A 116,340-nucleotide genomic window follows, 5' to 3' on the forward strand; every position below is an offset into this window, starting at 1 on the left:
CGCTTCAAAACTGTAGCCGGCTGTCAGTATAGTGTAGCGGCGCATCGCACAGACCTGTCACTTACCAGTAGGAGGAGCGCCCGGACGGCCACTGACAACGCAGGTAAGTATAAGCTAAGTAACCATGGCAGCCAGGACTGCAGTAGCGTCCTGGCTGCCATGGTAACCGATCGGAGCCCCAGCGATTAAACTGGGACTCCGATCGGAAATGCCGCTCTGCTGCCACCAATGATGGGGGGGGTTGGTTGTTAGCCTGTGGCCACTGCCACCAATGATGGGGGGGGGGTCGTTAGCCTGTGGCCACTGCCACCAATGATGGGGGAGGGGGTTGTTAGCCTGTGGCCACTGCCACCAATGCTTTTAATAGGGGAGGGGGGGGGGGGCCGCACTGGCCACCAATGCTTTTAATACTGGGAAGGGGCCGCACTGGCCACCAATGCTTTTAATACTGGGGGGGGGGCCGCACTGGCCACCAATGCTTTTAATACTGGGGGTCGGGTGCTGCCAGGCAGCAGGGGGCAGTTATGTACACAGTTCTTAGTATATTCTAGCTTGAAGTGTCCCCATCACTATGGGAACGCCTCTGTGTTAGAATATACTGTCGGCTCTGAGTTTTCACGATCTAACTCAAATCCGATGGTATATTCTAACATAGAGGCGTTCCCATGGTGATGAGGACGCTTCAAGTTAAAATATACCATTGGATTGGAGAAAACTCCGATCCAATGGTATAAAAGGGACTCCTGACTTTACATTGAAAGTCAATGAGGGACGGATCCGTTTGCAATTGCACCATATTGTGTCAACGTCAAACGGATCCGTCCCCATTGACTTGCATTGTAAGTCAGGACGGATCCGTTTGGCTCCGCACGGACAGGGGGACACCAAAACGCTGCAAGCTGCATTATTAATCAAAATAGACCGCAATTTTCTCAAAAAAAGTGTATTTTTAACTTTTTCTGGTAAAATTGTTCAAATATAATTACATTTCTATACAAGTTTGTGTCAGAATTTATTGTGCTTACATGTCTTTGATAAAAAAAAAAATCCAATAAGTGAACAGTGAGGATGCCTGGCCCTGTCTATCAGGCCATGTTGGGAATAGCAACTGGGGGGAAAGGAGGTGAAGTGTTGCTACAAGGGGGCTAGGCCAACCCCTTCAGATACAACCGTGCATCAGATTGCAGTAATGGAGGGCTCCTTTAATTCAGCTTAATGAAACCTACCAGGCACTATGCCTGCTGTAAATGGAGTCTGTCAGCAAGATCTTGGAATATACACCTTGGGTCCCCTGGCAGTGTAGCCCTGCCCTTTCTTTTCCCCACGACCCCCTCTCCCTCCCCGGTTCTTGATCACTGTTTTATTTATTTAAAAAATGCAGTCAGATACGCATGTGTTAGGCCTCTTTCAGACTTGCGTTGTCCGGATCCGGAGTGTACTCCATTTGCCGGAATTACACGCCGGATCCGGAAAAACGCAAGTGAACTGAAAGCATTTGAAGACGGATCCATCTTCAAAATGCGTTCAGTGTTACTATGGCAGCCAGATGCTATTAAAGTCCTGGTTTCCATAGTAGTATTGGGGGGAAGCGGGGGAGCAGTATACTTACAGTCCGTGCGGCTTCCCGGGGCGCTCCAGAATGACGTCACGAGGCACCATGCGCATGGGGCGCCCTGACGTCATTCTGGAGCGCCCCCGGAAGCCGCACGGACGTAAGTATACTGCTCCCCGCTCCCCTTTACCATGGCTGCCAGGACTTTAGCGTCCCGGCAGCCATAGTAACCCATTATGAAAAAGCTAAACGTCGGATCCGGTAATGCGCCGAAACGACGTTAGCTCAAGGCCGGATCCGGATTAATGCCTTTCAATAGGCATTAATTCCGGATCCGGCTTGCGGCAAGTCTTCAGGATTATTGGCCGGAGCAAAAAAGCGCAGCATGCTGCGGTATTTTCTCCGGCCAAAAAACGTTCCGTCCTGAACTGAAGACATCCTGATGCATCCTGAACGGATTTCTATCCATTCAGAATGCATTAGGATAAAACTGATCAGGATTCTTCCGGCATAGAGCCCCGACGACGGAACTCTATGCCGGAAGAAAAGAACGCAGGTGTGAAAGAGCCCTAAGGCTCATGATCCTTTAAATGCCGTACCGACTCCTTTGTTCTCGTAGTGGGAACATGGGGAATACATTGTTGTACGATTTGTATGTACATGACCCTTGTTCTTGTCATTTTGCGGATCTGCTTTAAATAAACAGAATAAAAAAATTAAAAAAAGATCTTGGAATATTGGGTGCAGTACTGCAAATGCGCTTCTCCTTCTTCTTTGTGTGGTGCCAAATCAATTAGAAGTATAAGTATGTGTGCCCCATACTGCTTTATAATGAGACCAGACACACTAGGTGGTTTCATGAAAGCATCGTCTCTCTTCCCTGAGCCATGGTAGAAGAGGCGCACTTTATTCACATTACATTGACTTAAATAGCAGACATGACATCACAAAAGGGGTGTTCCTTAACCACTTAAGGACCACAGGTTTATACCCCCCCTAGTGACCAGGCCCTTTTTTTACAAATCGGCACTTCACAACTTTCACCGTTTATTGCTCGGTCATGCAACTTACCACCCAAATGAATTTTATCTCCTTTTCTTCTCACAAATACAGATTTCTTTTGGTGGTATTTGATTGCTGCTGAGATTTTTCGTTTTTCTGATATTAATCAAAATAGACCGCAATTTTCTCAAAAAAAGTGTATTTTTAACTTTTTCTGGTAAAATTGTTCAAATATAATTACATTTCTATACAAGTTTGTGTCAGAATGTATTGTGCTTACATGTCTGATAAAAAAAAAAATCCAATAAGTGTATATTTATTGGTTTGCGCAAAAGTTATAGCATTTACAAACTATGGTACAAAAATGTGAATTTCCGCATTTTGAAGCAGCTCTGACTTTCTGAGCACCTGTCATGTTTCTTGAGGTGCTAGAACGCCAGTATAGTATAAATACCCCCCAAATGACCCCATTTTAGAAAGAAGACACCCCAAAGTATTCGCGGAGGGGCATGGCGAGTTCATGTATGATTAAAAAAAAATTCACAAGTTAGCAGAAAATGACACTTTCTGAGGAAAAAAAATAAATATAAAGTTTCCATTTCTGCTAACTTCTGCCCAAAAAAAATAAAAAATCTCCCACGGACTCACTATGCCCCTCAGTGAATACCTTGGGGTGTCTACTTTCCGAAATGACGTCATTTGTGGGGTGTGTTTACTGTTCTGGTATTTTGGGCGGGGCTAAATTGTGAGCAACCCTATAAAGCCTAAAGTTACTCGTTGGACTTTCGGCCCCTTTGCCCACCTAGGCTGCAAAAAAGTGTCACGTGTGGTATCGCCGTACTCAGAAGAAGTAGGGCAATGTGTTTTGGGGTGTATTTTTACATATACCCATACAGCCCCATTCTGCAGAACATTTCTACCCGCCTACATACAGCTCCATTCTGCAGAACATCTCTACCCGCCTACATACAGCCCCATTCTGCAGATCATCTCTACCTTCCAATGTACTGTCCCATGTAAATAACATTGCACCCCACAAACATACAGTCTCATGTAAATTGCATCATTTCCTTCAGCCCCTCCATTGCTCCCCTCCAACATGCAGTCCCATGTAAATTGTTTCTCCCCTCCTTTCAGCCTCCTCCAACATAGTCCCATGTAAAAAAAATAATCCATTCAGCCCTATGTAAATAATATCACTCCTCTTCCTTTAGCATATCCACCATACAGTCCCATGTAAAATAACCACTCCCTGCAGTCCCATGTAAATACCATAACCTTCCCCCTCCAACATACAGTTCCACTGAAAATGAAAGCCTCATCACTCCCCTCCACACACAGTACTAAGGTTGCACGGTAAAGACTAAACTAACTTGCACTGATATCCCTTGTAATCTGGGAGTCCCCGCCTCTTCCGGTGACATCATACCTATCAGGAGCACCTCCATTCAAGTCACCACCACAAAACCACGTGTTACCAGCTGTCAATGCAGCGGCGCGCCCCGGTGACGTCAGAGGAAAGCGCCAGTGACCACGTGTTGTGCGCGAGCGGCGCTGTTGTTCTACTGCTGAGATGAGCGCGGAGGTTCAGAAGGGGAAGAAGAGAGCGAAGACGCAATATGTGGGCAATGCCAAGCGGCACAAGGGCAGGCAGCTGGAGGTGGGCATGCAGGGCATCCTCATCACCTGCAACATGAACGAGAGGAAGTGCGTGGCGGAAGCCTACAGCCTGCTCAATGAGTACGGAGAGCTGCTGTACGGCGCCGAGAAGGTAGGGGCTGAGATCTGCTGTGACAACCTGTGGAGCTACAACTGTCCTGAGGGCTGCATGCTGGGAGGTGTAGTCCTACAAGAGCTGCAGACACGGTTACAGCTAATGCTCACTCTAGTCTGGGTAATACAGTCACTGGGATCCCAACCGGTCATGAGAACGGGGATCCTGTACCCCATGGAGCCCCCCCTGAAAAGAAAGGCGCGGCCGGTCAGGCGTGTGCACAGCGGCTCCATTCACTTCTATGGGAGTATAGCAGAGCGCTGTACTGAGCTGTCTTTGGAACCCCTATAGAAATGAATGGAGCGGCTGGGAATATGCTCGACTGGCTGTTCCGTTCATTTTGGACGGCTCCACGGGGTACAAGATCCCCGTTCTCGTGATTAGTGGGGGTCCCAGTAGTAGGACCCCACAGATCTAATAATTATCCTGTGGATGGGGGATAACTTCAACCAACCGGAATAGCTCACACTGCAGCGAATCAGAGTCCCATCGTTTCTAATGGGAATCAGCATTGCTGTTCATTGACATCGGTGCATGGGGATCGCAGACACATTCACTTGAATGGGTCTGCGATCCCTCCGTTCCGCAAAAAGATAGAGCATGTTCTATCTTGCGGTGCGGAGGCACGGTACGGAACCCCAGAAAGCACTCTGTAGTATTCCGTTCCGTGCTTCTGCTCCGCATCTCTGGATTTGCGGACCCGCTGAAATTAATGGGTCCGCATCCGTGATGCGGAATGACAACCGAACAGTGCCCATGTATTGCGGATCCGCAATACAGAAATGGGACACCAACGGTTGTGTGAACGAGCCCTAACACAGCTCCCGTCCTGACCTCCCAGCACTGACTGGATCAGATAGCATTATATTGATTGATGCTATGTAACCCTTAGAGATCTTGAATGTAATGTATAACACTGACAGCATTATGTCACTGTTATCCAATACATTCCAGAACTGTAAGGGTTACATAGCATCATATATCAATATAATGCTGTGTGACCCCAGCAGTGCTGGGAGGTCAGGATGGAAGCTGCCACATACTCACGTTCCGAATCCGGAACAACTCACTCGTGTGGAAGCGGCCTTAGTCACAAACTTTGATGCACATTTGCCACAGAATAGGTCATCAGTATCTGATCGGTGGGGGTCTGATAACCTGGTACCCCAACCGATCAGAACCGCTGCAGCCAGTGACTGGTCTCAGCAGTGACATGTCCCTAAGCAGCTTGTGACACAGCAGTGATGTGCTGCCTGGGGACCTATCACTGCTGCAGCCAGTCATTGGCAAACGTCTGTCCAGTAGTTTACAGCCCAAGGACAAGATGACGGCTGAAGGGAGCCAGAAGGGTGCAGCAGGTGAAAGGTACAAAAGTCCAAAAAGCATTTACTGCAAGGATCCCAGTCATTCCTGAAAATAAAAGGGGGCGCTTTTAGGCCTCTTTCACACTGGCGGATCCGCAATACACTGGGGCCGTTTCCGTGGGCATTTCGCATTACTGATGCGGACCTATTCACTTCAATGGGTCCGCAAATCCGGAGATGTGGAACGGAAGCACAGAGCGGAAGCCTACAGAAGCACTACGGAGTACTTCCGCGGGGTTTCATCCCATACTTCCGTTCCGCAAAAAAGATAGCACATGTGCTATCTTTTTGCGGAACGGAAGGATCACGGATCCATTCAAGTGAATGGGTCCGCGATCCGCTGTGGCTTCCCCGCGGACTGTGCTCGTGCATTGCGACTACGGGGCACGCACGCCCGTGTGAAAGAGGCCCTAGGCTGGTTTCACACGGGCGTCGCGGAAAAAGATGCGGGTGCGTTGCGGGAACATGCACGATTTTTCCGCTCAAGTGCAAAATATTGTAATGCGTTTTGCACGTGCGTGAGAAAAATCTGCTTGTTTGGTACCCGAACTTCTTCCCAGAAGTTCGGGTTTGGGATCGGGGTTGTGTAGATTGTATTATTTTCCCTTATAACATGGTTATAAGGGAAAATAATAGCATTCTGAATACAGAATGCAAAGTACAATAGGGCTGGAGGGGTTAAAAAAAAAATTAAATTTTTTTTTTTTTAACTCTCCTCATCCCTTGTCCGCGCAGCCGGCATCTCTTCTGTCGTCTTCTTTGAGGAATAGGACCTTTGACGACGTCACTGCGCTCATCACATGGTCCATCACATGATCTTTTACCATGGTGATGGATCATGTGACGGACCATGTGATGAGTGTAGTGACGTCACCACAGGTCTTTTTCCTGTGCACAGCAAAGATGAAGACAGAAGAGAAGCCGGGCTGCGCGAACAAGTGAATTAAGGTGAGTAAAATTATTTTAAAAAATGTTTTAACCCCTCCAGCGCTATTTGACTATGCATTCTGTATTAAGAATGCTATTATTTTCCCTTATAACCATGTTATAAGGGAAAATAATAATGATCGGGTCCCCATTCTGATCCTTTCCTAGCAACTGTGTGTGAAAATCGCACCGCATCCGCACTTGCTTGCGGATGCTTGCGATTTTCACGCAGCCCAATTCACTTCTATGGGGCCGTCTGCGTTGCATGCTGCGATTTTCACGCAACGCACAAGTGATGCGTGATAATTACCGCTCATGTGCACAGCCCCATAGAAATGAATGGGTCTGGATTCAGTGCGGGTGCAATGCGTTCACCTCACGCATTGCACCCGCGTGGAAATCTCGCCCGTGTGGAAGGGGCCTTATAGTGTTTCCCGATACAGTGGTGACTCCGACCGCAGCTCTGTTCTGCGACATATAGGACATGGTGCAGATTTGAAAAATACACACTCTACCCTAAAATGGGAACAGTTTATTGGGGGGTATGTAAATGGGCTTTGGTAAAAACCCCATTGAGTCTCATTATCCATTCAGTGTGGATTCCTCACCAGATCCACACATCTGAACACGGCCTGAGCCTGCATGTTTGCTGTCCTTGCCTGAATGATAAGGAAATGTGTTCCTCCATCTACAGCTGTGTGGGAAAGAAGATAAACTGTCAGGCAGTGAGGAGGAAGATGATGATGATGATGTTGAAGCCGCTCTAAAGAAAGAAGTTGACCAGATTCGTACATCGACTGAAAAGAATTTGCGCAGATTTCAGTCAGTAGAAAGTGGGGCTAATAATGTTGTTTTCATTAGGACTCTGAATGTAGGTAAGTTGTCATGTTCCTCTTTACATGTAGTTGCTGGAGGGAGGGTTCCAGTAATAGTGCGGGGCAATGTGGGGTTCACGATCTTGGCAGAGATTGGAATAACCGCCATATGCGATAGTCGGAGTTACGGAAACAGCCGAGTGAGCTGCGCTGCACTGCTTCTGTAACTCGCATTCACCTCTATGGGAGCACAGCTGTCTCCAAAACCCCATCCACCACATACATGTGCCGATCTTAGCCAAGAAGGGCCGAGGTGGGAATATCCCCTTCACCTGTTAGGGTCCGACTACACAGCAACACTGGTCATCATCCCATAGAAATGAATGGGATTGCAGCGCGAGTCAGAAACAAAACAGCAGTATTGGATTTTTTTTTTTTTTTTACTTGTGCTGCGACTCCATTTATTTGTATGGGATCACTGCTACTCTGCAATCCTGGCCGCGACCAGTGTCACCACACCCTTAGGGCTCATGCACACAAATGTATTTTCTTTCCGCTTCCGTTCCGTGTTTTTTTTTTTTGGACCGTATGCGGAACCATTCACTTCAATGGGTCCGCAAAAACAACGGAAGGTACTCTGTGTGCAATCCGTTTCCATATTTCTGTATTTCCGTTCCGCCAAAAAGTACTGCATGTCCTATTGTCTGCAAATCACAGTCCGAGGCCCCATTCAAGTCAATGGGTCTGCAGAAAATACGGAACGCAAACTGAACACATCTGTATTTTGCGGATCCATACTGTAGAAATGCTATGCTCAGCCCATATTGCTCATGTGTTTAATAAGTTACTGTTTCCGTTTCCAATCCGCAAAAAACAGATCGCTTACAGAAACCATACGGATATGTTTTGTGGAATAACGGAACGGAAGAGGACTTGAATCAGAGAAAAAAATATTAAATACGGAACAACGGATCCGTGAAAAACGGACCACAAAACAACGGTCGTGTGCATGAGCCCTTAAGGACACAACATTATTTTATTTTTTTTTCTGCTTTTTTTTTGTATTTGTTTTTACTTTTCCCATCAACATAACCATATAAGGACTTGTTTTTTGCAAGATTAATTTAATTTTTTTACTGCACCGTTTTGGGGTGCATCTAATCATTATTTTTTTTTAAAGGGGCAGTGTGGAAAAAAACACCAATTCCTCCTTTTTTTTTTGGTGTTTTAATTTTATGGTGTTCACCATGCAGAATTATTTATAATTATTTTATTTAAAAAAAAATATATTTTATTTTTTATACGTCACCACATTCAAAGACCTATGATTTATTTATTTTCAGGGCAAGTTGTAGTCTTCATTGGTGCCTTTTTGTGCTACATACACTTTTTTTGGTTTTATTTCATTTTTCAGGAACCAGACTTTTTTTTTTTTTAGAGATTTTTTTATTCAGTATAAAAATAGTATATTTTATTGGATGGGTTGTTACAGACACGGCAAAACCAGTCATGTGAAGCTTTATTATGATGTCAATTCCAGTAAAACTGTTAAAAGCCATAGACCCATCAACGCCATAGCAGACCCTTGTCACTTTGTGATAGAATCGCTGGGGGAGGGGGGATGGGTAGAGAGACGAAGCCTCCTTCTTTTTTTCTAACCACTTAGATACCGCAGTCAGAAATTGACCGTGGCAGTTACAGTAGTCTGGGATCAGGGTTATGCCTCTTGCATTAGCACAGGATGGCAGCTGCGTAAGGCTACTTTCACACTAGCGTTTTAACTGGATCCGGCAGGGTTTAGCAAAAACGCTTCCGTTACTGATAATACAACCATCTGCATCCGTTATGAATGGATCCGGTTGTATTATCTTTAACATTGCCAAGACAGATCCGTCATGAACTCCATTGAAAGTCAATGGGGGACGGATCCGTTTTCTATTGTGTCAGAGAAAACGGATCCGTCCCCATTGACTTGCATTGGGGGTCATGCTGGATCAGTCTTGCTCCGCATCCCAGGACGGAAAGCAAAATACAACATGTTGCGGTTTACTCTCCGGTCTGAGAACGGAACTAAACGGAACGGTATACATCTTGGAGCGTTCTGTTTAGTTCAGTTTTGTCCCCATTGAATGACAATACCGGAAAACTTAAACGCTAGTGAAAAAGTACCCTAACACAGCCAACTGCCATGGTAGAGGCACAGATCCCAAGGCCGCACTATTACAGCCCTGGATGTTAACTACCTGTATGCTGCAGAGCGGGAAGGGGTTAATGCCACTTTAGTTTGTTCATGCTTTGCCTACATGTGATTATGTGGGACAATTTCTAACTAATATTGGTGAACGCGTGTCTCATTTCAGAGCCCGAGAAGTTGGTCCACCACATTTTAAACGAGTTACACACTACGAAGAAGAAGAAGACGAGAGTCATCCTTCGTATGTTACCCGTCACGGGTACTTGTAAAGCTTTCCCCGAGGATCTCAGGAAATACGCAGAGACGTTCTTCCAGCGTTGGTTTAAAGCTCCCAACAAAGGAACTTTTCAAATTGTGTATAAGGCGAGAAATAACAATCACATGAACAGGGACGAGGTCATCAAGGACCTGGCAGGTGAGATGTTCCTGCAGTGTGGTGGCACTGGTTCGTAGTGAGGTTACGTTCACATCTCCAGTAATCCGATCCGGCAGAAAACATGCATACAACAGTTTTTCTGGCCGAAACCCATCTTATAGACTCTATGGGGTCCAGCGGTGACCGACAATATCCAGCAGTGCCGGGAACCGGTGAACTGCCAGATCAGGTTTCTGGAGATGTGAACTTGGCCTAACCTGCCATCTTCACGGTATGGTATGCCATGCCATTATGTAATAAAGCTGTTACAATGGCCTCTGGTGTCTGTCACCCTGCTTCAGCCAGAGAGACAAATGGATGCCCCCAAGTGGTTTCTGGGTGACTCTCTTGACAGGGGTGAAATAAAAGGTTGGGTAAAAAAAAAAGTCCAACACAGCCAATCTGGTTTTTTCTTCTCACATTGAAAATGAAGATCTGGTGTAATGGGGCTACTGCTATATACATTAGAACATGAGCAAAAAAATATCTACATTGGGAAGGGACCCAATAAAAAAATTGAGGTGGGAGGGGGGAAATCTTCTGTCATGTCCTGGGAGCCTATGCCTTGTGATGTTTCCATGTGAGAGGAGCCAGCTAGCACTGCAGTGTCCACCGAGGAGAAGGACTGATTTTCCAGATCTAGAGCTATATCTTTTTAAAGGGGTTACTTACCCTCTGGGATTTTTCGGGCAGATCCCCCATGTGGCAGGACCTTCGGAAGTAAGCATATTCACCTACTTCCTGCCGCTGGGTTCCGGCTCTATTGTGTCAACATATCGTTTGACGTGGCTGAAGCAGTGACATGTCCCCCATGTGTCACATGACCCAGTGACGTGACACATTGACCACTTGTCAGCAGGGGCCAGGTGACCCAAGTGGGTACCAGCGTAAGGCGGCGGGGAGCAAAGGAGCTGGAACACAGCGTCGGGGAGACGTTTAGACCAGGCATGCTTAACCGCATGCTCAACCTGCGGCCCTCTAGCTGTTGCAAAACTACAACTCCCAGCATGCCTGAACAGCTTACAGCAGGGCATGGTGGGAGTTGCAGTTTTTCAACAGCTGGAGGGCTGCAGAGGTTGAGCATGCCTGGTTTAGACCATGTTTAGGGGTCTGGCAGAAAGGCACCTCAAAGTTGCAACTCCTTTAAACTGAAGACCAGATCCATCAAAGAAACACTGGTTGCTTGGGGCGCAATGCGTGGCAGCTTGTGGTTGTCATGTGATGTATCCTTGGTAGAATGTCCCCTTCCCTGACGTCAGCATTCAGCAGCCATCATTCCACATCTCGCGTTAGTCTATTGATGAGCTTTGTGGCTGCACAGACTTACACTCTTTTATGTTTCAGGAATAGTTGGGAGCCTGAATCCAGAGAATAAAGTGGACCTGACCAACCCAGAGTACACCATTGTAGTAGAGATCATCAAGAACGTCTGTTGCCTTAGCGTGGTGAAGGACTACACCCTGTTCAGGAAGTATAATCTGCAGGAGGTGGTAAAGAGCGCCCGGGAGGAAAAGCCACAGGAACCAGCGGGGGAGGAGGGAAAGGAAAAGGCACAAGAACAAAGCAAGGATGACCCTGTAGTGGGCTCTGATGCCTAAGAACCATGTACTGGGAAGTCAAAGAACGTCGAAGACCCACAATGTTTTATGGATTTTAAAGGGCACCTGTCAGCAGATTTGTCCTTATGACACTGGCTGACCTGTTACATGTGCGCTTGGCAGCTGAAGGAGTCTGTGTTAGTCCCATGTTCATATTTCCCTGTATTGCTGAGAAAAATGAAGATTTGATATATGCAAATGAGCCTCTAGGAGCAACAGGGGCGTTGCCATTACATCTAGAGGCTCAGCTCTCTCTACAACTGCTACGCCCTCTGCACTTTGATAGGGCCAAGCGTGATGATGTTTTCACTGTCTGGCCCTGTCAAAGTGCAGAGGCTGCAACAGTTGCAGACAGAGCTGAGCCTCTAGGTGTAACGGCAACGCCCCTGTTGCTCCTAGAGGCTCATTTGCATATATTAAAACATAATTTTTCTCAACAGGGAAGCCGGTTTCATAGGTACAAATCTGCTGACAGATGCCATTTAAGGCTATGTTCACATCTGTGGTAAAGGTAATTTGGTAGTCTATTCCAGCAAAGGAACAGACTGCCGCATTTACTGTATCCAGCATAGCCCGCCATTCATGCCGGATAGCCATCAGACAAATACCACTGCATGCAGCAGTATTTGTCTGGTCAGAAAGCCACCAGATCCCATCATAGTCAATGGGGATCCGGTAATGCAGAATGCGGTAAGTCTGGTAGTTTGTTCCTCTTCCAGAACAGACTATCGGGTTATCTTTACTGTAGCTGTGAACCTACCCTTCACTGGTTTACCCCTCTCCACTACTTACGGTTGGCGCACATAGAGCGCCTGGTAGCTGGATGTAATTTTTTTTTTAGCATTATATTGTAAAGTGTGTGTTGGGGGTGATGGACTTTTTTTTTTTTTTAATACAGATGCTTAAACAGTTACAGAAAATCTGATTAGGGCTTATGCACACAAGCAGTGCCTGTTCAGATCCGCAAAACATGGATCCCGGCCATGTGCATTCCACATTTTACAGAATGGGAGTCCGGACCATTATAGAACAATGCTGACAAGAATAAGGCATGTTCTATATTTTTGCGGATGCAATGGAAGGGACATACGGATGCGGACAGTACACGGTGTGGTGTTGACATCTTTTGCGGCCCCGTTGAAGTGAATGGGTCTGCATACACACTACACCCAGAAAAAAATGTTTGTGTGCATGAGTAAGCCCGAACTGTGCAAACGGGTAGGGTGTTTTTTCAGGTCATTGGTAGGGCTTCCAGCTCACAGACTTAACAGTCACTACAGTAGAGTGGCCTGCTGCTCCACGCTCTTCCAACTTAAAACTGAAAGAGAGAAGAAATCGGAACGCTCCAGGTATTCCAGACCATAGATGCATAAGGTCCCGCTATATCATCAGGCAACTATCGGGAATGAACCAGACATTCCCGATAATTACCTGATCATCAGTGGAGAGGAGGGCTGCATTTACTTGTGGCAGTCGCCTCCACTACAGTGATCGCTTATCCACATCAGAACCCATTGGGCAGCCGGTCATTGTTTAGACAGCATGATCTGCTGCTCAGGAACGATGATTTTTGGCACCAGCAGAACGACCGGATCACCCGATGCACGAGAGTTTGCTTGTTCATTGGGTGATTTCAAGCACCTTTTACACAGGCCAATTATCAGGAACGTGCATTTATACAAACGCTCATCCCCGATAATTGGTCTGATTATCGGCCCGTGTGAAAGGAGCAGAGCGCCTAATGTGTACTGTCGCATAGTGGTTTGGGGTCCATTTAGTTCAGCTTTCCAGACAGATCTGTTTCAGTAAATACTTGCGGTGACATAGCAGTGCTTGTGTGTTGAACTGGAAATTTATGGTGGGGCTGGCAAATAAGATTTTGTCATTTCTCTTGTCAGTACAATGAGTCCCTGCACAGTCTGACCTGGGTTGCATCTAGGGTTGTCTCGATACCAACATTTTGATTGGGTTTCGAATTAGATACCATAAAAAAGTATTGTGATACTCCATACCGTGCAAAAAAAACACCATGCATTCTGCATTTTCTGGAACGTCTGGCCCTTAGAACAGTCCTATCCTATTTTTTTTGGGGGGGGGGGGACAAAAAAATGGCGAATTGTGTTTTACGACGTTCATCGCATTGGAGATATTTTATATTTTAATAGTTTGGACTTGTCGGACGTGGCGATATGTAATACGTTTATTTATTGTTTATATATAAAATTGGGAAAGGAGGTGATTTTTACTTTATATTTTGGTGTTTGTTTTTTAAACTTTTTTTTTTTTAGTTACTAACTATTAGCCCTCTTAGTGGCTAGAACCCTTGTCCTATTCACCCGGATAGAGCTCTATTAGGGTGAATAGGACTCCTGGCTGCCATGGTAACAGATTGGAGCCCCGCGATTACACTGCTGGGGCTCCGATCAGAAGCTGCCACCAATGAGGAGGAGGGGACCCTGTGGCCACTGCCACCAATGACTTTAATAATGGAGTTGGGGAAGGCGCACTGCGCCACCAATGAAGATAACCCCTCAGGTAATGGGCGCGTTAACTGCCACGGATCGCAGCTACCTCTGAGGTCGGGTGCCGGCTAAATGATTGTGCAGCCAGCACCCGCCTCCTGTATTTGAAATAATGAGTGTTGTCTTCATTGGTGGCAGCGGCACAGGGAGGGGGACGACTGCTTCCTTCTCCCCTGTGCTGCTGAGGGAACATGGCAGAACAGCGCCCTCCATGTTCTCTGCTCCTCGTATCGGTAAATGGCAAATCCCGGTATCGATTTGGGTATCTATAATTCAATACCTGAGACAACCCTAGTTGCATCAAAAGGGGCATAGATGCCTGTGATGAGAACATAGTCCTGCCACTTTACAAATCACTAGTCAGACCACACCTGGAGTACTGTGGACGGTTCTGGGCTCCTGTGAACAAGACAGACATAGCAGAGAAGGAATAAAGATGGCTGCCAGTCCACAAATTACACATGAAATAAAATAGATATATAGAAGATCCTCTGTCAGAGATCAGCAACCTCACGCTGTTCAGAAACAAACTCCCAGAATGCTTTGTTCACTTCTGTGGGCGTTAGAACAGCCGAGCATGTTTGCATGCTAGGAGTTGTAGTTTCCCAGCAGCTGGAGTGCCGAAGGTTGCTGATCCCTCATGCTTTGATCACGCCCTGCACTATATAGGCAAATAAAAAAAATCTGGAGTTCTTCTTTAAGGGCAACTAATTATCATTTGTGTGGTGGATGTGTGCCTACCAGTACTGTTTTACACGCCACGGTTAAAGGGGTATTCCATCATCACTTGGATATGTCCTCACTTTATCAGTAGCGGTCCGATTTCTAAGCCACTCACTGATTTGAGCATGAAGGGGCTGCAGCTCCCCGCACAGTCAGGTCTCCTGGTGAAGTCAACACCAAGGAGAAGTATAAAGGACAGAGACTACTTCTCTTTTTTGAGTTCACTCCTGCCTTTGGCTTTCCAAACTGCATCAGGAAACCTGAGCGAGCGGCCGTACCCAAAGCTGGCCTAAGAGATGTGCCTTTTATGTATGAGATGGATATACACCTTTTAAGGATATTTTTCTTTAAGGGCTGAAGGAAGCCAACTTGGTAATGTTATACATTTGGGTACAGAAATGAACATGTTTATTATCCTCTCTTTATGAAATACCAGCCCCAAAAGGAACGATTCTCATTTTTGTAAATACATTTTTATTATCTTCTAAAGTTTTGACTTTTTCCATTTTTTAATTCCCACTTTGTGATAATGACATTGCTGTGCAAATGATGGCCTCGAAAAATGTTATTTGCATAAATCTAAAATATCTCAGAAGCAATTTTCTGTAGGATGACTACAGAAAAAAAGAAGGGTGTTATTTTGCTCAGCATGATCAACCCTGCCAAGCAATATGCCTGGTTTAGGCTCTTTTCACACGTCCGCAACGTGTTTTGCAGATCCACAAAACACGGAAAGCAGCAATGTGCGTTCCGCATTTTGTGGACCACACTAATAGAATATGCCTGTTCTTGTCCGCAATTGCGGACAAGAATAGGACATGTTCTATTTTTTTGCGGAGCAGAAGTGCGGATCTGCAATTCAATTTGCTGCCCCATAGGAATGAATGGGTCCACAATTCCGTTCCGCAAAATGCGGAGCGAAATTGCGGACGTGTGAATGGACCATTAACAGGGTTGATCATACTGACATGCTCGACACCTCTGGGGGGTGATTTTAATTTTTTATTGCATTGTACTGAAAAAAATAAAATTTTCAATTGTTCATTAGTAGCAGCCTTAGGATTTTCTGTCAGATCAGGAGCTGATGGACCCCTTATCTCTGACATTATGAACACTCATTATGGCTCGGGTCTTACCTTACTGAGAATGTGGCTTAAATAAGGGTTTATTACCTCTTAGTTAAGAGATCAGGTTTCTTAGGCTACTTTCACACTAGAGTTTTGGCTTTCCGTTTGCGAGATCCGTTCAGGGCTCTCACAAGCGGTCCAAAACGGATACATTTTTCCCTAATGCATTCTGAATGGAAAAGGATCCGCTCAGAATGCATAAGTTTGCCTCTGTTCTGTCTCCATTCCGCTTTGGAGGCGGACACAGCGTTTTGGTGTCAGTCTGACGAAACTGAGCTAAACGGATCCGTTCTGACACACAATGTAAGTCAATGGGGGACGGATGACACAATAGAAAACGGATCCGTCCTCCATTGACTTTCAATGGTATTTAAGACAGATCCGTCTTGGCTATGTTAAAGATAATACAAACTGATCCGTTCTGAACAGATGCAGACGTTTGTATTATCTGAAAGGATCCGTCTGTGCAGATCCATGACAGATCCGCACCAAAAACATGTGTGAAAGTGGCCTTAGATGACTGCCAAAGTGAAAGCAGGATGCACGCAGCGAGAAAAACAGTTGATACTTTGTGACAGAATAGTTCAATATTTTTAATGAAGGCCAATTGAAAATGATTTTTAGCCAAAAGAGTAAAATGCAAAAAAAAAAAAAAAAAAGCCTCCGAAAGGTGTACATAGCCTTTGAGGATGCTTCCACACAGTCTCTTTCCTGGCTTGTAAAAAAATAAAAATAAAAAAAATGACCTTGCATTTTTTTTTCTTACAAGCAGTTTTGGGGTGGTATTTTATTGACACCCTATTCTTTTCTCTATAGGAGGGGGAAAAAAAAAGTCAAATGCCACACTAGGGCAAAAAAAAAAAAAAAAAACACAACACCTGTTTAAAACACACCAAAAAAAAATTCTGACCCATGCAGCAGCCATTTCATATCTCACCCTGCATTATTAGATTTAAGTCTTTAATAAACTCTGAATTTCATATGAGCCACACAGACGTACTGGTACAATAGAGTAATAGATCATTTGTTCATTTTAATGATGACAATCGTTAGAATTATCACAGTGCTGCTTTGTTTTACTATAAAATATATTTTTTTTCTTCCTAAGACATCTTACAGATTGAAGTTTGTCTGACTCTAACATATATACAAATAGGTGAACACAAGTGACGGGGACTTGTCTTCATATGACAGGAGCACAGGGCAGAGCCGGGATCTTGGTAGTCTCTAAAGGCACTGGTATATGGAAGCCTCACACTTCCACGTGTCTCTATGGCACAGAGCTTTCCCCTCCCACCCTATGCAGAACGGATAGACCGTATCGCCACCCACGTATAATGAGGCTATTCAATTAAAGAAAAGGATTGTGCATTGGTAAGGGATTTCGAAGGGGGATGATATAGAAAGTGGTGTCTCTTTTGCTCCTCTTAACCAAATGTGGCTCCGCAGTTGGGACATCTTCGTTGCCTCAAAGCGAGACAGAACAGGATTCCAATCGGGAATAAGAAGATGGCGCAGAAGATCCCCAGGCAGGTGAAGGAATCTTCCAAAACTCCGACCCTGAGGCAATACAAAACATAAAGCACAACGTAAGGTGATAGAAAATGAAGGTTTTATGACTGTCAGGTAGAAGTACATTAAGTGCATGGATCCCATAGAAATGAATAAAGTCGCATGTGTGCTGCAATTGCAAAAAAAAATAAAAAAAAATCCAACTGCTAGATTTTTTGCAATTCAGGGGTTGCAGATGTGACTCGCTGAGACCCTAAGACCATTGTCGCCATAACCTTATACTTACGCCTCATTCACACGTTTGTGTTCGGTCAGTAATTGAGTTGAAACACAGGTGCAGATCTTTCCCTTATGTCTGTAGAGGCTCCAGTCCTGGTTTTGGCTCACAATCAATGATGGAAATCACTGACTGAACACCGACGTGTGACTGAGGCTTTAATGGGGGGGGGGGGGGGGCGGGGGCATGGATCAGGGGTTTGGAAGTAGGCTGGATTTCCATTACATTTACCGTGTACTTCTAGGAGGTAGTCCAGGTCCCTAAAGTCCACACCATAGTATATTATGCATTACTACAGGGCAAATTTTAGGATTGTCTGCCCAATCAGAGACCGCTGGGGACAGTCTCTTGGAGAGAAGACAAGTGGTTTCCAGTGAGCATTATGTGTAGGTTAGAGGCTACCGCCATCCCAGCAAGAACACGTTATCCAGCAACATGTGGACATACACATTCAATAGCCATAGGCAGAATGATTGTTGGGCGACAGCTCTCTCTCCGACTCCCCGATACACATACAGTTCTATGGGGAGAGAAAGCTGCTGTCAGACACTTTAGTGGCAGCTTTTCTCCTGGCCCCAAAAAAATTAATAAAAAAAATATTATAATTTGTCTGGGTCGGGAGCTCCCTGTTCACATTTATCATGCCAGTTTGACGTAAGAAAGTTGCATGGCCCCTTTTTGCTACTTTTTAAATGCCTATACGCCTACGTTTAGGTGCATGCAGCGTTTTTATTCCGCCATTAAACCTGTGGGAGTGGCAGAGCACGAGTTGGGCCATCAGCCACAGCACATTCACCATTATTTACACCAGTTTCCTGAAAGCTGCTCCAGTCAGGGAATAGAGTAAATTTCAATCTAGACGCATGCATCCAATTTATGACGAGGCCTGTGCCTGATGATAAATTAAGAGCAGAGCATTCTCTGGGTGGCGCAGGAGGTATCAAAACACTGGTATTTGATAAATTACCCCCATTAGGTTGTCGTCAAGTTCAGCTGTAGGGGCCTTTAGTAATAACCTAACACTGCTGCGCAATGTTGCTCCAAGTAGAGAGATGGCACAGTGTCAGCTCATCGGAGGCTACTTTCACACTTGCGTTGTTAATTCCGGTTTTGAGACCCGGCAGAGGATCTCAATACCGGATTTAAACGGTTCCGTTTTGATTTTGCACATCAGGATGCATCCGTTCTGTTAGGATGCTGTTGTGTGAAATCAAAACGACGAAAAAATAAAATAAAAAAATAACTAAATACATTGAAAGTCAATGGGTGACAGATCTGTTTTTAGGCTAAAAAAAATAAATAAAAAAATGATCCGTCACTGTAGACTTACATTGTTTTCAATGCCAGATCCGGTCCTATGACCAGACAAAACCGCAGCTTGCAGCAGTTTTGTGACCGGTCACAAAACGGAATGCTGCCGGAACGGAAGACCTCCTGATGCATCCTGAACGGGTCTCTTTCCATTCAGAATGCATGAGGACTAAATGGAAACGTTTTATTTCCGGTATTGAGATCCTGTGCCGGATCTCAATACCCGAAAACAACCATGCAAGTGAAAGAATCCTTATATTAATATAACTGCAATGCACTGGGCAACCACCAGGTGGTGCCATGAGCTGTCTGGGATGGTAGGCTGCATTCAGTACAGTATTCTACATTGTTGCAGATTTTCGCACGGAACCTGCAAAACAATATATACGGTAAATGTCTAGTTATAGATAAAATGAAGTGTATACAGCTTATATATGTAAATATAGTTGATTTTATCCATAATTATACCTTTCCCCCCAGATAGCACACAGAGCAGCTTGTGCATTTCATACACAATTCACATGATTAAAAACAGGAACACACTGACCTCTTCCTCATCAGCTCACAATGCATCATATGACCATAACCTGACCGTATTTATTTTAGCCGGGTGCATGGATGTGACCGCTACATTTATCATAAAAGAATTAAGTAAAATGCTAAACTAGAGGCTACCAGCTAGTCTTGGCAATAAGTGGTATATACAAGTGGATGAGTGTAGCTATAGGAGGAGCGGTCATGCTGTGAATGGGTTAACATGCAGTATATAGGGTCACTCTATGCATATCTGAGTAGACACGGAGGTCGGACCGTACATGCTGGATCCATGGGACACTAGCAAACACGTCTATGATCGGATGTGGGATTATTATAAAATCTCCTCTCAGATGAAACAGAGGACTGGACTTTAAAATGCCTGATTTTACGTCCCCAGAGTGATAAGTGGCTCCAGAAGTATCAGTTAGCCGCTTATCTCTTATTTATGTGCATCTTCGGCCAACCGATGGTTGTTTTCTCCATTGGGGAGACCTCAGGTAGCAGGGCAGTCATGGAAGTATTATGAAAGCGGGGACATGTTTCCTCCCTTCATCCATGGAGATATGAAGCTTTGTGCAGTTCTTTTTTTATTTGGACAGGGAGTACTTTCAGCGAGTACTTTAACTCAAGCACTTAGCGGGCAAGACTTCAGGAACAATTGAGAAACAGCAGATAACTGCAAAGGACGATGGGTGATGCAGTAACTGATGACCACACGGATTGCAAAATCCTCCAACATATGACTGCCGGCCCCTCCATCGACAGGACCAGGTCCCTGCACAGTCATCTTATCGGTCCATGCCAGTCAAGGACAGGGAGGAGCAAGGATGCACTGAATGACTTGGTCCCACCCTCAGTGCACTTAACTGCTCATTTGAATATGGATTCTCCAGAATCAAGCAACAGATCGCCAAGTGAAAGGTAGCATTACATTCAGCTGAGCCAACAAGACATTGTACCTGGTGAATCAGTCACTTCCTGGTGGCACACTCCCGGCACTCAAGCTGTGGTGAAACTACAACTCCCAGCATGCTTCATTCAGGCAAGCAAGTGTGCATCTTGGGAGTTGTAGTTTTACCACAGCTGGAGTGCCAAAGGTTAGCCATCACAGCCCTAGATCATTAAAGGGGGTGTCTGAGTTATGGAAAAAAAAAATATATATATAGTACTGTAAATCTGATGGTCAGCGATACATAACTGAGCTAAGCAAGTTTTAGGCAAAATAAATATCTATTTCCTTATTTCCCTGGTTCTCTTCTGGCCCTTTGTTTACCTGCAATAACAACCTCAGCCCCTCCCCCCTGCACTGCTAAGGGGGTGGATACAAGTACTGCCCTGAGTGACATGTCTGCCTGCTGGGAGACTCTGCAGCATGTTGTATGTATAGAACTACAAGTCCCAGCTGTACAATGACACTGCTGATGCACACAGGATCTTCCCCCTACCTGCAATGCTCTGCAGAACTTCTTTCAGCATCTGTGCCCAGCATTTGTCTCCTTACTGCCTGCAGCTACACAGTAAACACTTCAGCCCTGAGTCTGTGCAGCTGAAGGGGTTAAGAATCCTGGGAGAGAGCAATAAGCAGCAGCCTGCAGTGCAGGGGGGCGTGGCCAGCACAGGGACCTCCTGTACAGATCTCTCAGGCTTGTGCACAAACATTATCAGAGCAGGGAGAGAAGCTGACATCACAGGTCATGTGACCTCAGTGAAATCTGAGAAACCAGCCACTGCAGATAAAGTGAGTTAATTGGAAAGCTGTTACATTTGCCTAGTTAGAAACATAGAAAATACAAAAATAACTCGGACAACCCCTTTAAAGGGTTGTCCCATCTTGGACATTGGGGACATATCGTTAGGATATATCCCCAATGTCTAGGACCCGCACCTAGCCAGCGCTCACCTGTTTTTCGTGCGTCCTACTGCACTTTGCAGGCTCTGGTCTTAGGATAGGTGCCGGTCCCAGAGACATTGAGGGTATATCCTAGTGATATGACCCAAAAGTCCAAGATGGGACAACCCCTTTAATGACCGATCGGGCTAGGGCATCAATTATTGAATACCTTAAAAAGCCCTTCACCGGGAGTGTGCCACCCAGAAGTCACTGTTACACAAGTTACAATGCCTTGTAGGGCTAGCGGAACCTGCAAAGTGCAGGAGGGCGCACCACGCATACGCGTCCACCCTCCATTCATTTCTATGGGACCAACGAAAACAGGTGAGTGCTGGCTCTGCTATTTCCGCAAGCCTAATAGAAGAGAATGGAGCAGTCGCAGCACTTGTGCGGTGCATTTCCCATTCATTTCAATGGGTCTCCCGAAAATAGCCGAGCGGCAGTTGCACAGAAATGAATGGAGGGCGGATGCACATGCGCAGTGCGTCTTCTTGAACTTTGGAGGCTCTGTTTGCATGTCCTAGAGGTGGGACCTAGCACCTATTACACACTGGAGGCACATCCTAGCGATATGACCCCAATGTACAAGATAGGACAACCTCTTTAATATCAGATTGGTGGTGGAGGAATTCACCTCCTAGCACCCTCATCCATTAGCTATATGAAAGGGCCTGTGGTGCTCAGGTGAGCTCTTCCTAGTAGCCTGAGCCCAGCGCTGTACATTGTATAGTGGCTATGCTTGGTACTGGAGCTTACTTCCATACACATAAATGGAAAGGACAAGTGACCTATGGACACAACGCCACAGGAATAGGCCAGAGCACAGACCATGAATAAACGACACAGACAGGGAGATGATCAGCCATGATCGATACCACCAAATAACTGTACTGTTACCTGCACGCTGGGCACCCTCCGACCACTACCACAGAAGTGGTTGCTGCTGGCTGTTGGATAATCGTGTAAGTGCTGGGGTAGGTAGTATGAGGCGGTGCAATATATCCTGAAAATTAACAAAATGAAATATCAATTAATGTCAGATTATCAGATATAATATTACATTATGAGCGGCCGACGGCCAACCTCTCAAAATCTCAGGGAGAACGGATACATATTAGGGAGCATTTCGTCATACAGAGATTGAACATTAAATGCAACTTCCATACATTTAACATGAATGGAGAGCGGCCAGGCACGCACAAATACTTCTCTGCTAGGAATAGGGACATTCTCGGGATCTGTGGGTACTATTTCTCATTGTGGAGACAGCCTGGTACACGTAAGGAGACATAACTTAGGACTGTAGCCGAGCCTGGGCGCTCGCCACAAGAAGAACTAGCATCCCCTGGATCCTGACCTAGGCCTCTCACCCAGTTAAACCAGTTCTCTGTGACGGGAGTCACCTCAAAACAGCTGTTTACAGATGAGGCACGGGCTTGGCTTTAATCCTTAATTATATCTCAAGTGAAAACACTGACTAATAGAATAGCCATCTTCTAACTGGGGGCATTAGAGGAGCGCTTTCTTCTTTTCTGGAAAGCACAAGTTTGCACACCTTTTTATTTTGTTACATTTTTAACATGCATTTTTTTCCTGCCTTTTTCAAGTCCTATATTTAAAGGGGTCGTGCAGTGGTGTAATATTGATGACCTATCTTCAGGATAGGTCATCAGTATCAGATCGGTGGGGGATCCAAATCCGGGTAACCCCGACAATCAGCTGAAGGGGTTGCAGCACTCACTGCTTCCTCTTCATCTCGCTTGTAGAGTCGGTGTAGTGAAAGGGACACTAGTAGTACCGCACACAGCCACCACACAAGGTGGGGTGCTGCGCCTGGCAATGAAGAGGCGGCATTGCCCGCTCAAGCGCTCCAGCCCCTTCACACAACAGATCGGCCCTAAGGACAGGACAACCCCTTTAATCCCCAATTCTCCCACCCCAGATGTATGGGGATCATAGAGATTCATAAGCTTACACCTGTTCTGTAGGTTGCATCCGATCAGTCAAACAGCCATTAGTCATCATTTCCATGTATTTGCCAGTTACAGAAGTTAAATATTAACATTACAAACATGTGTTACAACGCTTTATGACGACTGCGGAGACAACACATCCTGCTACATGGTGGCAATTAGGAATTCTCATACCGATCTGGAAGTCCAGCCACAGACATGCAATGGTGACCCTCGAAGGCCTCTTTCACACGGGCGAGATTTCCGCGCGGGTGCAATGCGTGAGGTGAACGCATTGCACCCGCACTGAATCCGGACCCATTCATTTCTATGGGGCTGTGCACATGAGCGGTGATTTTCACTCATCACTTGTGCGTTGCGTGAAAATCACAGCATGCTCTATATTGTGCGTTTTTCACGCCACGCAGGCTCCATAGAAGTGAATGGGGCTGCGTGAAAATCGCAAGAAAGTGCGGATGCGGTACGATTTTCACACATGGTTGCTAAGGAGACGATCGGGATGGGGTCCCAATCATTATTATTTTCCCTTATAACATGGTTATAAGGGAAAATAGCATTCTTAATACAGAATGCATAGTACAATAGGGCTAGTGGGGTTAAAAAAATTATTTACCTTACCTTAATCCACTTGTTCACTCAGCCCGGCTTCTCTTCAGCATTCATCTGTGAGGAAAAGGACCTGTGGTGACGTCACTGCGCTCATCACATGGTCCGTCACATGACCCATCACCATGGAATAGGCAGTTCTATTGGGGTGCCAGAAAGTTGTATTGCGGATGCGAAAAACTACGGACGCGTGAATGGATCCTAATGTGTTTCCACAAATCCTCACACTGCCCAGGTATACAGATTATGTGTCTGACTTGGGTGAGAGAGACACAGACAGATATCTCTGCTCCCAAACCTTAAAGGAAATAATAGCACATGACCAAATAGGAAATGTAATAGTATCAGCACCCAGGGATATGAAAACTGCCTCATGTCACCCAGAGGTTATCAAACACACGGGTAGCGGTAGATTGGTGACATAAGCATTCTCCACTAGGTCTCGCTGTTAGGTCACTGGATCTTTTACCCATTGGCTTCCTCAAAGACGTGGGTTAAATGCTTACATTTCAATACGCCTGTCGCTCAGACAGCTAAGGCTCTGTTCACACCTACGCTAGTGATTTCCATGGTCCTGCTTCGTCACAGGAACAGAACATAAAATCACCAAATCTGGCAAATCACATCAGACACCAACCACGCTTAAGAGATCTCCCATAGAAGTGAATGGGAGCTATACAAACAATGCAGCACCACATAATTGGCTGAGATGGGTATACCCCTTTAAAGGTTATGGATACCCTTGAAGGCAAGTTTTCTTTTATCATTGCATTCTACTATATTTTTTTTGTTATTTGCAAGTTTTCCCTTTCAAGCTTTCAGTTTCAGTGCATTCGCAGACTACTGCTTCCCTCTTCTCAATGAATCTGTCGGAGCCGCACTGATGGCTTGATCTGTACTTTCCTGACAGCTCATAAACACTCACTATTGCTAAATTCTTCTCAGTCTAATAAGACCTTAAACGAGTGTCTAGGAGCTGTCAGGAGTTGAGAACTAAGGGCTACAGATCGAGCTGTCACAGTGAAGCAGAGAGCCTGCTGGTTTGCAAATACACTGAAAGCTGTAGAAGAAAAAAAAACAAAAACGGATGAACGCTTTTAATAAAGACCAGTTAAAAAAATTATTTTTATAGTCTAAAATAAGTAGAAGGTGATGATATCAGTTGCCCTCAAAAGGTGTCCACAGCCTTTACGTAACCTGCCATATGTGCTGGAGAGGGGTACTGGTTCTGTTGGGTTGATTCTAATAATTCACGTGGGTACGGCGAGCGATCATACCAGGGCATTGACCTCGTCTTACAACTGATGATCTTCAGGACATTTCATCAGTATCTGATCGGTGGGGGTCCAACACCTGGGACCCCCGCCGATCAGCCGTTTAACAAGGCACCACTGCTCCTGTGAGTGATGGGTCCTTCTCAAGCACAGCGCCATACACTGTATAATGGCTGTTCTTGGTATTACGCTCAGATTCTTCTATGGGGCTGAACTGCACTGAGGCCATGTGACCGATGAACGGGTCGTCACTTGGTCTGGAACAAGCTGGTAAACGCTGTGGCACTACTCTGACAGCTGTTTGACGGGGGTCCCGGGTGTCGGACCCCCACCGATCAGATACCGATGACCTATCCAGAAGATAGGTCATCGGTATTAACATCGTGGAAAAGCCCTTTAACTCTAAACATTGAGATATTCTACAATTCGTGTATATTAGCTGGAGATCAGGAGCGATGCATCATCAGCGGCCTGCCTCCCGATAACCACAAGCATGTGACAACCAAAGTTCACATGATGTAACATAATACTGTAAAAGAAAAACCACGAGCAAACGTCAAAGGTTTTAAGGAAGATGACACCTGGTGTTATCTAACATGATGAGGGTAATAGTACAACCAAGGGGGTGCGTTCAGAAACCAAGGCCCCTAAGAAAGTGCCCTGCCCCTTCAGCGGTCTCAAGGCAAGGCTTAGGAGCATAAAAACAAAAATAAGGGGGGGGGGGGGGGGGGGGGTGCTGGGCCCATCCTATGACGGACTACACTGACATATAATAGGTCCACTGTGTTGTCATGTTGGCGAGATTAGTGCCGCGTGATGTGCTATTTTTACTGTCAGATATTATGGAATTTCCCACAGAAATGTGAATCGTCCACTTTGACAGCGCTGTGCTCCATTAGTTTCGGTCAGTTCCGGAAACCACGTGGTCATTTACTATACTAAGCCTGGTGTCAGACGCCCGTGTGCGGACCATGCGACGGCCACTTACTACGGCTCGTCTGATGTAAATCTGCCTCATAGTGATCTAGGACGCTGTGAGCTCCAGCCCGAGCGCAGGTCTACTGTCCCGACGAGCCGCAGTTGGGACATGAAATGCCATCTGGATCCGGCTTAAAGGGGTTGTCTCAGCAGCTCTTCAGCAAGTGGCCTTTAGGGTCCATTCACACGTCTGCAATTCTTTTCTGCATTTTGCGGAACGGAATTGCAGACCCATTCATTTCTATGGGGCCACACGATGTACGGCCCGGATCCGGAAATGCGGACCCGCACTTCCGGGTTCGCATTTCCGTTCCCAAAAATAAATAAATAGAACATGCCCTATTGTCTGCAATTGCGGACAAGAATAGGCATATTCTATTAGTGACGGTGATGTGCGGTCCGCAAAATGCGGAACGCACATTGCCAGTGTCCGTGTTTTGCGGATCCGCAAAACACACATGGATGTGTGAATGGACCCTTATCATGTAGATGAAGTTCATACAAGCCACTTACTAATGTATTGTCCATATTGCCTGCTTCGCTGACTGGATTCATTTTTCCGTCACATTATATACTGCTCGTTTCTATAGTTATGACCACCCTGCAATCCGTCAGTGGTGGTCGTGCTTGCACACTATAGGAAAAAAAAATAAAAAATCACCAGCCTATGCCCACTTCCACAGTCCCGGGCATCAGAGTCACCTGTGACCCCCCTGTCCCGGCAGTAGAGTTATTCTACAATACCACAAAGGTGATACTATTCTACTTTCAAACCAACTGAGAATATCCTCTAAAAACCTCAAAGCCTCCGACGGCTGGATTTTATATTACATTACAATTTAAGGAAGTACAAATTCCTCTTTTTTTATTAGCAAATATTATATCATGTATCACAAACTAAAACACGTCTGTATAGGAGCAACGGTCCACCTCGGTATAACTTCCCTGACACAGACTACTGTATGGTCATGCTCCAGTTAAAGGGGTTGTCCCCATCAGTGGGGAGACCTCTGCGGATCAGAAACTTATCTCGTGTGAATGAATCGACAGTCACGCATGTGCGCTGCCACTCCATTCGGTTCTATGGAGCTGCCGGCAGTCCCATACAATTGGCTGGAGCACGTGCGTCTGCCGATCCATGCAAGCGTGGGGCACCCCCCCCACCCCCCACCCCCATGTACTTGTGATCATTGGGGGCCCCAAGATCAGACTGCTGCCGATCAGATGGTTTTCACCTATCCTGTGGATGGGGATGTTTGCTTTACAAGGGTTGTCCAAGGTCATTTATTTTTATAAATGGGAAGTGGTAAAAAAAACAAAAACAAAAGGAAAAACTGGCTCAATCCCATGTACGTCACAGAGGACTGGAGCAGAGAAGTTCCCCCCCCCCCCCCTTTTTTTTAAGTTACCTTAAAGGCTATGTACACCATCGGAGGCAATTTTTGTTTATGATTGCATTTTACTTATTTTGGGCTAAAAATCATAATTTCAATTGGCCTTTATTTAAAAAATAAAAATAAAAAGGCTAACTGTTTTTCTAGCACTTTCACTTTGTGCCGTCATCCTAATAAACCTTATCTCTAGATTACTGAGAGGTCATAAACACTTATTAAGCTACATTCTTATCAGTAAGTAAAGGACTGAGCTATAATGAGTGTGTATAATGTCAGAGAGCAGAGATAAGGAGCCCGTCAGCTCCCCAACTGACGGAAGAGAGAAAATCAAGAGGCTGCTTCTAGAGCATCTCAGCTCTGTACAGAAAAAATATATATATATTCCATGTTTTTATTAAAGTACCAACTGAAAAAAAGATTTAGCCCAAAATAGGTACAATGCAATAATAATAATAAAAAAAAAAAAAAAAAATTGCACCAAAAGGTCTACATAGCCTTTAAATGGGTTATCCAAGAATTAGGCAGACTCACGGTGGAGATCATACTTACCTAGTGCCTGCCATATATCCTGTAGCTGTCAGTGGTAAAGCAGATCATACAGTGGAGAAACAAAAAGTAGCCGGGGGGGAAATATCAAATAGAGATTCCAAATATTTACAATTGTTAATCCAAGCCAAAGGGGCTACAGAGTAATCCTAGTGTCTTCCTGCGCGCTAGTGTATCACCATTCTGACTGTAAAATGGCGCTCTGCTGTATCTCTGTATGGTCGCATTGCTGAGAAAAATTAGGCTTTGATATATGCTAATGAGCCTTGACTGGGGGACATGTGACTGCTGCAGCCAATCACAGGAAGCAGCGGTGTCCTGCTCCCTTGCCGCACGTGTGCCCCCCCCCCCGCAAATCAGCTGTTTGAAGGGGTTGCGGTGCTGCGTCCTCCGTGTAATTACAGCTTTCGTCTTATTCACTTGAAGCGGTTGAGATTTTTTAAAAATTTCTCAGACTCACACGGCAGAAAATATCCTTACCGGAATCCGCGCATGAAGGTCACCAGTGGTACGGATTTTATTTTATGTGTCAGGTTAAGATGCAGATTTCACACTTTGAGGCAGAGGCAAAAGTCTGCGTCACGTCCACAGGTCACGGCAGATTTTCAGAACCAGCATACGTCCTGGGTGAATAATCCCACAGCGAGTCGACGAGACTGGGTAAAATGTCACCCACTTTGCTGTAATATGCTGCAGACTGATGCCTGCAAACCCAGTCGGAAAATCCACCGTGTGCGATGACGTCGCTACACGGTGCTTGTATATGTAATGCTGACAGGTCCGCTCTATAGAAACCTATGGGGGGGGGGGTGTTTGTCATCTCCCTTGTGCCTGAAAAGTGGCGTTTAAAAGTCAAACGACGTGTCTGCAACTTCTTAAAAGACTGTGGCATCTCCCACTTTTTACGGGGGGGGAAGAGGACGTGGCCACCAGCAGCGACAAAATTATCTTCATTTACGCACAAACCAGGCCAGAAATCTACGGCAGCTCAGAGCCGTCATAGATTCCTGGTAAGGCTACTTTCACACTGGCGTTTTGACTTTCCGTTCCGCTCAGAATGCATCAGTTTGCCTCCGTTCTGTCTCCATTCCGCTCTGGAGGCGGACACCAAAACGAAACTGAGCCAAACGGATCCGTCCCGACACACAATGTAAGTCAATGGGGACGGATCCGTTTTCTATGACACAATAGAAACCGGATCCGTGCTCCATTGACTTTCAATAGTGTTCAAGACGGATCCGTTTTGGCTATGTTACAGATAATACAAACGGATCCGTTCAGAACGGACGCATGCGGTTGTATTATCTGAATGGATCCGTCCGTGACTGATCCGCACAAAACACGAGTGTGAAAGTAGCCTTAGGCGCACGGACTGCAGGAGGATAAGTCTAATCTATGACGAGGCCCGTGCCACATCATAAAGTAGGTACACCCTCTGGCGGCGCAGGGGGTATCAAGACCAGCGCCGAAAGATAAATCACCCCCTATGTGTCTGCATGGTGGGGGTCATTTATATTGTCCGTGAGATATTGTGTCACGAGATCTCTATCCTATCCTTTCTATATACGCCACCTAGTGGTTGAGTACAGTCTCTCAGGGGGTTTGCTAATATATACAGGGATAGACAGATTAGATACACAGGAAGGTTAGATACACAGGCAGGTTAGATACCAGGGTGGCAGCTGCTATGAGAATACCCACCGGTGCCCGTGGGGTAGGGGTAAGGTGGAGGGTGGTAGACGCTCTGGGCTGCGGTCTGTGGCGCTCCCGGGATGGTCCCGTAGTTCTGTGGCGGCTGCCCGTACTCACACCCCCCGGTCACGGCCGGACTGTAGGCGGGTGGTTGGTCCGGCAGGAGCGGCTTGCTATCCATGCTGGTTGCCGGTGACAGGAGGCTTCCTCCCCTCTACAGCAGTACCGGAGGAGAAGACACCGCCGCCTGCTGCCTCTCAATGTGCTCGGTGCTGTACTGTGTGCGGCCAGTCACAAGACTCGGGTCATGTGACCGCTCCTCACTGCCTGCCTCCCCACCCCAGACAGGAAGCGCCTCTTAAAGAGACAGTGACCCGGACTGCGGACGGCTGTGCCTGTTACTCTGCGAAACGGGGAGGCATGAAAGAGTTAATGGTTGTGGGGGGGGGGGCAGTGGATTATGACTTCTTCTATACAGGAGGAGAGGTGGTGTAGTGAGGTAACCTCATCATGGGAACCACCTCCCCCCATAATAGAAAAATCACCTGGAAATTCATGAGTCCTTCAAGTTTTTGATAAAGAAATATAACAACAGTCTTGTCTCATTCAGACCTCCATGGACAGGTCCTGTCAGGGGGATGTGACAGCCCAGAGGTGTCTGTATCAGCAGACCAAATGGTTAAAAAAATGTATTTCAGACAACCGCTTTAAGGAGAAGCTTTTGCATTACGTCCCAAAATCTGTCAATGGTAAAGCAGATCATACGGCGCAGAAATAAAAAGCGCCCGCTCAATTCTTGGTGCGGTTTCCGTGTGGATTCTGTGTCGAAACCACATCCCGGCAGCCGCACGCGTTTTAGTCCCTGATATTGGGGCGAAATCCACATTTGGATCCCAAAGATTTACAACTGCAAATCTGTGGCAGAAGTTCAAGGTGCTACAGAATGATGCGTGGTGTGAACATACCCTGGTGTCTTCCTGCGCGCTAGTGTATCACCATTCTGACTGTAACACGGCGCTCACAGGGGGCTCTGCTGCATCTCTGTATGGATCCGATTTCCTAGGGAGGGATGTACTGGGTCTGGCTCTGTCAGACGCCATATTATGGAGGTATTAGTACTCCCAACATCCATGGTATAACCACAGGATACGCTGTAAATGTCTTCAAGGGCATCTGTCAGCAGTTTTGTACCTCTGAAACTGGCTGTCCTGTTACATGTGCGCTTGGCAACTGAGGGCACCTGTGTTGGTCCCATGTTCATATGTGCCCGCATGGCTGAGAAAAATTTGCCCACTGGCTCCTGGTATTGCCCATACGGCACAGGTAGGTTAGCGTTAGGTCCCAAGCTACTTGAGATACCTTGGCGCGGTGCCCGGGCTCAGCTTTGTCCTTTATATAAGGATATATTGGCTAAATTCTCAATTTTAACACCAGTTTGAGGGTTTAGTCAGACTTGTTTGTTTGCACCTTCCTTATTAATGTTTTTTTTCCATGTTCATATGTGCCAGCATTGCTGAGAAAAATTATGTTTTATTATATGCAAATGAGCCTCTAGGAGCAACGGGGGCGTTGCCATTACACTTAGAGGCTCTGCTCTCTCTGCACTTTGATTGACAGGGCCAGGCATTATGACGTTTACACTGCCTAGTCCTGTCAATCAAAGTGCAGAGAGCACGGAAGCTGCAGAGAGAGCAGAACCTCTTGGTGTAATGGTAACGCCCCTGTTGCTCCTAGAGGTTCATTAGCATATAATAAAACATCATTTTTCTCCACAATGCGGGCACATATGAACATGGGACCAACACAGATGCCTTCAGCTGCCAAGTGACCATGTAACAGGTCAGACAGTGTCATAGGGACAAATCTGCTGACAGATGCTCTTTAAAGGGAATCTGTCACCTCCCGCAAGCATTTGTGCAACTTTCAGCACTCCAGCTGCTGTAAAACTACAACTCCCAGCATGCACACTTGTTCGGCTGTTCTTGTAATTTTCATAGACGTGAAAGGAGGGTTCTGGGAGTTGTAGTTTCAGAACAGATGGAGTGCCCTGATTTAGCACATGCTTTAGTACTGCTGGAATGGACTCCGGAGCTCTCATTAATATACGGTCATCCCTGTTTCTCTGCTAAAATACACTGACGGGGGCTTGCTCTTATAATGGAGAAGACCTTCTGTATGCGAGACATTACGCAGCTCTCTACAAGGGGGTGCAGTGCTCGACTGATGGCTTTATTGATCGCTGTGGATCTCAGCACCTGGACAGCCAGCAAGCAAAACTTGTCATTATGGCATGTCATAAGTTTCCGAAATTATAGGTGCCTATTGAAGTTGTAGGTGGCACCCCTGGGACCCCTAACCCATCCGGTGAGTTGGATGCCAGCCATAACATTCAGGCAGATGGAGAGGTGGCCACGTGTGCGGAGCTCTCTCTACCCACTTCTAGGGGTGTTACGTTAACAGACGGGTCGGGGGGGGGGGGGGGGGTCCCTGCTCTCCACATAGGTGGGTCTACCTCTATCAGACATTTATGGCATATCCTGTAAATGTTCCACGCCTGAGCACAGAATACTCCCCTTAAAGGAGTTGTCCAGAATAAGGAAAACATGGCTGCCTACTTCCAGAAGCAGCGACACACCTGTCTGGTATTGCAGGCTCTGCTCCACTAAAATGTAAGAGGCTGAACTGTAATACCAGATGCAACCTGAGGGCAACTGTGGTGCTGTTTCTGTAAGAAAGCAGCCATGCTGATCTAATCCTTGAAACCTCCCTTTAAAGAGTTAATCCTATCTCATATGGTGACAGCATTGGTGGGATACACTATCGCTTTGTGATGGCATAGCCCACTTTGTGAATGGCGTTGTAGTGTGCATACGGTAACCACCCTTCCATTCACAGTCTATGGACTGCTGAGCAGAGAGTGGAGAGGTGGTAAAGCATGCACAATACCCTGTTATCGGCCATGGTGCCAACAACCAGACCCCCAGGGTGGGTAGGTTATAAATGTTTGCGGCTAACCCCTTAACATGGTTCTCTATAGGAATTTTAGAGGTCACCACATCTTTTTCTAGTCTATAGGATATTGGCAATAGCGACCAATCAGATTCCAGCTCTCATTATTCAATAGCCCTTTGGAAAACGAAAGGAGCCTTCTGATTGGTTGCTATGGGCAACGGCAACACTCTGCACCAGTTTTGTCGCTCCACCTGTGCAGTTTATTCTATTTCCACCATATTTTTTGGGTACTTCCTATAGTATTGTGACAGGAGTAACACTACTGAGAATAGACAGAGAACAGAGCGGACGGCAGAGCCCTGTGCTCCCTCCTGCCCGCCCCTCTGCCCACTGACTGCTGTCATCTCCTCAGACAATAAGCTTGTGCCGCTGTTTTTGTCATCTAATTTGACGTGGACCTCCTTCCAGCCAATCACAGCGCAGTCTGACTGGGAAGCAGCCAATGGCAGAGCGCACAGCTCGGAATTATCCCGCCCCCCTCCCAGTCTGCTCCAGGGAGGGGGGAAACTGCAGAGCAATGGCTGCACTGTGTCAACATCTCCAATGTGTGTGACCAGGGCGCCGCTCCTACGTGTCAGTTCAGCCCGGGACGGCAAGGTAAGCAGCGGTCCACCGGTCACGGTCATCTCCGCCGCCGTACGGCCTTGTTTATTTCTATCTGGTGTTTAAGCCCACCTCCTACTCGGTTAATGGTGGAGTACCTTGGGACGGGAAGGGTTAATGAGGATGCGATCTGTCAGTCCATATGGCCAGTGTTTACGCCTATGTTATAGCGCCCCATCTGGCAGCTCGGGGTAATTACCAACACAACTTTTTGAGGGCTGTGTAGTTAAAAAACATTTTTTTGTGTGTGTCATATGGTTGGGGGGGATGAGAGACCGCCAGGACTGCGCCGCCGTCATGCGCACGCTGTAATACAGCGTATAGCGGACTGATAGAGGCCTGTACTGTAGTCTGCGGGTATGTTCACATGACCGAAATCTGAACTTGTGACCCCTTCAGCGGTGCTAACCTGTGCGTGGACAGCCGCTTTCCTTCTTTTTTTTTTTTTTTTTTTTTTACTTTTTCAACACGTTTTATAAAACCATGCGTGAAGAAAACCGCGTCGTATAAAGTACGGCGCGGATTTCCCAGTCAGAGGCGGGTTCTGATCAGATCTAGTGTGGAGCGACGCATTCCGTCATAATAGAAGTCTCTGCCGGCCACTTCTGTTATGACGGAATGCCTCTTATAGGCTTCCGTGGTGCATGCCGTCATGGTCCGTGGTAGTGGAATCCATAACGGAATTCTTCCTGAACCTGAACCTTGTACGCCTGCATTAACTAATCAGATCTTGTTTGAGGAGTGTATTCACGCAGCGCAAACTTAAAAGGGAACCCGTCATCAACGTTATGCTGACCCCACTGAGGGCAGGATAAATTAGTGACAGAAATGCTGATGTCAGCGATGTGTCAGTCATGAGCTAAAAGTAAGTGGTTGCCGAGAACCAGCATCATAATCACTGCGGCTCAGGCCTTGAAAAGAGTCAAATCTACCTGAGAAGAGTCCTGGTTATTCCTAATCTCCGCACACATCTGCTGATGATTGGCAGTTCTCTCCTAGAGAGAAAACTAGGTAGAAGACGGTCAGTCATCAGCAGGTGGACAGGAGATTAGGAATAACCATGACTCTTCTAAGGGTACTTTCGCACTAGCGTTTTTGTTTTCCGGTGTTGAATTCCGTCACATGAGCTCAATACTGGAAACAAAATGATCAGTTTTATCCTAATGCATTCTGAATGGAGAGCAATCCGTTCAGGATGTCTTCAGTTCAGTCCCTCTTACGTTTTTGGGCCGGAGAATATACCGCAGCATGCTGCAGTTTTCTCTCCGGCCAAAAATCCTGAACACTTGCCAGATCTGGCATTAATTTAAGTGTTCTGGCAAAACGGATCCGGCTTTCCGGTCTGCGCATGCGCAGACCTTTTAAAAATGCAATAAAAATTAATACCGGATCCATTTTTCCGGATGACACCGGAGAGACGGATCCGGTATTTCAATGCATTTGTCAGACGGATCCGCATCCGCCTGACATATGCCATCAGTTTGCGTCCGGATTGCCGGATCTGGCAGGCAGTTCCGGCGACGGAACTGCCTGCCGGAATTCTCTGCTGCAAGTGTGAAAGTACCTTCTACTTCCTCTGTCAGCCCCTTCCACTCTGTGATGGACAGGGCCAGGTTCCTGCATAGACCTCTCCCCGGGCCCTGTCCATCAGTTTCTTATAATACATACAGTGTAGAGGGCACACGAGAAGTGATGTCAGCGCGCTGTCCTCAGCTCTTATGTAAGAGGAGCCGTCCCGCTGCCTCCGGGTAATTCTGCACCAGTACACGTGGGATACTCCTCGGGGTAATGTTGCAGCCACCGTGACCGATGTGCCCACAGTCTTTGTTATGTGGTATGTAAGCTGACAGTCCTGACACTTTAATACATCTCATCATATTACAGCCTGACGTGTGGAATATTAATGAGGTTATCACATGATTTGAGATCATATAGTCCATGACCACCTCTTTCAAACAGAGCCAGAACCAGCCCTGTACCTCACATGGGTCCAGAGATCCCTCCATTCATGGCTGTAATTGCTCTGCTAGAAGTATTTCCGGCTGGCAGGTCAGGGGGCGTCTCAATTCTCAGGCCGTGTCCTTTCTGCTGCACCTTTCTCTCACAGCTCATGGGATGTCCTTTCTTCTGCAGCTCTTTCACGATCACAGCTCGGGGGTGGTGGTGTCCTTTCTACTGCAGCTCTCTTCTTATCACTGGTCAGGGGGTGCGTCCTTTCTGCTGACGCTCTCTCCATGTAACTGTCACAACAGTTGATATGGCTAATGCCAGTTGAAGAATAGAACTGAGCATCTGTGACCACCTCAGCTGGGAGGTCAGAGGAATAAGAAAAAAATCAAACAGCAGGTGGCGCTATACAGACAGATTTTATTGAATAGCTCAGTGGCTATGCCAAATTTTTTATTACATGCAATTACAAAAGTATTCAGATCCAGGCACTGCTGTGAAAAATGTTTAATTAATATATATATATATATATATATATATATATATATATATATTTATATATTATTATTTTTTTTTTTTTTCGTGGGACAACCTCTTTAACCCCTTTAGTTGTTATTTAAAGGGGTGTTCACAATTTGTGCTGTTGTGACATATCACTAGGATAGGGAATAGCTTTATGATCAGTAGGGTCTGACCTCTGAGACCCCTATAGATCTGGAGCATGAAGGGTCTGGAGTCCCTCTGCTTCTCCTCTTGTACAGAGAAGCTCAGGGTCTGCAGGACACTACAACGCCCTTCATGTGAGCGGTCCATGCTGTATGTAGCTCCGTACACAGCGGAGAGGCTGGGAGCACAACTGTGCCGGAGCGGACAGGGAGGGGACTACCCACCAATCAGAGCGAGAGAAGCCACGCTGTGGACCCTGGGCCCGGAGAAAAACCTAGCTCTCTGTAGTGTCCTGATTTCATGGACTCAACCAGAAGAAGGAGGAAGCTCTGAGGGTATTTCCACACCTGCTACATCCATGTTTGCTGCAGCGGTCAGACCTCAGCAGTGCTCCGGACTTATGATCTTTCATCAAATCTTTCGAAATATGACACCGATATAAATTTTTTATTTTTTGTACCAACACGATTTATTGCTGATCGGTGGGGTCCACCATTCTTTAAAATGAAGGGGCTGCGGCGTTTTGGCTTTGCCTAAATGTTTCCTTGCACAGCCCCAGGCCTGGCCAGCAGGTGCTCCATTTACTAGGGGGCTGCAGTGCGCCTGGACTTGGTCACCCCTCTCACCAGTTGGGGTCCCTGCGGTCAGACCTCCCCGATCAGCAAAGGTTGGTATAATTGCACACCTACCTAAAATCTCGCTAGTGTACCAGAAGCCACTTGTTTCATAAGGGGTTGTCTCATTTCATGCAGCAAAAGTTACTACAAGGCACTTACTAATGTATTGTGATTGTCCCTATTGCCTCCTTTGCTGGCTTCATTCATTTTTTCCATCACATTATACACTGCTCGTATCCAGAGGTTACGACCACCCTGCAATCCATCAGTGGTGGTCGTGCTTGTACACTATAGGAAAAAGTGTCGGCCCCTCTGGTGACCGGGACCATAGGAGCGCACATAGGTTGGTGCTTTATTCTATAGTGTGCAAGAACGACGACCACTGATGGATTGCAGGGTGGTCATAACAATGGATACGAGCAGTGTATAATGTGATGGAAAAATGAATCGAACCAAAAAACAAAACAATGTGGATAATCAGAATACATTATGAAGGGCCTTGTATTAACTTTCTCTACATAATAAATGATATTTGCTGAAGTGAGACAACCCCCTTAATGCATTACTCAGACGCATATTCTACCTTCTTTATAATTTATAAGTCTTAGTGGTAAGGCAAAAAGCAATTTCACTGGACAAAAAAGTCAGACTTTGCTTTATTGCATCATGTGGTTTTGTGGTTTTATAGATACCAGCCTATTGTCATATAAGACCTTTTCGAGAGTTATTAGACGGCATCTGTCAGCAGTTTTGTACCTATGAAGCTGGCTGACCTGTTGCCTTCAGCTGCCAAGCGCACATGTATCTGTGTTGTTCCCATGTTCATATGTGCCCGCATTGCTGAGAAACATAATGTTTTATTATATGCAAAGGAGCCTCTAGGAGCAACAGGGGCGTTGCCATTACACCTAGTGGCTCTGCTCTCTCTGCAACTGCCGCGCCCTCTGCACTTTGATTAATAGGACCAGGCAGTGTAAATGTCATCACACCTGGCCCTATCAAAGTGTGACAGTGCGGTAACAGCGATCTGCAGTGGCACGGGCTGCCGGTTGCGATGTAACCTGGCACTTTTATACTTCGGATTACAGATAGGAGCCTACCCCGCAACGTATATAAAGTACGCAAAAAGTTAAAGGCTATGTATACCTTTTGAGGGCATTTTCTTTTATTATTGCATTGTACTCATTTTGAGCTAAAAGTCATTTTTTCAATTGGTCCTTACTAAAAATGTTGAACCCTTTTCTCTGTACAGCTTTGAGTTTATGTAGTAGCAGGATCTGAATTTTTGCTCTTAGCTGATGGCTCCTTATCTCTGATCTTATAAACATTAATTATAGCTCGATTCTTATCTTACTGATAGGAATGTGGCTTAAAGGGGTTATCCAATTTCTCAAACTGCCCCAACCCCCCCCCCCCCCCCTTGTGTGCTGGGCCCCTCACAGTTACATCCGTGTACAGGGAGAAGCAGCAGCGGCGGTGCGGGGACCAGGAGTGGCAAGGGGAGCGGGCTAATAAGGGCTGTTTCACACGAGCGAGTCCATTGCAGGAATCACGCTCCGTGTGCGAGTGTAATCCTCCGCTCTGGACTTGCAGGAGCGCACGGCATTATCATGATTTATAATGCTATGTCTCTCTGCATGGCCTTTTTTTCCCACAGAATCATAGTGACATAAAGCTGTCAGTATGATTCTGTAGAAATAAGGTCAAGCAGAGGCACATAGTATTATAAATCATGATAATGCCGTGCTCTCCTGCAAGTCCAGAGCGGAGGATTACACTCACACACGGAGCGTGATTCCCGCAATGGACTCGCTCGTGTAAACAGCCCTAAGTATATTACCTGTGAGGGGCCCGGCACATGGGGGGGCTGTTTGAGAAATTGGATAACCCCTTTAAGGGCTCGTGCACATTCGTATTTTGCGGAATGGAACAGCTGGCCCTAATAGAACAGTACTATCCTTGTCCGTAATACGGACAATAATAATACATGTTCTGTTTTCTTGCGGAACGGAAATACGGACATACGGAAACTGAATGCACACAGAGTAACTCCCGTTTTTCTTGCGGACCCATTGAAGTGAATGGTTCCTCATACGGAAGCCTGTATTAGACAGGCAGATGATTGCTAACGAGCATTTGTAGTAATGATCGTTAGTGACGATCTGGCAGTGCAATATTGCCGCCAATGAACGAGCAAACGCTCATCTGTGCTAATCTGATCTGCTGCCGGCAAACAATGATTCAGTATAGGGAAGAGCGATGCTATAACTATTGCTCCTCTCCATACTGAGGAGGAGATCGCTGCATATAATAGCAGCGGTCTCCTCTCCTAGTGAGCAGGTGACTGCTGGGTAGGAACACTTCCTTCCCGACAATCGCTGGCAGAATCGTGTTGTCTAATACAGGCTTTAAATAAGTGTTTATGACCTTTTATTAATTTAGAGATAAGGTTTATTGGATGACGGCACAAAGTTAAAGGGACACTGACAGGCCGAATAAGCATAATTATGTATATATGACAGCACAGGTCTTCTATTGTGTAATAAAACATATAATTATAACCCCTGTCCACCTTATGAATACTGTAAAATTATGTTTTATAACCTGTTAGAATTGCTCGTCTTTCTGCCCAAGGGGCGGCGTTTCTGCTTCACTTCTGCCCAGGCAGCCTCCCCTCAACCGCCGTTCTGAAGCGCCGCCCAGCTCATCAATATTCACTTCGCTGGGCGGCTTCTGTTGTTCCCGACATTACAAGATCCGGCGCATGCCCAATACAAATCTATGGCATCGGACTCCATTTCATCTTCTGCGCATGCGCCCGGCACCCTCACTGATTTTGTATTGGGCATGCGCCGGATATCTCAAGCAAACACCTAACACCATTGTTTCTGCTGGCACCTTCCAGTATTACACCCATGGTCTGATGCCATATTTTTTGTCCACTGTGCGGGGACCCATAGAAGATAGTAGTGCGGCTCACACCTCCAGTGCTGAGATTGGTGTAAAAAATTGTGATTTCCAGAATGCAGATACAGACAATGAACAAGCAGGGATGCTGGGAGATTAGAGTTCAGGAGCTTAGAAGAATGTGAGCTTATCTTGTCCGTTCTCATCCACAGCTGCAGAGGGTCTATTTGGAGAATGCCAAGCACCGTACTGTGGGCGTCTGATATTTGGGGCAAGGTTTACACGCTATCCACAGATGGGCAGCAGTGGGAACTGTGTAAGGACGGACAGCTGGAGTTCAAGCGGCTTTCTGCCGTTCAAGCATGCTGCTGGGGAATAGCCTGCAACCATCAGACCTACGTCTACGTACATACCAGCGATTTACCCATCCGATATCAAGAAGAGACATATGAGAATCAGGTACAAAGCTCCACTGCAGAGCACTGCAAGTCCCAGCATGCTCCGCACATAGAGTGATCGACATCAGGAGGATCGGTCAGCTCTCCTGACATGTCTCTTTCAGTAAATACCCATAAAATAAACAATTCTGGAGCAACTCTGTATTATCCCGTTCCTCTGCTACCCCTCTTGGAAATATCTAAATGAACTGACAACTGGATGTTGCCATAATAGGGTCAATAGGATGTGTCCTTATACAGTCTGACATTGCCAGCACTGACTGGGAAAAGTCAGATTGTGCTCGTTCCTGCTCCATTGACAAGGGGAATGTTAAAGGGGCTGTACAGTCTTTACTAAGTGATGACCTATCCTCAGGATCTGACACCCTGACGATCAGCTGTTCGAGTGTAGTTCCGTCAACCTGGTAATGGAGGATGCTCGTAACTACCGCACTGCTCCCATTGAAGTCAATGATAGAAGTACTGTAGTAACAAGCTCCCCCACTACAAAGTTGACGGTGCTTTGTAGTTCCGCCGCCTATATACGCCGATACAGCTAATTGTGAAGGAGGGCAGGGTGTCGGAGGGCATCTGAGTGACCTTTCCTCAGGAGCACTGTGCTCCTGGTGCCCAATAGGCTCTCCTGCACCGAGATCGGGAAAGTCGTTTATTTGCTGTGATAGCCTCGAGCCTTGGGAGGTGTCCGAGGCTATCACAGCTATAGTTCCTATGCAGCGCTGCCTGTGAAGGATATCAATAGGAACACACTGAATCACCCATAGACCTCAATGGTAATTCATTGCAGTCTATGGGAGAAGCAATCAGATGATCACAAGTTCACGTCCTCTAGGGGGACTTTAAAAAAATCTCCCCATATTAAAAATCTAATTAAATAATAAGAAATGTAAAGCTCATTGGTATTGCCATATCCTAAAATGCCCAAACGATTAAAATATAAACGTATTTATCCTGTCCAGCAAGCACCGTAACAGGAAAAAAAAATCAAATTGGCCGATTTTTTTATCGTTACTTCACCTCCCAGAAAAACTGAATAAAAAGTGAACAAAAAATCATACACATTCCAGAATGGTACGTGAACCCTCACTGGGGTCAGACTATAGCGATGCAAAGAAAAATAATCAGTTTTTTCAAAGTTATTTTTTTAGTATTAAAACAAAATAAAAATGATATAAACGTGGTATTGTTGTAATCTTACTGACCAGGAGAATAAAGTTGAAATGTCATTTTTACTGCATAGGGAACTCCATAAAAACGAAACCCATAAAACTGTGGCGGTATTGCGTTTTTTTAATTTTTTTATTCTACCCCATTTGGAGTTTTTTTTTTCCAGTTTCCTGATGTATTGTATTTAATTTGAAATAGTGCTATTAGACAGCGCAATAAACAAGCCTTTGTAAAGCTATGTGAAAGAAAAAATAAAAACATTATGACTCCGGAAAGGCAGGGGGTGAAAAATGAAAACTCAAAAATGGAAAATCATCAGGTCTTATAGGGGTTAATATTTTCTGCTTTTAGGTGGTCATAAGATACTTGGTATACTCCTGGATTTTATCACCCCCTTCTTCTTGATGGACTCATCGAGTTTATTAATAACTGTACAGTATAAGTTCATTTTTGGTCCTTGCGCTACATTTTGTACTAAATACACAGGCGACCCTTTAAACCAATACTTTATATGTGAGTAAATGTCAGCTTTTCTAGGTTATGTCATACGTTGCACAGTAGGGGGCACTGTTTTGTTGCTTTACTGAGGACAGATTGACTAAACCACAGCAAAGAGTACTAGAAATCACACTGCAGAAAAACTGGCCTATGAAACGGTGGTCCTCTACATGATGGGATCACCTCCCTAAAGATGTATGGTATACACCGTATTACTGTCACGTATTGGATTTATTCATTAACTTCAGCTTCTGTCTGTGTTCTCAGCGCTGGAATCCAGTGGACGGGTTTTGTGACAGGCTTCTGCCCAGTGACCGCTGGCAGTGGAGTGACGTCACCGGTCTGAAACACCAACCTCTGGACAGCTTTAATCTACCCTCATCACACTGGGAGTGGGAGTCAGATTGGTATGTGGATGAGAACATAGGAGGAGAACCCACAGAGAAAGGGGTAAGTAACCCATGGACCATTTGCAGACAGCAGTCACATCATAAACACAATAGACTGTACACAATGCAGTTTTCTCTGTTGGTTTGGAAGTAAAAATTATGATATCCCTGTTCTTGTAATGTTATGTAGTGTGGGGAGAACCCCTACTGTTCTATAGAGAACATCTCATAAGGTCTGATAGTCCATCAAGAACCTCTTGTAAGGGCTACTAGTCCATAGAGAACTTCTTGTAAGGTGTGCAAATCCATAGAGGACTTCTTGTAAGTTGTGCAAATCCATAGAGGACTTCTTGTAAGGTGTGCAAATCCATAGAGGACTTCTTGTAAGGTGTGCAAATCCATAGAGGACTTCTTGTAAGGTGTGCAAATCCATAGAGGACTTCTTGTAAGGTGTGCAAATCCATAGAGGACTTCTTGTAAAGTGTGCAAGTCCATAGAGGACTTCTTGTAAGGCCTGTTACTCCACTCCTCTTGCTACAAGTCCATAGATAATTTCTTGTGAGTTTGCTAGTCTATATAGAACCTCTTGTAAAGTCTGCTACTTTTTACAGATAACTATATAGAGATCTATAGAGATCCTCTGGTAAGGTCTTCTAGTCCATAGAAAACCTATTGTGAGGACTGCTAATGTATAAAGAACCTCTTGTAAGATCTGCTAGAGTATAGAGAACCTCTGGTAAGGTCTGCTAGTTCATGGAAAACCTCATGTAAAGTCTGCTAGTCTTTACAGAAAACAGATAATCTATAGAGATCCTTTTGTATGGTCTTCCAGTCCATAGAGAACTTATTGTAAGGGTTGTTACTTCACACAGAACCTTTTGTAAGATTTGCTAGTCTATAGAGAACATCATGTAAGTTCTGCAAGTCCATAGAGAACTTCTGAGGTCTGCTAGTGTATATAGAACCTCTTGTAAGGTTTTCCAGTCTTTACAGATAACTGATAATCTATAGAGATCTTCTGGTATGGGCTTCCAGTCCATAGAGAACCTCTTGTAACATCTGCTCCTGTATAGAGAACCTCTGGTAAGGTCTGCTAGTCTTTACATATAACTGATAATCTATAGCAGTGATGGCTAACCTCCGGCACTCCAGCTGTGGTGAAACTACGACTCCCAGCATGCTCCATTCATTTATATGAAGTTTTGAGAACAGCCAAGCAAGTGTACATCTTGGGAGTTGTAGTTTTACCACGGCTGGAGTGCCGGAGGTTAGCCATCACAGATCTATAGAGATCCTCTGGTAAGGTCTTCTAGCCCATAGATAACCTCTGGTAATATCTGTTAGTCTATATATTCTAAGAAAAAGTCCTTGGCACATCTTTTAATGTCTGTCAGTCTTAAGAGGAACTTACTGAACGTTCTCCAGTTATCAACCACCATTTAAAGGGAACCTGTCACTGATTTCAGTGGTCTGTCACTGCTGTGATAACATTTAGTACTTTTATAGTACTGGTCTGCTGTCAGGTCGGTACCATAAAAGTACTGAATGTCATCACAGCAGTGACAGACCATTGAAATCAATGGTTCCGTCTGTGCTATGCTGCCCTCAGTGACAGCAGCATAGTACAAGTGACAGGTTCCCTTTAAAACCTTCCTCCAGTTGTAAGGTGCTTGTATTATCTTCTAGTCTCCGTACCCATTTCTTCACACATTTCATTGTCGTCCCTTTACTTGAAGGGCTGGACTTACGCTATAGATTTCCCTGCAACATACACAAAGGATAAGAAGTGGAATTCTTGTGTCCGGCGCAGAAGATGGATCCGTTACAGAAGATACAAGTCTAGAAACAGCTGGGCAAAGGTACATTTTCTTCTGCATGAGCGTTTTAAAATGTGAGGAATACTATATATGAAAGCTATAGGTGAAGGATGCAGCGCAGTGGAGTTTGAATGGAGCAGCGGCGGTCCAGCATGCACCCGTTTATTTAGAACCCCTAAGGTGTATTTTCTCTTTTGAATATATCATAGTATTGGATGGTATATGTAACGTTCAGTGACAATATAATTTTTTTCATCATGTCTTAGATTCCCTCGCACATTGATAAAGAACAATTGCCAGATCCTTTCAATGACATATCAGTTGGAGGATGGGACATCATCGATGAACCTGTGGGACGTCTCTCTATTTGGGCAGTCTCTTTGCAGGGGAAGGTATGAGTGTAATGTATACATTCACGTATATTATAGGACAGGACAGCGAGCCAAAATATTTTTGTAATCAATAACAAGGAGACACGATACACCTCAGTACCTCCTTACTGTCCAATATATACGATGCAGCCAAGTCAACAATCATTGGGGGTCATTTATAAACCGATATACACCACTTTTTGGCATATATCTGTCACAGATTGTGGTGCAAAGGTTATTTGCACCGCAATCTGTGACTTTTACCCCTTTTCTGCTGCTCATGCCAGGTCTAAAAAAGATTGCTTGGGCAGGAAAAAGGGCGTGCCGGCCTGACCGTCTCATTTATTATTTTCTACACCTGTTTTAGGCGTATTAACTTATCAAAATCTAGGCCAGCAAGGGAACGGGTGTAGATTTAGACAGGCAGATATTACAAAGTTATGTAGAGGCCAGCTACATAAATTCAGCGCATCCACCGCCAGCTAAAGGAGTATTAAGATCGGTGTCTAAAACACTGGTCTTAATAAATGACCCCCATCATTTTTAATATCCTACAACCATATGATATACAAGGGTTCCTGGAGATCAGTTCAAATTCCCTTGAAGACGGCACAGATTAGAGCATGAAAGGCAGCGGGAGAAATGCAAATGTTTGGTGTGCGTTATATGGCCCTGGTAAGGCTGAGTTTACATCAGCCTTTCCGTTCTCCTGCACCGTTCTAGGAGTAGAAGAACGGAATGGATGGATTGGGCACATAACTGAGCCGAACGGACCTACGGGCCCCATAGACTACAATGGGGTATGTTCGGTTTCCGCGCAGAGAAAGATTTTTGAAGCAGAGACAAAAGTTGTGCGTGCAGGACTTTTGTCTCCACCGCAAAAATCTTCCTCTTAGCAGAAACCTAACGGACCCCATTATAGTCAATGGGCCCATAGGCTTTGCTCAGCTCAGTTATATGTTGAATCCTTCCTTTCCGTTCTCCTACTCCTAGAACGGAGCAGGACAAGGAAAGGCTGAACGCTGATGTGCAGAAGGGGTTATTAGATGAGCAAGCTCTCATCTTGTTACTCCTTCTTTTTCAAAAAAAAAAAAAGCCCCCCTCATTTATAATATTTAGGGAGGATGTATTTTAACCATTAATATAAACTTTTATGCAATTTTTATGAAAAATTACATTTTGACACAAAATTCCACAAAGGTGCCTTTGTAGTTTATAATGCTGGTGGTTAGGGTGATTTTTTTATTTTGTAAGTTAGGTTTTATTTATACATGTTGAAAGTGTAAAACATCCAAAAATCCTTGGCAGCGAAAAAGGTCAAGCGTGTCACAAATTATTTAGTCAGTTGTAATAATCAGAAATAAAAACTTGGGAAGCCCTCTGTAAATGGTCAAAATGAAAAAAAGAAGCAATACTCGCCCCTTTTTGTTCCCTGCTTCTTCCAGCGAAGCGCTCCGGTCCTCCCCGCCGCAGGCGCCGCTGATCTCAGTGTTATTAGATGTGTTATTGGACCATATGAATACGAACACCAGACTTTGATGTTCTTTTGGTAAATATTAAAATGTCCAGTTACTATTATGTATTTTCTCTCAGGTTTGGTACAGAGAGGATGTCTGCCATGCCAATCCTGAAGGATCATCCTGGTCAGAAATAGAAACGCCTAGTGAGGTCATACAGATAAGCTGCGGCCCCGACGACCTCTTATGGGCTGCTTTATGGGAGGGACAGGCCATTGTAAGGAAAGGTATCGGCAGGAATAACCCTAAAGGTAAATCTCACCGTATCATATGCTCTTGTGTATTATTTATTCGTAAGCCCTTGTACAGCAACTGGTCTTAAAGGGCTGTGGCCACATTCTTCTTTACTGAAATATGAAGAACACACGGGTGAAAGAAACCCCATCCACCTAGCATGGTAATAGACAATGAGGCTGGATGAATCAAATCTAGCAGTGCCTCTTAACGAATCCTTCCTTTTCATTCCCATATATTGCCGGAACCCCCACCCATCACAAGAACAGGGTCCCGTGTCACCCGTATGAAGAGAGCAGCAGATGAGGATGCATGCTTCTGTACTCCATCTCCATCAGTACCATGGACTTTGAATAGAGCAGGAGTAGTCATGGCCCATTCAAATGGGAGACACAAAACCCCCATTCTAGTGATTTCTGGGGGTCCCAGTTGTAGGACTAAAGTGATCAGACACTTTTCCGAGTCTGGATAGGTGATGCATGCTGGTCTTTGGACAACCCCTTTAACTTTATTAAGTCTATCACTAATTTGGGCTATCTTCCTGGAGGATACTTTTTTATAACTGACCAGAAAGACGGAAGGCATGCTACTGTGATCCGCTATCTCCATCACTACCATAGACTTAGAGTAGAGTGGCAGTGCTCATGCTCAATCGCTGCTCCATTGAAATGGGGGCTACAAGACCACCTTTTCTAGGAATTATTTGGTCCCAGCAGCAGGACCCAAATGAATAGGCATTTATCACCTACCCTCTGGATATTAAAGGGGTTATCCAAAGTATAAAACATGGCCCTAATGCCTGGGTCTCTCATATAGATTATATTTACCCCGCTCCCTGGCACGCGTGTCGCTCCTGATCCCGCATGTCCGCCGATGCAACTCCCCGACGTGCAAATCAAAACATCCGTCGACAGGGGGAGCTGTCAGTAGCAGGCTGCAACGGGGATGAGTCTCTCTAGCGTCACCCGCAATGCTAGGGAGGTCCATCCCCATTGCGACCTTCTATTGGCTATTTCTCGCCTATATTCATTGGGGGACACAGGAAACGTGGGTATAGCTATGTCCTCTAGGAGGCGTTGACACTAGTAAAAGCTGTTAGCTCCTCCCCTGCAGCTATACCCCCTCCAACCTGGAGAGAGAGCTTCAGTCTTTTCTAGTGTCAATAGAAGGCAAGACCTCCTCTGCAGGGATCTCCTGAAGATTTTTTATTTTAGTTTATTATTTTTTTCTCTTCTTTTAGGTGAGAAACAGTGGTCGCCTTGCCTCCCTGTTCTCCTTGGGGAGCACGCCAGCGTTGGTTCGCCACGCTGCCTCCTTCCCCACAAGAAGACAAGGTGGACCAGGGCAGCCTTGCTCCCCTGCATCCTGCCAGCAGAAGGGTCACTCATCCAAGTCCCTCTTCCAGCTTCCTGCCACTACAGTGCCAGTATCTGAAGGGGTGACCCTGCTGGAGAAGAGGAAGAGTGAAGATGGCGGCTGGACAGATAAGTAGATGCCTGCTCCAGGCCATCGAAAATCTCCCAATCCACCCTATCTATAGTGGGTTGCTTGGTTGAGAATCCGCCGACGGCGCAGGCTGCGCCTCCTTCAGATGCACCCTCCAGAGCTTCTGGCTCGGGCGACAGCTTCTGGGTGCAGGACGATTTCCCCTCTACTGACCAGCAGGGGGTCAAAAACGGGCCTCTAAGGTGTTTCCTCGCCATAATGATTTTTCGGCGGTGGTTTCCCAGGCTTGGGATCACCCAGACAAGCGTTTTTCTGCCCCCAAAAAACTGAACATCCTATATCCTTTTCCAGCGGACTGCGTTTCCACGTGGACATCCCCTCCTAAGGTGGACCCACCTGTAGCACGGCTAGACAAAAATACGGCTATTCCTATAGCTGATGGATCCTTCCTTCAGTCCGCTGAAGATCGTCGGATGGAATCCTTGATGAAGTCCCTCTTTGCAGCCATGGGGTCAGCCCTTAGGCCCGTGTTTGCCTCCGCGTGGGTGGCAAAGGCAATCTCTGAGTGGGGCAGCCAGCTGGACCAGGTCTTAGTATCCGAGGTCCCTGCTCAGGACCTCCGATCCTTGGCACAGCTAATCATTCAGGCAGGGAAGTTCCTCTGCGAGGCGTCCCTGGACGCTGGCGCTCTCATCGTGCACTCTTCGGCACTTGCAGTCACCTTACGCTGCGAGTTTTGGGTGAAGATGTGGGCAGCAGACGCGACTTCCAAGCATTCTTTAGTCGGTCTCCCCTTTGCTGGCACCCGTCTCTTTGGTTCTCGACTGGACGAAATTATTTCTGAGGCCACGGGTGGCAAGAGCACCCATCTCCCACAGCCTAGGGCCAAGCGGGCTTCTCACGTTACGTCAGGTTCCTCACGTGGCAACAGGGTGGGGGGCCGCCTCCTCCTCTTCCAGGACGTCTGGCGGGCCCACGTGTCCGACGCTTGAGCACTCGAGATTGTATCCTCAGGATACCTGATCGAGTTCCTGTCTCTTTCCCCAGAAAGGTTTTTTTCAATCCTGTCTTCCACGGGACCCCGAGCGGGCAGCCGACTTTTCCCAGGCCATTCAGTCCCTCCTAAACCGGGCAGTCATCTCTCCCGTTTCCCTAGCAGAAAGGTTCAAGGGGTTCTTTTTGAACCTTTTTGTGGTCACCAAAAGGGAGGGCTCGGTGCGCCCAATCCTGGACCTTAAACTGCTGAACAAGTTCTCCACCTCCAGCGGTTTCGGATGGAATCCCTTCGTTCCGTAATTGCAGGAATCTGCCGAGATCTTACGGTGGGCGGAGACCCATGTACCGGCAATTTGAGCGATCTACATCCCGGGTGTGGAGAACTGGACTGTGGACTTCCTCAGCAGGACCACTATAGATCTGCGCGAGTATTCGAGGCGATCTGTCTCCGTTGGGGTCGCCCCCCGACGTGGACTTGATGGCCTCAAGGCTCAATCGGAAGCTTCCCACCTTCCTTTCCTGCACAAAGGATCTGGAAGCTTGCGGCGTGGACGCCCTGACCTCCTCTTGGCAGGGGTTCTCCCTCCTTTATGTGTTTCCCCCCTTCCCCCTCCTGCCCAGGGTTCTACGGAAAATCAGGATGGAGGGCATTCTGACGATCCTCATTGCCCCAGAGTGGCCCTGTCGCGCGTGGTACGCCGACCTCGTTCTCCTTCCAGGAGGCGTTCCTTGGTCACTGCCACTCAGAGACGACCTGCTTTCGCAGGGACCGATCTTCCATCAGCATTTAAGGTCTCTTCATTTGATGGCGTGGCCATTGAAACCGCCATTCTAAAGCGAAGAGGTTTTTCGGTGGATGTTATCTGCACTATGATTCAGGCTAGGAAGCCTGCTTCTTCCAGGAACTATTACAGGACCTGGAGGTCCTTCCTGGGTTTCTGTGAACACCGAAACATTCTTTCTCTTCATTTTTCTCTCCCTACGGTCCTGTCCTTTCTTCAATCAGGGTTGGACCTTGGTTTGAGCCTTGGCTCTTTGAAGGGTCAGGTCTCGGCGCTTAAATTTTTTTTCCAGTGCCCTCTGGCTCCCCTCGGGCCTGTAAGGACTTTTCTTCAGGGAGTGGCACATATGGTTCCTCAGTACCGTCCTCCTTGGGATCTGAATTTAGTCCTCTTAGCGCTCCAGGCTTCCCCCTTTGAGCCTCTGCGGGAGATTTCTCTCCGACTCCTGTCCTGGAAGGTGGTTTTCCTTGTGGCTTTCATTTCCATCAGGCGGGTGTCTGAATTGGCGGCCCTTTCTTGTAGAGAACCCTTTCTGGTTCTTCATAAGGATAAAGCGGTTGTCCGGCCTGTTCCTTCCTTTCTTCCGAAGGTGGTCCCCGACTTCCATATCAACAAGAAAATTGTCCTTCCCTCTATATGTCCCTCTCCTTCACACCCTAAGGAAAGGGAATTGCATCACTTGCATGTTGTCAGAGCTCTGAAGATCTATTTAGCTCCCTTCCGCCGTACGGACTCCCTTTTTGTCATTCCGGAGGGTCCTCGCAAGGGATTGGTGACCTCCAAGGTGGCAATTGCACGTTGGATTTGGGCTGCAATTGCGGAGGCTTACCGCGCCCAGGACAAGGTTCCGCCCTTAGGTGCCACGGCTCACTCCAACAGAGCGGTGGGAGCATCTTGGGCTCGGAGGAATCGCGCTTCGGCTGCACAGTTGTGTAAGGCGGCTACCGGTCCTCCTTACTTACATTCACAAAATTTTACCAGGTGCATACTTGCAGGCGGCAGTTTCCTAGATGCCTGCAGGGACGCTTGTTTCCATGAGGCTGTGTTTTTTTCCCTCCCTGTGGACTGCTTTTGGACGTCCCACGGTTCCTATGTCCCCCAATGAATATGAGCGAGAAAAGGAGATTTTTGTATAACTTACCAGTAAAATCTCTTTCTCGCTCTTCATTGCACCCACCCAGTATTGTTGTCCGGCCACAGTTGTGGCTGTTGCTGGTTAGAACCGCGTTGGGTCCTTGGCATGGTTGGTGTTCCATGTTTTTTCTTGGTTGGCTTGCTTCTCCTACTGCGTGTACACAAACTGAAGCTCTCTTTCCAGGCTGGAGGGGGTTTAGCTGCCAGGGAAGGAGCTAACCGCTTTTACTAGTGTCAACGCCTCCTAGAGGACATAGCTATACCCATGGTCTCTGTGTCCCCCAATGAAGAGCGAGAAAGAGATTTTACTGGTAAGTTTTACAAAAATCTCCAAATGTTTTGATTTGGTGACGGGAAGATGCAGCGGTGGCTGTACGGGGATCAGAAGCGATGCGGTTGTCAGGGACCAAGGTAAGTATAACCTATATGAAGGGGCCAGGGCATTAGGGAAGATGTTTTATACTTTGGATAACCCCTTTAAATACTTGTTAGGCTGAGTTAAAGGGTTTTCAAATCAGCACAACTCCTGGATTGGGCATATAGGCATTGTAGAAGTTAATATTAGCCAAACTAATTTACTTAGCCGCTCTGTGTATTATGTGAACAGTCCTTTATTTGTATGGACACCATTTAATACAACTTCACCCCTGCAGCTGACCAGTGGGACAACTTTCATAGGAATTTGTGTGTCACTTTTATCATGTGATTAAGCGTCTCCTATAATGATCCTTGTTTTGCTGCTGTCTGTATTTTTATGCTGATTTTTGCACAGCAGAAATTCTTTATTTTTCAGCGTTAGTCTGACTCGAGCCGTGGAAATGATTTGTTTACTCCGGAGCTGACACATGATTATCTTGTCATTCTTTGTGAAAGTCTTTGATCTAACATATGACGTGTTTCTTATGACAGGTGTTTCCTGGGAGATTGTGGAAGCCCCCATACCCGGAGATAGGATCATGCATGTGTCAGTTGGTGTTCACGTGGTTTGGGCTGTGACTAAGGAACGCAAAGTAAGTCATGCAAGCGTTGTATGTTATCTCAGGTCAGCTCCTTTCACTTACTAATTCTTAAAGGAGCCATTCATTCAGCAAGAAACACTGGAAACATTCACAGATATAATGTATGAGTCATGGAGCGTGTGATGTGCCACACCAAATCCTTATTTACTTACATAATGAATAGGCGCTGGTCAAAATAGCTTGCGCCATAGATTCCCTGACATGTCTCTGGGCTAAAAAAAACAACAACAAAAAGTTGCAGGAGAGCTTATTGGGGTTGTTATAGGTGTCTGTGGGTGTTGTGGAGCTCATCGCCTAGTGCAGATGCTCAACCTGCGGCCCACTAGCTGTTGTAAAACTACAACTCCCACCATGCCCTGCTGATAGCTGTAGGCTCTCTGGACATGCTGGGAGTTGTAGTTTTGCAACAGCTGGAGGGCCGCAGGTTGGACATTCCTGGCCCAGTGCAATTCCTGCCTAATGTAAGAGCAAGCTGCTGAATTATGATCCCAGGCCAAGAAATAATTCAGTTGCTCAAAAATATGACTTATTTTGCTTATTGATATATTTTTGCACCTCTGTTCTCCCAGAGTTTGGACCTACATCTATGACTAACTTTTGATATATCCTGTGGCCTGTACACACAGCATGAACCCTTCATCAGACCACCAAGGATTATTGTATCAACCTCTTCAGTCCCTTAGACCATTAGGATTATTTACATTAAACCATTCACTGCCCCAGGCCACCAGCTATACTGCCGTTAACCCCTTTCACTGTAGTAGACCACCAGGGATTCTTAAATTAACCCCCCTCACTGTCATAGGTCACCAGGGATACTGTAATTAACCTCCTTAGTGCCATAGACCACGAGGCATGCAGACATTAACCTCTTTACTGCACAGGACCACCAAGGATATTGGAATTAACCCCCTAACAGTCCTAGACCACCAGGTATACTAATAATAATTTTTCCCTAAACTTCCAGGGATACATACATTAGCCCATTCACTGTCCTGGTCTACAAGGGGTGTAAACAGTAGCCTTCACTTCAGGCCTGGGTGCTGTATAATACTATTTGCTTGAGGCTGTGTAGCCCTGTATACAATGCATTTGGAAAGTCTTCAGACCCTTTCACCATTTTCACATTTTGTTATGTTGCAGCCTTGTCCTAAAAAAAAAAAAATAGGGGGTCATTTATTAAGACCAGTGTTTTAGTCACCGGTCTTAATAAAGCCCCTGCGCTGGTGCCGGCCTCTACATAACTTAGTCGTATCCACCGCCGATTCTATATGCAAGACAGCTTCCTTGCTGTCTTACATTTAGACCATTTTCTATGCCTAAAACAGGAGTAGAAAATGATGAATGAGGCGGGCCCATGCCACCCCCCTAGACCTGGCGTGATTGGGGAAAAGTCACACATTGCGGCACAAATAACCTTTGCGTCGCAATCTACACCAGAAATAAGCCTAATATAGGTGTATTTCTGATTGGAAATGACCCCCATAGTTTTATCCCCATTATTCTGCACTCCGTACTCCATAATGAGTAAGTGAAACAAGAATTTTAGAAATTTTGCATTGACTTAAGTATTCAGACTCTCTAGGCCCCTATCAGACGAGCGAGTTCCACACATTGGACTCGCAGCGTGTGTCTGGGAGAGCACCCGTACTGACCTCCCTAGCACTGCCAGGGTCGCATAGCATTATCTTGATTTATGATGCTATGTAACCCTTACAGTTCTGTAATGTATTGGATAACACTGCATTATGTCAGTGTTATACAATACATTACAGACCTCTATGGGTTACATAGCATGATAAATCAATATAATGCTATTTGACCTAGTCAGTACTAGGGAGGTCAGGACGAGAGCTGCAGCATATTCGCGCTGCTAGTAGGATGCGTGGGGTTCGTTCGTCTGAAAGGGACCTTACTATTAAACTTGACATTTAGCCCTGGGGGCCTCCCATTTCTCTTCATTATCTTTGAGATGTTTCTCCACCTTGATTGAAGTCACTTGTGGTAAATTCAGTTGATTGGACATGATGTGGAAAGACTCAGCCCTGTCTGTATAAAGTTTCAGACCCGACAATGCATATCAGAGCAAAAACCAATCCATGAGGAAAAAAAACTGCCTGTAGAGCTCAGAGACAGGATTGTGCGGAGGTACAAATCTGGTGAAGGGTGCAAAAAATGACTGGTGCATTGAGAGTTCCCAAGAGCACAGTGGTTTCCAAAATTCTTTAATGAAAGAATTTTGGAACAACCAAAAGTGGTTTCCAAACTAAGTAATCGGGGGAGAAGGGCCTTGGTAAGAGAGTTTACCAAGAACCCGGTGGTCCCAGACTCTCAGACTGCAAGAAACAAGATTCTCTGGTCTGATGAAACCAAGATTGAACTTTTTGTCCTTAGTTCTAAGCCTCATGTTTGGAGGAAACCAGGCACTGCCCAATACCACCCCTACAGTGAAGCATGGTGGTGGCAGTATCAGGCTGTGGGGGTGTTTTTTTTTAGCAGCTGGGACAAGGAGACTGGTCAGGGTTGAGGGAAACCTGAACGGAGCAAAGTACAGCAACAGCAATCTATATACAGTACAGACCAAACGTTTGGACACACCTTCTCATTCAAATAGTTTTCTTTATTTTCATGACTGAAAATTGTAGATTCACACTGAAGGCATCAAAACTATGAATTAACACGTGGAATTATATACATAGCAAAAAAGTGTGAAACAACTGAAAATATGTCATATTCTAGGTTCTTCAAAGTAGACACCTTTTGCTTTGATTACTGCTTTGCACACTCTTGGCATTCTCTTGATGAGCTTCAAGAGGTAGTCACCTGAAATGGTCTTCCAACAGTCTTGAAGGAGTTCCCAGAGATGCTTAGCACTTGTTGGCCCTTTTGCCTTCACTGCGGTCCAGCTCACCCCAAACCATCTCGATTGGGTTCAGGTCCGGTGACTGTGGAGGCCAGGTCATCTGGCGCAGCACCCCATCACTCTCCTTCATGGTCAAATAGCCCTTACACAGCCTGGAGGTGTGTTTGGGGTCATTGTCCTGTTGAAAAATAAATAATGGTCCAACTAAACGCAAACCGGATGGAATAGCATGCCGCTGCAAGATGCTGTGGTAGCCATGCTGGTTCAGTATGCCTTCAATTTTGAATAAATCCCCAACAGTGTCACCAGCAAAGCACCCCCACACCATCACACCTCCTCCTCCATGCTTCACGGTGGGAACCAGGCATGTAGAGTCCATCCGTTCATCTTTTCTGTGTCGCACAAAGACGCGGTGGTTGGAACCAAAGATCTCAGATTTGGACTCGTCAGACCAAAGCACAAATTTCCACTGGTCTAATGTCCATTCCTTGTGTTCTTGAGCCCAAACAAGTCTCTTCTGGCTGGCAGCGTCGAAAACTTCCATTTCCTGATGGATTCGTTTGGCCATTGTGGAAGCGTACCGCGTTAATGGCCGGGCCCCACCCTGCCGGGTGACTGCTCATTTGGACGGGCAGTGGGGGCCTCTTGGTTGGTAGATCATGGGGCTTTGGCCTTCCAGGTGTGCAAGGCGGCTACTTGGTCGTCGTTGCATACTTTTTTCAAGTTTTATAGAGTGCACACCTTCGCGTCTGCTGACGCTTTTCTAGGGCGTAGAGTTTTGCAGACGGCGGTTCTCTGATTGACTGGAGGGTTACTTGTTATGCCCACCCTTGGGGACTGCTCTGTAATGTCCCATGGTCAAACCTGTGCCCGCCAATGATACAGATGAGAAAACTAGATTTTTGTACTTACCATAAAATCTGTTTCTCTTCCGTTCATTGGGGGACACAGCTCCAGATGGCGACCAAAATGGTCGTAAATGCGACCTAGAATTGCTAAATGGCGACAAGACTTTGTAGTCTTGTCACCATTTGCGCCTAGACCCGCCGCTGCTCTGCCGCTTTCACAAACTGACATGGGATTCGCTGCTGTCAGCGCGTGCTATGTTCTTCTCAACAGCACAGGGGAGAAGGAGGCGGTCCCTCCCCTCTGTACTGCTGCCACCAATGGGCTGACAGCAGAGAGGAGGGGGGGAGGGGCTATGGCCACTGCGCCACCAATGAATATCGTTTATGCTTAATACAAACGCAGGCTGCTGGTGCCGGACATATCCCATACCCGGCCCCCAGCCTCTATGTCTGCGCGTGCGGCACCTGAGGGGTTAATAGCGGCGGATCGCAGCGCGCAGTGATAGAGGCTGGGTGCCTAGAATGGGATGTGTCCAGCACCCTCAGCGCAGCTTGCGTTTGTATTCAGGCATAAACGATATTCATCATTGGTGGCGCAGTGTGCACCCCCAACCCCAGTATTATAAATCAGAATCATTGGTGGTGCAGCCCCCCCCCCCCCAAAGTATTATAATCATTGGTGGTGCAGTGCGCCCCCCATCCCCCAAGTATTATCATTGGTGGCAGTGGCAGTTCTGATCGGAGCCCCACAGTGTAATCCTGGGGCTCCGATCGGTTACCATGGCAGCCAGGACGCTACTGAAGCCCTGGCTGCCATAGTCAGCTCCCTGCTGTTGTGTGCACAGGGCACGGAGCAGCAGGGAGCGTGTGAAGTCCTATTCACCCTGATAGAGATCTATCAGGGTGAATAGGAAAAGGGATGAAAGATCCCAGGTTCTGGCCCCTAAGGGGGTAAATAGGTATTAAATAAAAAGTAAAACAAATAAAAATAAAAGGTTAAAAAAAAACACCAAAATATTAAGTTTAAATCACCCCCTTGCCCAATTTTACATATAAAATATATAAACAATAAACAAAAATTACATATCGCCACGCCCGAAAAAGTGAGAACTATTAAAATATTTAAAAATATCTCCTATGCGGTGAACGCCGTAACAGAAAAAAAAATACTAAAAAAACGTGCAATTTGCAATTTTTTTGTCACCTTGTCCCGACAAAAATTAAGTTAGGACTGTTCTATTATGGTCCAGACGTTCCATAAAATGTGGAATGCACGCAGCTTTTTTGGTGTTTTATTTTTTTCACGTGGTATCGAGTATCGCAATACTTTTTTATGGTATTGAAATCAAGTCAAAATTTTGGTATCGTAACAACCCTAGGTAAGACGTGTTTTTTATTTTTTTATTATTATACCGTAATTTAAATGTATTTTAAATTTGGCGACTAAAAATTTAAATTTGGCGACTAAATTTTTCAGGTTAGGAGCCAATGGCTCCTTGATATTTTTTTTAGTCTGGAGCCTTGAGCTCCCACCCAGTCTTTTGTTTAGGGGCCTTTTCGGACCTGTGTGGGTCTGGGTTTGTAAATGGTGTGATATTTTTTATTTATTTAAATTAATTTTTTTGTTGCTTCTCCTACTGCTTTTGCACTAAACTGATTAGCTTGGTCCCTGTAGGAAAGGATATAGCTGAAGAGGGAGGAGCTTACACGGTGTGCTTAGTGTCCGGCTCCAAGCAGCAACAGCTATAATATACCCATGGTCAAAGCCTGTGTCCCCCAATAAACGGAAAAGAAACAGATTTTACAAAAAGTGTTCTCTTCATATCCCAACTGCCATACACACGGTCACATGTCCCTTATCAGCCAATAGAAGCTTGCAGGCCCTTAGTCTCCACCAGTGGCGTACATAGAGAAGTAAGGGCCCCATAGCAAGGATCAAACCAGGCCCCCCACACAGGACACAAGGGTTTCTGCCTAAACCCCTTTCAATGACCCTTGGGCCATTTTTTTCCCACTGCCTCAATTGCTAAAAGTTGTTTCTTTAGAGGAAAGAGTCCTGACCAAGTTTTCACCCCCAGTAGAAGAGGGGATGATCCCATCTGGGCCCCCTCTTGCCCCGGGCCCCATAGCAGTCGCATGGTCTGCCGCTATGGTAAGTACGCCCCTGGTCTCCGCATACACAAAGTTTTACGCCAGGTTTCCATAACAACCCAGCCATTTTTCTTCACTGCTGTAGGTCAGCTTTAGGCTAGGGCTACACGACGACGTGTGTTGTGCGACAATAGGTCGCACAACACAGAGGGCACAACTACACTGCTACATGTCGCACCAATGTCGCGCAACAATTTTAATAATGATAGTCTATGTGTCGCACTGTGACATGCTGAGACTACGACACAACAGTATCATAAAAATCCATCTTGGATGGATTTTTGCAACTGTCCGGTCGCAGTATGTCACTGTCATGCCCCCACTCTGACGATGTGCGGAGGTCGGCCAGGATAGCAGCACGAGTTTAGTGTTGTTTTGGAGCCGTGCTTCATCCGCCTCTCATCAGGTGCACTGGGTGGGGTCATTAGTTTAAATAGCACACCATCCCAGTGTTCTGAGCGGATTATACTAATCATTGTGGTCTTGGAAGCTAGGAAGGAAGGTAGGTTGTCTGTCTGTTCCAGCTCAGAAAGATGAGTGGGATTTCTAGTTTGGTTGTTTTGTGTCATCTCTCCCATCCGGGTTCTGTGCGAGCAGGCTGCTCCTATTTCCCCTCTTCACCATCTCAGGGAATTTAGGGTTTTTTCAGCCCAGGCACGGGGACACCTCATACCTACCTTTAAGGTCTGCATGTGGGCTGAGCAGTGCAGGGAAAGAGGTCAGGGATTAGCTAGGAAGGCGACCCTTCCCCTGTCTCTCGCCCTTCCCCTGGTTGGTGGGTTATCTGTGAGTCTGAGTGCACGCCCGCCGTGACAGTCACATGTCGTAGTGCGACACCATAGACTATCATTATAAAAATTGTTTAGACAAAATGTCGCACGACACATGTCGTTGTGTATCCCTAGCATTAAAGGGGCGGACACTGTGGAGGTCACTGTTAAGGGGGCAGGGGCCACTATTAAAGGGGCAACTGCTGTGGAGGTCACTGTTAAGGCAGCAGGGTACTGTGAGGTCACTGTTAAAGCAGCGGGGTACTGTGGAGGTCACTGTTAAGGGGGCGCGCCCCTGAGGAGGTCACTGTCAAGGGAATGGGGTGCTGTGAAACTCACTGTTAAAGGGGGTAGGCTGCTGTGAAGGTCAAAGTTAAGGGGATGGGCTGCTGTGGAGGTCTCATTTTAAAGTGGCGGACACTGTGGGGGGTTAGTGTTAAGGGGCGCGGTGCTGTAGAGGTCACTGTTATGGGGGATACTGTCAATATCTTTTAACGACACACACAAACATTAAATGAATTGGATAAAATATACCCGTGTGAAGCCGGGTCCTTCTGCTAGTATTCTTAATGAAAAACTGATCCTGAGTGCTCTGGACCTCAAACTGGGCCAAAGGTTCACCTTCCAACAAGACAATGGCCCTAAGCACACAGCCAACACAGTAGAGGCTTAGGAACAACTCTGTGAATGTCCTTGAGTGGCCCAGCCAGAGCCCTGACTTGAACCCAATTGAACATCTCTGCAGAGAGCTGAAAATGGCTGTCCACCGACCGTCCCCATCCAGCCTGACAAAACTTGAGAGGATCTTCAGAGTGGAATGGTAGAAAATCCCCAAATCCAGGTGTAAACCTTGTGGTATCGTACCCAAGAAGACTAGAGGCTGTAATCCCAGCTAAAGGTGCTTCAACAAAGTCCTGAGTAAAGGGGCTGAATACTTACAATCAGGTCCATAAATATTGGGACATCGACACAATTCTTTTTTAAATCAGATACTTTTTATTAAAGATTTTCAATTTTAACCACAGACAGAACACTGTCACCCCAATCCCCCCTCCCCCTCTTCCCCCCAACATAACCCCTTGGGACAAGAGCAGTTAGATGATATCACATCATATGATCTGAACATATCACAACGTATCAAATCAGTACAGTACATTTTTGAGCAATGTGTTACATTCTTTAACAGTCAGGTATACATACTATGGAACACTCCTATCCCCGAACTTGTTCAAGGCTCATCGACACAATTCTAACATTTTTGGCTCTATACACCACCTCAATGGATTTGAAATGAAACGAACAATATTTTCTTTAACTGCAGACTGTCAGCTTTAATTTGAGGGTATTTACAAATCAGGTGAACGGTGCAGGAATTACAACAGTTTGCATATGTGCCTCCCACTTGTTAAGGCACCAAAAGTAATGGGACAGAATAATAATCATATATCAAACTTTCACTTTTTAATACTTGGTTGCAAATACTTTGCAGTCAATTACAGCCTGAAGTCTAGAACGCATAGACATCACCAGACGCTGGGTTTCATCCCTGGTGATGCTCTGCCAGGCCTCTACTGCAACTGTCTTCAGTTCCTGCTTGTTCTTGGGGCATTTTCCCTTCAGTTTTGTCTTCAGCAAGTGAAATGCATGCTCAATCGGATTCAGGTCAGGTGATTGACTTGGCCATTGCATAACATTCCACTTCTTTCCCTTAAAAAACTCTTTGGTTGCTTTTGCAGTATGCTTTGGGTCATTGTCCATCTGCACTGTGAAGCGCCGTCCAATGAGTTCTGAAGCATTTGGCTGGATATGAGCAGATCATATTTCCCGAAACACTTCAGAATTCATCCTGCTGCTTTTGTCAGCAGTCACATCATCAATAAATACAGGAGAACCAGTTCCATTGGCAGCCATACATGCCCACGCCATGACACTACCACCACCATGCTTCACTGATGAGGTGGTATGCTTAGGATCATGAGCAGTTCCTTTCCTTCTCCATACTCTTCTCTTCCCATCACTCTGGTACAAGTTGATCTTGGTCTCATCTGTCCATAGGATGTTGTTCCAGAACTGTGAAGGCTTTTTTTTTAGATGTTGTTTGGCAAACCCTAATCTGGCCTTTCTGTTTTTGAGGCTCACCAATGGTTTACATCTTGTGGTTAACCCTCTGTATTCACTCTGGTGAAGTCTTCTCTTGATTGTTGACTTTGACACACATACACCTACCTCCTGGAGAGTGTTCTTGATCTGGCCAACTGTTGTGAAGGGTGTTTTCTTCCACCACAGTTGTTTTCCCGGGTCTTTTGGTGTTGCTGAGCTCACCGATGCGTTCCTTCTTTTTGAGAATGTTCCAAACAGTTGTTTTGGCCACGCCTGATGTTTTTGCTATCTCTCTGATGGGTTTGTTGTGTTTTTTCAGCCTAATGATGGCTTGCTTCACTGATGGTGACAGCTCTTTGGATCTCATCTTGAGAGTTGACGGCAACAGATTCCAAATGCCAATAGCACACTTGAAATCAACTCTGGACCTTTTATCTGCTCATTGTAATTGGGATAATGAGGGAATAACACACACCTGGCCATGGAACAGCTGAGAAGCCAATTGTCCCTTTTGGCACCTAACAAGTCGAAGGCACATATGCAAACTGTTGTAATTCCTACACCGTTCACCTGATTTGGATGTAAATACCATCAAATTAAAGCTGACAGTCTGCAGTTAAAGCACATCTTGTTTGTTTCATTTCAAATCCATTGTGGTGGTGTATAGAGCCCACATTTTAGAATTGTGTCAATGTCCCAATATTTATGGACCTGACTGTATGTCAATGCAAGATTTTACTTTTTAATAAATTGGCAAAAAATTCTAACATTCTGTTTTCACTTTGTCATTATGAAGATTGAGTGAAGATTGATGGGGAAAATGTTATGTTTTAAAAAATTTCTATTACAAGGCCGCAACGTAACAAAATGTGAAAAAAGTGAAAGGGTCTGAAGACTTTCCGAATGCATTGTATCTGGCTGCTTTACAGCTAATTATTAGGAAGCTGTATTGCCCAGCTTAGAGGGTGAAGCACCCAAACCGCCATGCTCTTAAAGTTATCTAATATTCTGCTGCTCGGGGCGTGAAAGCTGCATCTAGTATACACCCGTCTTTCAAGTTTTGCCTTGTCTCTTCTCCAGGTGTGGTTTCGTAGAGGAGTAAACTCACACAACCCATGTGGTACTAGTTGGATTGAAATGGTGGGAGAACTGGCAATGCTCAGCGTTGGACTGAACGATCAGGTAATGTCTCAACCCAGACGCACTGTACTGTCAGTAATGAAATTAAAGGGTTTCTACCACCACATTTGGACCTAATTAGCTGTCAGATACTAGCGATCTGCTAGTGTCTCCTCTACCTAACCATGCTATTCTAAGATCTTTGTGTGCAGACGTTACACTAAAAAAACAACTTTTATTGCTGAAAAGACGCCCCCATAGCACCTAGAGGCTCATTTGCATAGCAATAAAAGTTGTTTTTTTAGTGTAACGGCTGCACACAAAGGTCTTAGAATAGCATGGTTAGGTAGAGGAGACACTAGCAGATCGCTAGTGTCTGACAGCTAATTAGGTCCAAATGAGGTGGTAGAAACCCTTTAAGCTGTTAATCTACAGACCCTGTGGTCAAAGGCGTGAAGACAAGAAGACCATGAGGGAGCCACATTTTACATATTCACATTAGCTAATGAGTCTCTGAAATGCTTCTGGCAGCGCAGAATGAAACATGACTGTGACACAAATCATGCAATTCATATATTGTATATACGTTTTGTGTCTCATTCAGGTCTGGGGCATCGGATATGAAGACAGAGCAGTATATTTCCGGCAAGGTGTTACCCCAAGCGAGCTCAGTGGAAAAATGTGGAAAGCCATTTTGGTTCCCAGAGAAAGTGACAGGTCAAACTCTGGAAGTGTCTCAAGCATCAACAGGTAATAAGAAAATTGAGTAATCACAATGACGAGAGTAAAGTATTTGTGTGGCCCCTGAGACGTTTTGAGATCTCTTCTCCCTTTTAGAATTTTTCTCTCCTTTCTGGTACAAATGCAGCATCAGGTTTTTACATTTAAAGTATGTACATAATGTATAAGTTAAACAGATGTCATGCAGTTGTATCTGGCATCTTAGGGTTCCATTGTAAAAATATATATACAGGGAGTGCAGAATTATTAGGCAAGTTGTATTTTTGAGGATTAATTTTATTATTGAACAACAACCATGTTCTCAATGAACCCAAAAAACTCATTAATATCAAAGCTGAATATTTTTGGAAGTAGTTTTTAGTTTGTTTTTAGTTTTAGCTATTTTAGGGGGATATCTGTGTGTGCAGGTGACTATTACTGTACATAATTATTAGGCAACTTAACAAAAAACAAATATATACCCATTTCAATTATTTATTTTTACCAGTGAAACCAATATAACATCTCAACATTCACAAATATACATTTCTGACATTCAAAAACAAACCAAAAACAAATCAGTGACCAATATAGCCACCTTTCTTTGCAAGGAAACTCAAAAGCCTGCCATCCATGGATTCTGTCAGTGTTTTGATCTGTTCACCATCAACATTGCGTGCAGCAGCAACCACAGCCTCCCAGACACTGTTCAGAGAGGTGTACTGTTTTCCCTCCTTGTAAATCTCACATTTGATGATGGACCACAGGTTCTCAATGGGGTTCAGATCAGCTGAACAAGGAGGCCATGTAATTAGATTTTCTTCTTTTATACCCTTTCTTGCCAGCCACGTTGTGGAGTACTTGGACGCGTGTGATGGAGCATTGTCCTGCATGAAAATCATGTTTTTCTTACCTTGCAGACTTCTTCCTGTACCACTGCTGGAAGAAGGTGTCTTCCAGAAACTGGCAGTAGGACTGGGAGTTGAGCTTGACTCCATCCTCAACCCAAAAAGGCCCCACAAGCTCATCTTTGATGATACCAGCCCAAACCAGTACTCCACCTCCACCTTGCTGGCGTCTGAGTCGGACTGGAGCTCTCTGCCCTTTACCAATCCAGCCATCTGGCCCATCAAGACTCACTCTCATTTCATCAGTCCATAAAACCTTAGAAAAATCAGTCTTGAGATATTTCTTGGGCCAGTCTTGACGTTTCAGCTTGTGTGTCTTGTTCAGTGGTGGTCGTCTTTCAGCCTTTCTTACCTTGGCCATGTCTCTGAGTATTGCACACCTTGTGCTTTTGGGCACTCCAGTGATGTTGCAGCTCTGAAATATGGCCAAACTGGTGGCAAGTGGCATCTTGGCAGCTGCACGCTTGACTTTTCTCAGTTCATGGGCAGTTATTTTGCGCCTTGGTTTTTCCACACGCTTCTTGCGACCCTGTTGACTATTTTGAATGAAACGCTTGATTGTTCGATGATCACGCTTCAGAAGATTTGCAATTTTAGGAGTGCTGCATCCCTCTGCAAGATATCTCACTATTTTTGACTTTTCTGAGCCTGTCAAGTCCTTCTTTTGACCCATTTTGCCAAAGGAAAGGAAGTTGCCTAATAATTATGCACACCTGATATAGGGTGTTGATGTCATTAGACCACACCCCTTCTCATTACAGAGATGCACATCACCTAATATGCTTAATTGGTAGTAGGCTTTCGAGCCTATACAGCTTGGAGTAAGACAACATGCATAAAGAGGATGATGTGGTCAAAATACTCATTTGCCTAATAATTCTGCACGTAGTGTATATATGTTTAACGCATGTTGTTGTTTTTTGTTTGTTTTTTCTGGATTCTAGGCTTTTGCATTTTTTGTTCTCCAACGTATATGTTAAACGTGGGACAAAAATATGAACACAGCCTTAAATGGAGCTAAAGCTATCAGTAAAGATTAGTAAAAACAGTATTATGTGCAGAGGGCATGCAGGGGGAAAGCAGTGCAGGAAGTGTGTGGTGCAGCAGTGGAAGAAATGATGTCTGAGAAGGAAGCAACTTCTGCTGGACAGCCCAGTAACACGCAGCAATAGATAAGATAAGATGCCTTTATTGTCACTGTACAATACAATGTAATACAATGTACAATACAATGAAATGTTGTTTGGAGCAATCCTAGATGCCATGGACAGGGGAACAAGAACTAACATTTAAACTAAAGCCTTACACTTACAATAGTTGTGATGTATGCAGCATACTTGTCTGTAGCTGTGAACTGCTCTCCTTGTGTCATGTGACTAATTGACATGAGCCAAGGGAAGCAGGTCACCCCTGCTGCCAGTGTCTGACTGCAGCGGCATCAAAACTGACGTTTACTTCCTGGGACGCAGTGGAGCAGCCAAGGTTGGGGATGGAAGATGCCAGGAGCCAGCGCCTGGAAGCAGATAAGTATGCATCTCCTCACAGATCTGCCCGATAGGGGGAGGTTTGCCAAACACCTCATACCAAAATGTTCACAACCCCTTTAATGGTAAACTTACTAATTTTGCCTTTGTACATTAATCAGTGGTAATCCACACCCTGACTTCTGTCCATGTTTAATTTCTTTTAGTGCTGGCTGTTTCTTTGGAGATGAAGTGAGGGGTCAAACAGATTCACTCGTCCACTCAGATATAGATTCAGAAGCAGAACAACCACAAGTACAAGAGTCATGTTCCAGAAATTTGGAAGTGAAGGACATCACTAGCCCAAGTGCAGATCTACCTTTGGACTCCCAAGAAGAAGCCAGTTCCAGTTGTGCTGAATTGCCTGCAAACTGCAAGATGACCAGAGCTCCCCAGTGGAGCAGCATTGATTTGGTTGAAGCTCGCATCAATTTACTCCAACCAACAGATGACGCTGCCAACCTGTCTGTATTTGAGACCTTCCCCGAAGGAACTGAAGATTCTTTTGGAAGAGATACATTTCCTTTGTGGACATGGGTTTCTGGAGGAAGTTGTTTTGTGGACTCTCACAGCTCACTTAAATGGTTCACTCGGCAAACAGGTATCTACTTTATGTTGTACTTATTGGTCTAAAGATATAGGGGCACATTTTTTAAGACCAGCGTTTTAGACGCCGGTCTTAATAAACCCCTGCGCTGGCTGTGGATCACTGAAATTACATAGAGGCACCAGCCTCTACATAACTTTGGCTTGTCCACTGCCGATTTTAAATATAAGACAGCTTCCTTGCTGTCTTACATTTAGACAATTTTCTATGCCTTAACCAGGTGTAGAAAATGATTGATTAGACTGTCCTGCTGGCCCATCCACGCCACGCCCCCTTTTTTAGACCTGGCGTGGGTGGGAAAGAAGTCTAAAATTCTGCCGCAAGAAAAGTGGCATATATCTGATCGTAAATGCCCCCCATAGAGATGAATGCATATTATGGTTATTAGGCTAGCACATCATACTTGCATAGGGTTGCTTGAGTCACTGTAAATTTGTAGCAATACTTTAACTTGCCAGCGAATTTCATTGTTTCCCTTTGGAAGAAATATTAGGGGCAGCTAATAACAATTGTAAAAATTCTGGCAAATTCAGATGCGGCAGATTTGCTCTGTGGATTTTGCCTTGCAAATCTGCAGCAAAGTACATTACAAGACATATAGGATGCCATCTTCAAAGGAGTATTCCCATCTAGGACATTGATGGCATATCGCTAAGATATTGCATTAGTATCAGATAGGTGCAGGACCCAGAGGTGGGAAGAGGGACTCGCTCCTATCTCCAGAACTAGGCCCTCGAAGTGAATGAGAGCACACTGTGCCTGAGTGTCTTGCTCTCTATTCACTGTTATGGTACTCTAGAAAATAGATGAATGAGCGAACTTGGCTATTTTTGGAGGTCCCATAACGGTGAAAAGAGAGCAAGCCATTTTCAGAAATCCTATAGCTGTAAACGAAGGGTGGCTGTACATTCGCGGCTGCTCTCCCTTCATCTCAGGGGGCCCCGTTCTGGAGATAGGAGCAGTTCCCAGAGGCGGGACCCGCATCTATCTGATTGCATATCCTAGCAATATTCCATCAGTCTCTCAGATGGGAAGACCCCTTTGAAATGAAATCCACATGTAGTGAAAATATTCCACCCGCAAAAACAAGCATGCTGCAGAATTCCTATCATGTTTATTCTTTTGCAGAACTGCTGTGGTTTTTTACTACAGATTGAATCCCTTCAGCGTATACAGTGAAGTTTTTGGTGAATTCACAGCATTAGGGCTCATGCACATGAACATAATTTTTTTCTGTGTCCGTGCTTTTTTTTTTTTTTTTTGCGGTCCATATGCTGAACCATTCACTTCAATGGGTCTGCAAAACAAAACATAAATGACTCTGTGTGCTTTCCGTATGTCCGCATAGCCTGTCCGCAAAAAAAAAAACCCAACATGTCCTATTTATGTCCATTTCTCATCCGTCTCATTGGGGGACACAGGCATTGACCATGGGTATAGCTATTGCCGCTAGGAGGCGGACACTAACCGCAAAGTGTAAGCTCCTCCCTCTTCAGCTATATCCCTTCCTGCAGGGACCAAGCTAATCAGTCTTAGTCTAGTGTCTGTAGGAGGCAGACCTCCCTGCGTTGCAGGTCTGCTGATTTACTAATTTTGTCTCCTTTTTTTTTCTAGCGGGAAGCTTCAGGCAGTCGGGGTAAAAACTGCCTGCACTCGCACCCAGGAGACGGGAGACCAGGGGGTCACCCAATCTCCTTTAAGGATTAACATACCTGGGAAGCTGCTGCATTAAGGGGGTGGCTGCTTTCTTTGTACACGCCGTGTGTCTGCTGCTGCTTCCCGGGATGACTGCATCCTCTGGAGCGCACCGGGAGAGGAGGGGGCGGGGTTGTCCTGATGAAGCACCATTTCCTATGTCGGCGCGTCGGCTTGGTTCTGGGGCAGCCGGGTCCATTATTATTCGAGGCCCTGGTTTCTGTGCGGCCTGCGACTGTAGGCTTCCCTGCGGTGGTCGGGGATGCCGGAGTGGGGGGGGGGGGGCCTGGGAGGATGGACGGATGCTGGAGCGGCAGCATTTTGGGGGCGCGGGGCTTGTGTTCGTATCTTTAAAGCTCCTGGCGGGAAATGACGGTCTGACTGGAGTTTGGAGGGACACAGGCTGGGTAAGTGTTGTTTGTCCCTTCTGGCAGGGTCTAACCTTCCCATTTGCTTCATTGGGGTGACATGGGTGTCATTATGTCTGAACACAGGTCCCAAAGCAGGCGGTCCCGTTGGTGTGTAATTTTGCCTGCGCATCATGTCGTGCAAAATTTCCATCCTCTCAGTCAGACTCCCTCTGCTTTGCGTGTGCTGCACCGCCATTAAGCAGTTCGGCTCCGGACCCATTGCTTCCCGCTGCCCAACCTACGGAAGAACCGGAATGGGCATGTTCCCTGTCTAGGGTGGTACAGGATGTCTCCAATACCAACAAAGCTATTGTGGATATATTGGGGCGTTTGTCGGCAAGGTAGTCCTCTGACCGGTCCGACTCTGGGGATCATGGGGCTCGTGCCCATCGTAGCCACCCCACAAAACGGGCCAGAACCTCCTCCCCAAAAGGGTGTCTGTGTCTCCCGCTTCCTCGCCCTCCCCTCCTCCTACTAGAGAGTCTCACTCCGACATGTCCTCAGTTGAAGAGCCATGTTCTGAGGAGAGAGGGTCAGATGAGGATGTTGTCTCGCCGGAAGGTCAGTCGTCCAAACTGTCCTCCATGGTGGACAATCTAATTATGGCGGTTATTGAGACGTTGCAGGTTGAGGATCCCGCACCATCGTCTGCCAGCTCGGGTTTTTCCTTTAGAAGGTCCCGTCGCTCACACAAGTGTTTCCCCAACCACCAGGAGTTTGATTCCTCTGTTTCCAAAGAGTGGATTTTCCCTGATAGACGTTTTATGTTGCCAAAACGCTTTAACGTCCTTTATCCTTTTTCGGAGGATTTGACTAAGAAATGGTTGGCTCCATCTATAGTGGACCCGCCAGTTTTCTGCTTGGCTAAACATACTACCTTGCCAATGGCGGATGGGTCTGTTTTTTCTGATATCAAAGATAAGAAGCTGGAAGCGTTTGCTAAATCTGCCTTTGAAGCATTGGGCACAGCGCTGCAGTGTTTGCCTCTACATGGGTGAGCAAGGCTATGGGGGAGTGGGCAAGTAATTTACGTCAGGGTCTCGGGAGTCCCCTCGCAGGAACTTGCAGATGTGGCCCTGCAGCTCTCGCATGCCATTGCATATATTTGTGAAGCATCTTTGGATGCGGCCAGGTTTATGGCTCGCTCATCAGCCCTATTGGAGGCTATTCACCGTACCCTATGGCTCTCATGCTAGGCGGCAGATAATACTTCAAAGCGGACCCTGACGGCCCTCCCATTTACCAGCAGCTGACTTTTTGGTAAGCGCCTGGATGAGATCATTTCGGACACTACAGGTGGTAAGAGCTCCCATTTACCTCAGAACAGGGGGCGGAAGCCTTTTTTTCGTTCCTTTCAGAGTTTTTCCGGCCCCAAGGAAGCGTCCGATAAGTCGGCCGCAGGCCAGAAGCGCAAGCCTTCCTTCAAGCCGCGCCCTTCCTGGCATTCCTGTCAACAGGGCTCCAAGTCATTTAACCTTAAGAGCTCCGCTGCATGACAGGCGGCTCCCGGCGCCCTCCGTTCGGGTGGGCAGCCGGCTTCATGTGTTTCGGCACGTCTCAGATGCGTGGGTGAGGGAGGTCATTACAGAGAGCTTCAAGCTGGATTTCAAATCCTCCCCTCCATCCCGTTTTATTCGGTCGTCTCCTCCAGCCTCTCCCGCAGCCGCAGATTCTTTTTTTCTGGCAATTCACATGCTGCTGCAGCAAGGTGTGATTGTTCTGGTTCCTGCGCAAAACCGTTTTCAGGGGTTTTACTCCAATCTCTTTGTGGTTCCCAAAACAGAGGGGACGGTCCGTCCCGTTCTAGACCTCAAGGCGCTCAACCGTTTCCTTCACGTCTGCAGATTCCGGATGGAGTCACCGAGGTCAGTCATTGCGTCCATGGAACCGGGGGAGTACCTGTCCTCGATAGACATCAAGGACGCTTTTCTTCACATGCCCATATGCGTCAGTCATCAGAGGTTTCTCCGGTTCGCAGTGGGTCTATTTCACTACCAATTTGTAGCCCTCCCATTTGGCCTGGCCACGTCTTTACGAAGGTTCTGGCGGCAGTTATGGCCCTGCTCCATGCCAGGGGAATCGTGGTGATCCCTTACTTAGACGACATCCTGGTGAAGGGTCCGTCGTTCCAAGGGACGGCAGACAGTCTGAGCATAGTCCTGGACACCCTGGAGCGCTTCGGATGGATCATGAACAGACAGAAGTCTTGTCTTTATCCATCGCAGCGATTGACTTATCTGGGCATGGTACTGGACACTTGTCAGGCCAAGGTGTTCTTGCCTCCGGAAAAACTATCCGCTCTCCATCTTCAGATTCGCTCATTGTTGCGGCCAGCTCCGGTTCCCATTCGTCGCTGCATGCGGGCTCTGGGGCACATGGTTTCTGCCTTCGAAGCAGTTCCCTATGCTCAGTTCCATACCAGAGCGCTTCAGCGAGCCATTCTGTACAGCTGGGATCGCTCCCCAGCCTCTTTGGATCGGCCAATGTGTCTCCTTGCCCCAGTGCGCCGGGCCCTCAGATGGTGGGTGGCCTCTCCGATGTTGACATTGGGGCGTTCGTCTCTCCCTCTCTGTTGGAGGGTGTTAACAACAGACGCAAGCCTCAGGAGTTGGGATAGGAGTGTTGGAAAATCTCTCAGTCCAGGGGATATCCTATAGCAATTCGGCTCTCTGCAACACTGGGCCGACCATCTCAGGGGTTGTCCGGTGTGGGTGCAGTCCGACAACTCCAAGGCGGTGGCATACATCAATCACTAGTGCAGGACCGGGAGCCCTACAATCATGGAGGAGACTGCACTGATTTTCAGCTGGGCGGAAAAACAGGTTCCGGCACTATCGGCAGTTCACATTCCAGGCGTAGACAACTGGATCGCGGACTTTCTCAGCCGGGAGCGTCTTGATCCTGGCAAGTGGGCTCTTGGGACATCTGCGAGAGGTGGGGTCAGCCGGATGTGGATCTCGTGGCCTCACAGTTCAACAACAAGGTCGAGGACTTCATTGCACGGTCCAGGCCCCTGGCATGCGATGCACTGGTGATCCCGTGGAGACGCTTCACATTTCCTAACGTGTTCCCACCTCTTTCGCTGATATCGCAGCTTCTCAGGAAGATCAGGTCCGAGGGACTGCCCGTCATTCTCGTGGCCCCAGATTGGGCGCGCAGGGTGTGGCACGCATCCCAAGTCGCACTTCCGGGTGACTGACATCCCAAGTCGCACTTCCGGGTGACTGCTCATTCAGCTCGAGCAGTGGGGGCCTCTTGGGCGGTTCATCATGGGGCTTCTGCCCTTCAGGTGCGCAAGGCGGAAAGTCTTTGCATACTTTTTCTAAATTGTACAGGGTGCACACCTTTGCATCTTCTGACGCTTCTTTGGGGCGTAGAGTTTTGCAAACCGCTGTTCTCTGATTGGCAGGGGGGTTGTAGTTAAGCCCACCTCCAGGGACTGCTCTGGAACGTCCCATGGTCAATACCTCTGTCCCCCGATGAGACGGATGAGAAAACTAGATTTTTGTACTCTCCGTAAAATCTGTTTCTCTTCCGTTCATTGGGGGACAGATCTCCCACTCCGTTTTTTGTTTATGGGCCTTTTGTGGGCCTGTGTGGTTATTAGTTTGTACATAATGTGATTTTCTTATGTCTGGCTTCTCCTACTGCTTTTGCACTAAACTGATTAGCTTGGTCCCTGTAGGAAGGGTATGGTTGAAGAGGGAGGAGCTCACACTTTGTGCTTAGTGTCCGCCTCCTAGCGGCAACAGCTATACCCATGGTCAATGCCTGTGTCCCCCAATGAACGGAAGAGAAACAAATTTTACGATGAGTACAAAAATCTAGTTTTTGTGGACAGGGACAGGCTTTGTTACAATGGATCTGCAAAAAAAAAACACAGATGCAATATGGATGGCACTCGGGCGTCAGATGTATTTTTTGTGGATCTGTGTTTTGCAGACGGCTAAATTTATATGGTCATGTGCATGTGCCCGAATCTGAAGCAAAATCCATATGTAACACATGCAGCCATTCCTGCAGAGTTCTTGCTATTGTTGCCATAGTAGAAATTTTACCATAACTTGGTCATACCTAGCCTTCCGCACCGCTACAGGTTTTCTTACTATGTGCTGTTAACTTACTAAACGCCAAATGTTTTGCAACTTCTTCAGGTTTAGCAACCAGTATGCAGTCAATGTCATTGTCTATCACCCCGGCAAATACAGCGATGTGGAGGAAACAGATATTTGAGCAGCTCAGTGAACGCACAAAGCGAGAACTGGACAGCTTCAGACACTACGAGCCCGCCGTAGATCAGGTATGCGCCAGTCTAACAAGTACAACCTGGAACCTGGAGAAAAAAGCAGACCTCAAACTGGGGCCTATAATCTGTATCTATTTGGACTGAAAATACTGTTTTAATAAAAGAGTTTGTCCCGTCATAGACAATCTTCTTACTGTACTTATGAGTTTAGCTCCAAAGACCTTGGGCAAACAGATGGTTAAAGGATACAGCTGGTTATACAACTCCTGCAGTGTCCACTACCTGAAAAGTGTATTATAGCATGCAGCCATTCCAAACAGGATTTTTTGTGCTTACCTGTAAAATCCTTTTCTCACTGAGTTTATTGGGGGACACAGAAGACCATGGGTATACCTGCTGCTGCCACTAGGAGGCGACACTAAGCAAAAACGTTCCTGTTAGTTCCTCTTCTTGGCTATACCCCTCCTGCAGACACTGAGCTAATCAGTTTGTACGAAAGCAGTAAGAGCAGCCAGGAGAAGCCAACAAAAACCAATAAAAAGGAAAAAAGACGGAGATGGGTCAGAACCAAGAAAATGAGTTACCCATCAAGGAGAGCCAGGATTTTACATATAAGCACAAAAAATCCTATTTTCTCGCTCGTATCATTGGAGGACACAGAAGACCATGGGACGTTAAAGAGCAGTATCATGGGGAGGGAACAAGAACAGAACGAATCCAAAACCTTTCATAAGGCCCCGCACAGAATTGTGGGGGAAGGACACACCAAAAAACCCTGAAAAAATGGGCAGGAAGAGCCATTCCCCGGAAGGCCAGCCAGAGAGTGGCTGAATACACAGAGGCCCCAGCTGGGCAGAAGAGCAACAGCACAGGGGACATAAGCCACGGCTTAGGAGACTTCGGAAAAAGTGGAGAGCACACAGAATATCCATAGATGAACCAAAAAGAAAACAAGTCAGTCACCAGAACAAATTGAGCGACTACAGGAATACCGGAGAGAGAGAGAAAAAAAAAAAACAGAGCCCAGAAAACTTGGGTATCACTAAAGAAGTGATACCCAAGGATCAGTACCCAGGAAAAAAACACCCTAGAGTGATCAACAGACATGACATGGCATAAGAAAATAAAAAAACTAACTGAAAAATTGTGTCTGGAAACCGAGGGACAAAGAACTGCAGACGTGACAAATCTTGCCCCCCATGGGGGAAGAAGAAGGGGTGCGAGAAGGCAACAACACCAAACTGCATACCAGGCTGCCAGAGGAGAAGAACACTTCAGCAAGACAGTGAACAAGTCTGGGCTAGAGAACCTGGATGACTGACATGACCATGGCCCACAAGAAAAAGATCTCGAGGGGGAGAAGAGACACAATGGAACAAGGCAGTAGAACCGACCCCAAAAAATCACAAAAAATTAGGGATTAACCTGGTAGGAAAGGAGTGTACTTCGGGATTAAAAAAACGTCCCTTTCAGACCTACGGCTAAAGGGTTTGACTTATACGAGTGTTCAACCTACTAAATCATCCAAAGGATGAACTTGATGTATGCCAATATGTTATAACACAACCAATTAGACAAAGGACACACATGAACAAATATATAACACATTTTATTTAAGTAATGAATATTACAATAGATCATAAACAATGATAGAAAGCGGAGGAGCAAAACGTGCGTCGGGGTACGCTCTCTGTCGGACCTTGGTATTGTCTAGTGGTGCCTCCATACAACTTTAGGTAATATGTTTTATCACTTTTATGATGTATATTGCTACTTCTGTTGATTTTTCACACTGCCCATAGGCTTGGGCTAGGTGCCGGATTATTGGCCCTCTTTTGGCTTGTATGGTGCAGTTATCACATATATGTGTGTGAGAGGAGGCCACTACTTGGGAGTGGGGTCCTATTGCCTGCGTTATGCGGCACATGTTTGGTCCCGTTTCCCCATTTATCTAGATTCATTATACCCAAGGTATGGCGGACGAGCTGCTTATCGCAGCGCTTGCCTGTATTGCTGCTGCTCATTTTTTATCATTGTTTATGATCTATTGTAATATTCATTACTTAAATAAAATTTGTTATATATTTGTACATGTGTGTCCTTGGTCTAATTGGTTGTCTTATACGAGTGTTCCCCAAGGAATATGACAATGTGGAAAGCAGAGGTATGTGGGGGAGGACCTTAAGCTCTGTAACAAGAGAGGAGAGAAGCCGTCTGATGCCTATGGAAGGCTGCCTGCACTGGCAGACCTAACCGCAAACTAAAGAAAAAAATTACCTAGTCCAAGGGAACAGGTAGAAGCGACGTTGATGTCTGAAAACATGAAGGTTGTGTAAACCCATCAGACACTAACGACCGCCACTGCGGAACCTCTCTGCCAAAAGAAGAAGAGAATGTGGCTATCGGAGGAATGTACAAAATGACCAGACAGGAACCAGAGATGGTGGAAATATTGTGCCAGAAAGGGAGTGTGAACGTCGAACGCCACAAAATCCCATAAAAAAAAAACTGGGAAAGGAACCAATACTACCAGCGCAGGCACTCCACAGCAGGAAAACATGTCTGCCTCCTACGGACACTAAGCTAAAACTGATTAGCTCAATGTCTGCAGGAGGGGTATAGCTGAGAGGAGGAACTAACACTTTTTTGCTTAGTGTCGCCTCCTAGTGGCAACAGCTACAACTACTATACCCATGGTCTCTTGTGTCCCCCCAATGATACGAGCGAGAAATGCTTTTTAGTAACTCTCCCCACTAGTGGATGACCCTCCCCTTCATGATTTCCATATGCCTTAAAGGGGTTGTCTCACTTCAGCATTTATTCTGTAGACAAAGTTAAAGAGTATTTCCAAGATCCAACACCCAGGAACCCCGCCGATCAGCTGCTTAAGAAGGCACCAGGCGCTCACAGTAGCGCCGCGACCTTCTCTCAGATTAGGACGCACAGCGCCGTACATTTTATAGTGGCTGTGCTTGGTATCGCAGCTCAGCCCCATTCTTTTCAGTGAGTCTGAGCGGAGCCTAGGCCACGTGACCGATGACCGTGAAGTCACCTTGTTATCGCAATTCATGTGATTCTCATCTTCTTTGTGTGGTGCCAAATCAATTAGAAGTATAAGTATGTGTGCACCATACTGCTTTCATAATGAGACGAGACACACAAGTTGGTTTTTATGAAAGCATCTTCTCACCCCCCTGAGCAAGAGGGCTTTATTCAAGTTACATTCACTTAAATAGCAGACATGACATCACAAAAGGGGTATTCCTTAAGAAAAGACTATTGGCTCCTTGACAAAATGGGAGTAGCTTGCTAATTTTATCCCTGAGTTTCATTGGCACATTCAAAAGTGGCAACCTAACTCCCCCTCCCCCAGTGACCTTAAGACAAAGAAATGCACATGAGGCTCCCATATCTGGTTTGCTGCCATCTTGTGGACAGAAAAGAGTAATACAGTGCCAGGAAACAGATACACTGGTAACATGGGGGAATTCCAGAAGTGGTGGTTAAGGTGACCCGATTACTGGCGGGTAACAGCAGATTTGAGATCCGCTGTTCCTCTTTGTCTTCCAGAGGTGGGGGACGAGCAGCAGGCTTGGGGAACCACTGGTCTCCCCACTCATGTGTGGGAAAATAGGTGGCTTGAGACCTCCTGTAGCCTAAAAGAAGATCTTTGGCAGGCAGACCTGCAGAACAAGTGTCTGCCTTCTACGGACACTAAGCTAAAACTGATTAGCTCAGTGTCTGCAGGAGGGGTGTAGCTGAGAGGAAGAGCAAACAGTTTTCAGCTTAGTGTCGCCTTCTAGTGGCAGCAGCTATACCCATGGTCTTCTGTGTCCTACCATAAACTCAGCAAGAAAAGGATTTTACAGGTAAGCACAAAAAATCCTATTTTTCTGCTTTCCGCTGATGATCTCCTCAGGTTAGGTCAACAGTATTAGATCGGCAGGGATCTGACTCGCTGCCGATCAGCTGTTTGAGGAGAATGCAGCAATTGTGCGAGCGCTGCATTCTCTTCACTGTTTACCTCATCGGCATTGCAGCAGTGAGCAGCTGCCACCTCAATCGCTCTGTACCATTCAAGTGAATGGGACGGAGGAGCTGTTAATTACACTGCTCGCCCTGCAGTGCCAACAGCAATCGGGTAAACGGTGAGGAGAACTCAGCGCTGATTGTTAGGGATGCTGGGGAGTTGGACCCCCACCAGTCTAATATTGATGACCTATCCTGAGGGTAGGTCATAAATCTAGGGAAAGCGGAAAACCTCTTTAATATGGAAAGGGGTTGTCAAGATGAGACAACTCCTTTTGCCTACCAGCTTTCTTCTTTTTCACATATCTGAATCATAGTGATTAATTATCTTCTTTTCCAGTCGGTATGGGTAAAGACAGGCACTTTACAGTGGTGGAGAGACTGGAAACCTTACAAATGGATTGATGTCCGGGTGGCTCTTGAGCAGGTGACAGCAAATGATGGATCCAAAGACAGCATCCTCTTCATTTACTACACCCACTATGAGGAGAAGAAGGTATGTTGCTGCAGTATAATTTTTATTTTCTTTGCAATGATGACGTAGTAGCGGACCAGCCTATGTGAGGGTTCATACGTCATGATGGCAATAGTTTCATTTCTTCAATCAAATTTAATGTGTTTAACAAATCAGTTTCAAGGCTCTCACAAGCGGCCGGATCAGGATAAGGATCCGTTAAGAATGCATCAGTTTGGTTCCGTTCCGCCTCCATTACGCTCTGGAGGCGGACACCAAAACGCTGCTTGCAGCGTTTTGGTATCCGCCTGGCGATGCGGAGCCAAACGGATCCATCCTGACTTACAATGTAAGGCTACTTTCACACCTGCGTTTAGGTGCGGATCCGTCTGGTATCTGCACAGACGGCTCCGCACGCTGGTATCCGTTCAGTACGGATCCGTCTGCATAACTCGGTCAAAAAAAAGTCTAAGTGTAAGTCAAACGGATCCGTCCTGACTTATATTGAAAATCAATGGGGGACGGATCTGTTTACAATTGCACCATATTTGTGTCAATGTAAACGGATCCATCCCCATTGACTTACATTGTAAGTCAGGACGGATCCGTTTGGCTCCGCATTGCCAGGCGGACACCAAAACTCTGCAAGCAGCGTCTCCAGAGCGGAATGGAGGCTGAACGGAGCCAAACTGATGCATTCTGAACGGATCCTTATCTATTCAGAATGCATTGGGGCTAAACTGATCCCTTTTGGGGCCGCATGTGAGAGCCTTGAAACGGATCTCACAGGCGGACCCAGAAACGGCACTGTGAAAGTAGCCTAAGTCAATGGGGATGGATCCGTTTAAATTGACACAAATATGGTGCAATTGTAAACTGATCCGTCCCCCATTGACTTTCAATGTAAGTCAGGACGGATCCGTTTGACTTACACTTAGACTTTTTTTTGACTGAGTTATGCAGACGGATCCGTACTGAACGGATACCAGGGTTTGCATTATAGGTGCGGATCCGTCTGTGCAGATACCAGACGGATCCGCACCTAAACGCAGGTGTGAAAGTAGCCTTAGATAGTAATCTGATTATTTAAAATATCCCTGCAGACATAAATAACTAGATGTTAGAAAATCATGTGGATGGTCATTGGGGACCGGTTACAGATGCTCACCATTGCTGTGACCTGGATGACATAAATCCTATTTATTATTGTTCCTTTACTTTTGAAAAACTCTGACTATATCAGATTTTTTATTTCGCCCTCCCCTCCTATGAGCATTGTTAGGAGCATGATATCTGCACAGATTGTTTCACGGATAAAGATGACCATATACTTTATATAGCTGTCAGGCAAACTCCACCTTAAACATGCATCTTGGGAGTCTTAGTTTTACCACAGCAGGTTAGCCATCACAGGTCTAAAGGCACCACCCATATACATTAGAACTTTATCCGACCTTTTCCTAGTACAGAGCACTTACTATGGTTCCATTATATGTTTCCTTTCCAGTATTTGCACTTATTCCTCAATGAAATCACTATTATAGTGCCAGTTCTTAATGATGCTAAACACTCGTTTGCCATTTACACTCCAGAGAAGACAAAGCAGAGGTGGCCCGTGCGCCTGGCAGCTGCTACCGAGCAGGAGATGCATGACTGGGTAAGAGCAAGGTAAAAGGGAGAAAACATGTGTGTTCTATCCTATATCCACATTACCTCTCGTCCCCTTAATGTAGGATTAAGGGGGTCGCTCTAAATTTTGAGGTACTTTAAAATATTGTAATTTAAGCAATTCCCTAATACATTGCCATTCTGTTTGCTTCTGGTGTAATTGGGAATGAATTGAACGTCGAAAAAAAAATATGCCTGCAGGAACAGAAAGATGGTGATCTGAGCCCGCTGGTCATGAGGTCAAGAGCCCCTTACAATCTTCCATGGTCATGATACACTTGAGCCGGCATAGATTGTTGCATTTGGGTCTATTGGCCGAGACTGGCTATGGCACCTTCATGTCATTGGCCGAAAGCTGTGGATGACTGCTGCCGGTAGTCCTTGAATGGGACACCGTCTACAGTCTGTCAGAAAAATGCTTGCAGTTGTGGGTAGGCTCTTGTTGTCTCCATTGCCCCTCTTTCTCTGACATTATCTCACACCACAAAGAAAGAGAGACTGTCTGCTTGAATTAGCGCTGATGCTGCTGTGATCACAGGACTTTACTATCTAGAAAAACTTGTAATTCAATTTTTAGGAAACATATTCGTTATATTAACTTTTATTCCCCCCCCCCGAGCCATGTCTGGTATTTTAGCTCAGCCCATTCTCTTGAACAGTTCGTGGAAACAAACAGTTTTTCTTCTAACCTTGTAAACCTTGATTGAGTGTATTGTGTTTCTGTTTCAGATTTAGACATCAGTTCTTCTTTCGTGTTTTACAGCTCAGTCTTTTGAATAGGTCTTGCTGTGAAATCAGAAAAGTGCAAGATCCTCCTTCTCACCAGGCAATCTGGTCAATTACCTGTAAAGGGGACATATTTGTGAGTGAACCAGCGTCAGACTTGGAGTTTCTGACCAGCACACGATTGTGTGACCAAATGTAAGTGTTACAATAGGATCGCTGATATCGTCTCCCACTAATTTGCAGGTCTTTCTGTCTGCACCCGGTTTGAGACACTTAAAGGTGTTTTTCAGATTGGACATTGTTAGACTTTCATGGAAGTTTGCTCTCTTCATATTCAGTGGATATTATCATCTTCAGAAGCTGTTTTGCAGTCATCTATACTTGACATATCACTTGCCTTTACCTATTGGAAGGAGGGTACGGGGCAATATGGAATACAAGTGTTGATGCATTATTGTAGATGTGAGCCTTCAGTGGGTCTGAATTACAGAAAGTTATATGGATGTTCAAAAAAATATATTAAACACAGAGAATGGAGCTGGAAGCAAAGAGCTTTGTAGTGGCCGTGCCAGGATACTGCACATCAGCCCCCAGAAGAATCCCTTAAAGGGGTTATCCAGGAATGGATAATGATGACCTATCCTTGGGATAGGTCATCGATGGGGATCTGAGTTCCAGCACCCCTGCCAATCAGCTGTTTCAGGATGCCGCTGCTCCTACCAGAGCTCTGTGAGCCTTGCGGGCATTCACTTCAATGCGGCTGAGCTGCAACTAGACCAAGTGACCATTGAACCTGTCATCACATGGCCTAGGAAGAGGCTGCAGCGTTCACTGAGTGCCTGGCCTCTGCTAACAGCTGATCATCGGGGGACCAGGGTGTTGGACCCCGACCGTTCTGATATTGATGACCTAGCTTGTGGATAGGTCATGAATATTAATTACCAGATAACCCCTTTAAGCAATATATAGATATAAAATGAAATAGATGCGTTGACCACTCTGTATGTCATTATAATCTACGATATTATGATTGGACTTTGTTCGACTGAATCTCTATAGCAATGAATGGGTGAAGTCTGCTATGGGATGTAGCTGAGGCATGTCCATTTCAACAATTTGGGTTCTTCTTCAGGCTCGTTCTCTGGTCATGGTTTGTGCATGTGACCCCTTGTTCTTGTAGAGATGTACATATGTTGAGGAACTAGTATTTGCTTTTTCTTTGCAGGTATTGGCATCAGATAGGAGGACACCTGAAGCTGGTGGAGAGCAGCAGCTGTGGTGTTGTGTGGGGCATCGGTCATGATCACACAGCGTGGGTTTATACTGGAGGCTATGGCGGAGGGTTCATGCAAGGTAAGAAGTATAGCTCTATATCTTTATGAAAATGTTAAAAGCCTTTTTGGGACGGATCAGTCTGTTCAAGTGAATACTACAAAGCCGTCCCATAGAAGTGAATGGGGACGACAAACTTGTAATTACACTGCTCACCACTGCAATTGCTGCGGTGAGCAGGTAGACAGAGCAGAGAAGGCAGCACTCATACGAGCTCTGCCTTCTCTTCAAACATCTCCTTGGCAGGGATGCCGGGAGTTGGACCCCCGTCGATCTGATATTGATGACCTATCCGGAGACAACCGCTTTAAGTGCATTGAGGGAGGACCCAAGCCACTCTGTGCGCTCTCACTCCTCGTGCTTCCTCTAATTGTTTGACAGGGCCAGGTTTCTGCACAGTTATCTTACCTGGCAGCGAGATGGGGGCTGGTAGAGGAAGCAGGAGGAGCAAGGGTGTACAGAGTGGCATAACTGAATGCTGTACTATCACTTCTTTCCAGGGTTGGACAGCAGCACAAATAACATCTTTCCCCAGTCCGACACTAAGTGCGTGTACATCTATGAAAATCAGAGATGGAACCCCATCACTGGATACAGCAGCACGTGAGTATTTTACCTAAATTGTAGCATTCACCAAATGTACATGAATACATATGGGCCACAACGAAACAAACATTTTTTTAATGCACTGCATAATGTGTCCGTTTTCTGTCTGTATGTGTGGTCTGCTCTACATATGGATGGCAGATGGACATGGGCCTCAATCATCTGAATGAGCCCCTCAGCATGCTTTAAAGAGTTTTTACAGTACTTTTATATTCATTTTATATTGATTGAGGTGTCAGACCCCTACTAATCAGTTATTGTGGTCCCATCTAGAGATTATGAAATTCGTTCACACTTCGTTTGGTGGTCAAAGGTGAATTATGGATTCCGTTACCAGGGACCATAATGCAATTCAATGACGGAACCCCTTTAGAGACATTCCGTTTTTCATTCAGTCATAATAGAAGTTTATGGCCTGCATAACGAATCCGTCCGATTTCCGTTATGCAGGAAAGGACTCCCCCGCATAACGGGACGGATCCGTTATGCAGCCCATAGACTTCTATTATGATGGAATGCTTCTAAAGGCATTCTGTTATGCATTCTGTCATAGAATTGCATTATGGTCCGTGGTAATGGAATACATAACGCAATTCACCTTTTACCACCAAACAAAGTGTGAACGAATTTCAAAATATGAAATTTGCTCATCTCTAGTCCTATCCTTAGGATAGGCCATCAATATAAAAGTCCTGGAAACCCATTGAATACAAAAGTGAAATAGCCAGAGAGCTCGGACCAGTTTCCTTTACCATGCTGTATTGCCGAACATAAAACCTGCTTCCCAAGGAGAGAATGTAATAGAAGCACTTTTAGGAGATTACTATATGAACAGGTTTGCATAATGTAATGTTGTTCTTCATAGTTTTGAACACTAGATGGCAGCACTGACACATGCTACACCTTGTACATGAAGGGTTCGATTTAATATACTGTATATATTGTACGGTCTTCCGTTTCCTTTCCTTTTTTCCACATTCTTTACTGGGAGATTGTGTTGGACACTGGGATTACACTAAACTACTGTGCAGTAATTAGAATTATCAGATTCTTTTATTATTTCCATCAGTCCTCTACCTCTCATTAACATACATTTCTCTGTGCACAGTGGGGGTCATTACTTTAGTTTCTGTAGACGTGGCACTTCAATACTGTTTAATACATCCTACTGTTTGGATATTATAGGCACAACACGTATTAATGACTCTTATTAGTCATATTATGTGAGTAGTTGAGTCTTTGGTCACGTTTACATGATATTTTTGGTTTGTCCAGACTCTTAAAGGGTGAAGATTTTTAAGCAAGTATCAGCAGCCTCCCCTCTAAAACAGAGGATTCATATTTACCTGCTCTACACTGCTCCGGTCCTTCACACTGCTCACGCTGCCTCCGTCTTCCCTGCCCTGCTCTGATCCAGTGGTGCATGGCCATGGTCGCATGAATAGCTCCAGCGGTGTTGTGACTACAAGCAGCCATTCACCTCTGAAGCCAGTCATTGGCTGGAGCAGTGTGTGTGACCATGCAACACCGGATCTAAACAGTGTAGGGACCGGAAGACGGAGACAGCGGAGGCCTGGAGCAGCATGAAGCAGGTAAGTATACATCTTCTGTTTCAGGGGGAGACTACAGGTACTTGCTTAAAAATCATTATAATCAGAAAAACCATTTAAGGACCGATTGTCGGGGATGAGTGTTTGTAGAAACTCATGTTCCTGATAACTGATATGTGTAAAAGGTGCTGGCAATCATCTGAAAAATAAGCAAATGCCAGCACCAAAAATCAGGAACAAGCGATCACCGATTGATTGCCGTATGTAAGCGCAGCCCTCATCTCCACTGACCATCAGGCAATTATCGGGGACATCTGCCTCGTTTCTGATAATTAAAAGGAGAAAAGAAAAAAGAGAGAGGAGGCAGCGCCTCTTGTGAAGAACCTTACAGCAATGTGTATAAGCACAGAAGCTACTGATTATGCTTACCAGAAGGGGTTGTGAAAGGTCACAACGCCCCTGAATCGCTTGTCTGGATGATTACCCGTCCAGTTTACGGGAGAAGAGAAGACTGCGTCTGCTGCCCCTGGTCTGTATCCCTTGCCGTGGTTGCGGTTGTCAGGATAAGTTGTATGCAAAGAAGTGAGGAAAAAAATCAGACCATTCTCGGTGGCGCTGGTGCAGTAAGGACTCAATGCTCAGGAGGTACCAATAAAGGTAATCTTTTTATTAAAGTAGGTCTACGCGTTTCGGGGGCAGGACCTCCCCCTTCCTCAGGACAATAAAACTTATTACATTAAAAACACAGTGTGTCCAGTTCATTTTATGCACTTAGTTTGGGCGCAATGTGTGCAGATCACATGGGTGGAGAGGAGACTGGGGGCGTGAGTGTTTTCCCTGTCGCTAGGATACCGGACACTCCCCCAGTGTTAGGTGGCCAATTGTATTGCCTTTCAGGTTGGACTCGTGTCTTATGACGTATTGTGGGCGTGTTTTGGTGTGATAGTTGTGCCAATTGTGTTCGGTGTCTGTATGACCTCTTTTGGGGCGGCATCTGGATGACGCGGCTGGGAGCGCCCCTCTATGATGTCAATGGGCCGGTCTTTTTGCACGGCGTCTGTACTACATGCCGGGAGGAGTGGTGCTCGGCTGACGTGTTATCTCCAGCTTATCGCTGGTTCAGGTGGGCCGGTCTTTGGATGATGTCATGGCTCCTAAGGATGATCCTTATTGGATAGTGTTGTGGCAGGTCCGGCCCATTGATGACCTCAGTGGCTGGTCTTACGATGAGGAATCTGGATACTATCGGGGGCGGAGTCTGCATGCAGTCATGTGATTTATTTTTTCACCCCTATAGTCAGCTGACTGCTGTTGTACTCCTACATCTACTGTCATCGGGGGTAAACAGAGCGGTTTATCTCCGTCACCCATGTGATCTGCACACATTGCGCCCAAACTAAGTGCATAAAATGAACTGGATACACTGTGTTTTTAATGTAATAAGTTTTATTGTCCTGAGGAAGGGGGGGGTCCTGCCCCCGAAACGCATAAACCTACTTTAATAAAAAGATTACCTTTATTGGTACCTCCTGAGCATCGAGTCCTTACTGCACCAGCGCCACCGAGAATGGTCTGATTTTTTCCTCACTTCTTCGTTTCTGACAATTGCCTGACACATTGGTCTGTGTGAAAGGGCCTTTGCCCTCACTTCATATGTCATCATATTTAGAAATGATTAAATGAAAAAAGTGGGCACCCCAGAAAATCAATACATAAAGCAGTATGCTAGCCAAAACTAAACCAAAGCACACATGTATAATGGAGCACACCAAAAAAAACAAATTACTAAAATCACGTGAATTTTTATTGCTACCACAAAAAGCATAACATAGGCTTCTTTCACAGATGCAATTTCCTTTCCAGTTTTTAGATCCGGCATTCCGTTCCGGTTTGTTGCGTTCTGTGACCGGACACAAAACTGCAGTTTTCTGTCCGGTTTGCAAAACTGAACAAGCCAGATCCGGCACTAAAAACAATAAAAGTCAATGGTGTCAGATCCATTTTTTTTTTTACAGACAGGAGCCGGCGCCCTTTGACTTTCAATAGCATTCGTTTCGGATCCAATTTGTTCACTTTCAATTTAATACAACCGCATCCAAACAGAACGGATGCACCCGGTTGTATCAAATCAAACTGAAGCGTTTTGCGATCCCTTGCCTGATCTCAAAAACAGAAAAGAAATCAACATTTAAAAAACACTTAAAAACATATGTTTATGAGGAGTGTCAGTAATACAAGATAACTTCCATAGCACAGCACAAGGCCCCTGATATAGCAAATAGACATTTGAAGCTATACACCAAAAATACTCAGTAAAGTGCAAGACAAGTGCACAGCGCTTTCATTGTGAGGCCTTTTTTCTTTTACTTTTCTTACACATGTTAATCATTGTTCTTGTATTTTGGTCATTTTACTGCGGCCTATTCTGCATAGTTTTATGTTTTAGCTGCTTATTTTATGTTGTCAATCAGCTCATCATGCTTGATGTCTTTGTTATTCTGTAGCACTTTCACGTCACTTTGCACTCCTCTTGTACTTGCACTTTACTGAGTATTTTTGGCGTAGAGCCTCAAATGTTTATTTGCCTTATCAGGAGCTTTGTGCTGTTCTGTGGGAGTTGCAAGTAAAGATAAGCCTCACTCCAAGTCCCTTCGGGTAAATTCATATCCAATAATCAAGTTACCTGGTATAAATCCAGGGCAAAGTGGTGCACGCAGTAAGGAGTCCTGGCTCGGGATCCTAATAGGAACAGAAATATAGAGAGGTCCGCAGCGCTCATCTAATTCAAGCAATGGTGTTTTATTCAATAGTTAGGCAGCATACATTATTATCATAGATCGATGGTCGAAACGTCGCGATGTATGCTGCCTTACTAGGGAATAAAACACCATTGCTTGAATTGGATGAGCGCTGCGGACCTCTCTATAGTGCTATGGGAGTTGTACTGTATTAATGACACTCCTTAAGAATTCATAAGTTGTTTTTTTTTAAAGGATTTGTCTGGTTTCAGATATTGATGGGTCATCAATATCAGATTGGCGGGGTCCGACACCCGGCACCTGCGCTTTGGTTTAGTTTCATCATTCGAGATGAGGCTCAGCTTGTTCTTGAATGATTAATACCTGTGGATATTACTAATCTTTAGAAATGGTTTACAGTTTTTGTAGGCGATCAGCTCCCGAGAGACCAAGGAAGGAAAGATAAAGGCAACTCATGTGCCAGGCTTACAGAATATATGGTCCCCTTCATGTGCACAGGCGAGATCCAGCCTAGCGTTAAGGGGTAGAGCTAGTGGATTCCTTCCATAAAGAAAAAAGAAATTGAATGCATTCATTGTAAATTTGTCTTTGCAGTGGACTGTTAACTGACAGATACATGTGGAGCGATGTGAGCGGATTACAGGAGTGCACAAAGACGAATATGAAGCCTCCATCACCTCAGTGGTCCTGGGTAAGACTTCTAGCAGAGGTACCAGACAGTTCCCAATTTCCTAAAATTCTGCCAACTGAAGTCAATGCTGGCTTTCTTCATTATAAGACCTTTCCTGGAATTTGTCAGAACCATTTCCGATGACAACTCAGCAGCTCTCCGTGTTCCTGTGGGACCTGTTGTTGTCTCGTTCAGCGGGTATGTTTGCTATAGACATATATATATCACAGTCTTGTATCAGGGGTATACTTCAGGAGGTTCTCCTGATGTGTACCCTCCAAGACGTGTTCCAACTGTGATGTGACCAGAGTCTGAGCTATCTACTGGCCCAGAGACCATCGTGATTTCTGCATGCAGTGGCCATAAGCAGGATCACAATAGTCAACTGTTCGATGGCAGGGAAGACGCTTGATGAGGAACTTTGGGGGATAGGAGTGAAATCTCATCATACCGCCACTATGGGTTAGAAGAGACCTGCTGATGAAGTGGTTAATGAGTGTTTGTTCAGAGGAGTAGAACGTGTGCAGTGGCATATCCGCTATAAAACAGGTGAATGTTTACCGTGCAGAAGTCATTTATTCAGGCTCATAAGTGTGTAAATAGGAAGGCTAGGTTGGCAGCATTTCACTCACTGTTAATTATGAAACAAGGAGGTTCAGTACTTAGTAACACGAGAGGAGAACAAACACGAGAATGTCCTGTTACTGCACCTTCTCAGAATTTAAATGTCATCGGTGTCCTCCGTTTGCAGGTATCTTAGTGTAAATAGCCGCAAGTTTTCTTTTATCCTTCCCCCTCGAACCTCCTTCCGTGTTCAGTGTACATACAGAAGTATTTGAACACCCTGCGAGTTTGCAAGTTCTCCCACTTAGAAATCATGGAGGGTCTGAAATTCACATTGTAGGTGCATTACCACTCTAAAAAACTAAATTCAGGAAATCACATTGTATGATTTTTAAAGAATGTATCTGTCTTGCTCTGCTGAACATAAGTATTTGAACACCTGAGAAAACCAGTGTTAATATTTGGTACAGAAGCCTTTGTTTGCAGTTACAGAGGTCAAACGTTTCCTGTAGTTCTTGACCAGGTTTGCACACACTGCAGCAGGGATTTTGGCCCACTCCTCCACACAGATCTCCTCTAGATCTGCCAGGTTTCGGGGCTGTCGCTGACCAACACTGAGTTTCAGCTCCCTCCAAAGATGTTCTATTGGATTTAGGTCTGGAGACTGACTAGGCCACTCCAGAACCTTGATATGCTTCTTACGGAGCCACTCCTTGGTTATCCTGGCTGTGTGCTTCGGGTCGTTGTCATGTTGGAAGACCCAGCCACGACCCATCTTCTATGCTCTGACTGAGGGAAGGAGGTTGTTGCTCAAAATCTCACAATAAATGGCCCCATTCATCCTCTCCTTAATACAGTGCAGTCGTCCTGTCCCCTTCGCAGAAAAGCACCCCCAAAGCATGATGTTACCACCCCAATGCTTCACAGTAGGGTTGCTGTTCTTGGGATGCAACTCATCCTTCTTTTTCCTCCAAACACAACGAGTGAAGTCTAGACTAAAAAGTTCTACTTTGGTCTCATCTGACCACACGACTTTCTCCCGTGCCTCCTCTGGATCATCCAGATGGTCATTGGCAAACTTCAGACGGGCCTGGACATGTGATGACTTGAGCAGGGGAACCTTCCGTGCAATGCATGATTTGAAACCATGACGGCGTAGTGTTCTACCGACAGTGACCTTTGAAACAGTGGTCCCAGCTCTCTTCATGTCATTGACCAGCTCCTCCCTTGTAGTTCTGGGCTGATTCCTCACCTTTCTTATCATCAGTGATACCCCACGAGGTGAGATCTTGCATGGAGCCCCAGTCCGAGGGAGACTGACAGTCGTCTTTAGCCTCTTCCATTTTGTAACAGTTGCTCCAACAGTTGATCTACTTTCACCAAGCTGCTTGGCAATTACCCCGTAGCCCTTTCCAGCTTTGTGGAGGTCCACAATTTTGTCTCTGGTGCCTTTTGACAGCTCTTTGGTCTTTCCCATGGTAGTAGTTGGCGTCTGACTGACTGTGGGGTGGACAGGGGTCTTGAGGTGCTACTAAGTTAGATTAATGAGTGGAGTAGAGGTGGACTTTTTAAAGGCACAGTAACAGGTCTTTGAGAGCCAGAATTCTTGCAGTTTTTGTGGTGTTCAAATACTTATGTTCAGCAGTGCAAGGCAAATAAATTCTTTAAAAATCCTACAATGTGATTTCCTGAATTATTATATATTTTTTTTAATTCTGTCTCTGTGTGGGAATGCACCTCCAATGTGAACTTCAGACCCCTCCATGATTTCTAAGTGGTAGAACTTGCAAAATCGCAGGGTGTTCAAATACTTCTGTTCCTCACTGTATCTTCTTGTTTGTGATCTACGAAAGTGCAGGACCTTTCCCGTTCACTAGATGACGCTCTCATCCCCATTTGGCCCTCACTGTATCGGGTTGTTATTGTGAACCATCGATGCAAAAGTAACTTGGTCATTGGCCAGTTTGTCGCCCGTGTGACAATGGTACTGCTTTGTGACAGGTATCCTAATAGTCTACGGATAAGAGCATTTTGCAGTGCATGCTGGAATTTTTTTTTCAAGGGCATCTGTGAGATCTGTACCTATAACACTGGCTGACCTGTTACATGTGCGCTTGGGAGCTGAAGGCATCTGTGTTGGTCCCATGTTCATATGTGCTCACATTACTGAGAAAAATGATGTTTTATTATATGCAAATGAGCTTCTAGGAGCAACGGGGGCGTTGCCATTACACCTAGAGGCTCTGCTCTCTCTGCAACCGCTGCACCCTCTGCACTTTGATTGACAGGACCAGGAAGTGTAACTGTCATCACACCTGGTCCTGTCAATCAAAGTGCAGAGGGTGCAGCAGTTGTAGAGAGAGCAGAGCCTCTAGGTGTAACGGCAACGCCCCCGTTGCTCCTAGAGGCTCATTTGTGTATAATAAAGCTTCATTTTTTAAGCAATGCGGGCACATATGAACATGGGACCAACACAGTTGCCTTCAGATGTCAAGCGCACATGTCCGGTCAGCCAGTGTCATAGGGACAAATCTGCTGACAGATGCCCTTTAAAAGAACACAGTAAGGGTTCAAGTCTTGTAATATATGTGAGCGACCATCCCATCCACTTCCCCCCCGGATGCGCTGTACACAAGCAGTGCAACCCTCTTTACTACACTTAGGATCTGTGGATGAAGGGCACTATTTCAACACCTCACACTATGCCTATATAGCCTAAGGCTGTGTTCACACTTGTGTCGGAGGATCCAATTGAAGCCTTTGTCGCAGATTCTGTCACATTTGGTAACAAAAGTAGCACTGCATGCGGCAATATTTTTTTTGCATTAATATGGCAAACACCCGGCAAACTGTGTCATAAGGCATAAGGGGGTCTGTTGAGCACCACTGATGTCCATCATATGACAGATGTGCCACTGAAATGTGGCCTCTGCCGTAAACCTAAACCATTGCGGTAATTACCAGTAGCAGTGCCTCACCTTCACATGACGATAAGACAAAGCCACAAGTGCAGTATTTTGTCCTTGTAATGTGCATTTACATGCTGGAAAACACCCTGAGCCACGCCTAACATTTTAAATGAGGGATACAAACCTTTAGTAAAATAATTTTTGTGTTGTCCCCAGGTCTCTGACTGGTATGAAGATTTTAATGTCTCTGGAGGAACCGATCAAGATGGGTGGCAGTATGCAGCAGACTTCCCAGCGTAAGTACCGCAGCTCAGCATACCAATAGCAGATATATTTTATGTCCTTTTATTTTGTGGCACTAAAAAATATATAATCCACAATTATGTTACGACAAAGATCCTCCAAAAGACAAAAAGGTGGGTCTCTTCTGATCCTTGGAAACGGCGGTCTTCTCACGAACACCGGATCATTCCACAATAAGATGATATACAGTTCTTCCTGCCTCTTGGTGCATTTGATCTAAATTACAAGAAAAATCTATCTATGCATCTAATATCTGCCTGTCTCTCCTATGTATGTGTTAGGGTCCATCCAGACGTTCGTAGTGCACTGCGGATCTGCAATACACCCAGCTGGCCCGCCATAGAAATGCCTATTCTATTCTTGAAGATCAGGGGCGTGCTCCGGAAATGCGGATGCGGAGAGCACATAGTGTGCTCTCCTCATCCATTCCGGCCCCTATAGAGGATGAATGTGTTTGCAATTGTGCGGACAACACTTTCAGAAGTGTAAATGGAGCCTTAATCTGATATCTGTCATACATACATTTTGAGGAGTGCACCGTCGTTATGCTGTTCAGTACAGTTAAAAAAAAGTGTGCCAGGGGCGTGGCCAGCAGCCAAGATGGCTAGACGCATCTGAGCGGAGCTCTGAGGCTGGCGTGGCACTACCGGGACAAATCCTGCAGATCTCAAGAGATGTAAGGTCTCCAACAGCTCATTGCGATCCCTGAGGGTGTGATATACTGACCTTCCAGCAAGAAATCTCTGAGCGGGCATCGGCACGTGCAAAGCCGGGACCAGTGTAAGAAGGAGGCTGAGCTGCGGCATACAGAGCGCTGCGGCGCACAAGACAAGGTGAGAGGAGTGGGGAAAAGCAGGAGCATCGAAAAGGAGGAGAGAAAGTATGGATCGCAAAGCGAATATTATTCAGAGCTCTGCTGCAGTAGAGGACGGGGTGCGATTGAAGCTGTGCTCCTCCAATAGTTCTCCCGGCACCAAGGTGGAGCTCCCAATATGGCCGTTTGGCGGGAAAAAGAAAGAACCCCGGTCAGCACAAAGCTTACCCACAGTGAAGCCCACTGACAACCCTGTGCTACAAAGTACAGCTAGGCTCCCTCACACAAAGATTAAGGGTTAACCCCAGATTGCCCGGACGAGATACACCCATAAAAACATAAACCAGCTCCATAGAAGGGACTTGCCAGATCCACTGGCAGCTCTAGAACTCACAAGAAAACACACTGCGATATATTAGTCCTAGACACAAATATACTCACTGTCTGTTACTCCATAATCGATCATAACAATGGGGCCACAAAAAGCACCAAGTGCTGCGGACAAATTAAAAGAATTTGCCAGACAACCTGATGCGAATTCGCGGTCACCTCTACCGTAGAGGAATATGCATACCAGAGCCAGCACTGCACCAGATATAACTGCTCCTATGAATGCTTCTGACGAAGTCCAAGATGAACCTTCTCTCAAGCAAGTAACAGCTCAGGTTCTGGAAGCTATTACTGCATGTAAAACATCTCTCACAGGGAAATTGGACAAAGTCAAGATCGATCTGGGCCTCCTGCGTCAAGACATGAACAATTTACGAGAAAGAGTTCAACACGCTGAAAAGCATATATCACGCATAGAAGACGCTACCGCCACGGTTCCCAGATCCATGTCTGACCTTAACACTAAAGCCTTTCCAATCAGCTAAAGGTCCCATGTTGCCCAATTAAAAGTAGTGGCTACATTTAAATACTTAGGAGTCAACCTAATTAAAATGATAATACTCCCTAAAGTCCTGTATGCAGTTCGGCACTCAGAAACACACATACCCCAAATCGATATTCAAAGAATTAGACTCTATGACTAGAACCTTCATTTGGGGCAGGTCACGGACTAAACTCAGTTTGGATTCACTGAAACGTCCCAAAACAGAAGGAGGTATGGCTTTACCAGACTTTTTTTATATATTCTTTAGGCTACTTTCACACTTGCGGCAGGACGGATCCGTCAGGCTGTTCACCCTGTCGGATCCGTCCTTCCGCTGTTTCGCCGGACCGCCGCTCTGTCCCCATTGACTATAATGGGGACGGGGCGGCACTCCGGCGCAGTACGGCAGTTCGCGGTCAGAGGCCGCCGGACTAAAAAGTTGGACATGCAGGACTTTTAGTCCGGCGGCCTTTCGCGTGCACTGCCGTATTGCGCCGGAGCGCCGCCCCCGTCCCCATTATAGTCAGTGGGGTGAACAGCCTGACGGATCAGTCCTGCTGCAAGTGTGAAAGTACACTTAGCTGGTCAGTTAAAGCTTATTACTACATGGTATACAACAGAAGACCTGCCTACCTCAAAGTACTTTTTATCACTATACCTAAACTGTAGCTCTTCGTGGTCGGTTTTTGGGGGGGTCCCCAAAATTCCAGAGACCATTGTTGCCTAGACACAAACTGGGCCAGACGGTGTGGAAGGAGGCTAAAACATTGGCCAATTTCACTGAAGTAGTTTCGGACATAACTTTATGGGATCATGCATCTTTACCGCAGGTACAGGTGGTAATGGGAGCAGATAGATGGAAAACAGCAGGGGCAAATACCCTTGGAGATGTATATTATCAAGTAGCAATAATGATGTTTGAGACTTTGTCACAAAAGTACAATATTCCTCGCACTCTTTTCTTTTCATATTTACAAGTAAGGCTACTTTCACACTATCGTTTTGGCTTTCCGTTTCTGAGATCCGTTCAGGGCTCTCACAAGCGGTCCAAAACTGATCAGTTTTGCCCTAATGTAGACTGAATGGAAAAGGATCCGCTCAGAATGCATCAGTTTGCCTTCGTTCAGTCACCATTCCGCTCTGGAGGCGGACACCAAAACGCTGCCTGCAGTGTTTTGGTGTCCGCCTGACGAAGCGGCACAATAGAAAACGGATCCGTCCTCCATTGACTTTCAATGGTGTTCAAGACGGATCAGTTTTGGCTATGTTAAAGATAATACAAACTGATCCATTCTGAACTGATGCAGGCGGTTGTATTATCGGTGCGGATCCGTCTGTGCAATACCATGACGGAGCCGCACCAAACGTGAGTGTGAAAGTAGCCTTAGGACGGCCTTGCAGAGTAAGTACCCAACCAATAGCACTAGAATCTCCAAATATCCACTTATAGGAGTTGTCAAAACCCAGGGTCCCAGGGGATTAGTATCGGCAATCTACTGACACCTAGTATGCGCAAAGCTCAAGACAGATCCCCTTCCAGTAATAGATAAATAGAAAAGATTGATACCCACACTCCCAGAAGAGCCCATAACGGCTTTATAAGAATCACACTTACTTGTGTCACCAGCTGTTAACAACAAAATAACCCAACTTTACATCATGCATCAGACATGAAATGCTCCGATGCTCATCTCAGAGGGGCTGCCTGGGTTAAAAAAAAAGGGATATAACCCCTTTAAGGAGAGCCAGTATCCTGCCTAAGCTGCATTCAAGGCATCGCACCCAGCCAGCCAGAATAACAGCAGTCTACAGATGGCTTTGGCTTGGCTATTTTCTCATCATGTCCCAAGGCTTGTTAGAAAATCAGATTTTTGCTCATCAGGGGCCACTTCCACAAGGTGGCGCTAGCGAGATGGTTCGCTTTCTTTGACAGATGCCTCTTTGCATACAGCGTAAAAGGAATACAGAAACTGCAGGCTCCATTCACTAGAGTTGTACAGTACATTTTTGGAGATTTATTAGAGCTGGATCCAGATGTGCCTAATTATTTCAGTTCTGTTTAGGCTCCGTTTACACAGGGCGTTTCGCTGTGCTTTTGTTGACATTTTTGAGCCGTTGAAATAAGTTGCATTGGACTAAACCACATGGGGTCTTACGGCTGCAGCCGCAATTTTCTTCTCGGATGGTGATTGGCGGTTTCACCATTTGGAAACTCGTCAGCCAGTAATGCAGCAGTAAAACCGCCTGAGATTTAACTAATGCATTTTTGAGCCTTTAGAGTAAAACGCATTAGAAAAACTGCGGAAAATATGCCCCGTGTAAGTAAACCCACTTCTGTAGAACGTACGGTAAGTTACACTTAACTAGTACACGGGAAAATTCCACTTGTTTGAAATTAGTTTAGTTTGGATCAGACTTGATGGCAACACCTTGGTATAATTGTTTGTTAAGTAAATGGCAAAAAAAAAAGATATCTTGCTGTTGCTTTTTGTGGCACATCACCTTTTCTTATTGCATGCATGTATTGATGCATCTACAGAAGTCAAAAGAAGAATGTGTTGCAGTTCTTTTGGCCTGTTGGCTTCCCATTAAGATGGAGCAAGAGGTAATATGTCCTCGAGGAGAGGATCAGCCGCTTGGCCACCACGTCCTTCACTGATCTCACACTTAACCCAGTGCTTTGCAACATTTGTCCTGTCAGTCAAGAAACGCGTCGATGTCAGCAGTAATATAATCTCTGTTTGTCAGTGTACTAACCTGATGATTACTCGAATTAAGTTTGATTCTCTCGCTGACAAGCAACGATCTGTGTCCGTATATGAAGATGATGGCTTCAACCACGTCTGCTCCAGCTCCAACTATCAAAACGAATTCAGGGTTTAATATTGCCGCCTTCTTGCCAATTAACTTAACGCAATCATTAATCAAGGGGACATGGCGCTGACTATAGGGCCACAGCCCCTTCAAGAAGCTGATTGGGGAGGGTCCGACCTATTATTGACGGCTTATGCTAAGGATTGTAAAGAACCGGATTGCCCCTTTTAATAGAAGCAGTGACTTCTCACCAAATTAAAATATTAATGGCAAAGCTTTAGCAGGGGCGCCTCAGCCCCTGTGCTACAATGCCACACTGCTATACATCAGTTCTGTCAAGGGGAAACTGTCGTGTGCAGAGCGCACGGCTGATCCAAAAGCAGTGCTCCAAGGATTCAGCCCCGTCTCCTGGTGCTCCAACATGCTCATGGAGATATCTCTGCAGCTCTTTAATATACAGCCAAAAGAAAAGTATCGTTTTAATCTGCGTGATGAGCCCTACCAAGCACCAAGCCTGGTTTAATAGGGTTGATCATGCCGACAGAGGCTCTTTAACACTTTTTCAAGACACAAAGGAAAATGCTCGAAGAGGCAAGAGCCCCTATTCAACTTATACACATCTTCCTAAACTATACATGCAAGTCTAATCGTCATTGAATGGGTTAAACTCTCTATGCTATCCCATTGGATACGATCATGCGTGTAAAGCCTGTGATTACCTGGCGGTCTTCCTAGATATCTAACATCTGATGTTCATCACAAAAGCTCCTTTGTCCTGTCCAGTCTAATTTATGGCATCTCAGCCAAGTGAGGGCCGTATATATATAGAACTTGAGCATGTAATATCTGCCATAACAGCCAGCATTATACTTAGTTTTTTTCATTTCTTCTTTAGCACTGCTTTCGCTTCGTGGCACACCGCTGTCTTATAGGGTGCCACAATCCATCTGGTTCACGTACGAGCCACGTGCCTGAATGATATGGCTGGTGTGGGCAGCTGCTACCGACTCATCTTGCAGGGGATAAATCAAAGTAATCTGATATAGCAAAATCTGCAGTGGATCAGGGTGCCCCCCAATTTTGGCCCGGACGTATATACACACCCTACATATTTCTGCAGGAGACACTAGCTCTCATCACTACCAGACTGAAAATGACATACATACATAGCATAAATATGTGGCCCTCTACTTCTTTCTCCATGTTCTTGAGTCACTGATGTGAACGGTATTCTCGCCTAGAGTTAATAATATGAACCTGAAGAGGGCATCTAGCAGAACTGAATGTCCTTTCAGAGAACAGAATGTTTGTTGAAATTGGCAAAAAAAGAGTAAAGGAAACAATGTGCCCAGTCAGCATATACAATGCACTATAGCATGCGGGGCTTATTGGAGAGGTCATCGGGTAAAATAACGGACTGTATAATTCTCTTTGCAGGTCTTATCATGGCTACAAGACCATTAAAGATTTTGTGAGACGAAGACGCTGGGCAAGGTAAACCTGTTCAATGTCTCGCACTTGGGTTCTAAGAAAGTGTCAGTACACGCTGCTTGTTCATAACACAGATGCTTGCAGAAACGGAAACGCGCTGGCTGAATGAGGTGATCTAGATATTTATGTTTTTCAGCTGTGACTTCAGAAGGTGACATAAGACAGATCAAACTATATATATATATATATATATATATATATATATATGGAGAGAGAGCAGTCAATCTCCTTTTCATGGTCATCTTCGTTTACCAAAGAGATCAGCAGGAGAATAACTCCCGTGTTCTCCGCAGGATTTCTGCTAGACTGTTTCCGTAAAGCTGACTATATACCTTAGGGCAGTATTACATTTATAGCGATGCGGCTGACGATTGTCGGAAGGGAAGCGTTCCTTCCTCGTAATCGCCTGCTCGCTAGCAGAGGAGACCGCTGCTATTATATGCAGAGATCTCCTTCACAGTATGGGGAGGAGCTATCATCATGTCATCGCTCGTCCCCATACTGACTAGCTGTTTGCCGGCAGCAGATCGTGATAGCACAGCACAATTTGCCATTGGCAAATTATGATTTTTAAGCGTGCTCAAAATACTGGATTGCCCGGTGAATGTGCAATTGCTCGTTCATCAGGTAATCGGCGGCAGTATTACATTGCCAGATCATCGTTACTATGAGTTGATGTGTAATTGAAAAACTATAGAATGCTGCCTCAGCTTTCTATTTTGGATTTGAGTTGGTCCAAACCCTGTGGTGGCGAGCACCCGCATGTCTATTTTTTTTATATATAGCTATCTCTCGGAGTACTGCCCCCCTTCCCCCACGCGGCTTGTTTTTGGACATTTCACCAATGTATGTTTTCCTCATAGAAAATGCAAAATCGTGACCAGTGGACCATGGCTAGAAGTCCCCCCAATTTTGTTGAGAGATGTCTCCATATTTCCAGGAAGAGTAACCAGGGATGATGAAGAAGACATTGCGCTGTGGGCCATCAGCAGCAAGGGTGACGTTCTCTGCCGCCTCGGTGTCACAGCGCAGACTCCATCGGTAAGATTAGGACGGAGTTTATAATGACCAGTTTTTTAGTTTTCCTTAAAGGGTTTGGCTCATCTCACACACTAACGGCATATTGTTAGGATATGCCATCAATGTCAAATAGATGCGGGTCCCACACGGGGCCACAGAAGTGTATGGAGAGCAGCCACGCATGCGCAGCGTTCTCTCCATTCACTGCTATGGGAGTTCCGAAAACAGCCGAGCATGCTTTATGGCGTAACCTAGAGATATGCCATCAATGTCCCAGATCGGCCAACCCCTTTAAACTGATGTCATTTTAGCTGAGATCTCTTGACGCTACACCTGCATTTTAGCATTCTGGTACTCTGTTCCGGCAGAAGAGAAGAGCATCGGAATTGTCGTATCCGGTATAGCCTCAGCAATTCCAGTCCTCTGCTCCTCAGCTGAAAGAGTACCAGAATACAAAAAATAGATGTGGATGTAGTGCTAGCAAAGTGCCAGATTGCTATCAGCATGATTTTGGATGCAGCTTTGGATGTGAATAGAGCATAAATATGTTTTAACTCAAGATTGGTATAAGATAAAAGCTAATTGATGCAATAGAATGTGAGCTATTATTTCTAACGGGTTTTCCAAGATTTTGATACATTTTGTGACAGCAGGGGGATGTGTAAAATTTATAAAAATAAAACAAAAAAACTTCACTCACCTTTTACGTAAATGTCCCACACCTCCTCGTCAATCCACACCTGCAGCCGTCATGTGCCATTCATAGTCCAAATGTCTGCTGCAGCCACTTACTGGCCACAGCGGTCATAAGTGCCTGAACAGTTGGTGACCTTTGAGGCCAGTGAATGGCTGCAGTGGTCACATAAATGATGAACAGTACATGACCGCTGCTGGCCCAGAGGGGATTGAATGGTGGTACGGGACATTTAAAAGGTGAGTCAGGGTTTTGTTTTTTTTAATTTTTTAATTTTACACTGCTCTGACAGATTTTACCAAAAATCCCTTTAAGGCCATGACTGGACATAGTCTTTAAAGGGGTTGCATCTTTAGAGAAAACCCCTTTCAAAACGTGGCCACCTGAGCTGATTTTGTCAGGGAAAGTCTCGACAAGTCAAGCATTTCCTCTGCGGTGGCTGCATATGGATGGGGATTGTCTTCACAACTTGGAAGCCATCATAAGAATGTATGTTTCTGCTGTATGCAGAGTGATTCTCCTGCACATACCTGCATGCCTGCCTCTATTGCCTAAATAATGCCATTCAAGGAATGCAGAACTTATCAGACTGACACCACGTTTTGCCTTGTAGGGTTCCTCGTGGCTCCATGTTGGCACAGATCAGCCATTCGTTTCACTGTCAGTAGGAGGATGCCTGCAGGTGTGGGCTGTAGCGCGTGATGGATCTACCTTCTATCGGGGTTCGGTGTCCTCCAGTCAACCAGCAGGTGTGTGATCTCCATATTCAGATATGCAGTTCTACATCTTTTGATCTTATATTGGTGTATAGCAGGGCCAGGCAGTGAAAAAGTAATCACACCTGTACTTGTCAATCAAAGTGCAGAGGGCGCGGCAGTTGCAGAGAGAGCAGAGCCTCTAGGTGTAACGGCAACGCCCCCGTTGCTCCTAGAGGCTCATTTGCATATATTAGGACTTCATTGTTCTCAGCAATGCAGGCACATGTGAACATGGGACCAACACAGATGTCTTCAGCTGCCAAGTGCACATGTAACAGGTCAGCCAGTGTCATAGGTACAAATCTGCTGACAGATGCCCTTTAATCTAAAGGAGTCCATTCAACTCCAATAGCTTCCTACAGCTCTCTCTCTCCTGACTCCCTCATACACAAACACTCTTGATTTGGCTGAGCGGGTATGTGTTTTCAATGAGGAGAGAAGAAAAATCTTCTGTCGGACATTACTGGCGGTGACTTGCCTCCCGACAGAACAAAAGGATAAGTCATTGAAAGGTGGAGTGCCAATTCTTCTGTCTTCCAACATCTTCTGTCAGGGGAGAGTCGGGAGCCCCCCATACATATTAGATTGTTGGTTGGTCATGCAAAAAAAGGCGAATTTGGCCGACAATAGCCTGCTGATTTGGGGGGCCTTTCGTGTTATGTCCACTGGATGATAACTCCTATTGTGGACTGTCTGTCGGCCAAGCACGTGACAGTCCAGGTACGGCCCACTGTGAAGCACTGGGTAAATAGCAGTCTTATATCAGAGGTGACCTTCCAGCAGTCTTAATAGAAAGGTAAATATGTATATATGACAATGGCAAACAGTAATGTTCGGCTATTCTACCAGCACTTGATATTCTAGCAGCACTGATAATCTTGATTAATAAAATATCTCGGGACAAATACTTTGTTTTCAGCATGATATCTAGAGGAAGCAGGCCAGTAAATACAATTATGATTATCAGCGGTTTTCTCTGGCTGCTGGTTTCATTACTATACACTACTGTATATGTTGGTGCTATGTATATCAGTTAATAATTCAGTGTAAAAAAATGTTAGCAGCTCACCCCCATTTACCGATATTGGTTTCTTTTTCTCTTGTGATGTCTGACTACCATTGGGATTTAGGAGACTGCTGGTATCACATTCCCTCTCCACCGAAGCAGAAGCTACAACAAGTCTCTGTAGGACAGACATCTGTGTTTGCCGTTGATGAAAATGGTGAGTGTGTCTTACCAACCTGATACAGGACTCCAGATAAGAGATGGACACATGCACACAAGACCGCACCTCCATTAACACCAAAACACTTATAGCAAAGACCACTCTGTAGGGCCTTATTCACACGTCAGTGATTCATGGACCTGTGATGTCCCTGTTCTTCACGCACAGCACACCTACCCATTCATTTTAATGTGTGTACTCACACATCCGTGTTTTGGCACAGAAGCATGCCCTATTTTTGTCCATGTTCACAGATCCCTCACGCCCATTATAGTCCACGAGTCTGTGAAAAAACACAGACACAACATGGATAATATCCGTGTTTCATCCATTCCTCAGAGATCCTTGCTAGGAGATGATCTTGAAATTAAAGGGGTTCTCTGACCCCTGAAATGCCCCCCCATATGCCAGGGCCCATCACACACAATGTACTTACCTCACTCCCCAGCACCCGCATCGCTTCTGAAGCCTGCAATGCCGCCGTTGCTTCTCCCCGTGCGCGGATGAAAACATCTGGTGTCGGAGGGGGGGGGCAGCCAATGGCAGACGGGGAAGAGTCTCCCTAGCGTCACCCACGATGCTAGGGAGGCTCGTCCCCGTCTGGCATTGGCTGCGCCCCCCAAACTCTGGATGTTTTCATCGGCGCACAAGGAGAAGCAACGGCGGCTGTGCGGGCTTGAAAAGTGACGCGGGTGCTGCCGAGGAGCGAGGTAAGTACATTGTGTGTGAGGGGGCCGGTCATATGGGGGGCGTTTCAGGGGTTGGATAACCCCTTTTAAGCTGAGCATTGTCTGTGAAATAGAGATGACACACGAACGGGGAAAAAAAACAGACACACGGACCAAACACTGACATCTTCATGGATAAACCACTGACCATCTTGGATGTCATCACGGACGTGTGAATAAGGCCTTATTGAGATGTTACACAGACAAATAGTTAAAAGACATTTAGAGCAGCACATAAAGTGCACATACATACAAGACCGCGGCTTCTGGTAAAAATGAACGTGCTGTCTATTGTTATGTATTTTTACTAATTGAAACCAGATAGTGGCACATTTTTTTCTTATCCTTTTTTTTATTTTTTTATTTTTATTTTTTTCATTGTCGATTTTTATATATATTTTTTTCATTCTATTTACTGTACATGAATATGGGGGCTGCCATCTTGACTGCTCTCCAGTCTTAATGCTATTCAGAAAAATGCTTTTCAACAGCCACATGGACCCTAGGGACCTGTAATGTGGAGATGTCTGTGGAGTGTTGTAGGCATGCTCTGTGACCTGTACAGAGGTCATTGGGCAGGGAGGGGGAGGAGGTGAGCTGTAACAGCCGGATTTTATTTGAATAAAACCAAAGATTTTAAAAATAAATAAATATAAGAAATCACCAAAAACTGTTAAATATTTTTAACATAAAAATTATATTTAAAAAGTAGGTCACTTTCTGTTTGCACATACCCTTCAAGTTAAAGACCTCCCCCATGATGTTAGTTAGAGGGTTGTCCAATTTTAACAGAAGACTAGACATCCCGAATGATTTAGCTGTAATAAAGAATAGGCTATTACTTACCTGACAGATCCTGCCCAGCTGCTCCGGTTCTCCAGAGGGTTCGGTTTTTCTGGCTGCAGCGGTGACATCACATTGGCTGCTGCGGTTGTCTGTTGTCAGTCACTTGCCTCAGCGATTCACTGAAGAGACTAGTGATTGGCTGCTGTGGTCATGTGTTGTCGACATGATGTCAGAGCCCTGCCAGGAGAACTGCAGCGGCTGCACAGGATCCGTCAGGTAAGTAATTGTCTATTCTTTATTACAGGTCGATCCCCTGAGTTGTCAGGTTTCCTCTTGAAACTAGACGACCCCTTTAAATGCAAAACAATCGGGAATGGAAAATCACAAGAAACCCTGATGCATGGTAACGCCCTATGCCATACCAGCTACAGTGGAAAACAATGCAGTATCAAAATGAAAAGACATCAGAGCCTAAAAATACGTGCATGAAAAAATATGTTACCAAAAAAGACACGTTCCTGCAGGCCCACACGTGTTCGGAGTCCTCATGCATATAAGGGGACGCCATGCTGGCATGCATGCTTGTATTATTTGTAGTGCCCACCCAGATAACTCCTGCATCAATCTCTGCCAGCCTCGTATAGTCCACCCTGGTCTGAGTAATGCAAGTCCCAGTACTGAAATGCTGTGGTTTATCAGAAATTGATGGTAAAGTTCCAGTTCTGAGTATAAATAAATGTTGTGTAACCAGCTGATAGAGACTGGGGTGAAAATAAGCCCTGAGCGTAAGACTCTGCAAGATGTATTGAGAAGTGAACAGCTGGACATAATCTAGTCCTTAATAAGTCGTATTTGTCCTGTAAGTAAGCAGGGCCCTCACACCATAATCTGCCCATCAGTCAGCTGCAACCTGTGGTTCTCCAGCTGTTGTGAAACCAGAAGTCTCAGCGTATTATGAAAGCTGCCGACCGTCCTGAGATGCTGGGAAGTGGAGCTTCACAGCAGCTGGAGGACCACAGGTTGCAGTCTACTGCACTGCGATAACGGACCACGACCACTGTCGAGATGGCCATGCTCGGTCCAATTTTTGACCTCAGTAACAGAGCAGGGAAATAAAAAAAAAAAAAAAAAGGATATTGAACGGATAGGCTATGAATGCCTGCTCAGTGGGAGTCTGGCTAGTACGACGTTCTTTGACGCTAAGAATGTGTTTTCTGGTCACCACTTTCTTGGCGGAGCGGGGGCCATTTTTGTGAGCCCTCCTTCTTGATGTTGTCTGACCAATCGGGCATTTATAAAATATCCTATAGTTTTCTATAAAGGGAAAAACCATTATGATGCTAATTTACTGAAAACCCAACACATGGATGCAGTGACGCCAAATATCTTTCTTTTTTTCCCCCACATGATAAACTAACTGAAGCTGAAGTATTAGAAGACCCCTCGTATAGGTCTTGTTCACACTTATACAGTGCAGGTGAATGGGGTATTAAAAAAAATAAAATCTGAAAAACTGCAGACTTGAGGGCGCGCTCTTGATTTCCAGATCTGTTGCAGACTTCTTCTGAATTTCATCAATTGCAATCTGACGTAAAATCTGCACATCCATTGAAATTACAGTGTGGATAATTCAGTCATGTTATGTTTTCTGCCACGTTGGCTGATCTAGGATCCACCAGTGGTCTAAAGGCAGCACATAGTGATTTATTCCCTATATATATGGTACATTATGGAATATTATAACCTGTGACATCATAGCTACACTATTCTCATTTTCCTTTTAGGTAATTTATGGTTTCGACAAGGCATCACACCAAGTTACCCTCAAGGATCAACCTGGGAACACGTGTCAAACAACATCCGCAAGGTGTCTGTAGGTCCCCTTGATCAAGTAGGTACCATCTATCTGTACCAACTGAGAGCTTCTGCTGTTCATTTCAGCAATTTGGGGGTCTCGGCACCCAGACCCCCTTCATTCAAAACTCCTGTCATGTCGAAATCTTTTTGAAAAGCGTAATAGTAAAAATACACTTTTTAAAGTTTTCCTCAAGACAAAAACATCAATGGAGGGAGATCTGCCGTCTAGGAACCCCCCTCTTTGAGGCAGACCAGCGTGCTGCTCAGCTTATTACCCGCGGACGCGCTTAAGTTGTGTACAGGCACAGGCCTCTACGTAACTTTGGCACCTTGTTCCTCCAGCCATGTGACATGGTTTAAACGATGCCAGCTACCTTGCCACAAAGTGGTGTATATTTATTAATAAATTAGAACTTTTTCCTCCCTTTACATAAATTTGATATCTTGCTACTAGGGTTCGGTGATTTTGCAAAAAAAAAAAATAATACATTTCAATTCTCCATTTAGTTTTTCATGATTTTTTTTCTAGTGATAACTTCTATCTAATGACATCTGATTATGTAAAATAATTAGATCGCTAACTTGACAATCGCTCGTGTGTCAATCGTCCATACATTACATAGGTGAATCCGTTCACACTACGCACTGTAGACTGGCGCTATGTGGGTGCGGCCACCCACCTGTTGGAGGGGATCGGTGCAGTGGCAGGAGGAAAGCTGACATCCAAAGTCACTGATGCTGCCCCACTGGGAGAGGAGGGGGAAGGGCTTGTCCAGGGCCAGGAACGTGATACAGGTTGCTGGAATCAGGTGGCAGAGTCCTTTCTGTCACCGCTTTCCCGTACCACAAGCGTCCACTGCGAATTACCAAGCAGAACCGGAGACGGCTGTCACAGCAGCTCTCAGAATTGGGCCCTTCCTCTTCTTCTCTTGTGCTGTCCAAAGTCTGGCGCCACCTACAGAGAAGGAGGGCAATAACAGCTATACTTTAATTCGCCATACACGTCCCTCGTGACCACAGTGTTCAGTGAGCAGCGAGTGAAAAATATTTGATATGAATATATAATTTTTCAAAAAACACACGACCATATGTATTTTGCAGTCCGCAAAACACGGATCCGCAAAAAATACTGATGACGTCCGTGTGCATTCCGTATTTTGCGGAACAGCTGTCCCTTAATAGAGCAGTACTATCCTTGTCCGTAATGCAGACCATAATAGGACATGTTTTGTTTTTTTTGCAGAATGCATGCACGGAAACGGAATGCAAACTGAGTAACTTCCGTTTTTTTTTTGTTTTTTTTTACAGTCTCATTGCAATGAATGGTTCCGCATATGGTACGCAAAAAAACGGAACGGACACGGAAATAAAATACATTTGTGTGCATGAGCCCTTAAAGTAATTTTATTAATCGCCCAGCCCTACTTACTGCATTTGAGTGAATTAGCCTCTGCACCCTTACAGCATTAGGGTTCATGTACACAAACTTGTGCCGGCCGTTCCGTGTATTTGGGACCGCAAAGCACGGGCACCATCCATGCGGTTGCTCCAGACGGATCTCCAGGCTCATTTAAGTTGAATGGGTCTGGATCCGTGGGCACTGCAAAAAAATAGAACATGTGCTTCCGTGGGGTTCCGTGCCTCCGTTCTGCACCACTCTTTCCGTATTGCGGACCGATTCAAGTGACCCGCTATTTGCGGGCCGCAATACAGGCACGGTCGGACAGCGGCCGTAGGCATGAGCTCTTAGTATAGTGCAGCCTCAGCCCTCTCTGATGTATTTAGCATCCATTTTCTGCTCTGTATGTGCTCTAGCACTTGTGTTTTTCACCAGTAAACAATTTATATTTTTTTTTTACCCGCACGCAATGTCACTAGATCCCAGCAACTCCTGAGGATCCGTAACATTCAGGCACTAAAGCAGGAACCCTGAGCACTTGTCTTCATATTTTATAAAGCCTCTTTCATTATTAAAGACGTAAGCAGGATTAGGTATCGAAACCGCAAGAGCCTCTGCAGGAAGCAGTCCTGGCCCTGAGCCTTCTGCCTCATTTACATATCAGTTACCGTGGGGTTCAATTAAAAGAAAAACCACAAAAGTGTAAATAAGTATTGGTGATGTGTTATTAGAAATTAAACCCCCCCTCCCCGCCCTGATAATGATAGGTATTATAAACATGGTCACGTGCTTCCCCCATTTATTTATTCATAGATTTTTTTATTTTATTTTTTTCCTACTATTTTTTTATTTTTTAAAGGTTTTCTAGGGGGGGAAAATTTGCTCAAATAGGGAAAAAAAAAGTTCCCCTTGTTTGTTTCTTTTTGGATCTGAAGCAGAATCTTTCAGTTTTCCTTGTATTTACCAAAAATCTGTCATTAAAGGGGTTGTCTGAGATTTTTAATTATCTTGAACAACCCCTTTAAAGGGGTTTAAAGTTGTCTCACTTCATTAAGTGGCATTTATCATGTAGAGAAAGGCACTTACTAATGTATTGTGATTGTCCATATTGCCTCCTTTGCTGGCTGGATTAATTTTTCCATCACATTATACACTGCCCGTTTCCATGGTTACAGACCACCCTGCAATCTATCAGTGGTGGTCGTGCTTGCACAATATAGGAAAAAGCTCAGGACTATGTGAGCTCCCACGGTCACGGCCACCATAGAGGCTGATGCTTTTTCCTATATTGTGCAAGCATGACAACCACTGATAGATTGCAGGGTGGTCTGTAACCATGGAAACGGGCAGTGTATAATGTGATGGAAAAATGAATCCAGCCAGCAAAGGAGGCAATATGGACAATCACAATACATTAGTAAGTGCCTTGTAGCAACTTTCTCTACATGATAAATGTCACTTACTGAAGTGAGACAGCCCCTTTAATTTAACATTTTTTTCAGCTTTACTATGCTACTATAAAACCTGATATTGGTCCCTGTTTTAGCTTTGTCTTGTCTGCCCCCCTCTAGAAGTTTTCCACTTTTACACATGAAGGCAGATTGCCCGTTTTTTTTTTGTATGAGTTTAAAAGCTATGGACAACTCTGGGCCATTTTTATGATTGCATTCTACTTATTTTGGACTAAAAATCCTTTTTATTAAAAAGTTGATCTTCATTAAAACTCTTCAACAGTTTACCCTCTACAGATTTTACTTTTAGCCCACGTGCAGACCATTACTTCCACCTGAATCTGGATCCGTAGCCCTTATCTCTGAAATCCTGACGGCTCATAAACACTGATTTAGAGGGGTTTTCCCATCAAGGAGAATGGGGGGGTATATCGCTAGGATATGTCCCCATTGTCTGATGGGTGCAGGTCCCTCCTCTGGGACCCGCACCTATGCTGAGAACGGAGTGAGGAGAGTAGCGGAGGGCGCGCTGTGCATGCGCAGCTACCCTCCATTAATTTCCTTCAGCCCCATAGAAATTAATGGGAGCAGTGGCCGCGCAAGTGTGGTGCGCACCCATTCACTTTGTATGGGGAAAGCGCTTGGGGGTGGCTGAAACCCGGGGTCCTCCAGCCACTACTCTCCCCGCTCAATTCTCGGCGTAGGTGCGGGTCCCAGAGGTGCTACCCGCACTTATCAGACAATGCCCCCATTGTCTGTGGTGGAAATACCCCTTTAAGATAAATTCTTATCAATATGACAGGTTTGTTTTTGAGCTGTTAGAAAAGTACAGATAAGGGCCACACGTCCAGCAGAGCTGCTCTGTGACGGATTTTCTTAGAAGAGGGAAGTAGCAGTTTGCAAAGGCATTGAAAGTGAAAGCTGTAGAGGATAAAACTAGAACATTTTTAATAAAGAGCAGCTGAAAAAAAAATTTTTTTAGCCCACCTCCTCTCTGTACTTCATATCTCCTCTGGAACTCCATTCCTACAGAAATTCAGCTGAAGATCGTATCAGCTGTATTCAGGATCATAATCCCTGACAAGCAGAGAGGAGAATGAGGCCGCTCTATAGCTCAGTGTTGTGAAGTAACTTGTCCTCCTGTGTGATTAGGACAGGTTCTGTTGTACTAATAGGACGGCTGCCATTTTATTTCCCATGACGATTGCTCCCCAGACAAAACAACCATCATAACTAATGAAAGGTATTTGGGAATATATTTATAATAAAGTAATATTTAGGTATTTTCATTTTCTTAATTCCCGGAGAACCCCTTTAACTTCCTCTTTGTTTGGAGTTAGACTTTTAGAAAAACAAACACCCTTGCGTAACTGTCTCAGTCAGACCATCCCTGTGACCAGAAGAGGAAGGGGATAAGTGACTCAATTAGAGCACCACACGTTACACTGATAAGCACAGTGCACATCTGTGGGCATCATTATCAATGTCCTAGGACAATATTTAGTATTTAAAGGCTATGTATACCTTCTGAGGCTTTTTTTTATGATTGCATTTTACTCATTTTGGGCTAAAATAATTTTTTCAATTGGTCTTTATTCAAAATATTAAGTCGTTCTGTCAGAAAGGGTTAACTGTGTGCATCCTATCTTCACTTTTTCACTTTGTGCAGGTCATCTAATAACCCTTATCTGTAAATTACTAAGAGGTCATAAACACTTTATTTAAGTCCCATTCTTATCAGTAAGATAAGAAATTAGCTATAAAAAGTGTTTATGAGGTCAGAGATCAGAGCTAAGAAGCCACTCAGCTGAGCTGTCTGATGAAACAGAGGAAATTCAGAGCCTGCTACTAGAGAATCCCAAGGCTGTACGCTGTACAGAGAAAGGGGCTTTTGAAAAAATGATTTTAATTCAAAATGAGTACAATGCAATAATAATAATGCCCCTAAAGGTGTGCATAACCTTTAAATTTGAATTACATACCGTAGTACTGCCAACATGATATAGAACAACCCAAAAATTCTAGAAAAAAAATAGTTTTCTATGAACATTGAGTTTAATACCATACCCCTTTCTGATAGAACTGTCCCTTTTAAGACAAGCATTGTCACAAAGTCTTTATCAGGACAAAACGGTGGACACTAAAGCCTGTCTTCATACATGCAGGTAGTGACATGACTGCCTTCCGTAGGGCAGGATGACGTATGTTTCTGTCTTTTTGTGAAGCTAATCCACTGCAGCTCCACAAAGTGACTTCATATATTCCTTTCTCCTAAATCTAACATTTGAAAGATCCCTCACTCCTCATTTTCAGAACTTGCTCTGCTAGTTCCATCCGCGTTCTTTCCATCATGTACAGAAACTCTCCGCACACCTGTGTTTTTCTTCCTTGAGCACTCTGGAAATCCACCTGCGGCATTTAGATTTCTGCCACCAGGAATAAGATTTGACACGAAGATCTCATGACCTCCTCTGATCTGTAGTCCTCAGTCCTCATCCAGTAATCTCATGTACATGCTTGGAAACCGTAAGGTCCTGGTTAAGGCTACTTTCACACTAGCGTTCGGCTGTCCGCTCGTGAGCTCCGTTTGAAGGGGCTCACGAGCGGACCCGAACGCAGCCGTCCAGCCCTGATGCAGTCTGAATGGAGCGGATCCGCTCAGACTGCATCAGTCTGGCGGCGTTCAGCCTCCGCTCCGCTCGCCTCCGCACGGACAGGCGGACAGCTGAACGCTGCTTGCAGCGTTCGGGTGTCCGCCTGGCCGTGCGGAGGCGTGCGGATCCGTCCAGACTTACAATGTAAGTCAATGGGGACGGATCCGTTTGAAGATGCCACAATATGGCTCAATCTTCAGGCGGATCCGTCCCCCATTGACTTTACATTGAAAGTCTGGACGGATCCGTACAAGGCTATTTTCACACTTAGCTGTTATATGCTAAAATAATGCAGACGGATCCGTACTGAACGGAGCCTCCGTCTGCATTATTATGATCGGATCCGTTCAGAACGGATCCGATCGAACGCTAGTGTGAAAGTAGCCTAAGCCGATTTTAATTTTCTGGGGTTTTCCGAGATTTTTAAAACTGATGACCTATCCTCTGGTATTTTATCGGTGGGGGTCCGACACCTGGGACCCCGCATATCAGGTTTCATTCATTGCTGTGCTAGATTATCTTTAGGATGGCAGCTCAGGGGGGGGTTTCCTTTCTGCTGCAGCTCTCTCCCTATCATAGCTCAGGGGGCATGTCTTCTGCTGCAGCTCTCTCTCTCTATCAGAGCCCAGGGGGCGTGTCTTCTGCTGCAGCTCTCTCTATCAGAGCCCAGGGGGCGTCTCTTCTGCTGCAGCTCTCTCCCTATCATAGCTCAGGGGGGCGTGTCTTCTGCTGCAGCTCTCTCCCTATTATAGCTCAGGGGGCGTGTCTTCTGCTGCAGCTCTCTCTCTCTCTATCAGAGCCCAGGGGGCGTGTCTTCTGCTGCAGCTCTCTCCCTATCATAGCTCAGGGGGCATGTCTTCTGCTGTAGCTCTCTCTCTCTATCAGAGCCCAGGGGGCGTGTCTTCTGCTGCAGCTCTCTCTCTCTATCAGAGCCCAGGGGGCGTGTCTTCTGCTGCAGCTCTCTCTATCAGAGCCCAGGGGGCGTGTTTTCTGCTGCAGCTCTCTCTCTATCAGAGCCCAGGGGACGTGTCTTCTGCTGCAGCTCTCTCCCTATCAGAGCTCAGGGGGGCGTGTCTTCTGCTGCAGCTCTCTCCCTATTATAGCTCAGGGGGCGTGTCTTCTGCTGCAGCTCTCTCTCTATCAGAGCCCAGGGGGCGTGTCTTCTGCTGCAGCTCTCTCCCTATCATAGCTCAGGGGGCATGTCTTCTGCTGTAGCTCTCTCTCTCTATCAGAGCCCAGGGGGCGTGTCTTCTGCTGCAGCTCTCTCTCTCTCTATCAGAGCCCAGGGGGCGTGTCTTCTGCTGCAGCTCTCTCTATCAGAGCCCAGGGGGCGTGTCTTCTGCTGCAGCTCTCTCTCTATCAGAGCCCAGGGGACGTGTCTTCTGCTGCAGCTCTCTCCCTATCAGAGCTCAGGGGGCGTGTTTTCTGCTGCAGCTCTCTCCCTATCAGAGCTTGGGGACGTGTCCTTTCTGCAGCTGCTATCACAGCTTCCAAAAGAAGATCCGGCTGGTGGCAGTTGAAGTATTGAACTTAGCATTTGCGACCATGCCTATTCAGCTCACTATTTGGAGGTGCACATTACTATGCAGATTGAACACCAGGGGGCGCCGTTACAATGAAGTTAATAGAATGTGTCAAAACGGGAGCAACTTTTGTAACAGAAAGTAAATTACACACACAATCTATTAGTTTTCCATGCTGGTTTATATTAAAGAAATGAATGTTGGGACAAGTCCATTGGAGTGTAATAACTGTAAGCTCACATTGTGCCAGGAAGGAAAAGGAGACTCCTCCTAGATAATAATCATCTGACTGGTTATTGTATTTGCACTTGGGCAATATATTCCGCAGTACATTACTACCCAGGAGTAAAATTCTACGACTGAATGTTAGAGACCTGCTCTTTACAACGCTGCGCGCCGGGTCTTGTCTGCTATTTTGTATGCTGCATACGTATTTTTGGCGCCAAATTTCCGTGGTAGGAAATGCTGTGTGGACTGTTCCTAACACCAGTTTTGGTCTTGAGTGCCATGGTGCCCAATGCGCTTAAATTATTAAAAGGTGCGCACCACTTAATAATTCTGGTGCAAGAATCAAAAAGTGACTCCCACTAGATATAGGTTTTAGGCCTCTTTTTAAGCTTCAAGGATTAGCTCCGGATGCGTTCAGTGAAACTCGCACCATTTTGCAAGCAAGATCAGTCAGTTTTGTCTGCGATTGCGTTCAGGTATTTCCGCGCGGGTGCAATGCGTTTTGATGCGTTTTACACGCGCTTGATAAAAAAACTGAAGGTTTACAAACAACTTCTCTTAGCAACCATCGCACCCGCACTTGCTTGCGTTTTTCACAAAGCCCTATTCACTTCTATGGGGCCAGGGCTGCGTGAAAAACGCAGAATATAGAACATGATGCGATTCTCACGCAATGCAGAAGTGATGCGTGAAAAACAACGCTCATGTACACAGACCCATTGAAATGAATGGGTCCGGATTCAGTGCGGGTGCAATGCGTTCACGTCACGCTTCGCACCCTCGCCCTATTTGCACCAGAAAACTGGCATAATTAATGGTAAATGTGCCAGGCCACTTAAGAAGGACCTGCAACCCCTCCTGACATGTCTGTTTTAGTAACCACTTGCATTTTCCAACAATTTCGGAAACACCTATAGTTCTTATGACTCTGAGGTGTGCCATTGCTTTATTATTCCTGCTAGTAGTTCATCAAATCTATCAAATTCATGTGTTTGTTATTTTTTTATCATTTTCAGATATGGGTGATCGCAGATAAAGTCCAGGGCAGCCACAGTCTGAGTTGTGGTACTGTCTGTCATCGTTTAGGGGTTCAGCCAATGGCCCTAAAAGGACAGTCCTGGGATTACGGGATTGGGGTGAGTTTTATTTGTACCTGGTTTATGTTCGCTTTATATGTGAACATTCTCTTTATATGTTTATATAAATATATTTATAGTTCTTTTATATATTCATTATTTAAATGCCTCCATTCTAAGTAGTTACCCAGTATGCTGTAAGCGTCCAAGCTCCCCCTAGTGGTGGCTGCAGGCAGACAGATTGTTATCTTTTAAAGGCAATGGAAAATCTTAACATGGAAATTTTTATTTTTTTTCTACATATGTTAGAGGTTACATGGAGTTAAAAAAAATGCAGTAAGTGTCATGCTGTGGTTCTTATCCTGTGATGAGTTTTTTCATTCCAAAGCCTTGTTTCTACAAAAGTAAAAATGCCAGTAACCTCTGAGGTGCCCATTTATCTTTCAGGGAGGCTGGGAGCACGTGACAGTCAGGGGCAATGCAGGCTACCACAGCGTCCATTCTGAAACCAGTTCCACAAAGACCATAAACGTCGGCGCAGATGACAAAAAGAAAGACCCAGCAGCGTCTGATGAGTGTGAACAACCAAGCGGAGGTGCAGCGGGCCTATAAAATATTACAGGCCAAGCCATATTTAGGTCTGGCGGAGACGATTGGTCATATGACCTAGGCATTACTAGTTTTATGTGAAATTTATTCTGTGCATTTTCCTTTTAGGCCAGAGCTACACAGTGACCTTTGTCAGGTAGCCGGATGTGTCCTGTGTACATTACAGCACCAGCTGTGGCTTGTGGACGTTAGAATAAGGGGTTTGCTTTTTTTTTTTTTCTCCAGAAACAGCGCCCCCATTGTCTATGGGCTATGCCTGGAACTGCAACTGCATGGCGCTGTTTACGGAAAAAAAAAATCAGCCATCCCAGGGATAAGACTGCAAAGCTACAGGCATGGCTGCCCATGATAAAAGTCACTGTATAGCTCCATCCCAGGGGGAGAAGGAAGGAAGGAAGGAAACGCCTCTGCTGATGTAGCATGCACAGGAGTCAACATTTGCTACTTATTAAGCAATTAGACATATTCAAATGATTTTTCTCTTAAACTTTGTAATTGTGGTGACTGTGAAATGCATGGTTCATTCCCGGTGCGTATCTCTTCCCGCAATTACATCCTGAAGACATGGAGATGAAGTGGACGTGTTAAGAAAGTGTTTTATTTATTCCTAAACTTTAATTTAGATTTTATTCTGTTTTTAGCCATGTGTTCAATATGGAGATTAGTTTTGCACAGAAACAATACTGTACTTACGGTACCTTTTATGTTTTCATGGTATGGGGCAGTGACGCTGCTTATATATATATATTGGGTGTTGTAGTCCGTATAAGGGAACGGTCTGCATAAGGATCCCTTTCTAGTTTGTTTCCAGTTATGCAATCAAAATTTCTGATATAGATGTTCCTCAGAATACAATGACATGTCACCATCTCAACAGATGCTTGACTACATTGAAATGAATAGAAACCTAATAGGAGAAGTTTGGGGGTGTTTTCCTTTTATGTACAAATCTAAATAGGCACAGAAGACACACACTGCTAAGGCCTCGTTCACATCTCCATCAAGGAGATCCGGCTGCCCGATCCAGCACAAATGACGGCTTTAGGACAGACAATAAAAACCTTTGCATGTCGAGATCCTTACGGAAACCAAGATTTTAAACAGCTGCAGACGAAGCTGGTAACTCTTGGTTCTGGTCCCCACACGATCTCAAGAACGACCATATTCTGGTCCCTAGTTTCATTGGGACAGTAAGGCCGCGTTCACATCTGCGGGAAGCTGATCCGGCACACATGCCGGCTGTTGGCCGTACCAAAAGACCATTGCATGCAACAGCTTTTGTCTGACGGAAACCCAGAATTTATGCCGGAAAGCAGCCAGATCACCAGCGTTGAAGTAGATAATCCGGTATTGCTGGATCCGGCAGGTTACTCTGTGCCGGAACAGCCTTCCCGATCTCCTTGATGGAGATGTGAACGAGAAATGCAGGAAGTGTTATTAAAAAAAAAAAAAAACACTCCAGCACCCCCACTCCAAAGATTCAAGCAGATCCTGCAGCGGTGATTCATTCAAAGTGCAGGAAATTATTTACCACTGTTAAACCCTCAGCCGCTGCCACACTACTCCGTTGGTGCCCCTGCAGCGATCATGTGAAGTACATCATTCATGTCACCACTGCAGCCAATCACTGGTCTCAGCACTCACATGCTATACATGCAAGTGTGACCGGAGACACCAGTGATTGGCTGCAGCAGTCATATGAATGGCAGGTGGATTTAACAGGGATTTATCATATCTTGCGCTTAGTTCAATTTCTTAAAATCCCAGGCAGCTCCTTTAAATGGCAAAATCTGTAAGGTGTTCTAATAAAGCTAAGGTAGTAGGCGTCTTTGCTCAGAAGACTGGCGTTCTGTATACCACTGAAAGTGGGGTCTTTCACCAAGTCAGGAGTGCCAAATGGTTGCACGTGTCATCATTTTCTCACCTTTTGACTCTTTAGAAGTAGAAAACAGGGTCTAAAAGTGTCACTTAAAGGGGTTTTCCGAGATTTTAATACTGATGGATAGGTCATCAGTATCTGATTTGTGGGGGTCTCACGTTTTTTTCTAGGCCAGTGACGACATGATCATCGGTCACGTGGCCTAGGGAGCAGCTCAGTCCCATAGAAGTGAATGGGGCTGAGCTGCAATACCAAGCACAGCCATACAATGTATGGCGTTGTGCTTGGTGAGCTGAGAGAAGGCCGCGGCACTCGCAGGAACAGCTGATCGGCGGGGATCCCGGTTGTCGGACCCCCCACCAATCAGATACTGATCCTACCCAGAGGATAGGTCATCAGTATTTAAATGTCGGAAAACCCTTTTAAGTCGTTTTGGTATTTGTGATTGGTTGAGATCGTCATTGAGGAGACACATCGGCGGAGATTTATCAAAAGTGGTGTAATGGAGAGCTCCTTTGGAGAATGAAAGGATCAATCTGATTGGTTGCTTTAAGCAACTAAGCCAGTTTTCCGTCGCACCAGTTTTGATAAATCTCCCCCATTCTACTTGGGGTGGGCTTAGTTTTGACATCTTAATCAGGAAATCTGTTACCATGGCAGACCCCTTTAATTAAGGTGATCAGTTAAGGCTATGCCATTGCGCGTCCCCGTGCTGTATAGTGGTTTGCTAGCGGCAGATCGTTATTAGACTCCACAGTCAAAAGGTTTGGATTGCCCGATGATCATTCATCAGGCAATCGGCGGCAGTATTACACTGAATGCTCATTAGCGATTATCTGCCGAAAAATCAGGCGGTGTAATACAGGCTTTAGACCCAAGGGGCGCTAGCACTATTAGCAGACACCTTGGCTGTTTGGCTGAAGAACCACATGGTCGCATTCACAGCATTGCAGGGTGCACTTTGTTGCAGCACTCCAAATGGCTAGTGTTGAGCGAACTTGTGTTTTAAGTTCGGGTTATCGAAGAATCGCGATCCGCGACCACGGACCATAACGGAATTTAGAATCCATAACGCGATTCTTCGATAACCCGAATTTTAGACACCGAGCTTAAAACACAAGTTCTCTAAACACTACAAGTGGCAGGTCAGGGTGTAGCTCGGCTTGTGCAGTAGCACCTACAGTCTTCCGTTTCTAAGAACATACCCCAAGTTAAAGATCTCCAGTCTGGTTAATACAGTTTGGGCTTAACCTGCTGGCCCTCTTAAGGGGGTGACCAGTGGCCAGGATACATTTTCTGTAAAGCACAATGCCAGTAACCAGTAGTATAACACAAGCTACAGATGCCAGGGGCTATCACTCTGCACGTTATGTCGGCATGAACAGTTTCTAGAGAATACCGCATTTATAGATGAGGAATTATATTAGCAAAGTAGTATTTTTTTTAAATTGTATTATTTTTTAAAAAGGTTTATTCATCTTTAAAGCACTTTAAGCTCATGGATCCTCCTGTGACGCTCCTAAGTAGCCCAGCAGGAAGGCTTCAGCAGGTACACGGACATTACAAAAATTGCTCAATCTATTGCTAGTGATGCATGCAAATATGGTGCGCATAGGCCAAATGAGATACTTATGTGCTGCCAAGGTGAGTTCATCTGCCGGGAAGACATTTTGGGGCACTGGACTGGAGTCATTGTGCATGTGCAAAGAACGCCTGCAGAAAATTGCCGAATCCCAGGGCGATCTCCTCTGGTGATGCTGTATGTAGGAAGAGCATGTCTGCTGTACTGTGACATGGCATATACCAGTGATGGCTAACCTCTGGCACTCCAGCTGTGGTGAAACTACGACTCCCAGCATGCTCCATTCATTTCTATCGAGTTCTAAAAACAACTAAGCAAGTGTTTAGTAGTTTTACCACAGCTGGAGTGCCGGAGGTTAGCCATCACAGGCATAGACGCTGCTTGAAACCTACAGCCACATTTTAGTGTCGGCCCCCTACACAGCTAGTACTAGCTAGGTCACGGCATCTTTCAACATAAACCTGCAAGGATAGATTAGGACCAAAAATCCTTTAACCAGATTGCTGCTATTGGGCCAGAGGTGGAGTGGTGGGCATTCCCAAACTGCTCCTCTCACTATTGTGCCCACCAGCTTTTAGGAGCACTGTCTGAATGCACCCTTAGCCCAGGTTGTTGGCACCACGGCCACCCTGTGACATAAGTCTGCAGAGATAATAATAAAATTGGACCAAAAACCCTTGCTATTAAAGTTTTTTCCAGGATTTTGATATTGATGGCATCTCTTGAGGGTGGGTCATCACTATGTGATCAGTGGGTGTCTTACTCCTGGCACTATGACAGACACCTGTTTGAAGGGGCTGCAGAACTCCTATGAGCGCTGCAGCCTCTTGATACTGTTCCAAGTACAGCACCATCGATGGTATAGTGGCTGTGCTTGGTATTGCAGCCTCATTTCATTCACTTGAAATGGACTGAACTGCACATAGGCCTTGTGACCTATAAGCCATGACGTCACTGGCCTAGGATGAGGCCGTGGCACTTACTTGAGTGCCCCGACCTCCTCAAACCGCCAGGGTGCGAGGAGTCAAACCCCCCACCAATAGGCCATCAATATTATAATCCGGTAGAAACCCTTTAATAGTCTTCCTTCCCCGTTAGGAGTTATAGTTTGGTGGTTGTGGTGGAGTACTACATTTTCTTTGAGTATGGATTAAATGATGTTAGGCTACTTTCACACTCGCGTTTTGGCTTTCCGTTTGTGAGATCCGTTCAGGGCTCTCATATTCGGTCCAAAACGGATCAGTTTGCATTCTAATGCATTCTTAATGGTAAAGGATCCGCTTATTCTGCCTCCATTCCGCTTTGGAGACAGACACCAAAATGCTCCTTGCAGTGTTTTGGTGTCCGTCTGATGAAACTGAGCCAAATGGATCCATCCTGGCACACAATGTTAGTCAACGGGGGCTTATCCGTTTTCACTGGCACAATAGAAAACGGATCCGTCCTCCATTGACTTTCAGTGGTGTTCAAGACTGATCCGTCGTGGCTATGTTAAAGATAATACAAACGGATCAGTTCTGAACAGATGCATGCGGTTGTATTATCTGAACGGATCCGTCCATGACAGATCCGCACAAAACGCGAGTGTGAAAGTAGCCTAATACTGGGGGATTATTATACAGGTGTCAATGTAAGGTGATGGTTGTCCTCAGCGAATTTCAGGTTTTAGTTCCTTTCCTATATATTTTTTTTAATAATAATACAAAAATGTGATTTCCTTGTCTGAGCTTCATTTCTGTTTTGGATAAAAGCAGAATGAGAAAGAA

The 116,340-nt window shown here is 45.6% G+C and overlaps 3 protein-coding genes across 3 annotated transcripts; 2 read left to right on the top strand and 1 right to left on the bottom strand.

Annotated features, from left to right (window-relative positions):
- The first annotated feature begins 4,081 nt into the window (after positions 1–4,081).
- THUMPD1 (THUMP domain containing 1) lies at positions 4,082–11,811 on the top strand. The gene is made up of 4 exons (XM_044274472.1): positions 4,082–4,325; positions 7,314–7,494; positions 9,795–10,043; positions 11,388–11,811. The coding sequence occupies exons 1-4, from the start codon at positions 4,128–4,130 to the stop codon at positions 11,639–11,641; spliced, it is 882 nt and encodes a 293-aa protein (XP_044130407.1). The 5' UTR covers positions 4,082–4,127; the 3' UTR covers positions 11,642–11,811.
- A 5,215-nt stretch (positions 11,812–17,026) lies between these two features.
- BRI3 (brain protein I3) lies at positions 17,027–30,310 on the bottom strand. Its single transcript, XM_044274473.1, has 3 exons — positions 30,014–30,310; positions 22,439–22,544; positions 17,027–17,573 (listed from the first exon to the last, which is right to left on the bottom strand). The coding sequence occupies exons 1-3, from the start codon at positions 30,183–30,185 to the stop codon at positions 17,441–17,443; spliced, it is 411 nt and encodes a 136-aa protein (XP_044130408.1). The 5' UTR covers positions 30,186–30,310; the 3' UTR covers positions 17,027–17,440.
- Positions 30,311–33,494: 3,184 nt separating this feature from the next.
- On the top strand, positions 33,495–113,191 carry TECPR1 (tectonin beta-propeller repeat containing 1). Its single transcript, XM_044274470.1, has 25 exons — positions 33,495–33,613; positions 39,969–40,215; positions 42,144–42,326; positions 44,002–44,124; positions 44,349–44,474; positions 46,047–46,221; positions 51,472–51,572; positions 61,394–61,495; positions 62,037–62,182; positions 64,751–65,184; positions 71,450–71,595; positions 75,911–76,066; positions 77,532–77,681; positions 78,456–78,613; positions 79,644–79,771; positions 80,251–80,353; positions 85,260–85,356; positions 89,025–89,104; positions 95,051–95,107; positions 95,968–96,145; positions 97,432–97,567; positions 98,707–98,799; positions 102,101–102,207; positions 110,445–110,564; positions 110,952–113,191. The coding sequence occupies exons 2-25, from the start codon at positions 39,991–39,993 to the stop codon at positions 111,114–111,116; spliced, it is 3,489 nt and encodes a 1,162-aa protein (XP_044130405.1). The 5' UTR covers positions 33,495–33,613; positions 39,969–39,990; the 3' UTR covers positions 111,117–113,191.
- The last annotated feature ends 3,149 nt before the right edge of the window (positions 113,192–116,340 follow it).

The sequence above is a fragment of the Bufo gargarizans genome, unplaced genomic scaffold (assembly GCF_014858855.1).
Source record: "Bufo gargarizans isolate SCDJY-AF-19 unplaced genomic scaffold, ASM1485885v1 original_scaffold_1772_pilon, whole genome shotgun sequence".
In the NCBI taxonomy this organism is placed as follows: domain Eukaryota; kingdom Metazoa; phylum Chordata; class Amphibia; order Anura; family Bufonidae; genus Bufo; species Bufo gargarizans.

Coding starts and splice junctions, on each gene's coding strand:
- TECPR1 (XM_044274470.1), top strand. CDS start 39,991: ATGCCAAGCACCGTACTGTGGGCGTCTGATATTTGGGGCAAGGTTTAC. Junction 51,573..61,393: donor CTGTGACTAAGGAACGCAAA/GTAAGTCATGCA, acceptor TCTCTTCTCCAG/GTGTGGTTTCGTAGAGGAGT. Junction 85,357..89,024: donor CATCACCTCAGTGGTCCTGG/GTAAGACTTCTA, acceptor TGTTGTCCCCAG/GTCTCTGACTGGTATGAAGA.
- THUMPD1 (XM_044274472.1), top strand. CDS start 4,128: ATGAGCGCGGAGGTTCAGAAGGGGAAGAAGAGAGCGAAGACGCAATAT. Junction 4,326..7,313: donor TGCTGTACGGCGCCGAGAAG/GTAGGGGCTGAG, acceptor CTCCATCTACAG/CTGTGTGGGAAAGAAGATAA. Junction 10,044..11,387: donor GGTCATCAAGGACCTGGCAG/GTGAGATGTTCC, acceptor TTTATGTTTCAG/GAATAGTTGGGAGCCTGAAT.
- BRI3 (XM_044274473.1), bottom strand. CDS start 30,185: ATGGATAGCAAGCCGCTCCTGCCGGACCAACCACCCGCCTACAGTCCG. Junction 22,545..30,013: donor CCCCTACCCCACGGGCACCG/GTGGGTATTCTC, acceptor GTTAATTTTCAG/GATATATTGCACCGCCTCAT. Junction 17,574..22,438: donor GGAGGGTGCCCAGCGTGCAG/GTAACAGTACAG, acceptor GTATTGCCTCAG/GGTCGGAGTTTTGGAAGATT.